At 41.8% G+C, this 116,893-nt stretch overlaps 2 protein-coding genes across 2 annotated transcripts in view; both read right to left on the bottom strand.

The window, feature by feature from the left end:
* LOC140464775 (putative protein MSS51 homolog, mitochondrial) overlaps nucleotides 1–33,279 on the bottom strand; it is a 34,523-nt gene extending 1,244 nt beyond the window's left edge. The window contains exons 1-6 of the mRNA XM_072560268.1: nucleotides 33,123–33,279; nucleotides 25,228–25,413; nucleotides 23,804–23,959; nucleotides 22,081–22,205; nucleotides 20,618–21,181; nucleotides 290–383 (exon numbers count right to left, since the gene is read on the bottom strand). Coding sequence (XP_072416369.1) covers nucleotides 290–383; nucleotides 20,618–21,181; nucleotides 22,081–22,205; nucleotides 23,804–23,959; nucleotides 25,228–25,394 — 1,106 coding nt within the window. The 5' untranslated portion in view covers nucleotides 25,395–25,413; nucleotides 33,123–33,279. The remainder of the gene's footprint in view (nucleotides 1–289; nucleotides 384–20,617; nucleotides 21,182–22,080; nucleotides 22,206–23,803; nucleotides 23,960–25,227; nucleotides 25,414–33,122) is intronic.
* Nucleotides 33,280–42,417: 9,138 nt separating this feature from the next.
* On the bottom strand, nucleotides 42,418–109,759 carry LOC140464627 (general transcription factor 3C polypeptide 1). The gene is made up of 37 exons (XM_072559948.1): nucleotides 109,503–109,759; nucleotides 106,758–106,967; nucleotides 100,645–100,821; nucleotides 100,416–100,559; nucleotides 97,934–98,030; nucleotides 96,478–96,601; nucleotides 94,921–95,076; nucleotides 92,430–92,545; nucleotides 90,649–91,087; nucleotides 87,594–87,808; nucleotides 86,691–86,830; nucleotides 85,720–85,873; nucleotides 85,388–85,491; nucleotides 84,902–85,086; nucleotides 83,526–83,864; nucleotides 79,320–79,465; nucleotides 78,077–78,174; nucleotides 76,658–76,754; nucleotides 75,399–75,576; nucleotides 72,057–72,204; nucleotides 71,617–71,752; nucleotides 69,733–69,811; nucleotides 68,699–68,887; nucleotides 68,084–68,244; nucleotides 66,639–66,781; nucleotides 64,223–64,304; nucleotides 63,554–63,666; nucleotides 62,562–62,624; nucleotides 61,455–61,548; nucleotides 57,621–57,793; nucleotides 56,916–57,200; nucleotides 56,261–56,508; nucleotides 54,209–54,495; nucleotides 50,597–51,509; nucleotides 48,364–48,421; nucleotides 44,631–44,823; nucleotides 42,418–42,837 (listed from the first exon to the last, which is right to left on the bottom strand). Exons 1-37 carry the CDS (start codon nucleotides 109,721–109,723, stop codon nucleotides 42,628–42,630), a joined length of 6,915 nt encoding a protein of 2,304 aa, XP_072416049.1. The 5' UTR covers nucleotides 109,724–109,759; the 3' UTR covers nucleotides 42,418–42,627.
* Between the last annotated feature and the right edge of the window lie 7,134 nt (nucleotides 109,760–116,893).

Raw genomic sequence — 116,893 nt, 5'->3', positions numbered from 1 at the left:
TTATCATAAAAGAGATCCACTGTCCTGACCTGGTCTGGTCTACATATAATTCCAGACCCACAGCAATGTGATTAACCCTTAATCATACTCTTAAAAGGCAATTAGGAACACCCATGTCCCATGAAAGGATAAGGGAATACCACAGGACAGGGAAAGGGCTAAATGGACTCTCCCCAGCTGATGTGGCTTTGATTGGCTGGATTGCCCCCTCTAATGGTGTGAAACCCCCTTAATTCTTTAGCTAAGGAAAAGCAGGTACAATATTAAAACTGCAGCTGGGAGCCCTTACCTGTACATTGTAAAGAGAGATGGGATATTGTAGTCCCTCAGTAGTAGGAGAGTCGGGAGCCATCCCTCAGCTAAACCCTGTGAAACATGAAACCCTGGGGATGGAGAAAACTGGTTTAGAATTATATGCATAGATCATGTTCAACCCAACATTGGAGCTTGTGAATTACTCAGTGCAAGCAATGGCATCCTTCATTGACATTGCCAGGCCAATAGTGTCTATCAAAATCAATCCAAGGTCTTGACTTGCTTTCTTCAGTCTTCTCCTTCCCCCCCCCCATCATTCTGCATGTTCTGCCGTCTCCTCCACCCAGTCTGCAAACCTTCTGGCCTCACCTTTTAACACAGTGCATGCCCTCAATAGACTTTAATCAGGACAATCACTAGATAACCAAATGTTAAAGGGAGCGACATTAAACAATAGCCTGGGGAGTGGCATTAACCTCCCCATGATGACACCTAGATCAATGAGTATAAATTTCTCACACAGTATAAATTGGTGTTCTTTTTGCAATCTGATGTTCTTGCACTTGTCCTGATGAGAAAGTGTAGACAGATGTTTTTTTTTTCCCCCTCAGGAATACTCTCTCAGTCCTGGTTATCCACAAGGGGAAGGGACTAGCGTGCCTCCACTCTGTATCACAAAGGATCGGTTTACTGAGGCAGACCCAATTAAAAATGTGGGGGGAGAAGACCATGAGACATAGGAGCAGAATTTAGGCCATTCAGCCCACTGAGTCTGCTCTGCTATTCAATCATGGCTGATAAGTCTCCCAACCCCATTCTCCCGTTTTCTCCCCGTAACCCTTGATCCCCTTTACAATCAGGAACTTATCTATCTCCAACTTAAATATACTCACTGACCTGGCCTCCACAGCCTTCTGTGACAGTAAATTCCATAGATTCATCACTCTCTGGCAAAAAGTTTCTCCCTATTTCCATTCTAAAAGATCTTCCCTTTACTCTAAGGCTGTGCCCTTGGGTCCTAGTCTCACCTACCAATGGAAACATCTTCCCAACATCCACTCTGCCCAGGCCATTCAATATTCTGTATGTTTCAATTAGATCCTCCCCTCATCCTTCTAAACTCCATTGAGAATAGACCCAGAGTCCTCAAACGTTCCTCATATGTTAAGCTTTTCATTCCTGGGACCATTCTCGTGAACTTCCTCTGAACACACTCCATCCTTCCTGAGATATGGGCCCCAAAACCGCTCACAATACTCCAAACGTGGTCTGAACAAAGCCTTATAGAGCCTCAGAAGTTCTTCCCTGCTTTTATATTCAAGTCCTATTCAAAATAAATGCCACCATTGCATTTGCCTTCCAAACTACTGACTCAACCTGCAAGTTTATCTTGAGAGAATCCTGGACCAGAACTCCCAAGTCTCTTTGCAGTTCAGATTTCTGAATTTTCTCCCCATTTAGAAAACAGTCCAAGCCTCTATTGTGCTTACCAAAGTGCATGACCTCACACTTTCTCACGTTGTACTCCATCTCCCACTCTCCTAACCTGTCCAAATCCTTCTGCAGCCTCCCCACCTCCTCAATGCTACCTGTCCCTCTATCTATCTTTGTATCATCTGCAAATGTAGCCAGAATGCCCTCAGTTCCTTCATCTGATCGTTAATGTATAAAGTGAAAAGTTGTGGTCCCAACACTGAGCCTTGCGGAACACCACTTGTCACCGGCTGCCATCCTGAGAAGGAACCTTTTATCCCCACTCTCTGCTTTCTGCCAGACAGCCAGGTTTCTATCCATGCTAGCACCTTGTCTCTAACACCATGGGCTCTTATTTTACTTAGCAGCCTCCTGTGTGGCACTCTGTCAAAGGTCTTCTTGAAGTCCAGGTAGATAAATCCACTGACTCTCCTTGGTCTAACCTGCTCATTACTTCCTCAAAGAATTCTAGCAGATTTGTCAGGCATGACCTCCCCTTGATGAAACCATGCTGACTCTGCCTTATTTTACCATACACTTCCAAATATTCAGCAATCTCATCCTTCCCAATGGATTCTAGGATCTTACCCACGACCAAGGTTAGGCTAATTGGTCTGTAATTTTCCATCTTTTGCCTTACTCTCTTTTTAAACAGGATTTTCCAGTCATCTGGGACTCTCCATTATTCTAGCGATTCCTGAAAGATCCCCATTAATGCCTCCACTATCCCACGATGGGATCTTGGGCAGGCCCCATGAGTACAAAGATATCAAAATCCACCTGGACTCAAATTCAAAGTGGAGATTGAGGTGGGGGGGAGGGGATCTGATTGAAGTATACACAGTTATGAGAGTCCCAATGCCACTGCTTTAAAAACTTACACAGCTGGAGAGGATGCTGCGGAGATTTACCAGGACGTTGCATGGTATGGAGGGAAGGTCTTATGAGGAAAGACCAAGGGACTTGAGGCTGTTTTCGTTAGAGAGAAGAAGGTTGAGAGATGACTTAATTGAGACGTATAAGATAATCAGAGGGTTAGATAGGATGGACGGTGGGAACCTTTTTCCTTGGGTGGTGATGGCTAGGATGAGGGGACATAGCTTTAAAATGAGGGGTATAGGACAGATGTCAGAGGTAGTTTCTTTACTCAGAGAGTAGTAGGGGTGTGGAATGGACTGCCTGCAACAGTAGTGGACTCGCCAACTTGAAGTGCATTTAAATGGTCATTGGGTAAACATATGGATGAAAATGGAATATTGTAGGTTCTATGGGCTTCAGATTGTTTTCACAGGTTAGTGCAACACAGAGGGCCGAAGGGCCTGTACTGCGCTGTAATGTTCTATGTACAGATAAGGTAGCTCGTGAGAATCTTTTCCCCATGGTAGACATGTCTAAGAGTGGGGGGGCATAAGTTTTAAGGTGAGGAGTAAGTGGCTAAGAGGAAATCTGAGGAAAAGGTGGCAGAAATATGGAGTGCACTGCCTGAGACCGTGTTGGAGGCAGATACACTCACAACATTTAAGAAGCATCTAAAATGCCTGGCCAGAGTGCAGGTGAATGGGATTAGTGTGGTTTGGTGTTTGTTGGTAAGCATAGATATGGTGGACAGAAGGACCTGTTTCCATGTTGTGAGACTTTATGACTATTAACATATGACTTCTTCTATCATCGGGTCAGGATAAGAATTCTAAGCCCACCATGTTTAGCTGAGAACCCCAGTCATGCAACCAATACACAAACTTATTTTCACCTTCAACTGTTACCTAAGAAGTGTTCAGTCACCACCCCTCTCCCATTGTCACCTTGGATTTTACCTCCACTTTGTCCAATGCATGTCCTTCCTACCCAATCTCCATGGAGCTCCTTCTGAGGTGACTAACAGGAAAAGCTAGAGTCAGAGAACTTAACCACTCTTCCCCCACCTCTCCCCCCACCCCCGCACCCCACAAGTGGTTTTGTCTCTACACATGGGCACTCCCCCTCTTTCAGCACTTGTGAGAAAGGATCTCCCATTTAAGACGGAGCTGAGGGGGAATTTCTCCTTTCAGAGTGTTTAGAATTCTCTCCTCCAGACAGCAGTGGAGGCTAAGTCATGGGGGACAGTCACCGCTGAGTTGGACAGCTTCCTGATTGCTGAGGAAGTCTACAGCTCATGGGGGATGGTGGTGGTGGTGGTGGTGGCGGGAGTGGGGAAGTCAGGCAATAAAGTACAGTTGAGGTCACAATCAGGTCAGCCATAATCTCAATGAATGGTGGACTAGGACCAAAGGGTCGAATGGCCGTTTACGATTCCTATTCTTTATGCAACAAAAACTACATGCACTTATACGGCACATTTAATGGGGTAAAACATCAACAAAGCACTTTACAGGTGCATTGTCTTGTAAATACTGACACTGAGTCTCAGAGGGCAATATCAGGATGGGTGATTAAAAGGCTTGATCAAAAGAGGTCAATTTTCATGAAATATAAGAATGAATTGGGATCTTTCATGATCCCCAAAACATCCCAAACACCTTCCAGCCAGCATGATGCTTGTGATGTGGATTCACTGTTGTAAGGAGGACAGCAGTGCACAGCAAGATTCCACGAGCCACAGTGACTAGAAAATCCATTTTGAGATCTCCATTGAATAAATACCAAGCCAGGGCACCCCCATGCTTCGCTTCAAAATATCGCCTTGGGGTGTTATTACTGAGAAGGCAGCCATAGCCTCAAAGTCCATTCCAAAAGACCTAAAGATGGTGCTGCACTGCACCTAAAGGAGGCAGAGAGGTCAAACTCCACAGGAAATGACCGTGACTGCTGAAGGCAACAACCACCAATGGGAGAACAAAGGATAGCACTGAAGGTCAAAACTGGAGGCACGTGGAGATCTTAGAGAGTTGTCAGCAGTGCCATCTTTTCAATGAGATGTTAACTCAGGTTCCATCTATGGTACTGTATTGTAAAAGAGCAAGAGTGCTATCCTTTGGGATGTTTTTGTTTTGTTTAGGGGTGTCATCTTACTGTCTTAGCCATTACTGGAATGTTTTAAGGTTGAAAGAGGTTACAGTGATAGACAGAGGAAGATCAAAGAGGGATCTGAGCACAAGAATTGGAACTGTAAGTGAGTTGGTTACTTTGTAATAATTTGATGCTAATCCCTAATGGTATTATTAAGATTAGGAACTACCTTAACCAGTACTATCTTTCCAGTTCCAACTGTTTTGAAAGTGCTGTCGAAATGGAGGGGGTATATTTGGATCCCTAATTACATGTGCTACTGTGTGTTAAACAGTGTATTTTCCCATAATATGAATCACCAAAGTCACCAATGGCCAGGAAGGGCAACAGAAAGCAGCCCTTGTACACCACCTAGTGGCTGGCTTTACAATACCGAGAGCCAAGAGGTCTCAGGTCAAGGAAAATATGGGGAAAAATACAAAGGGAATATTCATGATCGAAACTCAGCGTAGATGGAACTACAGTAAAATTGGGTCAGGACACGATTAACCAACTCAGCAGGAAGAATCAATGTTCAGTTCTCCCTCTCTCTTGTCAAATATCTTCTTTAAAAGAAGTGTAGCCATCACCATCTCTGCTTCCTATGACTGACCTGATAACTTGCAAATACAGAACTTATAATAAAACATTACATAAACAGTGGCACAGTCAGTGTCCAGGAGTGTCAGGTGGCACTAAAATCTTTCCAATTTTAATTTTAGACCAAACAAAATCCTGTAAGAATGCCACATGATAGTGGCTCTCTCCTTCTCCGCACTTATTTATAGAGGTTTAATATCAAGATAAATCTTGTTTTATTGGTGGCTGCCAGGCTTCAGTACAATAATCCTTGGAAGTTCTCTCACTTACACCATGTCCTCCTTTGGAGCTGACCTTTAAATCCTTGCTTCGCTTATCAGCCCAACAGTTCATCCATTGAGTGCTGAACTTGCTCAGGGTCATGCACGATGATCCAGGAGGGGGTGCCTCATGTGCTCCCCGTTGACTGTGGAGTCAGATGATCAGCATATCCAGCCTGACTTCACGTGAAAAGACCCATAGTCACTCCCTACCCCTCCAACTGGTCAGTAATCACTCCCAAACTGGTTACTGACCACTGACCGTCACAGATCAAACCCCTGCCGAGGTAATCAACCGTTCCAAACTTGGTTATTGATCACCTGTGACCCAGTTATGAATCATCTCCCACTGCTTACCCATCATTCTCGGCCTGGTTATCACTCACACCAACATGGCCGCCCAATTACCAACTCCTGACTCAAGGCTCAATCCCTAGTTCTCCTCTTGTGCCACATCGATCAACATTGGAGAAAAATCACTGCCGCATTAAAGTAGCTTCTCTTTAATTTTTGGTTCACAGTTTTATTGCTGCAAATGCATGTAACATGAGGAGAAGGTTGCTTGGTTGACATTCCAGCATAATTCAGTCAGATAAAGGAAAGCTTGTTCATTTTTCAAACTGGTGTAGGAAAGCAATTACTTGATGACCAACCAATGGTGGGATCGTGGGAGGGAGTGGCATTCGAGGTAGGGTGTACAAATTTCAAGGCCACTAAATCAGCCTTCGGACTGCCTGGTAAAGGGCAACATTGAGAATCTCACAGCACTATTCAAAGATGCCTTTATTGGTCAGTGCATCGAGTTTAGGAGTTGGGAGGTCATATTGTGGCTGAAAATACATTGATTAGGCCACTTCAGGAATATTGCATTCAGCTCTGGTCTCCCTCCTACCTGAAGGATGTTGTGTAACTTGAAAGGGTTCAGAAAAGATTTACAAGGAAATTGGAGGGTTTGAGCTATAGGGAGAGGCTGAATAGGCTGGGGCTGTTTTCCCTGGAGTGTCGGAGGCTGAGGGGTGACCTTACAGAGGTTTATAAAATCATAAGGGGCACAGATAGGGTGAATAGCAAAGGTCTTTTCCCCAGGATAGGGGAATCCAAAATTAGAGGACATAGGTTTAAGGTGAGAGGGGAAACATTTAAAGGGACCTAAAGGGCAACCTTTTCATGCAGAGGGTGGTACGTGTATGGAATGGGCTGTCAGTGGAGGCTGTTACAATTACAATATTTAAAAGGAATCTGGATGGGTAAATGAATAGGAAGGGTTTAGAGGGATATGGGCCAAATGCTGGCAAATAGGACTAGATTAGGTTAGGAAATCTGTTTGGCATGGATGAGTTGGACTGAAGGGTCTGTTTCCGTGCTGTACATCTCTATGACTCTGTAAGAGCATAAACTCCCTTAAGTGTCTTGTCCAAGCTTCACTCTGCAAGCAACACCACCAAAACAGTCTATCTGGTCATCCATTCATTTTGAGCTGGGATCTTGTGTGGGAAATGTCTGTCTGCTCACAACAATGACTGCGTTTTGGAACTTTGTGAAGAGATGATAAAAATGTAATCATTTGCTTACTTGCACAACCACAGAATCAAAACAATCGACAGATGGAGAAAGTGACCGCTGCAGATGCTGGATGGTGCTGGAAAAGCACAGCAGGTCAGGCAACATCCGAAGAGCAGGAGAGTCAACTGTTTAGAGCATCCTGATGAAGAGCTTATGCTTGAAACATCAACAACATTTCTCCTGCTGCTCAGATGCTGCCTGACTGGCTGTGCTTTTTCAACGCCATCCTTGTTGAATGGACAGCAGGAGCCTATCACATCAGGTTTTGGGAGGCCAACCACTGGGAGCGAATGGCTGGACCAGTTTCCTGCCTCCAATTGCATCTTAACAAGAAGAGGTTCTTGTTTTAAATGAGATGCAGTTTATTCCAGGATAGCAATAGGGACAAGTTACAGCTTCTGGTGAGTAATTGCATGGTTTCGCAGTCTAAAACACCAGATGCCTCCAACATTAACTCCTTCAGAACAATTACAACAGATTTATTCATTCGATGACAGCTGAAAATTAGCCATCCGGTCTAATCTAATCTCACTTTCCAACTGTATCTATGAAGGCATTTCAGGTGTACACCCAGCAATGTCTTCAATGTCATGATGGTTCCTTCCTTGTTGTATTAGGAAATGCTTCTGAAGGCCTTCACATACATGGTACATTGGCTCTATCCGTCTGATCGATATCACACACATTCAGTAAATGGAGACATGCAGTTCTAGCTTTCGGAAGAAGCAGATAAGAGTCATAGAGTCATAGAGATGTACAGCATCCCTTCAGTTCAACCCGTCCACACCGACCAGATATCCCGACCCAATCTAGTCCCACCTGCCAGCACCCAGCCCATATCTCACCAAACCCTTCCTATTCATAGACCCATCCAAATGCCTCTTAAATGTTGCAATTGTACCAGCCTCCACCACTTCTTCTGGCAGCTCATTCCATACACGTACCACCCTCTGCATGAAAAAGTTGCCCCTTAGGTCTCTTTTATATCTGTCACCTCTCACCTTAAACCTAGTTCTGGACTCCCACCCACTTTGTCTATTTACCTTATCCATGCCTCCCATGATCTTGAAAACCTCTAGAAGGTCACCCCTCAGCTTCTGACATTCCAGGGAAAATAGCCCCAGCCTATTCAGCCTCTCCCTATAGCTCAAATCCTCCAACCCTGGCAACATCCTTGGAAATCTTTTCTGAACACTTTCAGGTTTCCGATAGGAAGGAGACCAGAATTGCACACAATATTCCAAAAGTGGCCTAACCAATGTCCTGAACAGCCGCAACATGACCTCCCAACTCCTGTACTCAATACTCTGACCAATAAAGGAAAGCATACCAACACTAATCCAGAATCTGGTTTCCAGCATCTGCAGTCATTGTTTTTGCCTTCTTCACTATCCTATCCACCTGTGACTCCACTTTCAAGGAGCTATGAACCTGCACTCCAAGGTCACTTTGTTCAGCAACACTCCCTAGGACCTTAAATCCTGCTAAGATTTGCTTTCCCAAAATGCAGCACCTCGCATTTATCTAAATTAAACTCCATCTGCCACTTCTCAGCCCATTGGCCCATCTGATCAAGATCCTGTTGTAATCTGATGTAACCTTCTTCACTGTCCGCTACACCCCCAATTTTGGTATCATCTGCAAACTTACGAACTATACCTCTTAAGCTCAAATCCAAATCATTTATATAAATGACGCAAAACAGTGGACCCAGCACCGATCGTTGTGGCACTCCACTGGTCACAGGCCTCCAGTCTGAAAAACAACCCTCCACCACCCTCTGTCTTCTACCTTTGAGCCAGTTGTGTATCCAAATGGCTAGTTCTCCCTGTATTCCATGAGATCTAACCTTCCCAACCAGTCACCCATGAGGAATCTTGTCGAACTCCTTACTGAAGTCCATATAGATCACATCTACTGCTCTGCCCTCAACAATCCTCTTTGTTACTTCTTCAGAAAACTCAATTAAGTTTGTGAGACATGATTTCCCACGCACAAAGCCATGTTGACTATCCCTAATCAGTCCTTGCCTTTCCAAATACATTTACATCATGTCCGTCAGGATTCCCTCCAACAACTTGCCCACCAGCAACGTCAGGCTCACTGGTCTATAGTTCCCTGGCTTGTCCTTACCATCTTTCTTAAATAGTGGCACCATGTTAGCCAACCTCCAATCTTCTGGCACCTCACCTGTGACTATCGATGATACAAATATCTCAGCAAGAGGCCCAGCAATCACTTCCTTAGTTTCCCACAGATTCTAGGGTGGACCTCATAGAGTCATAGAGATGTACAGCATGGAAACAGACCCTTCGGTCCAACCCGACCATGCCGACCAGATATCCCAACCTGCCAGCACCCGGCACACATCCCTCCAAACCCTTCCTATTCATATACCCATCCAAATGCCTCTTAAATATTGCAATTGTCCCAGCCTCCATCACTTTGTCTGGCAGCTCATTCCATACCCACACCACCCTCTGCGTGAAAAAGTTGCCCCTTAGGTCTCTTTTATATCTTTCCCCTCTCACCGTAAACCTATGCCCTCTAGTTCTGGACTCCCTAACCCCAGGGAAAAGACTTTGCCTATTTATTCTATCCATGCCCCTCATAATTTTGTAAACCTCTATAAGGTCACCCCTCAGCCTCCGATGCTCCAGGGAAAACAGCCCCAGCCTGTTCGGCCTCTCCCTGTAGCTCAAATCCTCCAACCTGACAACATCCTTGTAGATCTTTTCTGTACCCTTTCAAGTTTCACAACATCTTTCCGATAGGAAGGAGACCAAAATTGCACGCAATATTCCAACAGTGGCCTAACCAATGTCCTGAACAGCCGCAACGTGACCTCCCAACTCCTGTACTCAATACTCTGACCAATAAAGGAAAGCACACCAAACACCTTCTTCATTATCCTATCTACCTGCGACTCCACTTTCAAGGAGCTATGAACCTGCACTCCAAGGTCTCTTTGTTCAGCAACACTCCCGAGGGCCTTACCATTAAGTGTATAAGTCCTGCTAAGATTTGCTTTCCCAAAATGCAGCACCTCGCATTTATCTGAATTAAACTCCATCTGCCACTTCTCAGCCCATTGGCCCAGCTGGTCAAGATCCTGTTGTAATCTGAGATAACCCTCTTCGCTGTCCAGTACACCTCCAATTTTGGTATCATCTGCAAACTTACCATTTGTACCTCTTATGCTCGCATCGAAATCATTTATGTAAATGACAAAAAGTAGAGGACCCAGCACCGATCCTTGTGGCACTCCACTGGTCACAGGCCTCCAGTCTGAAAAACAACCCTCCACCACCACCCTCTGTCTTCTACCTTTGAGCCAGTTCTGTATCTAAATGGCTAGTTTTCCCTGTATTCCATGAGATCCAACCTTGCTAATCAGTCTCCCATGGGGAACCTGATCAGGTCCTGGGGATTTATCCACTTGTATGCGTTTCAAGACATCCAACATTTGTTCCTCTGTAATCTGGACATTTTGCAAGATGTCACAATCCATTTCCCAACATTCTATATCTTCCATGTCCTTTTCCACAGCAAACACTGATGTAAAATACTCGTTTAGTATCTCCCCCACCTTCTGCGGCTCTACACAAAGGCCACCTTGTTGATTTTTGAGGGGCCCTATTCTCACCCTTTTATCCTTAATGTACTTGTGAAATTCCTTTGGATTCCCCTTAATTCTATTTGCCAAAGCTGTCATGTCCGCTTATTGCCTTCCTGATTTCCCTCTTAAGTATACTCCTACTGCCTTTATACTCTTCTAAGGATTCACTCAATCCATCCTGTCTATACCTGACACATGCTTCCTTCTTCTTCTTAACCAAACCCTCAATTTCTTTTGTTGTCCAGCATTCCCTACACCTATCATCCTTCCCTTTCACCCTAACAGGAATATGCTTTCTCTGGATTTTCGTTATCTCATTTCTGAAGGCTTCCCATTTTCCAGCCGTCCCTTTACCTGCGAACATCTGTACCCAATCAGCTTTTGAAACTTTTTATCTGTACCAACGTCCTGATAATTTTACCTGAAGTAATGTAATTGTACTTCTTGCAATTGTACTCATGCAGAAGCCCTTCCTGTTATCAAAGAGCCTTCTGTCAAATTCCACGGTGCTATATACTTTACCTCTCAACACTTAATATAAACCAAAGGCAAAGGATGATTGGTGGCATTGACTTAGTTCAAAAAATCTTACCCTGTACTGTATATTGGTAGAGGTGGCAAATACCACAAGGAGTGGGTCACCTGGGAAAATACCACCAGTTCCAGATTTCTAACATACTTTGGGCTCTGTCTATTCAGAGGCAGGACAGTGGGACTATAGTTATTGGCTTCCTTTATTAGTCAGAGTATTGTGTTATTGGCTAAACAGGGGCTTTTTTTCTTCCTTGTTGCTGATGAGTGCGTTGTGGTGGAGCCACAATCTACACTCAAAACCTTGCAAGCTCCAAACATAAAACGCAGGGGGCTCTGGGTGAACAACAACACCCCCTTGTAGCTGAGCTGTCAGCAAGATGCACCCAGTGCACCAGTTCAAGAACAGTGAGTTCATCCAGTGTCCTGGTCAATGTTTATCCCTCAACCTCAATAATGTAAAAACAAAGATTATCTGATCGTTATTACATTGCTGTTTGTAAAGGCTTGCTGTGCACAACTCGGTTGCCATGTTTCATACAATAGTGACTATATTCCAACGGTACTTTATGGACTGTAATACAGTTTGCGACACTAAAATCATGAAAAGTGATATAGAACAATTTGCATGTTCTTTCTTTCATCCATAATACCCAACAAGGGATTATTCTGGATTTTGATAGACTATTAAATGCTATATATTGAAAGCCTAGTTAGTCCGCCTATATGAATGTTCAGCACCATCACAGGATCACTTTGATAATTAAAGAGGAATGCATTACTCTATGTTGCAAAATTCTCTTCCCGCTGCAGTGATGATAAGCTAATCACGCCAAAATGCTGATCTCTCTTGTCCTTTCACGTTAAGGTTAAGAGAACATTACAAGGTCAACAAGATCAAAGACTTGGCATATCCGATTATCAGTTTGTCAGAAGTATGGTGATAAAGCAAACCAGCCAAATACTACTTGGTAAAACTATGTGAAGTACTTCCTTGGAAACCAGTGCGGAATGAGAATGGCTCACAATGCTGCAGGCATTTAGAGGTGGAACAATGTAGAACTCATGGTGACTGGTGTTATTGTCAAATGATCTATTGCTGGAAATAAATAATGGAGTGTCCAGAAGAACCAAAGATTAATGAGACTACAGCTTCCACTCTGAGTGGAGTCCAGTAGTGGACACGGTCAGAAACAACATTCCGGTACATTCTGTGAGTGGATATTCTGACCGACTGTTATATATGGGTCTAAAATGATGAATAATTGATTGATGTGGCAAGCACTGCCTGCTGTGAAAACTGAAAGAACTGCAGAACTCAGAAAGAACTCAGAAAGAAAAACAGAAGGTGCTGGAAACGCTCAGCAGGTCTGGCAATATCTGTGGAGAGAAATCAGAGTTAGTCTGAGTTAACTGAGGAAGTTCTGAGGAAGGTCCCGAAACGTTAACTCTGATTTCTCTCCACGGATGCTGCCAGACCTGCTGAGCTTCTCCAGCAACTTCTGTTTTTGTTACTACCTAAATGTGACATTGTTGTAGTGACTTGAGCTCAGTAAAGAAGGATTTTTTTTAGGAGACAGACCACAGTGCTTCTAACAATCCGTGTGGTGAATTAGGTGACAGTCATATAACCTGTAGTTGCTTGCAGAAGTGAATGAAGTTGCCACACAATGAGCCATCTTAGGTGCAAGTACCTAGGCACAGGATCTTAAGAACAAAGTAGAAAGTAAGAACAAAGTTAAAAGCTGAACATTGCAATAATTATAGTTATAATTAAAACATATGAAATAAGGTTAAAAGTCACACATTGCAGACCTTCTTAGTTTTAAGTCAAGAATAAAGAAATAAAGCTGCAAGTTCAAACATTACCTCCTTAAGTGCTTAGCCACGGTGGGACTGCACATCAGGGAATCACCTTGAGACGGGAAGTCAATGCTGAGGCCATGCTGGGCCAAGAGACCATCAGGTATGGCCAAAAAGACCACTATGCCTGGTTATGAGGATTAGGCAGGAGAAACCACAAAGGAAGCTGGTAATTTTGGAGAACTCGTGCAGACATGATGGGCTGAATGGCCACCTTCCACACTGGAAAAGTTCCACCATTTTATTGAATGCCACAATTGACTGCAGCGGTTCAGGAAGGCAGCTCACCACCACTGTCTTGAGGGCAACTAGGGACGGGTAATAAATGCTGGTCAGCCAGTGATGCCCACATTCCATTTGCGAATTAATAAGATCTTAATTTGTTTCCTTCACATTGGTCTCATGTCTTGACTTTCACTCATGAGCTAAATGATCAGGGAACTCAAATTTAGAGACTGTAAGGGCTGCAGATGCTGGAAACCAAAGTCAAGAGATATGAAGCTGGAGAAGCACAGCAGGTCAGAGAGCATCCGAGGAGCAGGAAAGTCAATGTCCTGAAGAACGGTTTCAGCTCGAAACGTTGACTTTCCTGCTTCTTGTCTGACCTGCCGTGCTTTTCCAGCTTCACATCTACTGAATTCAACTTTACATTCCTTTTATTATTGATTAAGGACTTCTAATTCCAACAATGAAGCGGTTGGATATCACTGAAACCAGGGGCGTGAAGGGGTTAAAAAGCTGTCTAGCCAATAGGAGCTGCCTCATCAATTCTGTAGATTGACTCATCCATCTGGGTTTGTAATGCTTTGGGAATATGCTGGATAATTCAGATCCTCAGTAAATTATAGCCTGTTGGCTTGACATTCCTATCGCGTCATGTTGGCGGTGGACCTGACCTCTCATCTGAACCTATGAACTTCTGCATCTGTTGCAACCATTCAGATGTCAGCTGTCAGCCCATTTCGTGATCAACGTACCATCTTACTGGGGGCACAAGTGGAAGGGGCTTGTACAAGGTGGATTTAAGGGGACGGTATTGTCGCCCATCTGTTAATCCAGAACCTCAGGCTAATAAACCTGGGTTCAAAGCCCACCTCAGCAAATGGCGAAATTTGAATTCAATAAAAATCCGGAACTAATGCTGACCATGAACCCATTGCCGATTGTCAAGACAAACCCATCTGGTTCACTAATTCCCTTCAGGGAAGCAAACGGCCATCCTTACCTGGTCTAGGTTACATGTGACTCCAGAACCACAGCAATGTGGTTGACTCTTAACTGCCCCCTGGACAATAAATGCTGGCCTAGCCAGTGATGTCCTCATCTTGTGAATGAATAGAACAAAATAAAAACTCCAGATGTAGTTCCAAACCACTCAGCCAAGAAAGGTTCTGAATTTGTGTTGCCGATTGACAAAAACACTAATTACGTTGGTTTTGTTCCCTCACCGATTACTGACTCAGTTAGCCTATGGCAAAGTGAGAGGATTGTGCTACAGTGAAGATAGCACTGGACTGGTAATCCAAAAGCCCAGACTGATGTTCAGGGGCAGAGCTTCAAACCTCACCACTGCAACTGGTAAAATTTGAATCCAGTGACTAAATCTGGAATTGAAAGCTAGGTGCAGTGATGGTGACCCTAAAACACTCTCATTGATTGTTGTTAAAATCCCATCTGGTTCACTTATGCTCTTTAGGGAAGGGAATCTGCCATCCTTACCTGGTCTGGCCAACATGTGATTCCTAAACCACAGCAATGTCGTTGACTCTGAACTGCCTGGCAATACCACTCACTTCCAGGAGAATTAGGGATGAGCAACGAATGGTTTGGCCAGTGAAACCCACCTCCTATGCAATCATTTCTTTTTAAAAAAAGCCACAGCAACGTTCTGCAGCAATCTGTTCCACAGATTCACCACCCTCAGGCTGAAGAAATTCCTCTTCATCTCAGTTCTAAAGAGACGTCTCTTCACTCTGAGGCTGTGCCCTTGAGTCCTAGTCTCTCCTACTCGTGGAAGCATTTTCTCCACGTCCACGCTATCCTGGCTTCTCATTCTTCTCTAAGTTTCAATTGGATCTCTCCCTTAACCTCTAAACTCCATCAAGTACAGACCCAGAGTCCTCAGCTGCTCCTGATGTGGCAAGCCCTTCATTCCCAGCATCACTCTTGTAAACCTCCTCTGGACTCCCTCCTTGCTTAGATACGGGGCCTCAAAACTGCTCACAAATGCAGTCTGACCTGATCCTTCTGCTGCCTCAACAGTACATCTCTGCTGTTGCAGTTGAGAGCTTTTAAGATGAATGCTAACTTTTCATTTGCCTTCCCAGCTGCCAACTGAACCTGAAGACTAACCTTAAGAGAATCCTGATCTCCCAAATCCCTTTATGCATCAGATTTCCAAAACCTTTCCCCAGTTAGGAAATAGTAGTCGCCTCTATTTTTCCTATCAAAGTAGGAATCCTTCCTCACATTTTCACACACGGCATTCCATCTGCCACCCACTCTCCTAGCCTGTCCAAGACCATTGCAGCCTCCTGGATTCCTCAGCATGATCCGTTCCTCCAACTATCCATCTGCAAACTTAGCAACAAAGCACTCGGTCCCTACATTCTATGACATTACTATGGTAGGCATTTCTATAGTGCCTTTCCAACCTCAGGACATTCCGAAGTAATTTACAACCATTGAAAGTTTTGAAGTGTAGCCGCTGTTGCAATGTGCAAAGCACGACAGCTGATTTGGGCCCAGCATGGTCCCATAAACAACAACATGATACCGGCCAGATTAGTCTGTCCTTCTTCAGTGATGCCAGGAAATATTGACCAGGAAATCTGGAAAGTAATATGTGCTTCTCGTTGAAGAAATATTTGAAAAGGACAATAGTTGGCAATTTCATTGGAGCTGCTCCCATTCACAATTAGTGTGACAGTCTGCATTAACCGCCATTAACAGGCAGTATGTCAAAATATCAGTGCAGGAGCAAGTCTGACAAAATTCTTGATCAGTAGTTCAGTGACATTCATTTCCAAACCCATCGTGATGAGAGAAACTGGCCAAATAAATTTAGTAAAAATTTACGTTTAATAAATTTATTATTTAAATGTCTCCTGGAACTCAATGCAGAAAAGAATCCCTGGAGGACAAGTCTTTGAGGCGATATTATGATGCTTCAGGCTGATTTACCAAAGTAGAAACTTCTGGCAGTGTTCTTTTGAAGAGAACAAGGTCAATATTTTAAGTATGATTTTTCATCAGATCTTTTATGATGAGGATAATGAAGGGTCTTTTGCAAAGTATCAATTAATTCTTTTCTCAAGATGATGTATATCGCCAGCATTTCAGTTGTCGTCACTGGTGGATTTTGTTATTATCTATTTGTCTACATTGGTCTATGTGGGACAGCTAAAAGGTTATGAGGTTGTTGTCTTGGCTGGGGAGCCGATTTAATGACACGAAGGAATGTGTGCACTGCAAACTGGGCAATTCTCAGCCTCCCCCTCAGTAACCAGATAGCTGCAGTGTCTCAGTCCTTTGGATTAGATCTTATTACCTTCAATGTAACCTTAGTGAGGATTGGGAGGATTCACTGCTGCACAACTTAATGTTCTTCCTAGGTTAATGCTGCAGGGTCTTATTAATTACCCACTTCAAGAACTAAACATAGCACGCCAAACTGGGGCATCTTTACACGCAATTTGCGGACTCATCTACGTTGAGAAGTAAAGTTAGATGCTCCAGAGGGTATGAATTTCATCCTGCCGCTCAAAACGGGTCTATAATAGTTACTGCTTTGACCAATCCCCCAGTACCCAGGCTGTTCTCAATATTGAGAACAGTTTCTCCTGATCCGACCCATCACTGGGCTGTACTATCAGGGGTTAAGTGTGACTGTGATACGGAAAGAGGACACAGAATCACATGATGTGATGAGATGTCACATGATCGTGCTCTCTTGTGACCTTGTGGCAAGATAAAACTGCCATACGATGTTTCTTAACTAAATTTAATGTCTTCCTTAACTCAGCAGACTCCAAGTATTTTTCCATGCACAACAAAAACAGGGACAGTCCTGGGATGGTGAAACTTAAGTTATGTAGCAGGTTGAGACTTTTCTCCTTGGAGAAGTGAAGGTTGAGAGGAGATTTGAGAGGGGTATTCAAAATAACAAGGAATCAGGACAAAAGGCAGAAATAATTTCCATTTGGAGAAGGAGCGAGAACCAGATGGCACAGATTTAAATTAATTGTCAAAAGAACGACTGATGATACACGGGAAATCTTTTTAATCCAGCGAGGGCTTAGAGTATGAAATGCACTGCCTAAATGTGTGACAGAGATAGGATCTATTGAGTATTCAAAGGAGAGGCGAATTATTAGCCACAATGGGAAAATGTGACAGGCAGTGGGAAAATGGTGAGGCAGCAGCGCGTAGTGAATTGCCCTTTCAGAGGAGCAGATATGATGGGCTGAATGGCCTCCATCTGAGCTATAATCATCCTACGTTCCCATGCAGCACCCATCAGAGGGTACTCTGCTCTCTGGCAATCCCATTTTATACATCCCAAACTGCCAGCTGTCGCTCAGAGGGGAATATTCCTGCCTCAGAGTCCAAAGGCCACAACCAAGAGGACAACATCTAGGCTGATCCTCCAGTGCAGCAATGAGGGAGTGCCACACTGTTTGAAGTTCCGTCTTTTGGGTGGGATAATATCCCACCTGCCTGGTACAGATGTAAAAGACTATGCAGGAGAGGGTGGTTCTATTTTTATCAGAGCAGTAAGACAACAAGAAGTAGCAGCAGATGTAAACTCTGCCATTCAATAGGATCATGACTGATTTCCACTGTTCCCATAATCCTTGCCTCCCTTACAGACCAAAAATTTGTCCAGGTCAACCTTGATGCACAAGTTTCAACAGCTGTCTGTGATAAAGCATTCCACAGATTCACAACTCTCTGAGAGAAAATAATTTCCTCCCCACTTCTGTCTTAAATTGGGTGAGCCCTTACACTGAGATTACACCATCTAGACATTCCCACAAGAGGAGTGAATCTTTCTGGACTTACTTTGTCAAGCCACCTAAGAATCTCATATGTTTCAATAAAATCTCTTTCTTCCAAACTCGAAGGAGCACAGGCCCAGTCTACTTAATTCCTTCTGCGAACAGGAACCTTCAATACCAAGAATCAACCTAATGAATCTTCTCCAGATACCAGGATACCTTTTCTCAGATGAGGAGACCAAAACTGTTCAAAATATTCCAGGTATGTTCTAACTAGTGCCTTGTATTGTTTAGCAAGACATCCCTATTGATAAATACCATTCCTTTGAAATAAAGGCCAACATTCCATTTGCCTTCTGTACTATTGGCCAAAGCTGGATGTTAGCTCCTTGTGATTCTTGGGCAAGTACCCCCAAATCCCTTGGGGCTGCAACATTCTGCAGTTTTCCTCCAACTAAACAATATTCAGCTCCTCCGTTCTTCCTGTCAAAGTACTGCTGCCTCACAGCACCAGAGACCTGGGTTCAATTCCCGCCTCAGGCGACTGACTGTGGGGAGTTTGCACGTTCTCCCCGTGTCTGCGTGGGTTTCCTCCGGGTGGTGCGGTTTCCTCCCAAAGTCCAAAGATGTGCAGGTCAGGTAAATTGGCCATGCTAAATTGCCCGTAGTGTTAGGTAAGGGGTAAGTGTAGGGGTATGGGTGGGTTGCGCTTCGGCGGGTCAGTGTGGACTTGTTGGGCTGAAGGGCCTGTTTCCACACTATAATGTTATCTAATCTAATAACATCAAGTCTTCCACATTAAATTGCATCTGCCATGTTGCCCACTCGCCTAACCGTGTCCATATCCCTCTTTGTGTCATCTTCATCACTTGCCTTCCCCCTATTTTTGTCATTTGTCAATGTGCTGTTACATTTCCTACCTTTCAGAAGTATTTCATTGGCTATAAAACATCTTGGAACATCCTGCACTTGTGCAAGGCATAGAGCCATCGAGATCTACAGCACAGAAAAAGGCCCATTGCATCTGCACCAGTCAAAAACAAAAGCTTAACTATTAGAGTCATAGAGTCATACACATGGAAACAGACCCTTCGGTCCAACCAGTCCATGCTGAACGTAATCCCAAACTAAACTAGTCCCACCAGCTTGTTCCTGGCCCATATCCCTCCAAACCTTTCCTATTCATATACTTATCCAAGTGTCTTTTACATGTTGCATTGTACTTGCATCCATCACCTCCTCAGGGAGTTCATTCCACACACAAAGCACCCTCTGTGTAAAATAATTGCCCCTCATGTCTTTTTTAAATCTCTCACCATAAAAATGTGCCCCGTAGTCTTGAAATCCCCCATCCTAGGGAAAAGACAATAACTATTAACTCTGTCTATACCTCTCATTATTTCATAAACCTCTATAAGGTCGCCTCTCAACCTCCTACACGCCAGTGAAAAAAGTTCCAGCCTTTCTTTATTCTACGACCTTTCTTGGTAAGTAGTCATTGGGAATTTTCATGCCAATAAACACTGTGCCATGGTGATCATACAAAACAATTGGGGATTCTCCCAGACTCCCACAACTGCAATGGTAATCCTGGGGAAATGATATAGAAGTTGCCAGCTGTTCAATGAGTTTTGTTTTGCTCATCCTGCAGCCCCCCCACCCCCGACCACACACACAAACTCATGTTATATCTGGAGACTGTTTTGGAATATCAGGAGCTCCATGAGGTCTCAAAACATAAAGTTTATCAACTCCTATTGAGGAAACGCTGGACTGCAGTTTATTGCTTACAACAAATACATAGAGTATTGTGTGCAGTTCTGGAATTCACATTCTAGGAGGGATGTTTTTCAGTGGAGAGGATGCAGAGAAGATTTACCAGCAATGTTCCCTAGGCTGGAGAGTTTTAATTATGAAGCAGGATTGGACAGACTGGGGTTGCTTTCCTTGGAGCATAGAATACTGATGGGCCCTGGGGAAGACACGATTTGAGATATCTAAACTTATGAGGGATATAGGCAGTGTTGATAGGAAGAAACATTTTCCCATAGTGGAGGGATCAATGAGCAGGGGCTATGGGTTTAAGGAAGGCGCGGTGGGTTTGGAGGAGATGTGAGGGTGGTGGGAATCTGGAATTCATTGCCTGGGAGAGGTAAAAACCCTCAATACATTCACAAAGTATTTAGATGTGCATTTGTGATGCCAATACAAACAGGACTGTTGTTCAAGTGTTGGAAAATGGGATGAGAATTATCAAGTAGTTGATTGGCACAGACTTGACAAGCTGTAGGATTTTTCTTTCAGTGCTGTTGACCCCTATGATGCTAGATCCTATAAAGATGTGGTAATGGATGTTATAGGATCTGTACCGGTAAAGGGAAAAATATTAGGCAAAAGATTTTCTTTAAGTTGGCACTGTCCCTTTGATGGTCAGCTTTTTTTTTGTCGGAATTGAATTGGTGGCTCACCTGGGTGAAATCCTACCACCAGACTAGGCCGGGCAGCACGTCCTGGCTCCACCATTGTTTCCCAGTACACGTGGTACAGCCCCTTCCAGCCGCTCAGATACACCCGCCTCCTGCCAGCGTAGGTCTCCAAGGGAGGCCAGAGAGTTGGCCCTGCCACAACCTCGGGGCCAATCATGACCACCTCGATGCCATCGTTGTGTGGAAACATACGAGTCAGCTCATCATAATCCGTACGCCTGGCGCTCAGGGTCTCTGTGTGAGAGGCACCAACAATGTGAATGGTGACGGGCCTCTCACAGGGGTCGATGCCAAAACGGTGCAGGGCGAATCCAATCGCAACCGGCCTTGCCAGGAAGTCAGTGGTCACCCGTTTGATGGACGCTAGTAGCTCCTCCTCTTCAGGCTGTGGCTTCCCAGCATTTTCCCACAATATCTTCATGTGCTTACAATTCAGAATGGTGCTGAGTTTGCTATCCAGGTCTTCTTGCATTAAGAACCATGCATCCCAACCATTTACCTCCGACACAGCTTGCGTCCAGTTTAGACTTGGAAAAGGAATATCACCTGAGTAGTAAATAACATTGAACAATGTGTGATCACCTGGTTTCAACATTTAAAGGCCCCCCCCCCCCCCCCTCACCAAACAGAAGGAGGTCCCTCAGGGTTTTAGCAAATGTTGATAAAGAGGAACCAAAAACGGAAATTGCTGGCGAAACTGATAGCACCTGTGGGGAGAAAGCGAAGTTAACATCTCGGATCAGAACTGATAGTAGCGAGGAAAATGTGGTATTTTACACTGGAGACACAGTAGAGGGTGAAGGGAGGAGGTTAGTAGATAGGTGGAGACAGAGCTCAGAGAGAGAGAGAGATATGAAAGGGGTAAACCGATGAAAGGATTATTGATAGTAGGCCAGGACAGAGGAGCAGCTGAAATAGTGAGAATGGGAGCTGAGAGTAGGACGTGGGCCATTTCGAATGAGGAACATGAGCAAACAGGTCAAGATGGGACTACTTTTTTCAAAAGGTAAATATGATTTGCTCTCCCAGTCTCAGAAATCCATCTTCTCCCAATAGGGCAGGCCACTGATCTTAAACCTCTGCTGCTCTGCAGATGCATGGACTCTCCCTCTCCTTCCCCCCTCCACCCAACACTTTTCAATTATCCAATATCCCTTTTGAAAGTTACTAATAAAATCTGCTGCCAGCACAGTTTCAGGCACTGCAATCTAGCCCAGAGCAACTCACTCACTGTGCTAAAACAAGCATTTCTTTGTCTTCCACCTGGGTTCCATTGATAATGTTCTAGAATTTTCTGAGGCAAGTGGAATAGAAAGTTCTACCTTCTTAAATAATGGAGCATAGGCAGACATTAAAGCCACAATCACAGACTGATTGATGTGTTGAAAAGGATTAGTGTTGCTGCCAACAATATTCAGACCATGCTGAAACTGAACTCCCAATACCTGTGAACACGAGCCACTCAATCAGTCGATCAGTCGCCGCCCACTTTAATTTCTTGCATAACTTCTTGTGCACTGGCCAGCTTGCTCGTTGACAGTCTGTCCCGCAGTAATAAACATTCTGACATCTGCAATTCCAAACAGGCATCATTGGCAATTTTCCCTTGACTTTGCCCAATTCTAAATTTTCTTGCTCCCACAACAAACTAACTGCTTGGTGCAATACAGGTCGTTTTGTGAATTGGGGATAATGCGATTGATGAATTGGGCACACCATTTCTAAAGTGAGTGTTGGCTGTAACACAATTACATCGCCAACACTTTAAGCGCTGTTTCCAAAGCGCGATTTTTCTACAACACGGGGTTGCACAAGAACACAACCATCGCGTTATAGAAGAGCTACCTGTATTACTTCGACAGAACTGATTTCCTCTACTCTTTTGGAAATTTACTCCATTCCCACTCCTCCGGATCTTTCCAAAGGATTTTCCATTTTCCCGTTCCATTCCCCTTGGTGCTAATTGGTGTGGGCACTAACAGTCTACTGGTGGATGGCAAGACTGTGCCCATTGTCGATGTAGGTGTCTTCTTCCACAAGTAAATGGGAGATGGCTACTTTAAGGTACTGAGTTCATTGTCCAGCTAAAGCAATAAAAATGAATTACAGTAGCATGATGTAAACAGGTCATCATTTCTGGTCTATTTCCGTATTCCATAGATACTGCCACACCTGTTAAGATTGCTCACAATTCCTGGTTTAATACTCTGCCATTTTCCTTTTCACATTTGACATGGTAGGATACACCTACATAACCATCACGGCCTGAGATGTGACAGGACCTCACAGCCACCGGCCCAGAGGTATGGGCGTTACCACCAAATGACCGGGCCTTGTGGAATCATTTATATCATTTCCTTGCGATTCCATTCATTAGAATGGAGGGCTCCCCTCAGAATTTCACGATCTAAATGGTAAAGGAATGTTCTGTTGAGTAAACGCAAAAATTAAGAATCAATGGTTTTCTTTCAAGTATTTTGTTACGATTCACCTATTACCACTGGGTGAAAGAGAGAGAAGTAAATATCAGTCAGTCCATGTAGTATTACTTCAATAGAACTGATTTTTAAATTCATTTACAGGATGGGGGTGTCACTGGCTAGGCCAGCATTTATTGCCCATCCCTAATTGCCCAGAGAGCTGTTAAGAGTCAGCCAAATTGCTATGAATCTGAAGTCATGTGTAGGCCAGACCAGGTAAGGATGGCAGATTTCTTTCCCTAAATGGCATTAGTAAACCAGATAAGTTTTTCCAACAATCAGCAATGGCTTCACGTCATCATGAGACTCTTAATTGCAAACTTATTTTGTTAAATTCAAATTCCACCATCTGCCATGATGGGAATTCAAACCCAGTTTCCCAGAACATTACCTGGGACTCTGGGTTAATTGTCGATCAATAATCTCACTAGGCCATCACCTCCCTCTTCCCCAACCCACTTAGAAGGATCTTTCATTTCTAATCCTCTCCTTCCAAAGGATCCTTCAACTGCTCTAAATTAGCCAACTAGCTGATTCCAATTTCAAGGGCAGTGCCTCTTTCTCAGTTAGTGTCTTCCTGAGATTGGAAAGGGACTGATCTTGGGACAGAATCCACAAGTTGGATCCACAGTGGAATAGCCTGAGCCACTCGACAGGATTCATCTCTCACTGATTTGCTGTCACCTACCTTTTGCAGCGTCGCAGAACCCTGGGATCTGCCAGAGCTTCCGGAAGCTTCTTGCACTCTGCGCAGAATTTAAATGTGTCCTCCATCTTCTGAAACATCTCCCGGTAAGTACGGATTCCAAAATCCGATGCATATTTCCTTCCCTCCAACGCAGCTCTGTACCGACAGCATGTCAATAACATTTAAAAATCGAAATATCCCACCATCCATTTCACAACAGCAATCCAAAAACCAAATCCAGGAATTGTAAATACTTGGTTTTCCACAAAATAATTTTCAATTTTAATTGGAGAGCGAATAAAACGTTGTCATTTTTTATACAGAGTTCCTGTTACCAACGTTGACTAGAATAGCAAAGCTGAAATCGCTAAATGTGAAACACGATCATCAAAACTAAATTATAATCTATATCAGCACTTGTTGGATAAACGCCGGCTGGAACACCAGGCAATCTCCCTTACCCACTTTCAAATCATATTGTGGAATGTTTTACCCTCAACTGAGAGGGCAGGTGATGGCAAGGCCCAGAATTTATTATCTATCCCTAATTACCCTTGAGAAGGTTGTGGTGAGCCACTCACTTGAACTGCTGCAGTTGTGTGGTGTAGTACAGACGTAGTGCCATTCGGGAGGGAGTTCCAGGATTTTAACCCAGCAATAGTGAAGGGGCAGTGATACATTTCCAAGTCAGGATGGTGTCTGGCTTGAAGGGGAACTTGCAGATGGTGGTGTTCCCATGTATTTGCTGCCCTTGTTCTTCACGATGAAAGTGGTTCCAGTTTCGGAAGGTGGTGTTGAAGGAATCTTAGCTAGTGGAAAGTGCAATCTGTATTTCCCGAATGGGAGGAGACCTGAAAAGTGGGTTATCCCAGGGCACACTCTTAACTTTCCTAGTAACAAAGTCAATAGGTTAAGTAAGTCTTTAACAATTCAAGTATGAAACTAGTCTATCATGGTTCTACAGTTCAATGTTTGAATTGACCTGTGTTTGATCATGTTAGTCTGTTGACTGATCTATGTTCACTGTGCTTGATTGATTCATGTAAAGTGTAGCTTCCAGAGAAAGACAGGAGAGCCAGAACTGTCTCCAATTATTTAGAAATCCTGTGATTGCTGAGCTCTTTTAAAGTATAAATTAACTTGCTGTAGGCTTAGAACAATATATTCTCTGCATTGTTCAGAGGTAAATCAGATACTCAAAATCTAAAAGAAATCAGTGAATAAACTACAATAATTGAAGTGCCATATTAAGATAGAAACTGGAATTATGTTGAGCAAATTGAAAGTGTATCTGAAACAAATCTACTGTGCTAATTAAAGGGAAAGAACAGCCAAGGGAAAGTTAATGCGCATGAGAAAATATTTTATTAAAATCTCAATGTAATATTTTACCAAACGTAAAAGTTAAAGGGGGGAATGTTCACCTGTAATCATCATAACTTTCCATATTCAGTTTTGAAAGGATAACTTTGGACAGGCCTGGGACATTGTAATCCATAGCAGCAAACCCAAGTGAATCTGTGTAGACTCCTGCGGCACTCGGAGCATCAGTCACCTTCCTCGAAGATTTTTTGACCTTAGATTGCGACATGGTGCCAGTCTTAATGAGTCTGGGAGACACACACAGGTTAAAATTAATCGAGTTAAATATATTTCTTTCATTAAACCTTTGGTCACCTGGACTAATGTCTACTTATCTATCTTTGCATCAAATTTTGTACAATTGCTCGTGTGCCTGAGAAGGTTTAATCTCCTTAAAGACACCGTATAAATATTGTCATGAATACGTCTTGGAACTTTGTGTCTTTTTGACTCAGTTCTTAGTGAACACTGAAAGGAAAAACATCCCCAGTTTCTCACAACATTAGCTCAGAAAAACTGTGCAGTGCTCCCTCAGTATTACACTGGACTGTCAGTCTTGATTTTTGCGCTTGGATCTATAAATCTGGAATTAAAGATGAATTGCATTGTTGAGATTTCCAACTATGATGGTATATTAACATTCGTTCATAAATGTTAAAGCTTGACCATCCTTTGAGATGTCAAGTGCAGCAAGACTAATCAGAAACAACTTAAAACTGCTGATCTGTGAGAAATCTTTAGGAAAGTAACAATTCCCATATGAAATTAGAATCTTTGCCGAGTGAAGAAGGATCATTAAAAGGGATTCAGGATAAATCTTGGATTATCCCAGAGAAAATTATGCATAATTAACTACTAATGTTACGAATGGACCCTGGGTGAGGATCCGTATGGTACGATAATTCTGGATGGGATGTCTCAATTAATGAGGATGACCTGTCTCCCCTTGCTTTCTCAACCCTCTCCCACAGTTGGTTGTTAGTTTAAACAAAAGGATCCTTTATCTTTAACCAAGCCAAATATATTAACATATGAACATGATCCATTTTAACCAGCTTTCGCAAACTAAAGAGTAAATTTATTTGCTACACACACACACACACACATCTGTAATTAAACACACACACATCTGTAATTAAACACACACACACACACGTCTGTAATTAATAGATTGAGGCAAAAGTAGATGCTGGAAACCAGAGTTTAGATCAGAGTGGTGCTGGAAAAGCACAGCAGTTCAGGCAACATCCAAGGAGCAGGAAAATAGACGTCTTGGGCAAAAGCCCTTCATCAGGAATGAAGAAGTTGAGTGATATTGTATATGGGTCTGATACAGAGAACGGACAGAAGTTCCAATGATGATGTCATGTGGATTTGCCAACAGACCGGCGTGGCCTGGATCATGAAGGAGAGAGGCCTTCTAGTCCTCCTCAAATTCTCTGTAGCAATGTCTCTAATATCACTGTAACCTGGACCATGCAACAAGCTACACCTCGTTAACTACAAGGGAGTCTTCTAGTCAGAGCAGAAAGTGGTTTCCACTGCCACGTGACCAAGGCAGCTCTGTAAATCCTTACACTTACAAAGAATGCTTGTTGCTACTTCCTTCTAAAGCAACTGAGTTGACTTGGCCACACAACACAGTGAGTTGTGTGTGGATTTGATTTGACTGTACAATACGGTGTGACGTGCGTGGATTTGATTTGATTGTTTGTACAACACAGTGAGCAGAGATGTGAGATCCTCAGAAACAATTTTATCAGCTATTCATGGGGCCGAGTCAGTGACAGGGGATATTTCAGAACACTACAGAAGAAAGCCTTGTGACGATTTGCAACAAGAAAGAGTAGTGATGATCAGTAAAAATATTTCAGACTTTACACGGAACACTTTGCAAGAAGAAAGTGAGCAGCTCCCTGGAGAAGGTGAATGAATAATTCCAAAGCTGTAAGGTGGTGATTGTGGGAGTATTCCCAGGTCAGAGTTCAATGGTGGACAAACAGACAACAGAGAGTTCTATCTGCAAATCACGAGTGGTCAGAGGAAGCTTTAAATACTATAGCAATCCAGGCTAAAAGTGAGAAGTTAAAGAATTTCTTCTAACTCTGATCAAACCTCTCAATAATATATTTGCAACAAGTCAGTTGTTTCATTGTCACCAACACTAATACTAGCTTTAAAGTTCAGGTTTATGTCACGAACAAAAGTGAAATTCTGCAGCTGGTTTGGTTGGATGTGATAGTGTCTCTGGATTCGATCTCTGGATTACTAGTCCAATAACATTGACTAAAAACAGTAGCAGTGCAGTTAACCAGCTAATGTGAAATGTTGATTTAAAGTTTGTCTGTTACTACTTTGTTCACCACACCTGTACAAACAAACAGCGACCACCCCAGAGAGAAACCTGACTGGACAGAGATCCCCCCACCCCAGAGAGAAACCTGACTGGACAGAGACCCCCCCCACCCCAGAGAGAAGCCTGACTGGGCAGAGACACCCCCACCCCCCTGTCACCACAAAGAGAAGCCGGACTGGACAGAGACCCCAACCCCACCTCCCACCACAGGGAGAAGCCTGACTGGACAGAGACACCCACCCCACCCCCACCACAAAGAGAAGCCGGACTGGACAGAGACCCCAACCCCACCCCCCACCACAGGGAGAAGCCTGACTGGACAGAGACCCCAACCCCACCTCCCACCACAGAGAGAAGCCTGACTGGACAGAGACCCCCACCCCAGAGAGAAGCCTGACTGGACAGAGACCCCCACCCCCCACCACAAAGAGAAGCCTGACTGGACAGAGACCCCCACGCCAGAGAGAAGCCTGACTGGACAGAGAACCCCACCCCCCACCACAGGGAGAAGCCTGACTGGACAGAGACCCCCACCCCACCCCCAGCACAGAGAGAAACCTGACTGGACAGAGACCCCCACCCCACCCCCAGCACAGAGAGAAACCTGACTGGACAGAGACCCCCACCCCACCCCCCACCACAGGGAGAAGCCTGACTGGACAGAGACCCCCACCCCACCCCCAGCACAGGGAGAAGCCTGACTGGACAGAGACCCCCACCCCACCCCCAGCACAGAGAGAAGCCTGACTGGACAGAGACCCCCCCACCCCCCACCACAGAGAGAAGCCCTGACTGGCCACAGGAGCTAATCCCACAAAGCAAACACTTCATAAATGTGGAACATCGATCAAGAAATGTTCTGAAAAAGTCAAATTAGACTGAAAAGATCAATTCTGCTGCTCTCTTCACAGATGCTGTCAAACCTGCTGAGTTTCTCCAGCATGTTCTGTGTTTGTTTCAGATTTCCAGCGTCCACAGTATTTTGCTTTTATTCAAATACTCTCCATTGTTACGGTATGGGAATTAGCGGGACACAGACAGAAGTGCAGCTTGCCTCATGTCTGTATTCTTACTCTGGTGGGATGTTTGTTATTTCACACGTTTATATAACCTTACCTTATCTATCACCTAGCCTCCAAACCTTTGGTTCCTGCCCATTCACAAATCATTTACAACTCTGGGGACTGATTTCACTGAGTCAGTGTAGTAACGTGAGCAGAATTTCACCTTGGACAGATGGCAACACCACATTCTAGGGTCAATGTCCTCACTATGTCCTCTTAGGAAATTGCACAGTCCTGACACCTTACAGCACAACCCAGGCAATAATCACTGATACCTTTCAAACAGAACCCCAACTCAAGGAGTGTCTCCAGCTATTCCATTTTAAGTAGTGTCGGATATCAATTTATAAAATCTCCTCAGCTGTCCTGATACTTAACTGTGAGTGTAATTTGAACCAGTTTTAAATGTATTGAAAGGATTAAGAAAAATATCCATTTATTCCAGGTGTGCTGTTTGCTTCATTTATCTACTGAGGTGGACTACAGGGCATGCGATGAATTGTTTCTCTTGTACTTGTGCTGTCAGCCAGCTTTCTGTGAAAATGTTAATTTTTAAGGAACCTACGGTTTATTTGGATCTTTGGATTTGCTATATTTGACTGCTGCAAAACATTAGTTACATTCAACACCACCTAGCAATATGGGTGGAATATACATCAAGAAAAGTTCTGAAAAAGTCACATCAGACTCAGTAGGTCATACAGGACAACTCAGGGGACACTGAAGAGAAATTTGGCGTTGACAAGCATGAGACTAGAAGGCAGTTGTGTGTGTGTGTGTGTGAGAGAGAGAGAGAGAAAGAGAGAGAGAGAATAGGAGAATCTTGATGAAGGGCTCTTGCCTGAAACACGTTGATTCTCCTGCTCCACGGATGCTGCCTGACCTGCTGTGCTTTTCCAGCACCACACTCTCAACCAAGATTCTATGTTAGGCAGGGCTACCATTAGCTGTACTGCTAAAAGCAACTGAACTACGTGGTTTTTGTTCACTTGGGGCTCAGGGAAGTCTTACAGCAATTAAATAACTGTGTATAACGAGGGCTTAGTGAAGTTTTGGGAGCTGTGGAAGATCTGTGTGTGACTAATAGCTTAATGCAGCAGAGAGATGTGGTTGAAAGGTCAGAAACAGTAAGTGCTTGGTGCAGCTGAGCCAGATTCAAGCTCAGGAGAAACTAAAAGTCCAGGAGCAATATTAGTTGCTTGTGAAAAGCTGGAGCTAAACGTGCCAGTTAATCCTGGAGTGATGTTTCCAAGGATCCAGTGCAGCATCATTTCAGTAAAGGAATATCAACCCCAGATCATGAACAGTAACTGAGGCAGTTTTTAAAGGAGTTTCAAAACCAGATTGTCAAAACTGGATAAGTTTAATCCATTGTAAAGTTTTAACTAAATTTGGTGCATTTACTATTTGTTATATCCTGTGAGATGTTCAACCTGTTAGGAGAAAGTGGGCAGTGCAGATGCTGGAGATCAGAGTCGAAAAATGTGGTGCTGGAAAAGCACAGCCAGTCAGGTGGCATCCGATAAGCAAGAGAGTCATGTTTCGAGCATAAACCCTTCATCAGGACTGATGAGGAGCTCATGTTTGAAATGTCGACACTCCTGTTCAACCTGCTACCTATATTTGCCTCATGGTAATTCAGGATTTTAGAATATAGTTCATATCTAACTTTGCAGAGTTTAAAACTTCTTTGTCAATAATCTTTGCACATTTAAGTTTTGTTTGTAATAAACTAAACATTCTTTGATTGACAAAAGAAAACTAAATTGTTTCTAATAATTGACCAGATAGAAGCTAGAAGTGGCCATGTCACCACAATTGTTTAAAAGTAAAATTTGTTATGACCAGTGGAGACGAGGAAAGAATCAGTGTATCTCTCCAAACTTGATCATAACAGACTTCAAGTGTTTCACTGCTAAAGCATTTTGAAGTGTTATAATGTAGGGAACACACTGCCAATTTATGTTCAGCAAGCTGCCTTAAACAGCAACAAGCTAAATGACCAGATAAATAACTTATTTGCCCTTTCCCAACAATGTTAGTCAGGACGCTAACAGAGAACCCTTTTTTCTTCTGGTTGACACTGTGCCATGGATGTTTAAACCCGCCTAAGGGGCAGACAACTCAACGTCTCACCTGAAAGATGGCCCTCCAACAGTGAAACACACCCTCAAAACTGCACAGGAGTGTGGCAGCCTAACTTTCGTGGCGTCGAATCCCCGGCATTGAATCCATAACCTTCTGGCTCAGAGGCTAGAGTTCTACCCCGGAGATACAACTGGTCAAACACAAGGCATTATGAGCTTAGCATTCTGATACTGACCTAAATAACAATTGATGCAAAATCTTTACATGCCAGTCAGATAACACTATTCCAAGCATACTTCGAGATGTTGGATTGCTTTTGATGCTGCTAAATATTTTCCTGATTCAATAATATTTGGCAGGGGCTCCATATCTTTTGTCAACACAGTAAAGTCACGTCGGTGCTGAGGTCTGGAGACTGTTCAAAATTGAGTGATCCCAGATTTGTTACAGAGTAGCGTCTTCCATTCCAGCCCTTTGTTCCTCTGTTGAACACAGTTGATCCACAGACCCTCTACTGAGAATTCCGGCAGTATTCTACATTGTGTACATTTGTTCAGCATGAAGATAGGATGGCTTGCTTATGCTGTCATTGTTTAATATGGAAGGTTGAGAAATAGACACTCAGTATCTGTGTCTTGGTTCTCTCTGACAGACCAACATCTAATTATTGAAGCAGCTAATGCGACACCCTTTTTGCAGATACACACAAAATGTAACATCCACCCTTTCAGTTGTTTTAAATGCTTTGTTTATTCAATCCAAGGATTTCAGCAAGTGGGATTGAAGGATTGAGGGGACAGTGCGACGGAGGGATTGGGAACTTCAGGAACGGAAGGAAGAATTGGGTACATTGGGAATGGAAGGACTGGGAACATCAGGGAGAGGGAAGGGAACATGGGACTGGAAGGGATTAGGAATGTTAGGGAGTGGGAGGCAGTGGGAATACCGGAGAGTGGGAGGGGTTGAGAATGCCAGGGGGAGGGATGGAGTGGGAATGTCAGGGAGAGTGGGAGGAATAAGGAATGTTGGGGGGGTGGGAGGGATTTGGAACATCGGAGAGTGGGAGGGAGTGGGAATACCAGGGAGAGGGAGGGAGTGGGAATGACAGAGTGAGGGAGGAAGTGGGAATGTTGAGGAGAGGAAGGGATTAGGAGCACCGGGGAGAGAGAGGGGGAGGGAACATGGGGGAATGGGAGGGATTGAGAACATCAGGGAGAGGGAGGGAGTGGGAATGTCAGGGAGAGGGAGTGGAAATGTCAAGGAGAGGGAGGGAGTGGGAATGTTGAGGAACGGATTGGAGCACTGGGGAGAGGGAGGGAGGGGAAGGGATTAGGAATGTTAGGGAGTGGGAGGCAGTGGGAATACTGGAGAGTGGGAGGGGTTGAGAATGCCAGGGGAGGGACGGAGTGGGAATGTCAAGGAGAGGGGGGGAGTGGGAATGTTGAGGAAGGAATTGGAGCACTGGGGAGAGGGAGGGAGTGGGAACATGGGGGAAGTGGGAGGGATTGAGAACATCAGGGAGAGGGAGGGAATGAGAATGTCAGGGAGAGAAAGGGAGTGGGAACACAGGGGAGGGGGAGGGAGCAGGAACATTGGGAACAAAATGCAGATGCTGGAAATCTGAAACAAAAACAGTAAAATTCTGCAGAAGCTGAAGGAGGGTCACTGGACCCGAAACTTAACCCTGCTTTCTCTGCACAAAGGCTGCTGACTTTCTCCAGCAGTTCCAGTCAGGTTCCTGCTCACCTGCATTGACATTTCTAACAAACACACACACGCAAGAAAAGCGCGGTCGCACACGTTTCCTGCCTGCTCCCGCGGGCTGCCCGAATAAGATGCAGTTTTTCCCCTGGAAGTTCAGTAAGGCAGGTTGCTACATGCTAACGACCTGTGAGCCCAGAACTGCCCGTGTGTGCATATGGGCGCTGTCAGCAGTGTATTAAAGGGATCAGCACTTCCCTCGGTGTTAAGTCAGGGGGAGGAGCAGAGGCTGCATTCTTAGTCCTGCCACTCAGAGCACCCATGGGCCAGTTATTAACATTTATAACGAAAATATAATTTACTTATTGACTTAATACGAAAGCACTTTACAGTTCCATATACCAGCGACCGCTGAGGTACACGTTTGAAATAATATTTTTGGCTGTCAACCTATAATGTGGGGTAGATTTCTTTGCCTGCAATATTTTGAAATTGACAAGTAATTTCTGCAAGAAAATGCCTCCGAGTTTTTAAATAAAGTGGGTTGCTTGGTGACATGGTTTTCCTGTTATTGCTCAGGACAAACAAAACTGAGGATTCAACAACTGAATTCCAAGGTACGAAGTTGCTGCTATTTTGGGGAAGTAAATTTCTTGGTCACTATGAGACAATTGGCTGCAAAGCAGGGAGTGGGGTGGGGGGGGGGGGGTTATTCCTCCGAGAGATTGTATGAAAATCAATCACTTACAGTTCCCAGTGTCTCAGTCCCTCACTGTCCCCAGCGCTGAGTGGCAATTCCAGATGGAAAGCCCGATCCTTGAGCAAGTGCAGTCTATTCCCAGGTATGTGCCCTCAAAGTACGCCAGGACTCCACCTCGTTTACGTTCCACCAATGCTGAGGCGTGGCAAGGGTATACCCTTCTCCAGCGAGAATCTTTTACAAAATAAAACACGACCCATGCCTGATGTGTTTCTGTACCCTGCCTCAGCGCTGGACTAGAACCTGGTGATGTGTGATTTTTAACTCAGAGTGAGGGGCGATGCATGTAACTTGAACTTTGAAAACCCGCTGTCAAAGTATATACACAACCCAGAGTTAGTTCATCCCCAGTCATAAAAACAGCAATAAAAAAAATCATGAAGTGGAAATGTACATAAACGAATATTTAATATGCTTAGTGATATCCAGCACAACCATCAGGGATACACTGGGTACCACCAATCCTATCTTGTTGGCATTACTCTACATTTTTAAAAAATTCACTCCCAGGGTATGGGCATCACCGGCTAGACCAACATTTATTGTCCATCCCTAATTGCCCAGAGGGCAAAGTAAGAGTCAACCACATTGCTGAGAGTGTGGAGTCATATATAGGCCAGACCTGATAAAGATGTGTTTCCCTCTCTAAAGGACATTAGTGAACCAGATGGGTTTTTCTGACAAGCGACAATGGTCATCATTAGACTCTTTAATTAAAGTTTTTATTGAATTCCTTTTCCAACATCTGCCATGGCAGGATTTGAACCCAGGTTGTTGATATCAAGTGGGCAGGATGCCCCACAGAAGTTGGCCTCAGTCTTAATAGAAGAGGTTTAGTACATATTACCTAATACTGTTACATTACAGCGGAGATACATGACAATGCATGATAAGATCTCAAGCTTTACTTAGGGGTAGGTACACCTTACTGCTCCAGAAACACACAGACATCTGACTCAGAGAGCACTGAAGAGCATGGTTACAACTCCTCCCAAGAACAGCCCTTAGTAGACACTTTCTCAGCAACCTCCCCAGTGATCCTGTTATGAGGAGCTGCTCACTCAGCTGGCTGGTTTTTGATGCCAACAGTTTGTAAATTCCTATTTCTGTACCAGCTGAAGTCACCAGAAAGATCCTGCCCCCTTGACCTCACCCAAGGCAGAGTAACCGGCAGGTTAAATTCACCATCAGTTGGCGCTCTAATGAGGGAGTGACCCTCTGAGATTTTGGTGACCACTGATCATGTCTGGAGCAGGTGGGTCCTGAGCCCAGGCTGCCCGGCTCCAGCGATAGAGACACTATCACTGTGCTGCAAAAGCCCCCAATCCCTTGTCGCCTGATGGCCAGAGTTTAACAAATGATTTTGTCAATGGGTCAATTAGATTTTTAGTCAGTAAGGGACTCGAGGATTAGATTAGATTAGATTACTTACAGTGTGGAAACAGGCCCTTCAGCCCAACAAGTCCATACCGGCCCACCAAAGCATAACCCACCCATTCCCCTACATTTACTCCTTTACCTAACACTACGGGCTAAAATTTAGCATGGCCAATTCACCTGACCTGCACATCTTTGGACTGTGAGAGATAGGAAAAGGTAGGAAAGTGGAATTAAAGATTATCAAATCAGCCTCTTTGATTGACAGTGCAGACAAAAAACAATACAGCACAGGAACAGGACTGATGACACTCCAAGCCTGTACTGGCACATGCTGACAATTCGATGAGCAAAATGACACACTTCTGATCCTACGTTGTATGGTCTTTTAAGTCCTGAAAAATGGTCACTGAACCTGAATTGTTACCTCTACTTTCTGTCTCCACAAATGCTACCAGACCTGTTGAGTTCTTCCAGCAATTCCTGTTTTCGTTTCTAATTTCCAGCATCTGCAGTTCTTTGGAGTTTTTTTGTTCATATGATCTAATGTCAGTTACCTCTCACCAGTTGAACGACCTTATACAACATTCTACAGTCAAAGGAAAGTTTCAATTGCAGGTTTAGAAGAAAGAGTGTATGCTGGAATTCTGTATAGGTGTAGTTTTAAGCGTAATGAGCCCAAAATCCAGGTTAGTTAATTAATAGGGTAAACAATGGCCTCATAATTTTGTCACTGAACTAGTAATCCACTAACAAACTAGTAAGTCAGGGGATCTGGGTTCAAATGCTGCCATAGCAAATGGTGATGGTAACTCAATGGAAAAGGAAATCTGGAATTAGAACTCTATTGATGACTGTGAAACTATTGTTTATTATTGGGGTAAAACCATCTGGCTCACTAATGCCCTTTAGGCAAGGAAGTCTGGATTATATGTGACTACAGACCCACAGCAATGCAGTTGATTCCATCTTCCCTTTATTAAGGCTGACCAATAAAGGCTTATGAAAGAACAAAAAAAAAATTGCTAGTATGTTTATAACACCTCTAACTCTAAAATGTTCCACAGCTCATGATAAGGGCACCAGCTTGCAGGATTTGAAACCAAGTCACACAAGGCGATGTTAAACTTTGGTCCAAGAGACCGTATTTAAGGAGCTCCCTTGACAAAGAGAGAGATATCCAGGGTCAGAAAGGTTTTGGGAAAGAACTCTGGATCCCAGGGGAAAGGCAGCTGAACTCAGCACCACTAATGATGGAGCAATTAAAAAATAAGAGAACCTCAACAGGCAAGAATCACACAGTGCAGGGTAAAGGGAAGATTGTAGGGTCACAGGAGATTATAGACATTGAGTCATGGATTTGAGCACAACGATGAGTGTTTAAAATGGAGAACTTTGGGAGCCAATGCTGCAAAAAAGGCCAGATCTTTCATATAATTTGTAGTTAGAATCCACAATAGTGATTATTTTAAACACATCTTAGAAATGGCAGAGGAATTAAATGGGTACTTCAGATCTGTGTTCACTGGGGAAGACACAAGCAATCTCCCTGAGGTAACAGTGGCTGAAGGACCTGAACTGAAGGGAATTTATATTTGCCAGGATTTGGTGTTGGAGAGACTGTTAGGTCTGAAGGTTGATAAGTCTCCGGGACCTGATGGCCTGCATCCCAGGGTACTGAAGGAGGTGGCTCGGGAAATCGTGGATGCGCTGGTGATTATTTTCCAGAGTTCAATAGAATCGGGGTTGGTTCCTGAGGATTGGAGGGCGGCTAATGTTGTGCCACTTTTTAAGAAGGGTGGGCGGGAGAAAGCAGGAAATTATAGACCAGTTAGTCTGACCTCAGTGGTGGGAAAGATGCTGGAGTTTATTAAAAAGGATGAAATTACGGCACATCTGGATAATAGTAACAGGATAGGACAGAGTCAGCATGGATTTATGAAGGGGAAATCATGCTTGACTAATCTTCTTGAATTTTTTGAGGATGTAACTCGGAAGATGGACGAGGGAGATCCAGTGGATGTAGTGTACCTGGACTTTCAGAAAGCTTTTGATAAAGTCCCACACAAGAGGTTAGTGAGTAAAATTAGGGCGCACGGTATTGGGGGCAAAGTACTAGATTGGATAGAGAATTGGTTGGCTAATAGGAAACAAAGGGTAGTGATTAACGGCTCCATTTCGGAATGGCAGGCAGTGACCAGTGGGGTACCGCAGGGATCCGTGCTGGGACCGCAGCTTTTTACAATATATGTAAATGATATAGAAGATGGTATCAGCAATAACATTAGCAAATTTGCTGATGATACAAAGCTGGGTGGTAGGGTGAAGTGTGATGAGGATGTTAGGAGATTACAGGGTGACCTGGACAAGTTAGGTGAGTGGGCAGATGCAAGGCAGATGCAGTTTAATGTGGATAAATGTCTGGTTATCCACTTTGGTGGCAAGAACAGGAAGGCAGATTACTACCTCAATGGTATCAAATTAGGTAAAGGGGCTGTTCAGAGAGATCTGGGTGTTCTTGTCCACCAGTCAATGAAGGCAAGCATGCAGGTACAGCAGGTCGTGAAGAAGGCTAATAGCATGCTGGCCTTCATAACAAGAGGAATTGAGTATAGAAGCAAAGAGGTGCTTCTGCAGCTGTACAGGGCCCTGGTGAGACCACACCTGGAGTACTGTGTACAGTTCTGGTCTCCAAATTTGAGGAAAGACATTCTGGCTATTGAGGGAGTGCAGCGTAGGTTCACGAGGTCAATTCCTGGAATGGCAGGATTGCCTTACACGGAAAGACTGAAGCGACTGGGCTTGTATACCCTTGAGTTTAGAAGACTGAGAGGGGATCTGATTGAAACATATAGGATTATGAAAGGATTGGACACTCTGGCAGGAGGAAACATATTTCCGCTGATGGGGGAGTGCCGAACCAGAGGACACAACTTAAAAATACGGGGTAGACCATTTAGGACAGAGATGAGGAGAAACTACTTCACCCAGAGAGTGGTGGCTGTGTGGAATGCTCTGCCCCAGAGGGCAGTGGAGGCCCAGTCTCTGGATTCATTTAAGAAAGAATTGGATAGAGCTCTTAAAGATAGTAGAGTCAAGGGTTATGGAGATAAGGCTGGAACAGGATACTGATTGGGAATGATCAGCCATGATCATATTGAATGGCGGTGCAGGCTCGAAGGGCTGAATGGCCTACTCCTGCATCTATTGTCTATTGTCTATTTAGAGGATTTGGTGCTGGTTCACATCCTCCTTATAATGTGGCACTCAACTGTACAAACATCCCAGCTGAGGACTAACATGTGTCTTATACAAATTCAATACCACCTCCTTGTTCTTGTACTTCATGCCCCTACTAATAAAGCCAAGGGCACTGTATGCTTTATTAACTGTTCTTTCTCTCTCCTCTTGTCCTGCCATTTACAATAATCTGTGCACACATGCACTCAGGTACCTCTGTTCCTGCACCCACTTTAAAATTGTATCCCTATTTTATCTTGTCTTTCAGCATTCTTACTATCAAAGTACATAACCTAACGTTTCTCCACATTGTATCTTACCTGTCATGATCTGGCTACTCCACCTTGTCAATTCCCTCTGAAGTTCCACACTATCCTCACAGTTTTCAATTCTTCCAAGTTTAGTGTTATCGGCAAATTTTGAAATTATCTCTGCACACCAAGTCCTAGATCATAAATGTATGGATATCAGGAAAACCCTGGGTCCCAATACCAATCCCTGGGGAACTCTGTTACAAACCTTCGCCTAGCCTAAAAATTATCAATTGGCTATTACTCTCTGTTTCCTATCACTCAACCATGGGTATGCATGAGATGCAAATACAGGAAACTTGCTGTCAAGAAACTCAACCTGCCTTTAATGTTCCAAGAACATAATTGCAAACTTTCAGCTCACCATCAAAACTGGTTCTTGACCTTTTGTGCAATTAAGATCTCCTGCCTACCTTGCTTCCTGCTCCCCAGAAACTGATGAAGACTTCGCCAGCAGAGTTTGAGGTGAGGGAGCTCTGTTTATCGGTCCTCAATGACCGACTACTACGGTTTCTCAATGCCAGGCAATTATTCAAGAGGATCTTGTAGGAATCTGACGACTGGTCAGTGGACTCAAAGCATTAACACAGATGCATTTCTCTGGTACTTTATGTTTTTGTTTCAGATCTCCACACTCTGCAGTACTTTATCTTTATTCAAGAGTATCAACTTGCACTGGACATATAAAAATTTAAATTTCAAAAAGATGCAGGAACCTGTTACTCTGAATAAATTTATCAGTGCCTCACTTTCCCCACATTGAACAGTAGCCTCTCCCATGGCTGGACATTTACAAATAATCGTTTGACAGCTTGTCTCAAATAACGCCGGTTTTTAACTTCAAAAACTCTAAGATATTATCAGTGAATTAGGGGCATTAAGTATGATAATAGAAAACATATTAGGAAAGACGTGCATATGTAAATTGACGTAACATGGTCACAACCTCAGAGTCTTGAATCAAGGACAAGTTTTTTTTATTTCATAAGATTAGGCAATTCAGCCCCTCAGGTCTGCTCCACCATTCAATCATGGCTGATGTTTTTCAACCCTATTCTCCTGCCTTCTCTCTGTAACCCTTCATCCCCTTACTAATCAAGAACGTATCTCTGTCTTAAGTACCATCAACAGCCTTCTGAATTCCACAATGCACTCCCAGTTTCACCTTCACCTGGCTGAAGAAATTCCTCCTCATCTCAGTTCCAAAGGGTCGTCCCTTCACTCTGAGGCTGTGCCCTCAGGTGCTTACTTATTCAAGTGGTTAAAACACAAAAACATCCGATGTAGTGGTGGTGAGTAGCATCGATGCCTTTAAAAGGGAAGGAGATAAGTGCATGAGGAAGAGGGGTGTAGGTTATGTCAACAGGGTTCGATGAAGTAGGTTGGGAGAAGGTTCATGTGGAGCATAGCCACCAGCACAGAGCATTTCAACCCAAGGTCTGATTCCCCCCTAAGGAGCACGTGGTAAGGGACTTTCTACTTGGCCACAAACCATCTCAGTGTTTCCCTAACTTTAGACTGATATATCACCTTCCTTCAGGGAGACTTTCCTCATTCCATCTCCAGTTCCATTAAGGAAATTACCATTACAGGGAGATTTTAAAATAAGTAACTAGTACTGTTCAAGAAATTCAAACTCTGCACCTACAACTGAACTGACTTCTCTGGCCTTGTGCCAAAGCAAACCAATTAATCTACTCAAATTCAAAGAAGTTCTGAATATAAGCACTGATTTATCTGAAACATTAAGTTTTTCTCCAAATGCTGCTTTGACCTGGTGATTGTTCACAACATTTCCAACATGCTTTAGTTTTAGTCAGTGTTTTGTCACTGAATATTACTTTGTTCAGATCCACATTTTCAAGCCTGAAATAGGAACCATCACAATATAAGAGCATTGACGTAACAGCAGAAATAGGCTATTCAATATGATTTAGCTGACCTGTTAATTTTTAACCCCACGCTTCTGCCTTTTCCCTACAATTATTGATCCCCTTATTGATTAAAAATCTGTCTCAAAGGCATTGTCCTTTTGGATTCTGCATGTAATTTGAACTAGGAATCCTTCAGTGACAGGAGATATAGTTATTGTGAGGAGGTGGAGACAGAAGTAGTAATGTTGTTAGTCATCTATCTTTAGATACACAGTAGCAGCATGGTGGCTTAGTGGTTAGCAATGCTACCTCATAGCACCAGGGACCTGGGTTTGATTCCAGCTCCAGGCAACTAACTGTCTGTGTCGAGTTTGTACCTTCTCCCTGTATCTACGTGGGTTTCCTCCGGATGCTCCAGCTTCCTCCTACCATCCAAAAATGTGCAAGTTAGGTGGATTTGCTATGCTAAATTGTCCATAGTATCCAGGGATATGCAGGCTTGGTAAGATTGGCCATGGAAAACACAGGGTGACTCTGGGTTGGATGCTCTTCAAAGGATCGCTATGGACTCGAAGAGCTGAATGACCTGCTTCCACACTGCAGGGATTCTATGATTTTGGAGGATTTCCTGAGCATTCTAATTGAGGTTACAGATTCACTGCAGTAGTCCTTCTGTTTGTCAATAGGGAATGTGGCTGTCACTGGTTAGGCCAGCATTACCTGCCCATCCCTATTTGCCCTGGAGGTAGTGGTGTCTTCCTAAACTGCTTCAGTCAAGATGTCGGTGCACCCACAATGCTGCTAGGAAAGGCGTTCCAGGAGTTTGACTCAGTAAGACCGAAGGAATGATGATATAGTTCCAAGTCAGGATGATGCGTTAGCTGGATGGAAACTGGCAGGTAATGGTGTTCCACTCATCTGCTAGGATGCTACACAGTCTAAATCAGAACCTTGTAATGGTTCATCTGTTGTTTCCATCTAGACACCAATAAATGATCTGAAAATGATCATAGTTATTATTTGGTGATATTTTGTCACCATTTTCAAATTGTATTTTCAAGGCGCAGAAACTTGCAGAACCAATATTCTATTCAGAAATTGCTCCATTTCCTACAATTTTCTTCATTTAAAAACCAAGCTGCTTTAGTTTTATTTTTGTTTCACGACTTTGTGCCAGAAGTGAGAACAGAAACTTGTTACTTAAAATCACAAAGTTAAAATTTTGAAACAGCAGTTGTCACAACTAAAGTTGTCTATTGGATAAAATCCTCCTTACTTTGCAAATTATCCAGTAAGCTGAAGAACACAGTTGTTAGAAATGATACATGGAGAACACACTTGAAGGATAACTTATTATAAAGTGATTGTTTCTTTTGCATGACTGTGCATGCAGACAGTAGGGAGAATGTTAGTGATTACAACAAAGGGTACATTGTGCTGGGATGGAACAAACTTAATAGCAAGACATTCTCAACAAAAACACACATGATACATAATTTATACAATCACCAGGTATTTATAAAATACCAAAAATTGAGCAGAGGGTTCCCAGACTGATGAATAAGGCATCACATTCAGTCCTTTAGTCCATAAGCTTAACTTTCTTTGGGGTGTCACATACTAAGATGGATACACATTGTTGGCTAAAGCTATTCAAGTCACCCAGTACAGCTGTCAAATGGCAAATTCCTAGATGTGAAATCCCTGTTGAATCACCATGGCTGAGAATGGCACCCAATCCATTTACACTTCAGTTTAATTAATCCTTTCCAGAGGGAAATGGCAGAAATACTTAGAAATGAATGTACTAGTTTTCCATTTTGAAGTATACAAGTCAGATCAATAGGAGTCATTCACAACTTTTACTGCTTTTCCCCTTCAGGGTTGGATGCCAAGACCTCAGCCCTTCTGACCTCTGTAAACTGTTCCAGACCCATAGCACTGAGGAAGGAATTTCACCTTCTTCCAATACGGCCACTTGGCCATGTTAATCTTCCTTCACTCCACCACAAACTGTACCTTCAAACATCCAAGCACTAAACTCTGGCTTTTTTTCTCTGATCCCCTCTATGTACTTTACAATAGTCTTTAAACTTAAGCTCTTTGACCGAGGTTTCATTCAACTTTTTATGAAAGGTTATTGTCCTGAAATATCTAATTCTCTTTCTCTCAACTAGATGCCCTTAATCTGTGAGTACTTCCAACAATTTCTGTTTTCACTGTTGTCTCATCAGCTAGGCATTCATCTTGGTTGATGGATGTCCTGTGAAATACCTTGCCTTATGTCAAAAGGTGTTAGACAAATGATTTGTTGTAGCTTGCAATTCTTTCAAGAGAGGCATTATTTGACTGTAAGATTCAACACACCATATCCATTTTGTTATGAGATTGTAAAAGCAGTTGGTGAAAATAAATGAGTAAATTGAAGCCAAATCATTGAATTCAAGAAAATGAGGTGCAAAACAAGTTGAAGAGCACAACTTGTAAAGGTTTAGTAAAAAGGTTTATTTCTTCACTCCCAACTTTAGTCCAGCATTATTGACCTTATATATTGGACTTCAGTTTTTTGATAAACTGCTCCATACAGTTAGGCAACTTTGGAATCTTCTGGGATCGTTCTTAGGAGTGGTCAGCACCAGTGAAGAAAATATCCTTCATTTAAGCAATAAAAAGAATTCTTAAACTGCTGTGTTATTGTATCCATTTGTTCCAGTTTGGTTCATGTGGAAAGACTTTGCCGAGTCTTAAAACACAGTCTATGGTAGGTTCGTAAAAAACTGTAAAACTGTCAGCCAATTTACAATGCTGCATCTCGGTAGCGCACGTGGGAGTAGAGAACAGGGACACAGGCTTGGTTTTGGTTAAGTAGCGCTTCCTAATGCAGCCGACGGTCTCCAGAGCCTGCGGGTGACAACAGAAATTCAAAAGGAGAAAACACCATTTCAACATTTAAAGTAGAAATTTAAGTTGAATTCCCGGTTAATAATGGGAAGTAGAAATATTACAACACTAAATTAAGACAAAATTGGAAGCAGAAAACAAACGTAACCCCAACATGCAAGAAAACAGACCTCCTGGACATTCAAAAGTCAATCTCGCAGTTTTTAGAACATAGAATATTACAGGCCCTTCGGCCCCTCAATGTTGTGCTGACCTGGGAACCAATCTGAAGCCCATCCAACTAAACTATTCCATTTTCATCCATATGTTTATCCAATGACCATTTAAATGCCCTTAAAGTTGGCGAGTCGACTCCTGTTGCAGGCCGGACATTTCACACCCTTACACTCTGAGTAATGAACATTGTAGGCTGAGCCTTTGTTGACTCCAATAAAATAATGACTAAAATAAAACTTAGCTTGCAGGTGTTTCACCAACTACTGCTGACAGGCGATGGTGAAAAATGTTTTCGACAAAGATACCGTGTCTTTTTCTACAGTGTTGTAAACTATATTCTATTTTTACAGGATTGGTTCAAGTCTTAAGTACCTCCAAATGACCATCGCCTTAAAAAAAAAACTGTAATGTGGAGGTGTCAGTGTTGGACTGGGATGGACAAAGTCAGAGGTCAATCAACACCAGATTATAGTCCAACAAGATTTATTTAAAATCACAAGCTTTCGGAGCATTGCACCTGGAGTATGCTTCCCTCTATTTCACCTGACGAAGAAGCAGCACTCCGAAAGCTTGCAATTTCAAATAAATCTGGTGTTGTGCGGCCTTGATTTTAAAAAAAGTTGGCAGAGTTATGGAATAATAAATCCATTTTTACATGACCTCTGCCTGATGGAGTTTGCCACACAGCTATAAATGGTAATACTCTTGGGGTTTACAAGTGTACAACTCAAGCAAACCAATTTGTTTGTAAACATAAGCGGAAGGTTTGAAGACTATTCCTTAACTAAATGTCTCTGATCTAAATCCGTTTTGCAGATGACTCAAGGCCCTGTGTCCAGTCTTTAAGATGGACATAAAATTCCAAGGAGATATTTCAAAGAATAGCAGGGGAATTACTCCAATGTCCTGGCTAATATTTATTTCTCTATTAACATCACTGAGGCAGATCACCTTCTCATTAACACATTGCTGTGGATGGCAATTTGCTGTGTGCAAACCTACATTTCCTCCATCACATTTACAAGATTTCAAAAGTGTTTCATTGGCTGTAAAGCAGTTTCAGATGCCCTGAGATTTGGAAGGGTGCTATATAAATGCAATTCTTCTGTTTTGTTTGCTCCTAAAGTCGGCTGTTACAGGCTCCTCCCCCAAGTCAAGGACTTTTTAAAATTCTTTTCATGAAAACATTGGGTTCTTTGGCTGCAAGTTTTGGCGAAGTGGAATCCAAAAAAACTGCCATCAAATTGAAACTATAAAACATAGAAATACAGAAACAACCCTACAAATGTCCTTGAAGCCCCATTATCTGTTGGCATCCAGAAGACTCAGAAGATTAATAATGGAAACTGGCCGATAATAAAACAAAAGTCCCCATCATGTAGGGGCACAAAAATAAATCTAATATAATTAAATTCAGCTCAAGTTTCATGTGCTGTAACTAGTTTCTTAACTTCTCATTGACAGGAGTTAATAGCATACTTGGCAATGAAGCTACAATTTATGCAAAAATTCTAATTAGGAAGGAACATCCCCTGCAATTCAAACTATACTCATATGCAAAATTAAACCATATTTACCTGCAATATTTCCAGGACAATGACAGGCTGTAGCACAGCATTATAATAACTTAACAGTTTCTGTTCTGTGATCCCAGGTTTTGTCATAATGTGATATAACATGGCTTCTATCATTCCTTTACAGACAGGTTTATTCAGGCTTCCATCAACAATCCTCCAGGGATGACAGACAAAACTAATCTTTTCATATTCACTGCAAGATTCGAGCAAAAACATAGTTATTCAATTAAAATCAGAGTTTCTGCAAAGACGATTAGTACGGTTAGTGTGATCAGCCTGTGCTTGTTCTGACTTACTGTTAAAGGAAAGAGAAACATAGGCATAGAATGATAGAAGATAGGAGCAGGAAGAGGCCATTCGGCCCCTTTGGGCCTGCTCCGCCATTCATCATGATCATGGCTGATTGTCCAACTCAATAGCCTAATGCTGCTTTCTCTCCATGACCTCTGATCCCATTCGTCCCAAGTGCTACATCCAGCTGCCTCTGGTCTACATTCAATGTTTTGTCATTAACTATTTCCAGTGGTAATGAATTCCACAGGCTCACCCACTCTCTGGGTGAAGATATGTCTCCTCATCTCTGTCCTAAATGGTCTGCCCCAAATCCTCAGAGTGAGACCCCTGGTTCTGGACTTCCTCCCCACATCTCCCTGTCTGGTCCTGTTTGAATTTTGTAAGTCTGTATGAGATCCTTCTCCCACTCATCTGAACTCCAGAGAAAACAATTCTAACCTAGTCAAGCTCTCCTCATACGTCAGTCCTGCCATCCACGGAATCAGCCTGGTAAACCTAAATAATTGAGATGGAGTTGACCCTCTGCACTTCCACTTGTAGAACCAGTGTTCAAATCAATCTCTCACTGATCCGATAAAAGCCTCTTACTAGGAGAGATCAAAATGTCACAGGAGATGTGGGCTGCTTCAATTCTGTTGGAAACAGGTCTGAATCCATGGCACTAAGCTGTCTACACTTCAGTTTTAAATGGCAATATCAGTTAGAGAGGACATGAGAGAAATGGTTAAGGGAGATATCAGCGTAATAGCAGACATTTTCCTGCGGTTGTGCCAAGAAATTGGAGGGCAAAATGTTTTGCATTTTGCTCATTCTACTCTTAACAATATTACCCAATACTCAGGTGATAGCAAAGGGTACAAAAATTCCTCTACTTCCCAGCACAGTTACTGGCCTGCAGGACAAGTCAAGAGCAATGCAGAATTTTCACGTGCATTGGCCACACAATGAAATCCAAATTTCAACTTTTCTGAATGAAATTCTGATTGAATGCCTGAAACAGTGTGACAGTTGTGTGTATTTCAAATCATCAGTGCTCCACCTGACTGGCCCTAGCTATTGAAAAGAGGTATTTTAGACCCTCATTAAGTTACACTTTCACCTGGGTCTCCTTTACTGAGCCTGGAGAATCCCATGATTAGACATTGTTTCCAAAATGCATTTGATAAGTTGCCACATCAAAGGCTGATGCATAAGTCATAAAGGGTATTGATATCAAGCATGGATCAAGGATTGGTTAACTAACAGGGATAAAGTAGGGATGAATGGACATTCTTTTAGGTTTGCAAGCTTTCATTAATGGAGTTATACTAGGACCAGTGCTGAGGTCTCAACAATTTACAAATCATGGATTTGATTTGGGTGAGGCTGCTAAACTGCTGGTTGGTAAATTTGCTGATGGCATCAATAGGATAGGTTGGAGATTAAGTTATTAAGACGAAGCAGAGAAAGGTTATAAAGGATTAAATGATTGGGCAAAAAATTGACCAATGTAGTATAAAGTTATTTTAAGATGAACTTATCCATTTGGGCAGAAAGAATGGTTTAGAGATGCCGATGTTGGACTGGGGTGGACAAAGTTAAACATCACACAACACCAGGTTATAATCCAACAGGTTTATTTGGAAGCACTAGCTTTCGGAGCAACGCTCCTTCATCAGGTCAACGACTTAATGAAGGAGCGACGCTCCAAAAGCTAGTGCTTCCAATTAAACCTGTTGGATTATAACCTGGTGTTGTGTGATTTTTAACTTGGCAGAAAGAATAGAATAGTAGTATAGTATTTAAAATAGAGAGAGATTGCAAAACTCAGTGACACAGAAGGATGTGAATACCCTGGTGCATGCATGACAAAAAGTTAGAATGCAGGTGCAGCAAGTGATTAGGAGGGTAAATGAAATGTCATTGTTTATTGCAAGAGGAATAAAATATTAAAGTATTCTTACTATAATTGTACAGGACATTAGCGAGATGATTTCTGGAATATTCTGTACAATAGGGGAGGTAGTGATCTTGTAGTATTATCGCTTGAGAGACCTGGGTAATGTTCTGCGGACCTAGGTTCAAATCCTGCCATAGCAGATGGTGAATTTTGAATTCAATAAAAATTCACTAAGAACCTAATAATGACATGGAACTGGTGTCAATTGTAGGAAAAACAATTTTTTCTATTCCTGGGAATAGATCTCAATCCCAGAAATCTCGGGTAACTCAATGGTTAGCACTGCTGCCTCACAGGGACCCAGGTTCGATTCCCATGTCAGGCGACTGTATGGAGTTTGCACATTCTCCCAGTGTCTGTATGGGTTTCCTCTGGGTGCTCCCGTTTCCTCCCACAATCTAAAGATGTGCAGGTTAGGTGAATTGGCCATGCTAAATTGCCCATAGTGATAGGTGCATTAGTCAGGGGTAAATATAGGCTAGGGGAATGGGTCTGGGTGGCTTACTCTTCAGAGGGTCAGTGTGGACTTGTTGGGCCAAAGGGCCTGTTTCCATTCTGTAGGGAAACTAATCTAATACTCTTTAGGGAAAGGAACATGTGATCCCAGACCCACAGCAATGTGGTTGACTTTTAACTGCCCTCTAGGAAATTAAGGATGCCCCATAAATGTGGCCTAGCCTGTGATGAATTGAATAGTCTCCTTAACAAAAACAATTGCCTTAGAAGCAATTCAGAGAATGTTCACTCAATTCATTCCTGGGATGAAGGGCTTATCTGATGAAGAAAGATATTGGACATATGAAAGGTGACCTTATTGAAACATAAGAGATCGGAGGGAATATTTCAGGAAGATCCTTCCTCAAGTATGGGAGGGTAAAATGAGGTGACATATTTTAAATAAAAGGAAAACCACTTACTCTTAAGACAGAGATGAGGAGAGATTTTTTCTAAGAGTTATTAGAGAATTGATTTCTTTTATCCAGAAGGTAGTGCAGGCTAGTTTTCTACATTTATTCAAGGTTGAGTTTTGGTAGTCAAGAGAGTGAAGGATTATCTTGTACAGTCTGCAAAGCAAAGCTGAGACCACAATCAGTTCAGTCATGATCTTACTGAATGCTGGAGCATTTTCAAAGGATTAAATAGTCTACTCTTGCTCCTAAACTCTGTGTTTCTATGTAGCTCCTTCTTACAGTCTGATTGGCAAGGTTGGCAAGATGCCACCTCTGGACTTGTCCTGAGATTCTGAGGTGTGGAGCAAGGTATAGAAGTCACCACTCAACGTGTCAGAATTTCCACAAGTGGTTACATTTCACAGCCTGTGATACAGCTTGAAGTTGGCAGCCTAATCATATGGGTCATTTCAGGCTAAACATAGTCAGGTGATCCAAATGAAATTTTGATAGGACTAGATACAGCACAAATGCATTTTCATTTTGCATTTCAGTTTTCTGATCGGATGTTTTTTTTCTCTTCGATTAACATGGAAACACCGTTGCTTACCTTTCTGATGGGGTTTGCACTGTGTTTTCCACCTTGACATTTTCAACTGTATCATCTCCTATACAGAGAGATTCAATTTAAAATGTGAATGCCCCTTGCAAAGAAAAAAAGCCCAAATGCACTCTCATGATTCATAATTAAGAACACACGTGTGCAATTCTGATTTTATCTTTTCATAATCTTATAAATTAAATCAGGAATTGAATATTTCCTGGTTTCTATTAAGCATAAGTATCAAAGGGAAAAATATATGTGCGTTAATACAGTAATTTGGCACTTGTGCATGGAAGAGAGGATAGGAGGAACCTGGGCATTTCCGACAGGCAGAGCATAAACAGCACCGAAGACAACAGTTACTGGATGTCATGTTTTGAGGGCTTTGTACAGTTAGTTGCGGAACACATTTGACCCAGTGCTTTTGGATTGGAAAAGCTAACCAATGAAAGGGAAAACAATAGTATTGTAGAGCTGTAGAGAATAGAAATAGACCCTTCGGCCAACCATATCAATGCTGACCAACAAACAGCAAATTGCAATAATCCCATGTACTTGCACTCAGTCCATAGCCTACTATGCTCAGGCATTTTAAATGCTTATCCAGATGCTTCTTAAATGTTGTGTGTGTACCTGCCTCCACCATACACCCAGACAGCAGGTTCCACATTTCTACCACCACCTGGGTGAAAAGAAAACTTTTCTCAGATCTCTTCCAAACCACTTACACCTTACCTTTAAACTTATGGCCCCTGGCAGGTACACACACAACATTTAAGAAGCATCTGGATAAGCATTTAAAATGCCTGAGCATAGTAGGCTATGGACTGAGTGCAAGTACATGGGATTATTGCAATTTGCTGTTTGTTGGTCAGCATTGATATGGTTGGCCGAAGGGTCTATTTCTATTCTCTACAGTTCTACAATACTATTGTTTTTCCTTTCATTGGTTAGCTTTTCCAATCCAAAAGCAGTGGGTCAAATGTGTTCAGCAACTAACTGTATAAAGCCTGCAAAACATGACATTCAGTAACTGTTGTCTTCGGTGCTGTTTATGCTCTGCCTGTCGGAAATGCCCAGGTTCCTCCTTACCCTCTCTTCCATGCACAAGTGCCAAATTACTGTATTAATGCACATATATTTTTCTCTTTGTTACTTATAGTTAACAGAAACCAAGAAATATTCAATTCCTGATCGGACATGGGGAAAAGATTCTCACGAGCCACTCTACAACTCTCATAATTCTGTATACCTCAAGTGAGGTCCTACCCCAACTCTCAGCCTCCTCTGCTCCAAGGAAAACAAACCCAGCCTATCCAGTGTCTCCTCATAACGGAAACTTTTCATCCCAGACAACATCCTGGTGAATCTCCTCTACACACTCTCCATTGCATTGTTATGTAAAATTGGGAGGTTTGAGGGATATGGGCCGGGTGCTGGCAGGTGGGACTAGATTGGGTTGGGATATCTGGTCGGCATGGACGAGTTGGACCGAAGGGTCTGTTTCTGTGCTGTATAACTCTACGACTCTTCTGCATTACTCACGCAAATTCAGTTCCTGCTGCAAAGTATGCTAAACAATTGCAATAAATGTGTAATTGTACTATGGTTTAGTTAAAGGTATTACCATCACTGTACAGTATGGGAGTTACAAGCACACAAAGGAATAGCAAAGCAAATTTGATTTCTCAAATTTGGTGACATGGACATTGGTTGAAGGAGAACAAAAGATTAAAAACAAAGGATCTTTAAGCTCTGCTCTACAATTTGTTTCCAAAATATATCTTTTATCTCAATTAAAAGTCTTGGTGAAAACAGCAGGCAGTCTGCCAATTACCCAAGAAATTGCAGTTCATCAAGGTCTGAACGTCAGGACTAACTCATCCCCCATCTCCTGTGGAGATCATGTACCTGATACTCTGTGAGGAGCAGAATGTGGATCATCATTGTGTTCCTATCACACTACTCGTGGCGCTGTCTGATGACTCATTGCTAGCTCTGTGGTGCTAGTTTATTAAGTATTGTAATATTCTGATTACTGATGAATAATATATTTAAAGAGGCTTAAAAGATACAAACATTAATACTGCAAATGTGAAGGAAGTTTCTCACTCCTCACCCCTTCACCACCAATACCTCAAGACAAAGCATACTGGCAAGCAGCACTGTAAAAGGCAATCAACTGAACATTCTGAAAAGCTGGGTTAGTTTCAAATAATAATGTCTAATATTTCTATACCTTCTCCCTGAAGCTTGGATCTGTCCTGATTCTTGCTTACATGAAGATTTTTGTCTAGCTGTAAATGTTCCTCTCGACAGACTGTAGAATTGTTTTCCTGAAGCTGAGCTTGTCCATCTGCATGTGGAATGGTTTCACTCTGACGCTCACTCACTCTGGACGTGTGTTGAGAAGATATCAGATCGTCATTTCCATCTTCTCTCATGGATGGTTCACCTGGTGGGCTGGATGTAGAAGAGACATTTGTATCTTTACTGTGACATGAAGAGCTAAGTAGCTCACTGTTTCCCTCCTTATTCTGGTCTTCATCCCAACCACGCTCAGAATCTGCCTCTCCGGGTCTACTCTCTTGTTGCAGAGACTTTGTTTGTTTCTGCCCCGTCTGAGTTTGAGGCAAGCTGGCTTTTGGCTCACCCACTGTGCTGTCTACAGGCTGTCCCCTGACTGAGGAATCACAGCTCAACTCAGAAGACTCAACGTCTTGACGAGGTATTTTACTCGGAGGCTCGTGTTCAAGTATTTCACTTTCAACTTTCTCGATGGTCCTTTTTATACTTCCAGTCAGTGTCTGTGCATTACTTATGTCAACAGCTTCATTCGGTACTGTAGTGGGCTCCAGTCTGTGCTGCTCAGCTTTGATCTCCATACCAGTTGTGTTGGGATTAGGTTTTGTATTGTCGTTGTATCCTTCAGCGTCCCCTGTACTTTCCACTATGATCTTTGCACTGGATTCTGAATGGTTTATATGGGTATTATGTTTGGAACCCACATCCACAGGACTCTCTGACTCCGTTTTCATGATACTTTTCCGTACATGGAATGGATGAAGCAGCCATGGGCTAGCATGGGTTATGGCAGCCAGCCGTGCTGCTGAGCCACCAACTTCCACCATTTGGTCCAACGCAATCAAATCCTGAAAGATGGGAGAAATTTTGTGCTGAATTAAGCTTCTTTAGGAACAACTGGAAAAATGACTTTCGTCAAGCTGTTACCAAATTATAAAATTACCCTTTGAGCTGTAACTCTCACTCAACATTTTAAACTGTAAAGAAAGCTTTTTCTGAAATTATTAAATTGACTTATCTTTGCCACTACTCTGCCACCGCCAACCATACCCTTTTGGCCTAGGTCTGGAAAGCATTCCTTAAATTTTTCCCTTTAAGAAAAAGAATTATTATATAACACAATTATAACATTTGAAAGGCATCTGGATGGGTATATGAAGAGGAAGGGTTTAGAAGGATATTGTCCAAGTGCTGGCAAATGGGACTAGATTAGGTTGGGATGTCTGGTTGGCATGGATGAGTTGGACCAAAGGGTCTGTTGCTGTGTTGTACAGCTCTATGACCTTATCCCAACCACCAGATGTTTCAAAGAGCTTTACAGCAAATTAAACACTCTGAATCATACTAACTGCTGTAATGTAGCAAACAGGGTCACTAATTTGCTTACAACAAATTCTCACAGATAGAAAGGACCAGAAAATCTGTTATTGTGCTATTGATTAAGAAATAAATATTGACCAGGTCACCAGACAGAACTATCTTGCTCTAATGAGGTCTTTTACATGCACTTGAGCAGACTGATGGCGCCTCAGTTTAATGTCTTATCATGCAGACAGTAGTGCAGCAGGAAGTGCTGCAGCATGTTCTTGCTGAAATTACTCACATCCTGGAATCGGATTTGAAATCAGCACTCTGAGTTGCATGGCTCTACCAGCTGAGCCATGGCTGACATGGCTAAAACAGTACTTGGGGATCTATCAAACTTTTGGACATTTGTCCAAGAAGATCCTTATCCAATTTGGAGTCAAATGGTGATATATAATGCTCCTGCAAAGCCTTTGGGAAATGTGACTATGCTAAGAGGCACTGCATGCTTCAAGTTGCTGCCGTTTTGAGTGTCTATTTTGCCCTCATTGGCATTATCAGGATTCTTCCAAAATTGAAAGTGCCCGAAGTAAACATTACTAAAAAGAGACACAAAGCTGAGGCTTTTCACTCTGCACTCAACCTTAGCTAGCTGATTAACCACAGACCGGGCCGATACATCTGACAACTCAGGGTATTGCCATGGGTAATGTCACAGGATTTGTAGAATCAGCATTTATTTGGTCACGTACATGGTTTCATGAACTTGGCATCTTATGCAATTGAGTTCAGTTTTAACACCACCACATACACACAAATAAATGGTGTAGCCATGGGATCGCGTCTTGGCCCAGCTCTTGTAAACATCGTCATTGGTTACCATGAGAAGTACCTTTGACAGAATGACAATGACCCTTCTACCCCTGCATACTTCTGACATCAAATCCTCTTCAAAGCTCCTGAGGAGTCAGAGATGTACAGCATAGAAACAGACCCTTCAGTTCAACTCGTCTACGCCGACCAGATATCCTATAATCTAATCTCATTTGCCAGCACCCGGCCCATATCCCTTTAAACCATCCCTATTCACATACCTATCCAGATGCCTTTTAAATGTGTAATTGTACCAGTCTCCACCACTTCCTCTGGCAACTCATTCCATACACGCACCATCCTTTACGTGAGAAAGTTGCCCCTTCGGTCCCTTTTAATTTTTTCACCTCTCACCCTAAACCTATGCCCTCTAGTTCTGGATTCTCCCTACCCAGGGAAAAGACCTTGCCCCTCGTGATTTTATAAGCCTCTATAACGGTCACCCCTCAGCCTCCGATGCTCCAGTGAAAACAGCCCCAGCCAGTGCAACCTCTCCCTATAGCTCAAATCCTCCAACCCTGGCATCACCCTTGTATATCTTTTCTGAACGCTTTCAGGTTTCACAACAACCTTCCAATAGGAGGGAGACCAGAATTGCACACAATATTCCAAAAAATGGCCTAACCAATGTCCTGCAAAGCTGCAGCATGACCTCCCAACTCCTACGCTCAATGCTCTGTCCAATTAAGGAAAACATACCAAACGCCTTCTTCACTAACCTATGTATCTGTGACTCCACTTTCAAGGAACTATGAACCTACACTCTAAGGTCTCTTTGTTCAGCAACACTCCCTAGGACCAGACCATTAAGTATTTAAGTCCTGCTAAAATTTGCCTTTCCAAAATGCTGCACCTCGCATTTATCTAAGTTAAACTCTATCTGCCATTCCTCAGCCCAGTGGCCATCTGATCAAGACTGGTTGTAATCTGAGGTAACCTTCACTGTCCACTACACCTCTAATTTTGGTGTCATCTGCAAACTGACTAACTGCCTCCGATGTCCACATCCAAATCATTTACGTAAATGACAAAAAACAGTGGACCCAGCACCTTGTGGCACACCACTGGTCACAGGCCTCCAGTCTGAAAGGCAACCCTCCACCACCACCCTCTGCCTTCCACCTTCAAGCCAGTTCCATAATGAACTTGAAACATTAACTGTTTCTCTCTCCTTAGATGCAGCCAGATCTGAATTTCTCCAGCATTCAGTGTTTGCTACACTCCTGACTTATGCCTTGTAGTGTTTGAACAGGCCATGGAGAGTCAGGAGGAGAGATATGTGTAGGCTAGGATTTCTTTATACAAGAACATTTACTCACAAGCAATTACAGAAATGCCCCTAAGACAATATTTTGTATGTAAAACAAACCTGCAAATACTGCTTTAAGGTCTTGGTTCTTCCCTTTTGTACCTCTTCATAGTGAGCAAAGGTCTTGCCTAGTTCCACTGTCTCAATCCCAAAGGAAGAGGAGGCTTCAACTTCACGTGAGATTTCCAGAATAGCTGTCAAGTCCTCAGGACTGTATTTGAGCTCCTCCACAAATTGCTTTTGAATGTTCTCTCCAACATATGCATCGATGCTGGGTCTCAACAGTTTTGTGAATGAAGCAGGAAGAGCATCTGGCCCCAAAGCAGTTTGGAAGAAATCAGCTGAACCTGGTTTGAGAGAGACCAGGGTATTAAAAATAGTCAGAGTTTAACTGCATTTATCAAAACAATTACCATAGAAATGCAAACTCTTCAGAAACAACTAATTTTGGAGAAAAAAATAACATGTAACATTAGATTCTGAAGGAAATAATGAACTATGAATAAAATTGCTCAAAACAAGTGATACAAATGCAGCATAAGAAATATGATTTTGAGAACTGTAGTGAGAAACTTATAATGCACGGGAGACAATGCACTGGATCATGAGGTTGATGCTGCTGGTATCATTCCGGTATACCTGCACAGCACTCAAACAGGAAGTGAGGACCTCCTCCTCACCGTCCCATTCTCTGCTTCAGTTGCCACTCTGCTAGTTTCCATCTCCGGTCACCATCCCCTTACTGACGGGCGGTGCCCAGTGTAGGCCAAGAAACAAAACTTAACAAAACTATTTATTGCAATAGTTCCAAACAGGTGGAAGTGGAGATTTAACTGCCGAGGACACACTAAATGAGCGGTGCAGCTATAAAGTTTAGGAACATGGTAATGATGCATATGTTTGAAAAACAAAATGCATTAGCAACATGGCCAGTTTAGAAATAAAGAAATGAGTCACTGTTAAAATCAATCTGTTTTAATTCAAGATCATCAGCTTTGATGGTGCATTTAAATGAAATTCAGGGTCATAGTTTTTAAAATAGTGCGACTATGTGCATGGTGAGCGTGTGCCCTCTGCAATTATAGGATAAATAGACAAAGTCTTTTCCCTGGGGTCAGAGAGTCCAGAACTAGAGGGCATAGGTTTAGGGTGAGAGGGGAAAGATTTAAGATGGACCTAAGGGGCAACTTTTTCACGCAGAGGGTGGTAAGTGTATGGAATCAGCTGCCAGAGGATGTGGTGGAGGCTGGTACAATTGCAACATTTAAGAGGCATTTGGATGGGTATTTGAATAGGAAAGGTTTGAAGGGACATGGGGCGGGCGCTGGCAGGTGGGACTAGATTGGGTTGGGATATCTGGTTGGCATGGACAGGTTGGACCGAAGGGTCCGTTTCCATGCTGTACATCTCTATGACTCTATAATTACATCAGCAGCAAATGCAACCAAAAACTTACTGTTGCATTTGACTGTAACTGTACACTCACTTCTTGAAAAGACTGAATTGAAACTACTTAGGATTAGTTGCAAGGACTCAGTTTAAAACTCTCAATTATTGAGTTTGAACAATAATACAGTTTCACTGTGCATGATCCTACTGTACAAGCAAAATATGGAACATATATTATCTCACAGGATGCAGTAAATTCTTACTACTAACTTGTTCATTATAATTAGACTATTTCAGTTGATTCAGTGTAGCCTGTGAAGCAAGAAAACCTCAAAGCTTTTGCAATTCGGTTTAATAAATATTACTAATACATCTGATTCCACCTGTCTCTCTACCAGCAAGTGCTGCAAATGCAGTCGTTGGCTTGCTGAGGTAACATCTGACATTTTAATGCTTGGATCAGACCAAAAACTGCAGAATTCACAACACTGACAGGAATACTGTTAGCAAAAGCATTCCCTTCCACTGAACTTGAGCAGGGAATATTAGAACTTCAGTTCAACATCACGTGCACAAGGTGAGAAGTTAAGTACTGAGTCAGAAATAACTAAAAAAGTGGGGAAAACAGAAATGGATGTATGTTAGAAATGACAGTGAGATATTATTCAAGTTGACAGATTCAATTGCTATGATGTCACAAGAAATAACATGACGACGACTCACCACCAGGGGTACTCAAGCATCCATGGACTGGTGTTGAGCGGACTTTTAACCTCACTTGACAGGAGTTGACTACAATGTTGTCATTGGGGTTGAGGTTGCGTGTGCTCACAATGCCTGGTGCATAATAACCTCTCATCAACAAGTAATTAGTATGCGAAGCTTGAGGAGCCTTCACTTCAAATTTGGGTTTGCTTCCAGTTTCGTCCAGATCATCATCCTCATAATCATCAATGCCTTCCTTCCCCAACCTAAAAAATACCAAATCAGAGAATAAACAATCCTCCTCTTACAACTATCAATTTGAGGATCAAACCATTCTACTTGAGCGAGTGCAAGAAAAATATTTTGAAAAAGAAAATTGAGGGACAAATCTACCCAGCAATAAGTAGCTCACACTTTCCCCAATTCTCACTCCGTCCATTAATTTTATCTGAGTTTTGTGAAATGGCAAAATGACGTGTGCCCACAATAATAAAACAAAAAAAAATTAATACACTTCCATATCAAATGTGTTCATTAAGCCACACATTTAACTTCTTTACATGTTGCCTATAATTGGACAATATTTTGCACAGAGGTGTTGGGGGCAAGTTCGGAGGTGGGGCTGGGGGTGGGTGTGGAAGAGACAACGATTATAATGACTAGATCCCTTTACCTTTTTATCACTTCATTGTCTACAAGCGTGCTGTCCACAACCACAATCTGCTCAGGTATCGAGACGTGGAAAGAGAGCAGACCGAGGATAAATAAGGATATGGTAGCCACACAGTAGCCACCATTTCCGTCCAGAGGGTAGGTGACCATTTCTGTCTCAGCAGGTGTCTCTTTATCTTGGAATGAAAAGGTGTTGGGGAGATCAGCCTCGCCTGCATTCTTCAACTTTTGTACAAAATTATATGATTCCGAACAAATGTTGCTGGGAAATCGCCACATGAAGTTCCTGTAACAAATCATCCAGATCGAACATTACAAAATGCTGAAGAATCACTGAATGCAAAATGAAGACATCAACCAGGCAGCAAGGGTTGTTTTATGATAATTACACTGATTTCCCTTTTGCAGAACTTATGTTACCCAATTCTTGACCTACACAGCAGTTCAACACGGAAAACCTTTGAACAGAACCACACTGCACTTTCAAAAAAATTTTAATTGAACATTATTCCACAAATAGGAAAACAGATGCTCAAAAATAAAAGTTCTTAATGCACAAAGAGTAAATCACCTGGACTAAATCCAGTGACACTGCTCAGTTACTGCTGCTGTTGCAAAATCAATACCTCACACAAAGTGTCATAAGAAGTTAAACTGACAGGTATTTGGAGTTTAGCAGCTTTATTTTAAACATTTCAGTCCTGACCTGTAGTATGCCTGAGATAACTGATAAGACATTGGTGCGAAGGGCAATGCTCGACTCTTCTTGGGACCCAAGGCTTTGCTGACCCTGCGACGGTTTACCAAGCTTCGCTGTTGAAACTCGAGAAACACTTTCACCAGTACTTCATCCTTGTATTGTTTGTAGAGGTGAAAAGTCTAGGGAAATAACAGTTTTACACAAAATTACTAATGCTCAGTTTAAACTAAACAAAACTTCGGATTCATCACCAGTTTCAAAATTTAGAATCAAAGTATCGTAATTATTAGCAGCAAGGAACCTAGGCGAAGTGAGTACTGCAGAAGCTGCAAGGAACCCAGCCTATTTGGCTGGGTCTATTAAGCCATTACACATCATCTTCTTAAATACATTTCTCATTTCTAAACCTTTAAGTTCTTTGTACCATGTCAAAAAGAGAGCAGAGAAAAGTCAAACACAAACAAGTACAGGGGCCCCTGCATTTTACAGAACCGCAGGATTTTATTTTCCCAGTGGAAGGCAACCGTTTCATCCTCTCGATACATGGGATCTAGGTGTCACTGGCAATGTCTAGCACTTATTGCCCATCCTCAAACTGTCCTTAAAAAGCAGAAGTGCCTTGGCTTCTTACATTTTACTGTGGTGCCATTTCAGAGAACAGTTATACAAGTCAGCAAGTTCAGGCCAAGCAAGAATGGCAAATGTTTTCCTTAAATGACTTTGGTCAACCAGATGGGTTTGTATAAACAACAGCCCAGTCACTGCATGGTTACCATTACTAATGACTACATTTTTACTTCAGATTTATTACTTAATTGAACTTAAAATCCTGGTCTTATGGTGCCTTTTGAACTTATGACTCTAGAATCCAGTCCTCAGGATTATTAGACCTGTTCTGTAAACATTATATTACCGTTCCCATTTAGCCCATTCAGCAAAATAGACATAAAATGAATTACACCTTGCAATGCTAATAGAAAGAAGTGCTCAGTCTAGATACTCAATTATTACTGCCTATGATTTAACCTCTGATTTTTACATTTTGTCACAGTGAGCACAGTTTGCATTGTGAAAGACTGCCAATGGGGTCAATGCCAAACAGCAACATCATAACGGAGCTCCAGCCAGATCTCACATTAGGACTGCCATCTCCAAGCTAGACCAGGAATGTTGACAATTTGCTTATCGTGTAGAGATAGCTCTGCACAATCCGTGACTTAGAGTCATAGAGATGTACAGCACGGAGACAGACCCTTCGGTCCAACTTGTCCATGCCGACCAGATATCCAACCCAATCTAGTCCCACCTGCCAGCACCCGGCCCATATCCCTCTAAACCCTTCCTATTCATATACCAATCCATATGCCTTTTAAATGTTGCAATTGTACCAGCCTCCACCACATCCTCTGGCAGCTCATTCCATACACGTACCACCCTCCGAATGAAAACGTTGCCCTTTAAGTCTCTTTTATATCTTTCCCCTCTCACCTTAAACCTATGCCCTCTAGTTCTGAAGTCCTCTATCCAAGGAAAAAGACCTTGTCTACTTACCCTTTCCATGCCCCTCATGATTTTATAAACCTCTATAAACCTCAACCTCCGATGCTCCAGGGAAAACAGCCCCAGCCAAATCAATCTTTCCCGATAGCTCAAATCCTCTAACCCTGGCAACATCCTTGTAAATCTTTTCTGAACCCTTTCAAGTTTCATAACATCTTTCCGATAGGAAGGAGACCAGAATTGCACGCAATATTCCAACAGTGGCCTCACCAATGTCCTGTACAGCTACAACATGACCTCCCAACTCCTGTACTCGATACTCTGACCAATAAAGGAAAGCATACCAAATGCCTTCTTCACTATCCTAGCTACCTGTGACTCCACTTTCAAGGAGCTATGAACCTGCACTCCAAGGTCTCTTTGTTCAGCAACACTCCCTAGGACCTTACCATTAAGTGCATAAGTCCTGCTAAGATTTGCTTTCCCAAAATGCAACACTCTTCACTTATCTAAATTAAATTCCATCTGACACTCCTCAGCCCATTGGCCCATCTGATCAAGATCCCGTTGTAATCTGAGGTAACCTTCTTTGCTGTCCACTACACCTCCAATTTTGGTGTCAGCTGCAAATTTACTAAGTATACCTCTTATGTTCACATCCAAATCATTTACATAAATGATGAAAAGTAGTGGACCCAATATTGATCCTTGTGGCACTCTACTTGTCACAGGTCTCCAGTCTGAAAAACATCCCTTCACCACCACCCTCTGTCTTCTACCTTTGAGCCAGTTCTGTATCCAAATGACTAGTTCTACCTGTATTCTAAGAGATCTAACCTTGCTAACCATGGAGAACCTTGTCGAACGCCTTACTAAAGTCCATATAGATCAGGTCTAATGCTCTGTCCGCATCAATCCTCTTTGTTACTTCTTCAAAAATCTCAATCAAGTTTGTGAGACATGATTTCCCACACACAATGCCATGCTGACTATCCCTAATCAGTCCTTGCCTTTCCAAATACATGCACATCCTATCCCTCAGGATTCCCTCCAACAACTAGCCTACCACCGACATCTGGCTGACCGACATCATTGTTCCCTGGCTTGTCCTTACCACCCTTCTTAAACAGTGGCACCATGTTAGCCAACCTCCAGTCTTCCGGCACCTCACCTGTGACTATTGATGATACATTAGCTAACCACATTCCTGATGAAGAGTTTATGCTCGAAATGTCGACTCTCCTGCTCCTCAGATGCTGCCTGACCAGCTGTGCTTTTCCAGCAGCACACCTTTTGACTCTGATTAGATTAGATTACTTACAGTGTGGAAACAGGCCCTTCGGCCCAACAAGTCCACACCGACCCGCCGAAGCGCAACCCACCCCCATACATTTACCCCTTCAACTCACACTACGGGCAATTTAGCCTGGCCAATTCACCTAAGCTACACGTTTTTGGACTGTGGGAGGAAACCGGAGCACCCGGAGGAAACCCACGGAGACACGGGGAGAATGTGCAAACTCCACACAGTCAATCGCCTGAGGCGGGAATTGAACCCAGGTCTGTGGCCTTGTGAGGCAGCAGTGCGAACCACTGTGCCACCGTGCTGCCCACTCCAGCATCTGCAGTCCTCACTTTCTCTTAACCTCCTGCACCAGCTAACTGTTGATGGAGCAGCTGCATTTTAAACTAATGCTTTATTCAATAGGTAGCAATCAGCACTGGTACAAGGACATTGATTGATAGTCCAGATAGGTTTAGCAGTGGTGCCTTTCATATCTCATTAAACTATAGCTCAATTGATAGTACATTAGCCTGAGTCGCATGATTCCAGGTTCAAGTCCGACACCTGGGTTCGAGTACAAAAATCAAGGCTGATAGTCCAGTGCAGTATTGAGGGAGTGTTGCATTTTCAAAGGTGCTGGGTTTTGGACAAGACCAAGTTAATCCAGTGCTCATTTGCCCTCTGATTTGTTAAGAGGTGCCCAGAACTTACTTCTTAATTAACATTATCTTTCAGCAAATATAACACATACAGATCATCCTGCTAATTACCATGTTTGCTGTTTGTGGAGATTCTATGCACAGTTTGGCTTCTGTGCTTCCTACAATACAACAGTGACTAGTCTTCAAAAGCACAAGAGCTAGAAAATGCTTTGATGCATCATATGCTTATCTGAGGCACTGTATAAATGCAAGTCTTCATCTTACTTGAAAGATTATTTATTTTATAGCCTGACAAAAGGTCTGATACAAAATTAAAAACATCCACTGAAAAGGCTGCATTTATTAAAATCAGGTAAATTTGAAGGAGGTGCACTCCCTCAGTTACATAGATACCTGAAAAGATTGGCAAGATTTCATCTGTGTATCAGAGAGAGCCAGCGTGCTCTGAATGAAATTCTGCAGGACCAAGTAATGAATATCATCAATGCTACAAAAGAAAAAAATGAAGTAAACTTCCTTCACATCCAGGATAGTTTAACATCCAGTACATTTTCATTGCAGAACAACTCAATCTCTATGTTTGGTTTGTTAACAAGAGGCTGCAGCGAATGAACTAATACGAGTGATATGCTCTGTACTAAATTCAAACTCTTGTTGTGGCTTTCAAAAATTTGGTTCATATCATTGCCTCAATGTGCGATAACACTGCCATTATGTAATTGAGCAAAAAGAAGTATCAACCTTACACTCCCTGTGACATCCTTAGGTGGTAGATTTTTAAATTGCGAACTGAAAAATTAGAGATAATGAACTGACAGTCAACAGGAAGATGAAAAGAAATGGTAAAATTGTAAAAAAGGTGCTGACACTCTAGGACTCAGCGAAAATTTATCCCTAAAGGACATTTTCTTTGCCAGAGGAGGAACTTCGGACGAAAAAGTACCTCCCAGATCACATCATGGAATCCCTATAGTGTAGAAACAGGCCCTTCAGCCCAACAAGTCCACACTGACCCTCCGAACAGTATCTCATCCAAACCCATTCCCCTATCCTTGCCTAATGCACCTAACCGACACATCCCTAAACACTATGGGCAATTTAGCATGGCCAATTCACCTAACCTGCACATCTAGATTGTGGGAGGAAACCAGAGCACCCGGAGGAAACCCATGCAGACACAGGGAGAATGTGCAAACTCCACACAGAGAGTAGCCCAAGGCTGGAATCGAACCTGGGTCCCTGGTGCTGTGAGGCAGCAGTGAGCTTCTGTGCTGCCCCTTTCTCCTTTAAAGTAGAACTTTGGGTTGTTGCTACTTTGAGGCACCATCATTACTTCTATTAGACAATACAACCACCAGAACCAGAAAATGCCTTTCATAAATACAGGAATCTAGTTTCTCAAGTGATGTTTAGCTGATAAGTTTACTTGATTATTCCACAGCTTGTACATCAGTAAAAATATCCGATCTTTAAAAATATGCATTGACGTAAACTCTTTACCTTTTAATATCATCCTGCTTCTGGTTTTCATTACCTTCTTCCCCAACTACCAATATTTTGAACCTATTCAAAAGAATAAAGTGCAAAACAGGTAAACCACAAAACTGTGCATTTAGAAGGAAGGAAAATAGAAACCCATGCAGTATCTCACTCCCAAATTTACAATTTCTCTTTCTTTCAGCTCCTTATCCTACCCTGAAACAGAGATGATAGAAGGATGCTTGCTCCAAAGCTCGATATCCTAATCACTGTGGGGACCACCTGTCTGGTCAATGCATCTTACTGATGGACTTGACTGATAGCAGGAACTCATTATGGGGAATTTCATGGAAGGAATCAGCCTCCACTCACATAGACATCAATCTGCTAGTTTGCTGATGCTAGTTAGTACACTTTATCACGCAGCACATTTAGTTTCTGTAATTTTTTTGCTCACAAAAGGTCATGGAACTCTTCCAAAGGCACGACATCACATTCAATTGTTAGAATGCAAAAAATATTAAACTCTAACACATCGACTTCTTATGTTTCTCCTCCCAAAGTGTTGTGATAAATATTACTCAAGCAGGGACATGCAAAGTGACCAGAAAATAATTTTAAATGGAAGCCGCAATGCTAAATTTAAATTTAAAAACCACAATAGTGTACAAACCCTCATAACTTTACAAACACATACTTGTAACACCAGAGTATACACAATAAACAGATTATTGCAGTATCAATACTATTATTGATATCACTACTAAAGAACAAAGAATAAAGAAAACTACAGCACAGGAACAGGCCCTTTGGCCCTCCAAGCCTGTGCTGACCAAGATCCTCTATCTAAACCTGTTGTGTTCTAGCCACCCACCACGCATATCTCCCTTAAACTTTTCCCCTTTCACCCTGAACTCGTGAGCCCTAGTAATTGAGACCCTCATTCTGGGAAAAAGCTTCTTATTTCATTACCCTAGATACTTATGGCTCCATACAAAAGCTAGTAAACTTACCTGGCAAATAATTCCTGCAGCGTATCTGGAATTTCAATATTTCCCGACCCTATTGCAGAAGTGAACTTCTGCCTCAGTTTTCCTACAAATTCTTTAAACTCCTCTGCACAAACCTGTGAAATTTAAAGTAGTTGTTTGAACAGAAAAGTATTTGACTGAAAGGATATAAAACCAACAGATACCTTCTCCAAAAAGTGCAGAAGGAAGAGTAAATAGAACCCTCAAACCATAATCAAACATGGACCACCTTTATCCTTTAAAAGGAACCTGTGAGTATTCTTTAAGCAGGTGTCAGTATCACCAGCTCAAGGTAGTGGGAAATTATTTTCATCCAATCTGAATTGGGGGATTTCATACAGAAAACACACAAAACCTATTTCTGCCAACTTACCACAAGTGAAGAATCGGAATAATCAAATTTGACCAGGATGCATCAATATGATGACCTGAGAATATTTTAAAAACACAAAATGATTTTCAAAGTATATTGTAAACATGGGGCTTGATTGCTAGTTCCATATCATTTTGGACGCTGTCTACAAGTCTGGAATTGACCACGGTCATGCTGTTATTACCATACTGAACCTGTATAACACAAACTTTATTTCCTCAACCTTATCCAATGGCCCATCTAGAAAGAAAATGGCATACCGTCATCTTTCTGTTTACCTTACTGTCCTGGTAATTGTTCTTTTTATTCATAATTTCATTGATTAAAGCATGATCTTCATAGACTTCAGCAAGACAAATCCTGCAAGCAGTAACATGAGTAGAAAAAGTTAAAAATTCATATTTTAGAGCTATACTAAAGCAACCAACAGGACACACTTCGTGACTGACAGTTATGTTTATTAAACAAGCTGTGATTCCTAAATATTCTGTTTCAGGCTGCATCATTACTTGTAGATCCTACAGAATAAAAATTGACCACTTAACCCAATGGGTCCACAGCACCATTTACAGAGTCATAGAGACCTACAACATGGAAAAGGCCCTTTGGCCAAACCGGTCCAAGCCAACCAAAATGTCCATCTACGCTCACCCAATTTCCCATGGGTACTTGGCCCATATCGTTCAAACCTTTCCTATCCATGTACTTGTCGATTTGCCTTTTAAACATTGTTAATGTACCCACCTCAACCACTTCCACTGGCAGTTCATTCATACGCATACCATCCTCTGTGTAAAAAGGTTGCCCATGAGGTTCCCTTTATTTTTTTCCCCTCTAATCTTAAACCGATGCTCTCTAGGCCTCGATTCCCCAACCCTGGGAAAAAGACTGAGTGCATTCACCCTCACAATGCCTTTCATGATCTTATACACTTCTATAAGATGCCTCTCAGTCTCCTATGCTCTGAAAGAAAAAAACTCCTAGCTTGTTCAACCTCTCCCTATAACTGAGACCACTGAGTCCTGGCAACATCCTTGTGAAGTTCTTCTACATTCTTTTCAGTTTAAGAACATCCTTCCTATAGCAAGGTGAACAAAATTGAACACGGTACTCCAAGTGTGGCCACATCAACATTCTGTACAACTGCAACTTAACTTCCCAACTTCTATACTCAATGCCCTGGCTGATGAAGGCCAGTGTGCCAAAATCCTTTTTCAATGCCCTGTCTACCTGTGACTCCACTTTCAGAGAATCGTGCATCTGAACTCCAAGGTCCCTCTGTTCCACTACACTCCTTAAGGCCCTACCATTCACCATAAACTCCTACCTTGAATTGACTTTCCAAAATGCAAGACTGCACACTTATCTATATTAAACTCCATTTGCCATTTCTCGGCCCGTTCCCCAGCTGATCAAGATCCTGCTGCAATATCTGACAAACTTCCGTACTATCCATGATACCACCTATTTCAGTGTCATCTGCAAACTTACTAATCATACATTGTACATTCTCATTCAAGTAATTGATATAGATAAATGGGCCCAGCACTGACCACTGAGGCACTCCACTAATCACAGGCCTTCAGTCCAACAAACACCCTTCCACTATTACCCTCTACGTCCTACCATCAAGCCAATTTGCCCGCACCCTCTGGATTCCATGCGATCTAACCTTCCAGAGCAGCCAAATATGTGGAAACTGATCAAAGGCCTTACTGAAACCTATTTATGCTTCACATGACTCTAGTCCCATTCTTATCAGCATTTATTTCTATTCCTTTCTCCCTCATGGGTCCAGCCAGCCCCCCCGCAATCCATTATGTCTGACACTTGCTATAATGTGCAAAACTACATCTGTTGCAATGCCATTTCCCCAGTGACATAACTAAACACGGAATAAAAAGAAAATCAAATATGCCAGTAGATCTTTTCCGTCCAAAAATGTCTCTGCTCTCCATTTTGGACTGTGCGTCCAGAACCTCTTTACGCTCAGCCCTTCCCACATTCATCGTCTCCAGAAGACAGCAAGCTGATTTCTTACTGATAGGAATGGGATCTTAACAATAAACTGAAAGAAAAGACTTGGATCTACCTGTTTGGGCTGGAGTTAAAGTGGTCACAAGGCAGAGTCCAAGCAGCAGTGTGATCCTTTGCCTCACAATATTTAAACAAATTGTGTTTCATAGATACATGCACTAGAATTGGCTGGAAAGTGTTGTTTTACTTAACATTAATTATGTATGTTACAATTATCATTGACCTATGTCGACCGATAATTGCAAGGCCGATAAATAAAAGGCTTCCAGAGTGCATCTATTAACATTATGGGAGGGAAGAGAACAGAAACAAAAGGAGCTCTGCTTTACTCTATTAAGGTTATTTTACTTGATAGAGGCAATACAAATTTAATGCAATTTAAGAACAATCGTTTACATGATCAGACTAAAATCTCTGCTCCAGATCACAAAAACATACGTATAATCAAAGGGGATGTACAAGGCTAGGTAAGTCCATGTTTAGCTTGTCGGTTACAAACGAAGCTTTCTTTCTGCTCTACAATTCCCTTTAGATTGATCATGAAAATCCACAATATTTCAACGTCTAGAAAAAATATAAATAGTGTAATGTAATGAATAATTCTAACGCTTGGATTTTTTCTTGACATTATCCATTTTTTAGAAAGAGTGATCTCACCTATAATTAAGCATCGTCTGTGGGTTCTTGAGGATGTAGCGCGATCGACGCCCTACAGCAAGAGATGTTTTATCCAAAGCCACTTCAAGATAACTATGCATGACATCTCTCACCGTTTGCCAAGGAACAAAGGGTCCCTTCACCTAAATGCAACAAGAAATTATTTTCAAAGTTCTGTAAATTTGTGTTCAACCCGGTTTCACCAGTGCCAGCCTTCTGACCTGTCTGAAACTGAACCTTTCTCCTGTCTATACTATACACTGTTTCATTCAAGTGATGAGATACTGTTTCTGTGAGTTTGCCCCACGCCTAGCTCAAAAATATGCTCAAGAAGGACAAGTAAGATCTGGACCGAGAAATGGATATGGATTTTGACAAGAATGAGATCCAAAGCTGGAATTCCCAACTGATGACAGAGAAGTCTCTGTTTGGTCAGACAAATTACTACAATTTTTGAAAATCCATTAATTAAAAAAATAGATTACTACATTATTTTCAAGTCATCTGTATAAAAACATTTATAACTGCATGTTTGAAAATACGAATAAAAGATCTTGAGTACAATGGCATATGTAAAGATATATACAGAGAGAACTCACTGAATTGGTTAGAGGTGCAGTGCAGTCTAAATCTGTTCCTACAATGTTTCCAACAGCAATGAGAACAATCCTTGACACAACATCTGCTCTAACCCAAATTCATATTGTCAAACTCTACCTGTGCAGGGAACTCAAAATACAGGGTAAAGGTATGATGGACGGTGTGGTATTCATATATATTAATTTTTAAAATATATATGTAAAGACCCCCCCTCACTAGTATCGTTACATACAGATGAGGAAGGACACCACTTCAACGGGGCAACACATCCATCCTAGGACAAGCCAAACCGAGACCCACGTGAGAATTCCTAGAAGCATGGCACTCTAACCGGAACCCTCTCAACAAACACATTGACTTGGATCCCATTTATCAACCCCTGAGAAGAAGAACAGGAAATGACATCACCAACTCAAGGAAACCTAAACACATAAATGAAAAGTGGGCCATACCACCAGTGCTTCACCGGAGGCTCACTGATGATGTTACCTAGTATGGTGATGAAATGTCTGAAAATGAACCTTCCAGCTCAGCGAGCAAACCTACATCCACAATCTATCCACTTCCCCCATTGTCATCCTTATTCTTAAATGAAATTATAAATTTCATTCAAATCTGTGCAGTTTTATGATTCATGAACAAAACCATTATGAACTAAGTAAAGATTAAAACCCATTTCACAGTGAAACAGCATGACCAGTAGACAGCAGAACATTTTGTCCAATTAATTTGAGCTACACTTAAATCAAGTCATGCAGGTTAAGAGATCAGTGCAATAACTCCCTGTACCATTACCATGGTTGTCTATTATGCATTGTTAACGTGATATACATTTAATTGCTTACTTTTTTGTTAAGGACATGGCTGGCTACTCGACAAAGCATAAGCAGACTGTCTTCCTGTGCAGTCCATGTTACACGTAGTTTGGTCATGCGGCGGAGAGCACTCCTATCAGCATCATCTTGGAAGCGAAATCTTTTCGTCTTTTCCGGTTGTGGTATTTCTTCTGCAAGAATTAACAATGAATTATTATATTAATGGGGAAGACATTAATTAAAAGCAAAAAAAAACTGTTGAAATCAGAACACTAAAGCATTTCTTACTTTTAATAATTTTTTTTACACAGAATACTTGTTTCACACACTGTATTTTAGTGAGCAGCAGAAAACATTTTGTACTGCACCTGACAGTAGGAATGGAGAAAGCAAAAAGGCCTTGAGACTTTAAAGAAATAACCTATGGGAAACAAAGCACTCTAAGAAACAGAATTCATTTTACATAAAATATTATAAATTGTATTTGACACAAGCAACACCAAATGTTATTTTGCAAAGAAATTAACAGAAAAACCAAAACTCATATAGGTGATGTTTGTCTTTTAACTGCCAATAAAATAACTGATCTTTCATTTTAAAAAGACAACAGCTTAAACGACCAAGTCAGCAGAGATGAAACCTCACCTTTCTTTCTCTTTTTCTTCTGCTTCTTCACAGTATCCTTTTCAGGTCGTTTTCTTTTCTGTCCTCTTCCACCAGCTACTCTTTTGTTTCTGCCCACATTGCATTCCTTTTCAATTCGAATCTCTTCCTTGTACTCAGCAAGAGGCCCATGCACAGACTTAAGGACCCCTAACATATTGAATTTATTTCCTGGATTAAAAAAAATTAAAAAACACAGAAACCTTTGTATGTTAAGTAATGGTAATTTAAACTCTTTCGACTTCACTCCCATCCTAGCTTTCCATAATAAACAAGGTTTTTAAAAAGATAGTATGCTGTAATTAATATATCTGAACAACTTCAATTCTATTTGAGCCACCTGGACAATAGATATGATTCGGGTCCAGTGCAGGCTCCCTTGGTTGAGATTAATCATGCTTTCTATTTCCAAATGATCGTATTTGGATAGGTTGGTCACCGAACACTCCAGCTTGCAAGACTTAAAATCTGACAAAATTAAGTGCAAACAACCAAGAAAAAAGATAGTATGAAAATTAGTTTCCACCTTTTCAGTGGCACTGTGATGCCTTTTCACTTTTCATTCGATCAAGTTGTAACAGCGCAGAAGCAGGCCAATTGAACCGAAGCAATCAGTGCAGCTGTCCAGCCAGTCCCTTAGCCCCACTCTATTCTTGCTGCCCTGTAAGTTCATTTTCTTTAAGCACCTATCTAATCTCCGTTTGAAATCATGATCGCCTTCATATCCAGCACCATCATCAGCATTTGTATGGAGATTTCATGGTCAAAGCACTTCAAAAACTATGGGAGACTTAAATTTCATCAGATTTAATATAAATATACTGCAAGTTTTAATCCAACATTCTGATATCTTGACATTTTCAAAACTCTTGCCAGTCTCACTTTAATGTTTAATGTTCTATATTCTTATATGAGGCCAATATGATATGATATTCAACAGGTTCAAGAAATTTCCCATAAAGCATTACTACAGAACCACAATGTATTCAGTTTCATTTACAACTTAAATTCTTCACCTGCAACACCAAGGGGAAGGGAATGTTTGTTCAAGAAGCTCTGCAATCGCACTGAGCTGCTCTCAGGGATATTCAGACTCTATTAAAAAAAACGGAGAAAAATACGTTTAACAGGAGCAGTTTGTTTTAAATTAGCCTAAAGAAAAAAATCTGTATAGGTTTGTATTATGTCAGAAGTCACACTACACAACTGAAATCACTTCATCTGATGAAGGAGCAGTGCTCCGAAAGCTGATGATTTCAAATAAACCTGTTGGACTATAACCTGGTGTCATGTGACCTCTGACTTTGCCCACCCCAGTCCAACATCAGCATCTACACATCATGTTTGCATTCACAGCCTTATCTTATAAATCAATCTTGTGAGCACATACATCCGTACAGTACCTAATTGGTCCCAAGGCACTTTGCAGGAAAAGTTTCAAGGAAAATTTAACACTGGAGCTCAATAAAGGAGGTATTAGGATAGACGGTCTGAGTGCTAGATCAAGAATGACCTTTAATGGTCATTAAGAAGGAATGGAGGTAGAGGGGCAGAGATCATAAGACCATTAGGGACTCAGGCAATCTTTCAAACCACTGGTTTTTCTATGCTGAAGATCTCTCCATTTCAAACTGCATTCACTCTTGGAAGATTTCAAGGTACTGTACTTTCCTGAAAATCCATAAATACTTTCTATACATGAGTCCAAATTTCACCATTTACTGAGTCTGTCATTTTACTCTCACGATTTAATTTAAAACAAATGTTCCAGATTTACCATTCCTATTTTCTTCTCTCTTCCACATAACTGTAAATAACCTCCAAAGCTGAAAATCCGAATTTCTCCAGCCAGTTTCTGGTAACTTAGATTACCCCCATAGCTATTGTGTGGACCTCTGCCAATCCTCATAGTGTCTTCCTTGTAAATCAGTGACTAAAACTGGGCACAGGTGGCAAATTGTAGCATACCCAGAACACTGTTTCATCTTGATTTCTTCTGACTGATGTTTCTCTATTCTGTCAATATAACTCAGATTTCTACTGAATTTGTCAACTGATAACCTGCATTGATTTAACAATGAATTGGCTATGCCCCTTTCTCTGCTATCTTTCATTACATCAATTTATCCCACAGAATACCTACCATGCTTATTTTTAGTCTTCCTATGGATAAAACCCAGAGACCACATTACAAGTTTGTCACTAAATTACACATTATTTTGTTCAATCTGAAATTTCTCAGGCAATAAGGAGGGGAATGATAACTCAGCAACCTTAGGTATTACAAATATTGCTACATTAATCATTTATACTTCGCAATAATCATCCCTTTGTCCAAGGTAGCTTCCTTCAACCTCTCATATCAACAGATAATACAAAGTACTGTAATGAAGAAGTGATAAGCTCCAATTTTGAATACAACTGAAAACATCTTCCCTTCCTGAATTCAGACACGTTAATCATGTTAAATAATGCACAAGCTTAAAATAACAGCAATAACTCTGACACAGGATAGTGGAACTAGCTGGAGAAGTACCAATTCTCACAACAAGGGAAAGTGCACTGCAGAATGAAGGATGCTGATAACAGGAGAAAAGGAATTGCCTTATTTTCTGTTTGATGTCCTTCAAAGGAAAATCACGTGAATGGGTGACAGCCTAAGTTTATTTGTGATGGAGTCAAAAACTGTTCCAGAAAATGACTCTGAATCATGACTGATGGCATCAACAAGGATGAAATGCTCATCGCTTTTCTAATTGTTGCCAACAGTCTACTAAACTGATAAAATGCAGAGATGGTCAGGCACCTGAACTATAGCTCTATTCCATCCAAGTCACCGTAATATGTTAAAGCAATACATGTCGAGAGACGGTGATTATGTTCACATTTGTAATACTTACTTTTTTTGCATTGTTAATGATATAACTGGTCCAGATCCAGTTTCGTTTCAGATGCCCAAAGAAACTAGAATCCAGTCCAGCCGCTCCAAGACCATCCCCAGGTAGTTTCCCATCATCCACTAATCTCCGACTACCTCTAGAAGGATTGAGGATAGAACAATTACCAAAAACAAAAATGATATGTTCCAATCTGCAATCAACACCAACTTGAACTGCACTCATGCAATTTTACAGAGCAAGTGAACAGCAGAGGGGGAATAAGAAAGAGCATATGGACATAGTAATTAAATAATGTTTCAAGGCAAATATTTCAGGAATATTGTCAAATCAATAGTGTAAGGGATTGGGAACGGCTAGCAAACTGAACACCATAGGATACTCTCTTTATATTTGAATTTAGAAAATGATGTGAGACTGCATGCATTAAAACCAAAACGCACGTAGTATACTCTAGAAGGCAACGTTTATGCTCGAGGGTGTTCTTAGCAGTTGTGTCCTGTTCCATCACCAAGTTAAGTTCAGTGTCTTCCACGTCCTCTCGTGTTACCTGACCAGCATTTCTGTTTAGGCGAGGAAACCGAATAACTCCTGAAAGCAGAAACAAATACGGTCATTGTAAGAACTTTCAGTAAATTAAAAAGACCATGAGGTCCAATTAATCCCATCCACTTTTCAGAAATCAACATTGTTTACCTGAATTCTCACTAAAACAATCTATCCCTTGAGTGCATATTACAATTCACTCAGAGTTTAAGTTGCTGTGGCAACCTGCACTTTTAGATTAGATTACTTACAGCATGGAAACAGGCCCTTCGGTCCAACAAGTCCACACCGACCCACCACCTACCCATTCCCCTTTTACCTAACACTATGGGCAATTTAGCATGGCCAATTCACCTGGCCTGCACATCTTTGGACTGTGGGAGGAAACCAGAGCACCCGGAGGAAACCCACGCAGACACAGGGAGAACGTGCAAACTCCACACAGTCAGTCACCTGAGTCAGGAACTGAACCCGGGTCTCTGGCGCTGTGAGACAGCAGTGCTAACCACCGTGCCACCCATGTTGCAGCTTTGTACTGTGGATAGTGATGGTAGAGGCACCAAAGTCCTTTTTACCCCCATTAGATGGCTGACAAGGAATCTCTCCAGCTCTTATTTCCTGCCATTGGTGTAATCAAAAGGTATTGAAATTGATACTTAAATTATTTGGCCACATTACACACACACACAGCTTTTGCCCATTAAATCCTTGGGAGGAACTGAAACGTGGAATTTGTGGCTCAGAGAGACAGAGCTATCCATTACATCAAAAGCCCTCCCCAATCTATTCCTTAACTAGATCTTATTGCTTTTGGAACCTTTTATACTGGTTACTTCAGAGGCATTTCTCTAATAACTTATTTTATCCTCAAGGTTTTGAAAGTTCTACCAAACCACCCAGATTAATCCTTTTTTCAAAGTAATTGCTGGGTAGGAAACTGAACCACTTGTCCCACAGACAGACAAACCTGCTGTGCATTTCCAGCAGGAATGTTTTTATTCCTAATTTGTTTTAAAAAAAACATGTACACCTGAATTTTTCAGGCTCAATTCTGTCGATCTCCTCTCCTTAAAAAGAAAATCTTTTAGGTTTGGTGATAAGAAGCAACCAAGAATGTTAGGTTAGGTGTGCCTTTTCCAATATAGTTAAAGATCATACAACACCAGGTTACAGTCCGACAGGTTTATTTGGAATTAGAAGCTTTCGGATCCTGCCTCACTAGCTACCTGATGAAAGAGCAATGCTCCAAAAGCTAGTACTTCCAAACAACCCTGTTGGACTAGAACGTGGTGTTGTATAATTTTTAACTTTGTCCACCCCAGTTCAATAATGGCACCTCCACATCGTTTTCCAATTTACAGCAACAGAATTTAAGAAAGTTTTTACTTATCCCAATGCACACAATATTTCTTTAGTTTTTTTTTAAAATATTGCAGATGCGTTCGCATAATCCCAGAACAAAGCATTAAATTGTTGTCCCGTTCAGATGAACGTTTCCTTATTAGCATATTAAGTAACGTATCTCAGCATAAATGTGAACATTTAGTTAGGAACCTTTTACAAGTGAAATCACAATTTTGTAAAAGGATTGTTAAACACAAAGATACAAAGTTTTGAGAGCTCTAGAACTACAACATTCTTCACAGGTGCGTATTCATTGTCCAAAAGTCTGAAGTAAATGCTCTTCTCCAATATTTTTATGCTTAAAAGAATTATAGCGCTCCCTCAAAATCTTTAAGTAGGAGTAAATAAAATCATCCTTGTTAGCTATTTAATTTTTTTAAAAGGGAAACAGGAACAATAAGGTCCAAGCAACTCACAATTGGACAATATGGGTTCCACAATCTTCCAGGACACAATCCCCAAGGATCATATCCTGTTCCATTACTGGCTTCAGTGCTCTTGACCTATTCGCACACCAAGTGCAAGTTGTTGAAGTACCTCAGTCTCACAGACAACCTCATTATAAGTGGAATCAAGTAGAATGACTGAAAATATTCAAATATTCGTACAAGTTCAGCTCCCTAAAAATGAGATGACCTCAAATATCAAAGGTGCGAAACTGAAACATGCTTGTAAAACTCAATTTCAAAGGGATTTCATAAAACTAAATTCAACTAGTTTTTGACCTGTAGTTTAGAGCTGGTTTTGAGGAAATTTTCAACTAGCAAACAGAAAACAATAATGAAGCAATTAATCTGTAAAGAAATTAAGTTTTGTTTTATAGATGCAGAAAAGTAACACAGCCTAAATGCAGAACAGTTTCCTTTAAAAATAATTTGAAAATGTATAGAAACCTTAAATAAATTATAAACTTCATTTAAATCAGTTTCCTCCCCTTGTAATTTGACAGTAGTGACGCTGTGTGGCCAAAAAGATGCATTGCAAGGTATTGCACTAAACTTGCACAGGGCCAGTCAAGATCATCAATCTAACCAAATCTAGCTTTTTTTTTTCTGGATCTTGACATGGTGCTTTTCCTGGACCAGAAACACTATTCATCCCCATTGTTACATAGGAATGAAAACACTCTATTCATCAGCCTCATTTCCCAAATTTTATACCTAGGGCGGCACGGTGGCACAGTGGTTAGCACTGCTGCCTCACAGCGCCAGAGACCCGGGTTCAATTCCCGCCTCAGGCGACTGACTGTGTGGAGTTTGCACGTTCTCCCCGTGTCTGCGTGGGTTTCCTCCGGGTGCTCCGGTTTCCTCCCACAGTCCAAAAATGTGCAGGTCAGGTGAATTGGCCATGCTAAATTGCCCGTGGTGTTAGGTAAGGGGTAGATGTAGGGGTCTGGGTGGGTTGCGCTTCGGCGGGGCGGTGTGGACTTGTTGGGCCGAAGGGCCTGTTTCCACACTGTAAGTAATCTAATCTAATCATCAATGGATTAAATATGTTGCTTGGTCTGTTTTGTCAAGGGTGAAGTCAAAGTGACACTCTCAACAGATACACCACCATGGGACTCAGGAAAAGAGTCCAGCCACAGAACTCAGATTATATTTGTTTCAAGCAATATTGAAGATTGAACTCGATCATTGTTAGCATTGAGGAAGAGCTGGAATACTCAGCTGCAGAAACGATTCAAAAAGCTCCCAATGACTTGGTAAACATCTCATGGCACAGCCACAACCAAACTTTGACTAAACTTACAAGTTATTTACCTTCAAACGAGATTGGGAAGGAAAACAAAGAGTAAGATTATTGATCAATAATAGATTGTAAGTGACTGTACTTACCTAATGGTGTATTCAGGCACACACACATAAGATCAAACCAGAAGCTCTCCACATCTTGTAAACTATTGAGAGCATAGCAACGATTATCAAATGGTCGGCTGCTCCTGGCCAAATTGTAATGTGGATCACAACTAGTAGTGTCAACAATCATGGCATTCTTTTTGATATAAACGAAAATCTAATAGAGGAAAGAATCACATGTCGATTTGCTGCTTCAGGATAATGCCAAAATATATTGACATAATGTAGAATAATCTGAACAGCACAGTAGTGCAGCATGTTGGTGCCATAGTATAGTTAGACCTGGGGGATCACGAGAACACAATATTTCAGGTACATTTCACTGGGTCAATCTTACTGAATAGGTACCAGTGGCAGGGATTCTATGAAAGGGTCTCTGGCTGTCTTCTTCCTCAAGATGTATAATAGCACATGGCAAGCCTTTGGGTGGACAAGGTGGTGAAAGATGTGTCTGCACATGTATGTACACAAGTAAAGAAATATGCATACATACACCATATAGCCACGCCATCAAACGTACATAGAGTTGTTAAAAATTTAAGAGTTTTGAAATTGCAGTTTCAGTTAGAATATAAATATACAAAATCATCTATTTAAAGAGAAATGCACAAAATATAGGTCAATACAGTAGGGTATCTTTTCTTGGTACCACACTACAATTTAAGTCTAAGTCTGTAGAAAGATTGTACATTAAATGGGATTTGAGATGTGAAACAATAAAATTGGTTCCAAGGCACTGAATATTTCTCAGTAAAATAACTTTATACTGTATTTAAATGAGCACAGTTTTAATGGATAATTTATTTAATTTTCCCTCCTAGAAACTCCTCCAATTTTGAGAGCTTTCGGCTACAAGATCTCTGCTTTATTACTATCATCAGATACCAAGAATACATAGATACTGGAGAGAGTGGAATGAGTCTTATGTCTCTCTGTAGAGTTTGATTGCTCCTGCGAATTTCATCTGAACAATGAACTGTCACATGAGATTGGTGCTGACTGTAAGGTTATTTACACGATGATCCTTTCCAACAGAATCCAGGTTCAAAGCAGAGAAGTAAGTAGCTAGTTAAGGTTGGTGCACAGTCATGAAAGAGTCAAGCAACCCATTTATCGAGACACTCCATTTCTTAGAAACGATAACTTAATACTGTTGTAGCATGATTCAAAATCAGAAAGACAGCATCTACTAATTATTTTGGACTTTATGATCATCAACATCTTTGCTGACAGCTTACCTGATCTTTCTCTTGAAATTTTTCAGTTGGACCAAATTGTAGCAATCCCATATAACAAAGACGTTGCAAACTCTCAAAGATAGAAAATATGTATCTCCTGTAAAGAACAAAAAAGAAATCACACCATTGTATTGATGCTAACATCCTTTGCTGGTTTGTCAGCTGTGCCTTATTTGGTAGCACTCTGCTTTAGGTTGCAAGTTCGAGCTGTAATTCCATAATTGAGCACCAGAATCAAGGCTGATATTCACTATCCAATCACTTTAGTGGTGGTAGTTTAACCTCAGGGTCACCACACCTCAAGCGAGGGAAAGAGGAAGAATCCTTTATTGCAACCTCAACCGATACAGGAATTGAACCCCTGCTACTGGCATTATTCTGCATTGCAAACCAGACATCCAGCCAACTGAGCTAAACTGATCTCCAAGAGATAAACTCCCAGACAAGGAATTGAATTCCAGTCTCCTACATGACAGGGGGAAATACTAACCAATATACAATAGAGGAGACGTATTAAGATACACAGCTTCCAAAACACGCAAGTGTGCCACACTGCAAACCAGTCTGATAATCCATGAAACTTTCCTTTTCATGTTACATTTGGAAAATATGCAACATCTAATGTCAAAGTCCTGAAGCATTTTCATCTTGTCAGAATGTATCACCAACTAATGAATTTAAATATATTTTGTAGATGGATGCAAAATTTCTACTTGCTTTGAACAGGACTGCAACAGCTAAGTATTACTCACTTTACTCAAATCAACCTACTGAGGTGGAGAATTTGAACCGGGTAAATTGGCTCAAGGAGGTCAGGGAGACAGAGTTAATTTGTGCAATCTTTGTGCTATTTGGCCCACTGGGTCTATGCCAGCTCTCCATGGAGTAATCCAAACAGTCCCCTTCCCCTGCTCCATTTCTGTAGCCTTGCATGTTTGTATCTTTTAAACGCTACACAATTTCCTGACAAAGTGACAGAACACCTCTGCTTCAACCAAACTCAATGACAGAGCATTCCTGGTTATCAGGTGTTGCTAATATATGTATGGGAATTATGCACACATAAATAATGTTATATATGTACACGCGCACAAACAGGAGGAGGTGCCCAACTTGTGAAAAGGAAACCTCAGAAATGATGCTTTGCAGAGGAAGTCTTGCTTTGCTCTTAATTGAGCTTTACTCTTAAATGGAGCTAAAAGTGTTTGATAAAGAAGCCCAGTGTCTATAATAGAAGTCCTTTTCCTCTGATTGAAAGTTCAAAATTTCACAAAGAGCTCCATTTTTTTTTTGTTTTGCTTAATTGACACATTTATTAGTGAACCAATATTTCTGCAAAACTAATGGCTACTGATGGCGATCAAATTCATAGAATGAGAAATTGGCAATCATCTTGAAAACAAACTTAACAGTTCTTACCGCTTATACAGAAGTTGCTGTCTCGTGGGTTGGGGTAGGTCTCTGACCAGAGTGTGTTTCAGCAAAGGGTCATTTAAATAATCATCCAGATTCTCAACCTATTTAAAAGGAGGTGGAAAAGAAAAGTAGAGAAATGAAGTAACATGCCAAAACCAGCAACTTCATGGAATGTTGCAATTCCATTACAACATACGATTATTTGACATCTAATCTGTCTGTAAAATACTTTAAGCAATGAAAATTCAGTATTTGTATAGATTAATTTTCTTAAATTAAGCTGTGATATAGTTTGATTTGATGTTTACAAGCTAAGGAATTGCCCATGGGTCAGATGTCTGCTTTGAAAATGTTATGTGGCTAAAAACTATTTGAGAGGGCAGCGATTAAACCTAATGCAAAGCATTGGGGTCTGCTCCTGTCCCTCAGCAGGCAAGGGGAGCTGTGAGTGAAGTTGCTTCAAAAAACAGAACGCAACCATCTCTTCTTAACATTCAAAGGCATCATCCTTTGCTGAAGCCTCGCCAATATCTAGGGGGTTACAATGACCAGGAACAACATTAACAGCTGTATAAATATTGTGGTTTGAAGAGCTGATGGAAATGCTGTTGCAACTCACCAAAGCCACAAAGTCAGGATTGTGATGACATTTTGCTTTGGATTCCACGGGCTCTTACTTCCATGACCATTCTATCATGAGGGATCTTATTAAAAGCCTTGCCAAGTTTGACGCAGACCACATCAAATACACTGTTCTCATTAATACTCCTGTGTACCTCCTCAAACTAATTTAATCAAATTTGTAAAAGATGACCTTCCCTTAATAAATCTACACTGACCATCTCCAATTAATCTATGCCTCCAAGATATATTCTGTCCCTCAGAACTCTTTCTAATAATTCTCCCACCACTCCTTTAGTCTGACTGGCCTGTAATTAATTATGTCATGAATTCCTTGCTCCTTTCTTTAAAAACACAAAACAGGACAACAGCAGTCCTCCAGTCCTCTGGCATCTTACCTGTGGCCAAAGGATTTGAAAATTAGTGCTGGGGATCCTGATATCTCCTCCCATTTTACTTCCAATATTTCACAGTGCTCTGCCTGATGTCTATACTTGTGCTGCCCTTTTCTGTCTACAGATTTATGATTGCCACTTGGCACATTATACTCCGAACTGTTCTGTTAATGGCAAATTTAATACTCAATATAACAGCTGGTTCTGAAAAAAATGCACAATATTGTTACCTTGTGGCTGACTTGTACAATCTGGACAAAGATAGAGAGGGGAACACAGAGCAGTATGTCACTAATAAGAGCCCAGCCATATCCAAATTCTCTGTGAATCGGGGAAGGAGGGCAGTTTCTCTTCCATGATGCCTCATCCACATAAACTATTTGTAAACAAAAAAAGTTAAAATGGACCAGTTAAAATGGACAAGAACTGAATACAGCAGAATTGAATTTATTGTCATGTATGCTGAGTTCCAATGAAAAGTTTTGTCTTGCAAACAATGCAGGCAGATCACAGAGTTAAATAGCATAGATAAGTAAATATTGGCAAACAGCGGCAAAAACAAAAAAAAACACAGGTACAGGCAAATGTTAAGAGTTTATAAGTCCATTCAGTATTCTAACAACAGTCGGGTGGAAACTTTCAAAACCGGTTGGTGTGTGTGTTCAAGCTTCTGTACCTTCTCCTGACGGCAAAAGTTGTAGAAAAGCATTGCCAGGGTGGGATTGATCTTTAAGAATGCTGGCGGCCTTTCATTGACAGCGGGCCTGGTAGATGGATTCTATAGATGGGAGGTTGGCCTTTGTGATTGTCCGGGCAGAGTTTACCCCTCTCCATACCAACCTCCGATCTTTAACCTATTCCAGGTAGTGATACATTCAGACAGAATGCTCTCGATGGCGCACCTATAAGCGTTGGCAAGGGTATTCGCCGTCATGCCAAATTTCCTCAACTGCCTGAAGAAGAAGAGATGTTGTTGGGCCTTTGTAACCAGTGTGTCCACATGAAGTGTCCAAGAAAGCTTGTTGTGGATGACCACTCCCAGGAGCTTGACACTCTCCATTCCTACCACCTCTGTGCTGTTAATGTGTAGGGGGGGGCATGAGTAACATCCCACCGAAAGTCAATAATGGAGTTCCTTGGTTTTGCTGGCATTGAGAGCTAGGTTGTTCTCAGTTCACCATTTTTCCAGGTCTTCCACCTCCCATCTGTAGTTTGTTTCATTGCCATCTGAGATTTGACTCACTATAGTGGTGTCATCAGTGAACCTGTAAATGGCATTAGTCTGGTATTTGGCAACACAATCATGGGTACACAGTGAGTACAGTAGGGGGCTCCAGTGTTGAGTGTTAGTGACGATGAAATATTGTTCCCAAGCTTCAATGATTGAGGCCTGTGGGTCAGGAAACGGAGGATCCAGTTGCAGAGAGTGGCGCTTAGTCCAAGATCACGATGTTTAGTAATCAGTCTTGAGGGGATAATAGTATTGAAGGCTGAACTATAGTCAATGAGTAGGATTCTTAGGTAGCTGTTCTTGGTGACAAGATGTTCTAGGGATGAGTGAAGGGCAAGTCATATGGCATCTGACATGGATCTGTGGTCCGATAGGCAAATTGGAGTGGGTCAAGAGTAGTGGAGAGACTGGAGTTGATTAATGCCTTGACCAGCCTTTTAAAGCACTTCATGACCACCGAAGTTAGGGCCACTGGGAGGAAGTCATTGAGACATGCTGCATGAGCCTTCTTAGGCACAGGGATGCTGATGGCCCTCTTGAAGCTGACAGGGACAGTGGCCTGCTGCAGGGAGTGAAGATGTCCGAGAAGACCTCTGCCAGTTGATCTGCGCAAGCTCTGAGTGCACGGCCTGGTACTCCATCTGATCCCATCGCTTTCCTTGGATTCACACAAAGGAAAACTGACCTGACCTCTGATGCAGTGACTGTTGGGATAGGTTCATCAGGACGTGCAGGAATAGGTGTTACCTCTCCACCGAAACTCTGCTCAAAGCGAGCATAGAAGGCAATGAGGCAATCAACTTCCTGTGATTGGTTTTAGTTTGCTTAAATGGTCTTTCAACAGTAGCAACACTAGAAATAATTTCTTAAATTTTGCTTTCAAGAAGACAGACAGATTTCAAAGGGACCCAACTCCAGAGTCTAGGAACAATTTGGTCCATCTTGGATTGCTTCATCATATATTTGGTTTGCTGAGGGAGAATAATTCAGGTCCAATCTTGCAGATTATAGAAGTTGAGTTACATTCTTTAAAATTATCCATGTCCCTAATTATTTAGGCAAAAGGAATGACTCCCCTAATCTTTCTTTCATCCTTTTTGTCATCAACTCCAATAACTGAGGTTTCCCTGTGCTCTGAACATCTTTCAATGATGCCAAATCTATTTAAAGATGCAATACGCGGAAACACAATACCCCTAAAATGCTTTCAACGAGGTTTAATGAAACCAAATAACCTCTTGTGGTTTACAATAAATTTCCTAGGAATACGTCTGAATATGTATCTTTATCCTTTCATAGGATGTGGGTGCCACTGGCAAGGCCATCATGTGTTGCCTACCTCTAATTGGCTTGCTAGGGCCAGTTCAGATGACAGTTAAGGGGGACAAGTATATCACTGTAGATTTGGGGTCACACGTCGGCCAGACCAAGTTATGACGGCAGATTCCTTTCCGCAATTAATGGGTGAACCAAATGGGTTTTTATAACAATCAATTTCACGGTCACCATTACTGAGACGGACTTTCAATTCCAGATTTTTTAACGGAATTTAAATTTCATCAGCTGCCATGGTGGGAAATGAACAGCTGTCCCTAAAGCATTAACTTGAGCTTCTGGACTGGTGAGTAGCCCATGTTGTACAAAGTTTAAGAAGGGCAACAAGGATAAGCTTGATGAGATTTATGTCAGTGGTAGGAAAATAATTGGAGAAGATTTTTAGGGACAGGATTTACTTGTACTTGGAAAAATACGGACTTATTATTGATAGGCAGCATGGCTGTGTGCAGGGAAAATAGTGTCTCACAAACTTAATTGAACCTTTGAGGAAGTGACAAAGATGCCTTGATGAGGGGAAGGCAGGAACAATCGCAGGAACATCAACGATTGAGATGGGTGAAGATAGCCAGTGGGAAGGGGATATAGAATATCTGCATGTCAAAGATCTGCAGTGAGCTGGCAAGAGGAATGCAGAACTGGCTTGGGCATAAAAGACAGAATAGCAGTGGAAGAATGTAGTTCTGACTGGAGATCTGTGACTGGTGGTGCTCCAAAGGGATTAAGGCTGGGACTCCAGTTGTCTGTAATATTTATTTTTATATAAATAATTTTTATGCCAGCATTTATTGCCCATCCTTAATTGCCCAGAGGGCAGTTAAGCGTCAATCACGTTGCTGTGGGCCTGGAGTCACATGTAGGCCAGATCAGATAAGGATAGCGGTTTCCTTCCCTAAAGGACATTAGTGAACAAGATGGGCGTTTCTAACAATCAGCAATGGATTCATGGTCATCATTCGATTCTTAAGTTCAGATTGTTATTGAATTCACATTACACCATCTGCCATGGCAGGATTTGATCCCAGATTGCAAAACATTTGGGTCTCTAGATTAACAGTCCAGCGATAGTACCACTAGGCTGCTGGTCAAGACAAAACAAGTGCTATAACTGCAACAACAATATCAACTTAAGAGTTTGTGATAGTACACACAAACATAATTCCCACTGAAAAATGATACACTGTAGATCTTATAGCATTGGACCAGGAGAGAAGAGTGAATGAGAGAGGTTGAATGCGAATTGGAGGGAGAGTACGTGATGTAAGGACTTGTACGGGACAAGTACAAATGGAAGGGTGAGTGGGTGGAGATTGTGGAAGGGAGATGTTTTGGGCGGGGGAGGTGTGAATGGGGGAGAGGGGACAGGAATTAGAGACAAAAACAGAGACAGAGGCAGAGAGTGTCAAATCTCATCTCACCAGCCTCCCTCGAGTGACTGTAAAGTTGAAACGTGGCTCCTCTTGCAAAAAGGCTTTGCAAATCTTTATGTAGTATTTGATCACCCTGACATCATTCCATTGGATGGAGGTCCTAAGGATTTTGTGTTTTTGTCCAGAGGTTGGGGGGGGGGTGCACTCCCCATTTAATTGAGTCCAGTAACCAAAATCGCCTCTTGATAAAATCTGGTTTTATGTATTTTCCTGAGATGAGTACTAAGATGGTGTAGAATACCCAGTTCCTGTTGCCATTAACAAATGATTCCAACTGTGAGCTAAACTAATAATTTGTTCTACTGGGCATCACATGAAAAGCATAAAACTATGATCCACTGACGAGAGTTGTTTGACGAGCATTCCTTTAAACTGATCACTCATGTCTTCAATATGATGGAAATGAACATGACTGAAGATTAGTAAAAATCTCAAATTACCAGTGTCTTTGACATGCAGATATTCTATATCCCCTTCCCACTGGCTATCTTCACCCATCTCAATCGTTGATGTTCCTGCGATTGTTCCACCAGCTGCTGGACTGTTCCCATGTTTAGCAGTTTCGGTATTCTCATTTGATGCGGATGTGCCTTCTGCTTCTGCCGCTGTAGGCTCCTGGGTAGAGTTCGCTGATGCACTGACTGAAGGTGCAGACACAGCTGCTTCCTCTAACTTCTTCCGAAGAGGATGCCCATACACGATGTACCACAGGAATGTGTGAACCAGGCGCAGCCGAGGCATTTTGGGAAGAAAGCCGAGCGAACGCCCAAGCCCTGGAACTGAAGGAAACAAAGATTTTTAAAATTACAGGTGAAAATGTAAATGATATGTATTTTTGAAAACCCTTATTTCAGGCAGAATTACAATTTGCATAACAGCTATAGCATGATGTAGCGGGGAATAAATAACAACAAGATGTACAAGAGTAAAGTATTAATAAATTAAAAGAAAATAGGTGGACTAAACCTAAGTGTGCTTTATGCAATTTTGAGTTCCTATTATACAAGTAATATTAAATTCATGAGAATAACCCACGTCTTAGGATGAATTAGCCATTTAACAAGACAATGATTGATCTGATTGTAGTCTCAATTCCATCTTTCTAACTGTCCCCATAACTTTGATTCCTTTGTGCATCAAAAATGATGAATTAATTCAATGAACCAACCTCAACTGCTATCTGGGAAAGAGAATTCCACACTCAAATCCCTCTGTCTTAAAAAGGAGACCTCTTCTTTTAAACTGTGCCCTCTTAATCTAGTCTCTCTCACAGGATGCAGAGGAAGTCTTCAAAAATAGGAATTTTTTTTACTGGAGTAAAGGAAACCCTGAAGGCGATTCAACTGAGGATTTGAAGTAAACTGGGAAAGATCACGTAATTATTTGGGAGTCAGAAATGGAGAGTCATCAATTTGAAATTTAAGATGATGAGAAGACAGACTTAAATAATTACTTTGTGCAAAGATTTGTAGGCTCATGAACACCATTTGTTACAAAAAAAGACCCACTTGAAAATCAGGCTAAATATTTGAATAATGTAAAAAGCCTTTAATGAAGAACAGAGCAGGATTGCAGGCCTAGTTTTGAATTGGCAGGGGATTGGATTGGGTTGGGATATCTGGTCGGCATGGACAGGTTCGACCGAAGGGTCTGTTTCCATGCTGTATCTCTCTATGACTCTCTATGACTGAATTTAATATTTTCTGTGCTTTAAGCATTCATTCTTACAAACAAGATTTAAAACAGATTGACTTCTAACCTGCAAAAAGTAACTAACTATGATAGCTCTCTAAACACACATGCAATTTATTTTTACCTATAAGAGGATGGTAGTTCTTCAGAGGGGTGACACCCATTTTCTCATCAGTTTTACTTGTGGAGCATTTGCTGGTGGTCTCGGCATTCCTGTTTTGCTCGGAACCACATGATGCAATCACTGAAGCACTCTCTTTTGCTTGTTTCTCCTTTTCTTTCTGGGCATGGAGTTGCAACATTTTCATTCTATAAAGCAAAAAGGAGTTTATAATCCCACTGCAAATACGACACCATGACCCATCTGCATACATGCAGCAGCACCACATCACACTTTTGCCATATTTCCTGCTCACGTTAGCTTTTAACTCGCTAGTTTCATTTCAGTGAGAAAGAAAGGCAAACTAGCCACCTACAAATTAAAAGCAAAACTCTTTTCCCTAAACTGAAAGGGATATATAAAATCAAGCTGCTGTTCGCTCTTAAGAATGTACAACCCCAAACAATTCAGAAATTGTAGTTGGTATAAAATTACTCATTCGCGACTGACCTATGCACGGTGTAAGAACTGGAGATCCTAAATCGAACTTGTTCAATTGCACTACTCACAAGTGGATCATTGGGAAGCACAGACGGATGGGCCACAAACTCTACCTAGGTAGCATTGAAACAGAGAAATTTTAACTAGATGCATACGTGAGGTGTGAAAATATCATCTTTGGAAACTGAAACTACTGTACAAAAGATCCTTAATAGATTCCTTTATATAAAACATAAAACATTCACTTTATTCATTAATATCGATACAAAGTGATTTGCCGAAGTTTAGCAAGTTTTTAAATTATAGTGTCCACAGGAAAAACAATTAGCTTTCATTTAAACCTTTTTGCTGATACCATCTTGTATAACTGTGGTACGGAAGAGTCGGAGCAGTCCCTCCTGTGATAACTTGTGGACCATTCGCACGATAGATTTCTTACAGCACCTGGTGACGACACCATCCTGCTTCTCCTCCTCCATGATCATCTTCTGCAGCCTGGAGGAGAAACAAAATAACATTTTTCTACAAGTAAATTCTACTTTCTACTAGCTACCTACATTATTGGGTTGTCTGAAAGAAACATGGGCTTAATAGTTAAACATCAAACTGTCTCGAATGTAATTCAATGCATATTTGCTAAACCAATTTTTGGACTATCTTTGTCTCCCCTCCCCCTATCTCACTCTTAAGTAATTGCCTTCAGCAACATTAGTTTCAGTTGGCACAACAGGTAAATACATTATGGGCTCTTTTAAAGTTGCAGGTATAATCATATTGCCCATGCAAGCGAAGATGACATAATGACATGGGTGCGTCGAAGAAATCTGAAAAAATTATACCATAATTTAAGATCAAAAGAAGTTAAATGAATTCTGGAAGCAGTTCATCCAGGTTCAAAGAAAGTGAAGTTAAACATGTTCGTTATCTCTTTAAAGTATTTTTTAAAACACACCAATATATCACGGCTCGTTTAATTTATTCACTTAGTAGTGATTTATTTGTTGTAATCTGTTGCAAATTCCCAATGCTATAACAGAAGCAGAAATACAGAAAGGCATTCAGATGGATTTTGCATCATGTTGTGTCTAATCCATTTCAAAGAAAGGTTGTGTTTCAAACAAAAAGTAATATTGAATCATCAGGATTTGCAGTAAAACTTTTTAATATGTTGCAAGTCTAGAAATAAATGACATCTTAATAAATTTTGACAGTTGCTTCTCCAGAATCAATTGCATTAATGAAACAGTTGTTTGGTAAAGCTTCAACAGACTTACTCGAGATTTATATGTTAACATAATGCAATAAAACTTACGAAAACAGACTTTCAATCAGTTTCAAATTCCGCACAGCTTCTAATATCATGTTCTGTCGTTTTAGCATCCTAAAAGTTTCATGAGGCCTCTTTGACTGGGTCTCCTTACATGGTTTCCTTTTCTTTCCAAGTCCCTTCTCCTGAGAAGATAAATGTAAAAAACATTCATATGCATGATAATAAATACCATCCAAGCTTAAGCGACTATCTAAGCCCAAGTGAATGGCAAGTCCAAACATACCATACATACACATCACTAGTTTGAAAATCCACTAACTGAAAACTCCAGCAAAAAAAATATGCAATGTAGCAGGATCGTCAATTAATAAAATAGATAATCAACAAAACTGGTTAGACTTTGCTATTTTATAATGTGCTGGCCACACATTACTACCCTAGATACTGTAATAAACTGAACATAAAGTGGGTCCATGTGATTACACGGAGAAACACAATAATACTGAGGTCTGAACTGTTCTGAAAACTGTGAAATCCATGTAAGACTCTGTTAATTCATTTTTTTAGATTAGAATCAGTCTAAACATTATGGCACAAACAACAGAACACAGGAGGCTAACACCTTCAACGTCTTATCTGGGCTTACACCGATTGTTACAGTTAACGTGAGAATATAACTTTTTAAAAAAGTTTTGTGATTTACATATGAAAGAAGTGAAACTATCATGGTCATTCTAACAGATGAGAGACATAACAAGCAATCAAGGTATTTTTCAATGTATAATTTCAGTTACATCACACTGTAAACTTTTGTTATAAATTCTGTGTCTTACGATCTTATTCTCCACAACTACCTGGTGAAGGAGTGGCGCTCCGAAAGCTAGTGTTGGACTATAACCTGGCGTTGTGTGATTTTTAATTTAGTTCTGAAAACTATTTGCATACCTTTGCTTTTTCAACTTTAACCTCTTCAATAACAACATCCTCCTCACTTAGACCGTGCACTATTTTGGTACAAGAGGTACAGCCCGGATTCTCTTCTGAGGAGTTTAACTGAATATCCATTTGCTGAAATTCTGTGGAGGACTCTTCAACATTTTTGGCAATGTTTTGGGAAGCCATCCTAGCAGTTGTTTTTAGTAAACCAGATAATGTTCTACCTGCATAAAACACAAATTAATATAAAATGTTATTAATTTACATCTTGGCACATTAAAAAAAATCCAAGCAATTGAGCTTTTTCCTCAGTGAGGAATATTTCACAAACTATAAGCAAAGATCTAAGCAATTATGAAAATGTACCCCTAGTGTGAAAGAAAACAGGACATTAGATACGTTAAACATGATCTTCCGTATTTCCTACAGTGTGTTCAAATACAAATGAAAAGGGTGTAATCCACACTGGGAGAACATTCTTCACTTAAATTACATTGGCATTAAGAGCATCCTCTGTTTCAGTATACATAAAGATCACTCTCTGGGACTGAAGCCCCATTAAACAGAGATCATAGCAGATACAGGTGATACAAAAAAAAATGACATAAATTAAATCACTGATCAACTAGAAGGAACTGAATTGTGTGGGGTATATTTATTTTTGGATTGGAAGAATGAGAAAAACATTTTTGGTCAGTTGGATATTTGCAGCGTGCAAAGACCAATTATAATAGACAAGAGACTTCAGATTAGTTTGTCTACATGCAAAGAAAATATTTGCTCTAAGAGGGAATACAGATTTTAGAATCAGAGAATCTGTATAGTGTACAGGCAGGCCATTCAGCCCATCCAGTCCACAGTGAACCTCTGAAGAGCATCACACCCAGACCCACCTCCCTACCCTATCCCTGTAACCCTGCATTTCCTATGGCTAACTCACCTAACCTGCACATCCCTGGTCACTATGAGCAACTTACCCGGCCAATCCACTTAACCTGCACATCTTTGCACTGTGGGAGGAAACCGGAGCACCTGGAGAAAACCCATGCAACTATGGGCAGAATGTGCAACCTCCACACAGACAGTCGCCTGAGGGTGGAATCAAACCCAGGCCCCTGCCACTGTGAGGCAGCAGTGCTAACCATTGAGCCATCGTGTTGTTGAGTCACAACCATATTCATCTGTGCTTTGGCATAAGACTGTTCAGCTCGGTTGGTTGGAGGGTTGCTTAATAATGCCAGTTCAATCCCTGTAGAGGCCGAGGTAGCTCTTGGGGCTAATCTCATTCATGTCACAACATAACCGTGCCATGATTAATAGCTGGATTAACACAAGATATGTACCAATTTATATTTCATTAAATTGTATTTTAACAATTTAACTATGATTTTATCAATTGAAAAAGATTGTTTGTGCCAACAACTATTCTTAGCATGACTGAAATTCGTTGAAGCTCTCTGCAACATTTTCAATTTTTCACCAAGTCTTTAACTCTGTTATTACCTGATGTATCACTTTCATAAAATGTGATTGGGGATCCTTGTCCTTCAAGTGTAGTTCAATACACTTAGGACCAGAACAGGCCAATAGTCACAATATAGCAGTGTGATGAAAGGTGATTTTTTTTTTAAAAGTTTTTCCATTTTAAACTCGTGGCATATGGATTTGGTCTACTTGTGTGAATGCGTTTAATAACTAACTAGGTCAGTCTTGCCAGTACTGTAATCTTGTATTAGAAAGTAGATGACAAAGACCCTTGGAGGGTTAAGGAAATTTGTTTACACGGAGGTTAAGAAACAGAAATCATTAAGCCATCAGTTTAGCAGAGACTACGATAAGCAAACTTTAGTAAAGATTTAATTAAAAACTTCTGAATTCAGTTCCATAACTGCCCAACAGAGGTCAAATGCAAGAACAGCTTTTGCTAGAAAAGGAGTTTGTTCAAAGTAGTTCACCAAATTAATTACCTCAGTGTAAAGGTTTTAGTTTCTGAAAGCATTCAAACCAGGAGTGTTTGGTTAGAAATTGCATTGGATTCAAAGCTGAGAAAATCGAAAATCTCAGTTTTGAGAGTCAAAGAAAAAGGCTTTGCAGCTTACAGAACCATAACAGGAAAGCAGTAGTTAAAATCAACATATAGATTTAATTGTAAAGTTACTCTGGATGTTGGTTAACTGTAAAGTTATGGTGTTGGGGAGTAGATGAGATTTTGTTTCACCAGGTAATTGAAATTTTTTAAACTGTTGTATTTAGATGGTGGCCAGGTTTCAAGTTCCACCTTTTCCATAGGTGTGTAATAATATCTCTGAACTGGCTGACTAGAAAATACCTAAATAACTACATTTTGACTGTTTGTTTTATTATTGTTTTAACTTCTGTTTTATTGTTAAAAATAAACCTGCAGCTGGCTGTGCTTATGTTTCCGTGAAAGATCACTACATTAAATTAAAGGAAAATGAAATACAATCAAGCCGTTAGATTGAATTCTGAGATTGACTTGACCAGCACAAACATCAGCTGGGATCAAAACAGGAAGTAGGCAGAGTAGAACCTAGATTGACACAGGATTTCATGAATCAGAACAAGACAGGGAAGGTCACACAACCAGGATAATTCTTGGGCTGAGAGAAAATCACACAGGATCTCTTGATTCTCTGGCACTGGCAACACAAACTCGTTTATGAACAGTGACAAATAAAGATGGAAGCAAATACATGCCTAAAAAGTCCAGGCACATTCATCACTTTCAATAGAAATCAAAAAACTTTGCAAAGAAATGCACCACTTTATTATCACACTAGAAGGAGAAAAAAAAGGTCTCCAATATGTGATTTTACATGCATCGCAGTATATGTTGCATCAGATGATTCCCAAAGAGAGAACCAATTTTTATTTATTTAACTGTGACTTAAAATAATTGGAACAGTTTGCAATAGCAAAACATCAAGCAACTTAAGATATCAAGGTCCACAATTCTTACCAAATATCCTGACCAATTAAAAGATTTTGTTGCAATATAAATAATTCACCATAAAGGTACAAAAAAAAATCACAATTCACTGACCTTTGCCCAATTTTGACTTGCGACCTTTTCTCAGTTTGAGCTTTCTTAATAGTGCACTTTTAACTAATTTCTTTCCTTTGTATATTTTCTGAGAGGTAGTACATTTCTTCCCTCTGTGCTCTGAATGAGAAGACTGTTTGCCCTGCACAGGAACTGGTGATAATTTCACAGGCTGCTTTCGATCATGATTTGCCTTTGATGAGCCTTCTGATAAATCCTGCAGCACACCTTCCCTCTCAGGCAAGTCCTTCACTGGTAATACAGCTTGCTGGGGGACAGGTTCCGGTTCGGCATGCTGAAGGGGCAGGAAACTTGTTATTGCCAAACGCTCACTTCTGGCCTTTTCCTTTTCAAATTGCTTGCTCAGTTCACTCTGCTCCACAAATGTCTTAGCCACGTATTTAGTTGTGCGCTGACGACCTTCGTCCTCCATGAAGCCCTGTTACAGAAAGGCCATTTGCACTTAGAACCAGGAGATACATTAACTGTCCGTTCTCATGCACCTGCAGTTTTATCAATTTGGACTCCAAAACATTTGGAAGTCGAGTGGAAAAGACAACAGGTCCTTCCCAAGGGACTCGAGAGGATGAGATGTACCTAGTGAAGGTGGAGTTCCACTCAATTGGCTGCAACTGTTTAATTTCCAGTGGGAAATTTTTCCACAGGGCAGGGGCAAGATGAAAGGTTTTCCCACTTCGAGAGCATGTGGCCAAGATGTGCTTTCCAAGGGACTGCCAACTATAATCTTCTTGGTGAAACTAAGAAAAAAGCTCCAAACATTTCCTAACAAATCAACCTGAGGGAGTCAATGTCGCTTACATGCAGAGGTCAAGGTTTTGGGTCAGAGCTGATGAACTTTCTGTTAAAATACTCTTTAGCCTAAAACGGTCTGTGGGCACCTCAGTTTAGCAGCTGTGCTCCGCTCCTCCTGGCGGGAGACTAGTTGGAGGGGGTCAAGAGGATTATGCTGAACAACGTTCCCTCTAGACTGCATAGCCAATGGGAAGGGCTGTACATGCCAGAAAATCGTTTCCGCCGCCGGAAGCCACTGCCATACAGGCAGCTTGAAGATCCGCACCGTGGCAAAAAATATTATAGTGAATGCTACTGCCAAGGTACCTTCGAGCTGCACTGAGCTTCAGTCTAAGTGGATAGAATCCTGGTTCGATACTTGTGCTGAGAAAATAAACGCCCTGGAATTCCAAAGCTTTTACATTCAAAAATACATCTGCTAGAACTAACCTATCCATTTGGACATTGGCTTTCAGGATAAACTAGAACAAAATGGGGAAAAGCTCCTCTCCATACAAAACCAAATTCGGTCATGTCAAAGAGTTTAACTAACTGCTCAATCATTAGTGGCCTTATATATTGCAAACCCGCCTTGGCTTAGATACAGAACCTGCAAAAGGATCAACTCAATCTCAATCCCCATTAAAACAAAATGTCACCAAATCAATGCTGAAGAGAGACTGTCCCCAGCATCCAAGAGACTTCATTGCTTCTTTAATTTTAATAAGACTCCATTGACACGACACCAACTATTGGTGTGAAGGTTTAATGTGTTTAATGTGTAGATGGTCATTTAGTTATTTTAGATTTATATCAGACCATCCAAATTATACCATATAGCAGTAAGGAAGGAGGAGAAAACAAAATACTGTGAAGCCAGGAATTGAGTAGGATAGTTGGTGCAAAAAGTGGATTGTAAACATGAAGCAATAATTTTATCCTTTGTGTAATCTGATTAGGATTGATATAAACCCATTTCCATGCTTTACCGTAATAACTTTGTATCTTTCCAACAAACGGCACAACATCCGACCTTCAAGTTTGCCAACATTCAATGCCAATCGGATTTCAGTCTGTGAAATTCCTTTGGTGCCTCTTCTTTCAACTAGAAATGCCAAGAAAATAATGATATCTTTCAAAAGGAAAAAGTTTAAAATGTCACCATGTCACTGAATCTTCATAGTGTGCTACAATAGCAACTACATTTAAAAGTAGTCACCATAAAGTGCGTTGATTTTCCAAATATAAAAAGGACACTTCGTCAACTATATCATACACTGTCCTATCTTGGACTACCCTTTCAATATTCTAAAACTCTGGTTACAAGTTCCAGTTGTAGTGCCTTCATTTCCCAATATCACTTCAGGGAATGTTGGAGCCACCAACCCAAATAAGGACTTTGCTGTCCACATTAGAATTATTTATTAGTTGACTGTTCTTTTGGCCCAGATTTTGAACATTTATCATCAATAAACTCAGCGAAACTGACAGCAATCTGCACATGCTTAGATGTGTGTCAGGATCCAGAAGTTGTTGTCAGCAGTGCTACAATTCTACAGAAGATACAGCATACAGTCCCCTCAGAGTCAGCAAATGGATGAAATTTGTTGGTCTCACTCTGAAAATTTATGAAAACATCACGCATTGTTTTGAATGAGCTAGAACTGGCTTTTTAAACAAGTTAATAACTAAAGTTAAATACTCTGTGATTTTTGAGAAGATTTGTAGCTCAGGTTGAGGTTCAGGTTGTAAGTTTGCTTGCTGAGCTGGCAGGTTTATTTTCAGACACTTCGCACCATGCTAGGTAACATCATCAGTGAGCCACTGGTGAAGCCTCACTTTGAGGCTTCACTCTTTCATTTTGAAGAGGTGACAAAGAAGATTGATGAAGGTAGAGCTGTATGGTTATCTATATGGACTTTAGCCAGGCGTTTGACAAAGTTCTGCTTGGTATACTGGTTAGCAAAGTTAGATCACATGGAATTAGCCTTAAAAATTTATATCATATTTGGTGCAATCTAAATTTCTCCACTGCATTTCTTAAGAATTGCATTTTATTTTTCTAAAAATATGCAGCTTTAAGCTCCTGTCAAATAATTTATCTTATAATCTGAAATTTTAAAATGTTCAAGATAATGAGATATTTAAATTTCCTGGTTTGCTGTCCCAGAGAATACTGCAGTGTAATTGGATGCTTACTCTGCTTGCTGATGTCATGTTGCTGTCATGCTGCTATATGCCTGGAGATTCCTTTAAAAATAGCCAGGCTTAACAATATTGTAAGTAGAGAGGAAACCAGCAACAGAGATCGTTAGGTATTTGTAGGTGCCTCTTCCCAAGATCCATAAGACGTACAGCAGAAGTAGGCCATCACCTCATCAAATCCACTGCATAACTCAACAAAGTCATGGCTGATCTGAAAATTCTTAACTCCACTTTTCAGACTTTTACTCACACCGCTCCAGATCATGGTCACACCTCACAAAGTATCCAGGTAACTTACCCCCTCCCTGACATGGTGCAATGTCTGCAGGTCAGTCTGCTGCTCCTCAACTCAGATTCAAAGTTACTTAAACTGCAAACACTTGTAAAGTGGTGTTCTCTCTGGATTACCTTGATATCCAGCATCTCCCACGTGCTGCAGTACTAATATATCACCCAGTCTGCCATCACTGTCATTTTTAATTTATTATTTATTCACTCCAGTATCCCTATTCTTTACATGTTATTGCAATTATTTTATAGCTGTATCAATCTTGTGGGTAACAAGCTATTTTTGAGAGAGAGAGAGAGAAAAAAAGACTAGAGGCCTGAACACAAACTTAAGATTTTTCTTTTACTTTCAATACTGGATACACTCACCAATCAGCTGTTCTGTTTAGTTGAAAGCAACCAAACCACTTTCTTTCCTTTCAGCCCTCAACTCCAGCAATCAATTGTAAGCCCCATAGGTTGGCTACTTATACATGAGCCCAGCAGCAAGGACTTTTTTTTTGCAGTTCTTTGCAAAGTTCAGCCCACTGCATTTTTGATGCACGAAGTTTCCTATATTGGGCTTGCTACACACAGGGTGTGGCATTCAATTATCCAAATATTGAATTATCCGGCAAGATCACAAGGTCCCAATGCTTGGATAAACTATGTCAGTCAGCATTCGATTAGCTGGAATTCAATTAATGGAATGAAATAATCCCCTCCTGTGTCCTTCAGATAATCAAGGTTCTTCTGTACTTAGTTGAAAAGGATCTCTTCTTGCTCACTAAGTGGCTGTTGGTTACAGTTAGAATAAAATAAATAGATTCATAAAACAAGTTTAGAGTATTTTCATTGCAATATTTCTTCAGCTTTGAATTCTCAGCACATACAAGGGGTATGTATTATCTGCAGGAAGACTTGCACATAATCTGACAAGGGCAGTACATAAATGAGTGATTTGTCTAAAATGCAGACTTACAGCTTGCCACAATTTTTCAAACTCACTTAATTCGTAAGCCTGGGTAAGCATATCTCGCTCATAAACGACATCCATTCTTTCAACTGTCTTATTAGCTTCATCGTCGTCGTCGTCATCTTCATCATCTACCTTTTTCCCATATGGCTTTATCAGTTTCAGACATCGAACAATAATCTGAGTTCCTGAAAACAGTAATGGTCACTTCAACACTAAATTATTTAGAGTTCCAATTCATTCCCTTCATGTTAAGTATTTGGACATCAGTTATCATTAGACCTGAAATAAAATCATAGTTAATCTACAAAGAGATATTTCAAAATCTTATCTGACACCAAAATAAGACAATTGCACATTTGCAGGGGATGCATCCTGCAATGGTTTTTCTATAGACTTTGAAAATTTTTAATTCTAGCTTGGACAAGAGGCCAAACCCATCATATCCCAACTAGAATGAATTCACAAGATTGAGATCAAATTTAGATTGACACGGTGGGCGGCACGGTGGCACAGTGGTTAGCACTGCTGCCTCACAGCGCCGGAGACCCGGGTTCAATTCCCGCCTCAGGCGACTGACTGTGTGGAGTTTGCACGTTCTCCCCGTGTCTGCGTGTGTTTCCTCCGGGTGCTCCGGTTTCCTCCCACACTCACAAAGATGTGCAGGTCAGGTGAATTGGCCATGCTAAATTGCCTGTAGTGTTTGGTAAGGGGTCGATGTCGATGTCGATGTAGATGTACATGTAGGGGTATGGGTGGGTACGCTTCGGCGGGGCGGTGTGGACTTGTTGGGCCGAAGGGCCTGTTTCCACACTGTAAGTAATCTAATCTAATTCAGCAAATCAACTACTGATGTTACAATTCAGAAATATTAAAATTCCACTATGCTGCTAGATATTGGCTCTCTTTAAGGTGATAACTTAACAAAGTTTTCACCCATTGTTCAGATTCAATTTCATTATTTCACATGAAAGGCTACTAAAAGGATTTACAACAATTTGTTCCTAATGAATAATTTTTAATCCAGTTTCTAAAATAAGCACTACTGAGTCACAGTGCAAGATATAGATAAGACTACAAAAACTCATCCCTATCCTGGCATACAAATTTCAATATCTACAGATACAGATCAGAGACTGTAGCCTGAGAATGTGTGAAGTGCAGTAGGTATAAGAAATTTTCTTTTAAAAAGATGCTGGAACACAGGTAACAATTACCTTAACATATTATTCAGGTTCAGGGTTAAGGTTAGAAAGTTAAGGTAAGAAAGTTCTCAAATCCCAAGTTCACAATGGCTTGGATTTCTACTTGAAGCTGCAGGTCATCCATGTGGGGGAAATCATATCACAGGTCTTCAGTGCATTCTGGAGGAAAATTAGGGCCCCTAAAATTATATCAAACTCTTGCACTAGCATGTCGGAAATTCCGAACTGGAGGTGACAGTATAACCATAGGCTAACAACGTTCAATTAAACCAGCTCTATCAAGATTGTACTGTAAACCTCTAGCTATCCAAACCAACATCTAACCTGCACTACGGATAAGGATGGGACACTGCAGTTGTCAAATATAAATTAAGTCTTGATTACCTTTCTTTGTCACACATGGTCCTCCCTCAGGATTCAGGTCTTTGAGGGGAACAGCAACCACCTTGGCTATTCCAGCAGTCACCATATACTGATAAAGCTTCTTAAATGTTCTCTCACAAAGACTCTAAACAGAAAATAGACAGCTGTAGTTCAAAGAAATGGTCTTTTGTGTGCACAATTATATATTTAATCAAATAAAAAAAAGGAACTAAAAATAACACCAGTGCATTTTGAGTGGTTTCATTGTTTGGCTTAATAAAGTGGTGTAGGTATATTTCCCTACTGGGAACAAATAATTTGACAAGTTGCATAATTAAAAGTAAATCTGTTGCCGATTTTGTTTTTGGTCAGATATAAATGCAAGTGAAAACAGGTGAACAGATGTGTCATTTTCAAAAAGATAATCTTAAAATAACAAACCACAAAAGCCAAAACAATTGCAAAAAAAGTCAAAATATTATTTAAGGAATGTAACACACTTTTGCCACTTAGAGCCTGATACCAAATTCTTGAGGAGAAGATAAGGCTGCAGTTAAATTCCAGATATCTTATATCTGAAGCTTTTATTCGAAGACAAACCATTATTTCAAGGTTTCTTTGCAAAGCTTCAGAAATTCTCTCACTTCATGAAGTGTGGTGGGGTGATATCAATGATACAACTCTTCAATAAAATAATGACTTATTATCGCTGGTTTCACAAAGAACTTTTCTAACAGATGATTTCACCCACACGTTTTCTTGCTGCTTTAATATTTAATGAGTCAGGAACTTAAAAATCAAGTAAAAGCAATTTGTCATCACCAGTCAAAGATAAAAGTTTGGCTGGACATCAAAAGCAAAATTTGGTGGAGGCTGAAATCTTAAACTGAAGTAGAAAATGCTGGAAATAATCAGTTCAGGCAGTACCTATGCAGGGGAAGACAATATTGATGTTGCAGGTCATTGACCTTTCGTCAGAATACATTCAGTATTGCAATAAAAGGTCAGGGACCCAAGAAAGGAACTTGGGTTTTCTCTCCACAGATGCGGCCTGAGCTGTTATTTCCAGCATTACAGTGTTTACATTTATTGGTTTTAATGCCTTCCTGCCTCTCCCCCAAAAACTACACATTGCAGACTGGAACAACTGATGAGAGTCAGTGGGATCACACTTGAAGAATGACTTATTCAAAGTGATATAGTTTGTTCCAAAGACTTCATCTGGTGTTTAGGACAAATGACAGCTTCCACAGGGAGGCCAGCACGGCACATTAACAACAGCTATTGCTAACACAAGTGCGCCAGAGACAGTAAAAAACACTGTACCCTCCGACATCAATGGAAATTAGATCAGAAATCAGAACAGAAAGCTACCAAAGATAAGTTGCATAGAAACAAAATGATAAACCATGACTGCCAGCACCTCAACCTTCCACCCCACCATATTATGCCACTGATTGTCTTTTGAAAAACCTACCAGCTCATCCCTGAGAGTCAACATGATTTCCATCTGATTGGGCCGGTTGACAAGGATATGGGAGATTTTTTCCATTAAAATATCATATTTGCTTCTGCTGCATAATGGATAGAAAAGTGAAGCAGTGAATAAAGAATGAGCGAATTTCATAACATCATCGAGTGGAACAACACAGGTTACACAAAACCCACTTAAACCAAAGGAAGCTCCATGCAGCAACAGTCTAAACTTGCTACCTTCAGGTACACTGTCATGAAAACTTTTCAGCTCACGCATGAGTTAACACTTTCTTGACCCTTGATCAGTACTAAAAATGCAAGGTATTCATTGGAACACAGAAGCAAGAGTGGGCCATCCGGCCATCCGGCCTGCTGAGCCTGCTCCACCAATCATTAGTATCACAGCTGATCATCCATATCAAAATCGCTTTCCCCCACACCATTGCCATTACACTTTTTTAAAAATCTGTCAATTTTTACTACAGAAATAGTCAATAACTGAGTATCCACAGCCCTCTGGGGTAGGGAATTCCAAAAATACACACAAAACTTTCCTTGTAAAAAGAATTTTCCTTTTCTTGGTCCCAAATGTTTTCCCCCTTATTCCGAAATTGTCCAATGTTTCTAAACTCACCAACTGGGGAAACATTTATGCTCTTAGCTCTTTTACTAAAAGCAAAACATTGCGGATGCTGGAAATTTGAAATAAAAATAGAAAGTTCTGGCAAAACTCAGGATGTCCAGCAGCAGCTGTGTAGACAAAAAAGCAGAAAATGCAATGGGTCCAAAATGACTCTCTTCACCCCATTCTTTGAAACTCTAGGGAATACTGACCCAGTATTTCAAATCTTTTCATCAGGAACACAAGTTGCAAACCTTTATCTCACACTCTCAATGACAATATTCTTAACAAGGTAAGGGGGAACAAAACTGCACAAATTACTCCAGGTGTGAACTAACCGAAGTTCTGTACAATTGAAGCAAACCCTGTGCTTCAAGGTGAACATACCAATTGCCTTCCTAATTGTTTGCTTTTAGTAACAATAAAATTAGACTGAGAGTGAAATTATCAGCACTTTGGGTGTATCTTTACCATATGGACTGCAGCAATTCAAGAAACTGGCTCACCATCATAATCCCAAGGTCAAATTGGGATGGACAAGAAGTGATAGTCTTGTCAGAAACACATACATCCAAAGAGTTAGTAAAAAAAAATGGTGAGCAATGAAGGGACAGTGTTTTGCACTCATTATGCCAATAGCAGCCCACAGTGCTTTTAAGCAGAGTCTTGCCATAAGTCTGCATCTGATGTAGTACAGTGTGTCCATAGCATCACAAAACTTTCACAGCACAGGAACAGGCTACTTGAGCCTCCTGTTCCAGGATGGACAAAAAGAGCTAAACAGCAAGAATAACATGGTTTCTTAAAAATCCCAACATGCATTAACTTCTGAAGGAAGAAGATTCCATACTTGCAAATTAAAATTTTCAGGCTTCTTTGATAATAATTACGTTGGCCTCAACCTTTTCCACCATTGGAATAGTGGAATAACTATATGTCGAAGTACCAACTTTGCATTTCAATGGTTCGTCTCTCAGTGAGATACTGCTGCAGTGCAGCCTATGGAGCAGCAGGAGAACTTGAACCTCAACATCCAGAAGTGTGTGTTTAATATGCTCATGTACTTTCTGGAGGATTCTACCTAATTTACTCCAATGTAAGTCAGCACTATTAGCCTCATCATTATTATTAAATCTAAATCAAAGCACAGCATAGGTAAGGAGACCAAAACTGCACATAGTAGTCTGGGTGTGGTCAAACCAAGGTTATGTACAACTGAAGAACCTTTCACCCTGCACATGCTTCTCAAGTAAACACATGGAGTATAGGCAAATGAAATAAATGTGTCTTTTCATGTAAAATTTCACCCTATCCAAATTAGAGTTAAGATGCTAGAGAAATACCAAAGTAAACTTTTTTTTAAAAAGAGCAGTGAATCCTGAACGTAACACTCATTGATGTGATTTGATTCTAGCAGCTTGTCACTAAAACAATTAATTCAAAGTGAGATTAATGCTCTCAAAATATGGCACTGCAATATTACAGCATGTTGCAGAGGTACAAGTGTTTAGTTATAAATCCATACTGTACTCTGCCCTTGCAAGCAGAGCTCTGTCTATTTGCTTATCACATTCTTATTTTAAACAACTTGATGAGGAGCTAGTGGGATGAGAATTTCTTTTGCCAAAATTTTTAAGTGCCATTTTTAAAAATAACTGTCCTTCGGATTGACAATATTTCTTCACATAACCAATGTGGATAACTTTCACTGATACTTGTGATGCATATCTTTCAGCAATGAGTGAAGCATCTCAGCATTGGCACCCGAAGTGTAGTTAACTGCCAGTTATATTATTGCATATTACAACATTGTTTTAAAGCACTGAAGTCAAACACAAGCTTTCAAACGAAACTATTTTACCGGTCAATGTGAAAGCGTTTGAGAAGGAGCAAAATGGAATACTGCTGGTTGCCATTAGGCTGACGAATCACGTGTGACTGCAGAGTAATCAGACTGTTTCTGTCGAGAACTCTTCGGTGATAATGCATTTTACGAGCATCAATTCTACAAAAAAAAAAGGTAACATCATTTTAAAATTAAAACAATTGTACAAAAGGATACAGTTTCTCTGAATGAAATTTGTCCTCACTTGAAAGCTCCACTGTGAAGGTCTCTTTGCAGCTCTCCCTGCCATCTTGCTCTGCCCAGCCTTTCCAGAATGCAGTAAGAATAGTCGGGCAGCTTCAGTTCTGGATCACTTTCCCACCCGATCAGGGCTCGATGACGAACCATTTGAGAGGCAACGATGACTAACCTCTCACCCCATCTAGAGAACAAAACAAAATAGAGGATTCAAAATGAGCCTTTACAGTAGAGTAGATATAAAGAATACAGACCTTTTAGAAGTGTGTAGAGTCACAAAGCTGGTCCCATTTTTCTAAAAGCTGTTCCTTTTCCCAAGGAGACTGTACCCTTGGTTTTATTCAGAGGGGTCGTAAACAACTCCCAGTTCCGATTAGACTGGTTTGGTACAGGCATTCAAGGGTATTGAGAGGCCTTTTTGTTTATTTGTAAACAGATGAGACTTCAGGTCAAAGTGGTCATGTTTTAGAAGTGACCTGTATAATGAAAGGAGAGCGGTCAGCTCTCTAGCTGAGCAGTTCAGTCCAGAATTAGTTAGAAATTCAGCAGTGGACTGTGTGAACAGGCTGCAAAAACTCTCTCTCCTTCTGCCCTTCTAACTTCAACCTGTAAGTGTGTGTTCTGTCTTTACTGTTTTTTCTTTAAAAGGGATTTGCTTAATGGGACTGTTGTGCATATTCAGAACAGCATAATTAAATCTCGTCTGGATAGACTGAGTTCTATAGGGGTTCTCTATTCTGTTCTTTGTGTTTTATTGTGTAATTTTGTGAATAAATTTTTGTCTGTTTTAAAACCTGGTTGTCAACCTCACTAACTTACTCTGGGTACCTTACAATGTACATTTACTAAAATAAATTACAAAGTTATGATCTGGGTTGCCTGCTTAAGAATGTTTTGAGTGGTCTGGCCTAGTCCATAACAGAAGCATTGAGATATATAACTGCAGTGTAACAGAAGTATTAGATCATAATTCACCTATAAAATGCAGGTTTAAACTAGCTAGCTTCATTATTGTTGCTCTTCTGTGTATCCTGTCTGTGCCTTACAACCTGAGGACTCCTCAACTCACTGAATGGACCACTCGATGTCCTCAGGCAAGGCAAGGGATTGTTATCATGATCAGATCATAACCGACATCAGCTATTTTCATCCAGCTCCACGATACCACCTCTGGAATCTCCAAAGGAATCCTTGGCTTCCTTCCTTGTCTATGCCTTGCCTTGGGGACAGCAAGGGACCAGTTTAGAGATGGACGGTGACTACAAAACACTTCATCCCCAGCCAGTTATTGACCCCTCCAGGTTAATGGGTCAAATTTCAAGCTCTCCTATTTTCACATCTGTCAATGCCCTATCTCTCCCTATTTCCTAAAACACCAATTCACAAAAGCAATGTGACCCATGTGTTAAAATGTACTTTTAAAACCAGCTGCCAGCTTTATTAGCTTTATCTATTAGATAAAACAGTCGTAAGATGGGATGGAATTTCAGGGAGTAAACTTTTTGTAACCTGGCCACAAGAATGCCATTAGTAATCCAGAGGCCCCAGGTAATGCTCTGAAGAGATGTGAAAATCAATGGTGGAGATCACAGTGGATCAGGTAGCATCCATGGAGAGAGGGCAAGCTAACATTTTGAGTCTAGATAACTCTTCATCAGAGCTGAAATGAAGTGTGCAGGGGACAGCATTTATCCTATAGTTGGGGAGGGGGAGGGGGTGGCTATGGTTGTGTTGGGTGGAGAAAAGATGTCGATAGTTCAGAATATGAGAATGGCAGGACAATGGTGTGTCTCCAATCAGACCCGAAAGGACAGAAGTCCCCGGGGGATTAGATTACTTACAGTGTGGAAACAGGCCCTTCGGCCCAAGAAGTCCACACCGACCCGCCGAAGCGCACCCACCCATACCCCTTCCCCTACATTTACCCCTACATCTAACACTACAGGCAATTTAGCGTGGCCAATTCACCTAACCTGCACATTTTTGGACTGTGGGAGGAAACCAGAGCACCCCCACGCAGACACGGGGAGAATGTGCAAACTCCACACAGTCAGTCGCCTGAGACAGGAATTGAACCCGGGTCTCTGGCGCTGTGAGGCAGCAGTGCTAACCACTGTGCCACCCACCAATCAGGGGAGGGTAGAGAGGACATGACAATGAGCTAAAAAAAAGAGAGGGAAGAAATGATTCACAATTTGAAGGTGTTGAACTCCATATTAAGTTCAGAAGGCTGTAAAGTGCCTCGTCTGAAGATGCGGTATTATTCTTCCAGTTTGCGCTGTGATTCACTGGAACACTGCAGCATGCTGAGGACAGCATCCTATATGCATGGCCACTTATCTGTCCTCGGCATGTTGCAGTATTCCAGTGAATTTCAGCGCAAACTGGTACAACATCTCATCTTCAGACGAGGCACTTTACAGCCCTCTGAACTTAATATGGAGTTCAACCACCTTTAAATTGTGAACCATTTCTTCCCTCTCTTTTAGGTTGTTCTCATGTCCTCTCTCCCAACCACCCAACCCAGGGGGACTGTCTGTCCTTGCAAGTCTGACAGGAAACACACCACTGTTTTGCCGTTCCAATCACTTAATCTGAACTAGCAAAATCCTTTCTCCACCAGCACGCTACACCCCCTTCCTCCCCCATCCAAACTATAGGATAAATGCTGTGCGGGCCACACACTTCACTTCAGCTCCAATGAAGAGTCATCTATACTCGAAACATTAGCTTGGTATCTCTCCATGGATTAGTGGTGGTGGAAGAGCACAGCAGTTCAGGCAGCATCCAAGGAGCAGCGAAATCAACATTTCGGGCAAAAGCCCTTCATCAGCAATAAAGTCCAGGCTCACCTCTACCTACCTCAACACTGTCCTATCCCCCCTAGTCCAGGACCTCCCCATATACGTTCGAGACACCACCCACGCCCTCCACCTCCTCCAAGACTTCCGTTTCCCCGGCCCCCAACGCCTCATCTTCACCATGGATATCCAATCCCTCTACACCTCCATCCACCATGACCAGGGCCTCCAAGCCCTCCATTTTTTCCTCTCCAGACGTCCCCAACAGTACCCTTCCACTGACACTCTCATTCGTTTGGCCGAACTGGTCCTCACCCTTAACAATTTCTCCTTCGAATCCTCCCACTTCCTCCAGACCAAAGGTGTAGCCATGAGCACACGTATGGGCCCCAGCTATGCCTGTCTCTTTGTTGGCTACGTAGAGCAGTTGATCTTCCGTAATTACACCGGCACCACTCCCCACCTCTTCCTCCGCTACATTGATGACTGCATTGGCGCCACCTCGTGCTCCCGTGAGGAGGTTGAGCAATTCATCAACTTCACTAACACATTCCACCCTGACCTTAAATTTACCTGGACCATCTCTGACACCTCCCTCCCCTTCCTGGACCTCTCCATCTCTATTAATGACGACCGACTTGACACTGACATTTTTTACAAACCCACCGACTCCCATAGCTACCTGGATTACACCTCTTCCCACCCTACCTCTTGCAAAAATGCCATCCCATATTCCCAATTCCTCCACCTCCACCGTATCTGCTCCCAGGAGGACCAGTTCCACCACAGAACACACCAGATGGCCTCCTTCTTTCGAGACCGCAAATTCCCTTCCCACGTGGTTAAAGATGCCCTCCAATGCACCTCGTCCACGTCCTGCAACTCCGTTCTCAGACCCCACCCCTCCGACCGTAACAAGGACAGAACGCCCCTGGTGCTCACCTTCCACCCTACCAACTTTTGCATAAACCAAATCATCCGCCGACATTTCCGCCACCTCCAAAGAGACCCCACCACCAGGGATATATTTCCCTCCCCATCCCTTTCTGCCTTCCGCAATGACCGTTCCCTCCGTGACTACCTGGTCAGGTCCACACCCCCCTACGACCCATCCTCCCATTCTGGCACTTTCCCCTGCCACCACAGGAACTGTAAAACCTGCGCCCACACCTCCTCCCTCACCTCTATCCAAGGCCCTAAAGGAGCCTTCCACATCCATCAAAGTTTTACTTGCACATCCACTAATATCATTTATTGTATCCGTTGCTCCCGATGTGGTCTCCTCTACATTGGGGAGACTGGACGCCTCCTAGAAAGCGCTTTAGGGAACATCTCCGGGACACCCGCACCAATCAACCACACCGCCCCGTGGCCCAACATTTCAACTCCCCCTCCCACTCTGTCGAGGACATGGAGGCCCTGGGTCTCCTTCACCACCGCTCCCTCACCACCAGACGCCTGGAGGAAGAATGCCTCATCTTCCGCCTCGGAACACTTCAACCCCAGGGCATCAATGTGGACTTCAACAGTTTCCTCATTTCCCCTTCCCCCACCTCACCCTAGTTCTAAACTTCCAGCTCAGTAACTGTCACCATGACTTGTCCGGACTTGTCCTACCTGCCTATCTCCTTTTCCATCTATCCACTCCACCCTCTCCTCCCTGACCTATCACCTTCATCCCCTCCCCCACAGACCTATCATACTCTATGCTACTTTCTCCCCACCCCCACCCTCCTCTAGCTTATCTCTCCATGCTTCAGGCTCACTGCCTTTATTCCTGATGAAGGGCTTTTGCCCGAAACATCGATTTCGCTGCTCCTTGGATGCTGCCTGAACTGCTGTGCTCTTCCAGCATCACTAATCCAGATCTGGTTTCCAGCATCTGCAGTCATTGTTTTTATCTCACCATGGATGCTGTCTGACCCACTGTGATCTACAGCATTTGTTGTTTTCAATATGGGTCCCAGCAGCTGCAGTAATTTGCTCCTACACTGTTCTGAACAGGTTGGTTCAAATTCCACCATAGAAGCTGGAATTTAAATTCAATTAAAACGTAATGTAAAACTCATCTCAGAAATAATGGCCGACAGAAATATCGCCAATTATCAAAAGCCATCCGGTTCACTCATCCTCTATACAGAAGGATAACCAACATGTGACTCCAGGGCCTCAGCAATGTGGTTAACTCACAAGCATCTCTGAAATGGCCAAGCAAGCCTTTCAGTTCTAGTCTAGTTAGGGCATGACAATAAATGCTGGCCTTGCCAGAGAGAGACTTTTGATGACATTTTTGCATTAATCAAAAGAGCTAAAATCAAGAACACACGCCAGAAGATCAACAGCATTTCCAGGATCAAATTTACTAGCGAGGAGGACAACGACCAACTCCCATTTCTAGATGTAACAGTTACAAGGACACAGGATGGTGAATGCACAGCAAAAGTGTACAGAAAGACCGCACATACTGATCAGATCCTAAACTACAATAACAACCACCCCAACACCCACAAAAGAAGCTGCATTAGGACCATGTTCAAAAGAGCAGAAATACACAGTAGCAGCCCGAAACTGTGAAGAAGGGAAGAAAAACACCCATACCAAGTCTTTGCTAAAAACAGATACCCTATAGCTTCATCCGCAGAAGCCTAGTGAACAAGCAGCGCCAAGACAAGACATGCCCCAACACATTGTCTACTCTCCCATACATTAAAAACATTTCAAAACTGACAGCTAGACTGCTCCAATGTCTAGGGACTTGACAGCACACAAACTGACAACCACACTCAGGCAGCAGCTCACCAGAATAAAGGATGCGATATGCACTAGGCGCACTAAGCACTATGTAGGACAAACAGGCAGATAGCTAGTAACCCACATTCATGAACCCAGCCAGCAACTAAGCGACACAACCAACTCTCCCTGGTATCCACACACACAGACTACAAGAACCATGAGTTTGACTGGGACAACATGATACTAGGACAGGCCAAACAAAGAACAGCAAGGAAATTCCTGGAAGCACAGTCCTCCTCCTCCTCAGACTCTATTAACAAACACATTGACCTAAACCCAATATACAATCCACTGCAATGGAAAAATCGGAACTGGCACCAACCAGAAACAGCTCAAACAGAACCACATCAATTCAAAGTGAAACAATACAGCAGCGCTTCACACAAGGCAACACAGCACTGATGATGTCATCAAGAAAGGGGATGGAACATCTGCCAACAAACCTACCAGCTCAGCAAACAGACCAACAGCATCCTGCTGAACAACAAAGAAAACTTTGAATTTGAGATAAGCTTTCATAGCTCACCTGTTTATAGCTTCATCCAATGTGCACCTTGGTATAAACTGATGAGTCCTTATATCTGCAGTTACATCTTTTCGCTTGTGAAAATGTTGACAGGAACCCTGAATTCCATCTTTATTGTCAGAAATAATGCAAACTGGATAGATATCATCTCTAGGTGTAGGATCCCTCCGCGTCTCTTGAATTCCTGTCTCTGGATCAATTTCTTCATATCTTATCAGGAACAAAACATAAAAAGATTAAAATGCAGTTGAACATACAAGGTACTGATCAAAACAATCATACTTACAAATTAGAGTGTGCATTCTTCATGAGTGAATATTACATTTAGAAAGCAAAATATTCATTTCATTGAATAACAAATTGAACACAGAAGATTAAAGTTTTGAATCTTGAAGCTTTATAATCCTAGTTTAGAACAAAAAGGACTGTAACACACAATATAGACAAACAATATGTGATCAGTTCGGATTTATTTTGAAACAACATATTTAGTACTTTTATTTTAGCTTTTCATCATTGTTTTCTATTTCAGTAAGTTCATAATTGAACAAATGTAAACGTGTTCCATAAAGTAATGCTATTACTTTAAGGGGGGGCAGGGGAGAATGGAAAAAGGCAATGGCTTAGTGGTATTATCACTGGACTATTAATCTAGAAACCCAGGTGATGTTCTGGGGCCCTTGGTTCAAATCCTACCATGGCAGAAGGTGGAACTTGAATTCAATTTCTTAAAAATCTGGAATTAAGAGTGTAATGAAAATCATGAATCCATTGTTGATTATTAGAAAAACCCATCTGGTTCACTAATGTCCTTTAGAGAAGGAAACTGCCATCCTTACCTGGTGTAGCTCCAGACCCACAGCAATGTGGTTCACACTCTGGGCAATAATGCCACCTAGCCAGCGACACCTCATTCAATGAATTAATAAAGTGAAAAAAATTCTTAGTACAGCAGCTCACTCCAGCTCATACTGCGCTCAACGTTATTGCGCACTGAACACTGTACTGTGACAAGTGGACGTTAAACGCAAGAAGAATTAAACAATTCACTGCTTTAACTGTTTAAGATTGTTCCTGGAGGACCACATGAAAACAACGGCCCAGAATTTGCCGAAACAGAGAGGTTCCTTACTCTCTTTGGTGCTGTGGAAACTGTCACATCCACCTGGGAGGACAGGGTCTTGATTCTCAATCTGAAATATGGAAACTCTTAAGTGCAATGATGCCTCACTGCTGCACTAGATGTCAACCCAGATGATGTGCTCACATTTCTGGAGCAGGGTTGGAACTCAAGATCGACTGACCAGGAAACAAAAAAATTCCAACACGGAGTCTCAGGTGCGGCAATATCACAATTTTCAAAATCACAGCCTTGCTTTCAATCCATTAAAAAAAACTTACTCCTCCCCTTGTCTAATCTTATCCAGCTTTCCAACACTGAGATGTCTGTGCTCTTCTAATTCTGGCTGTGTCAGTATCACTGATGGCCCCAGGATCAGGAAATTTCTCCTTTCATCAAAATTGCACCAGAGACAGTATTTCTGATGAGACATTAAATTGGACTTCCGTCAGCTCTCTCAGTTGATTAGATTAGATTCCCTACAGTATGGAAATAGGCCATTTGGTCCAACAGGTCCACACTGATCCTACAAAGAATAATCCAACCCCCTACATTTACCCCTGACTAATGCACCTAACACTATGGGCAATTTAGCATAGCCAATTCACCTGACCTACACACTTATAGACTGTGGGAAGAAACTAGAGCACTAGGAGACACAGCAAGAATGCACAAACTCCATACAGACAGTCACCCAAAGCTGGGATTGAAACCAGGCTCCTACTGTTGTGAGGCAGCAGTGCTAACCACTGAGCCACCATGCCATCCACTTAAATACAAGTTGATGTAAAAGATTTGACTTGACTCACTTCCCCACCATCCTGCAGCACAACCACTCACAGCTCTCCACTATCACCCAAACACCTCCAGAGTGAGCATTCCCAGCTTTTGCCATCACTGGATTGCAAGGCTGTCTATTCCATCTTCAACATATTCAACGATGGAACATCTACAACTCTCTGCTCCTCCCCTACTTTCCCTTCCCATCCTCTTCCTGCCCAACTCATTACTCTACCTGGAGAAAATAAGGACTGCAGATACTTCCTGCCCAACTCATTACTCTACCTCCCATCTTCCCTCTCCCTTGTCCTTCTAGCCCTTTGTCTCCAAACCTTCCATCTTCCCTCCCTCTCCCCAACTACTTTTTCCCCCCCCATCACACCCTCACTCCCTCCCACATCTCACACTCACCTCCACCGACTCAACCCTCCCTCTATCTTCTTTTCTCCACGCTTCCCTTCACCTCCCCAACCCCATTTTCTCCCCTTTGTCTTCTGTACACAGTCCCCCATCTTCACAGTGGCTTAGTGGTTAGCACTGCTGCCTCACATCCCCAGGGACCCAGGTTCGATCCCAGCCTCGGGCGGAATGCGTCTGCAATGGTTTCCTCCCACAGTGTTAGGTGAATTGGCTGTGATAAGTTGCCTGTAGTGTCCAGGGATAAGTGGCTTGGTACATTAGACAGGGGAAGTGTAGAGTAATAGGGCAGGGGGAATGAGTGGGTTACTCTTCAGAGGGTCAGTGTGGGTTTGTTCAGCTAAAATGACCTGTTTCCACTAGGGATTCTCTGATTCTTCCTACTTTTCCCCCCCTCACCCCCATCATCTTACCCCCCCACCCCCCACCTGTCATGGTAGACCAGGGGCGGCCTCTCCTGGGGCAGCTGGTAGAAGGTGAACTCCGGGCAGGCGGCGAGGGCCTCCCACACGAACTGCTTGGTGGCCGGATCCAGGTGCAGCGGGAAGGTGGGGACGCGGTTGTCGAGCCGGAACCACAGGGTGGAAACGGTGATCCCGTCCAGCCCTTCGAGGGCAACCTCATCCAGCAACGACTCCAGGGCGGCCATTGCCTGCCTGCCCGGCCAGCCGGTCCTCCTGCGACAGCGCCCGCCCGCCGTACAGCGGAGAACCGCGTTACTGCAGCTAAGTGAGCCTGAGAGAGCACACACTCGTAGACAAACACTTATACAACACCAGTGTGGTCTTTAGCTCATTTCATGTCCCTAAAACTGTATGCAACAACACAACAGCAAAAAAAAAGGAATAAAACAGAGAACTGCAGATGCTGGAGATCTTAGATTATTGACTCTCGACCATGAAATATAGGTTTAGGGTGACAGCGGAAAGATATATCAGGGGCAACTTTTTCACACAGAGGGTGGAGTGGGTATGGAATGAGCTGTCAGAGGAAGTGGTGGAGGCTGATAAAATTACAGCATTTAAAAAGCATTTGATAGCTATATGAATAGGAAAGATTTAGAGGGATATGGGCCAAGTACTGGAATTAGATTAGGTTAGGATATCTGGTCGGCATGGACGAGTTGGACTGAAGGGTGTGTTTCTCTGCTGTACATCTCTATAACTCTCTGACTCTAATGCTGACCTTGCTAACATTGACGTCTCTTGTTCGCCCTGTGCAATGTTACCTGTATGCCTCCGTCTAAATCTTTTGTTCTGTACATCCTTGCTTACTATGGTCTGCCTGTGCTGCTTGTAAACAAAGTTTTCCACTGATAAATTGATACAAGTGACAATAAATAAATCAGTCAATCAACCGATCGGAACCAAGCAAAAGCAGAATCATAGGAGCAAATTACCGCAGATACTGGAATCTGGACTGAAAACAACAAATGTTGGAGATCAAGGTGGGTCAGACAGCATCCACAGAGACAGAGCAATCCAACGTTTCAAGTCTAGATGACTCTTCATCAAAATATTTGTTGATTTCAAACCACAGTCAGTCTGAGGAAGGGTCGTCGGACCGGAAACGTTAACTCTGATTTCTCTCCATAGATGCTGCCAGACCTGCTGAGCTCTTCCAGCAATTTCTGTTCTTGATTCTGATTTACAGCATTCGCAGTTCTTTTGGTTTATAAAGCTGAAATTGTTTTTGGTTTGATTTATTATTGTCACGTATTTAAGTACAGTGAAAAGTTTTATTTTGCATGCAACACAGGCAGATCACATGATACAAAGTGTATAAAAGGGTAGTAGGACAGAGCGAGGAATACAATGTTATGGCTGCAGAGAAGATGCACAAAGAGCCAGATCAACATTAAATTTAAAATTTGAGAGGTCCATTCAGAAGTATAATAACAAAAACAGAAATTAGTGCAGAAACTCAGCAGATCTGGTAGCATCAGTGGACAAGGAAGCAGAGTTCACTGGACTTGAAATGTTAACTCTGCTTTCTCTCTCCACAGATGTGCCAGATCTGCTGAGTCTCTCCAGCAATTTCTGTTTTTGTTTCAGATCTTTAGCATCCAAGGTTGTTTTCTTTTATAAAAACAGAGAATGTTGTACAAACAAAAAAACCCAAATAACTGCAGGTGCTGGAGATCTGAAACAAAACCAGAAACTCATCAGCATCTGTGGAGAGAAGGTAAAGTTAATGTTTTCGGCTCCAATGACCCTTCATCAGAACCGATTGTAGCTAGTTAAAGATTGATATATAGCTGAAAATGGAGGAGAGAGGAGTAAACGATAGGTAGAACTGCAGCCAGAAAGAGAAAATAGCAACTGGACAGACAGAGGGAATGGGTAAAACTCAGTCTGGGAGAATCGGTAATTAATATCAGCTGTAATGTAACCAACCCCTTGTCAGCCACAAATGGTCCCAGAATGCTGTACAAACTCAGCAGATGTGGCAGCATCTGTGAAGAGAGAAGCAGAATTCACTGGACTCAAAACAGTGGGATGCTTTTCAGAGGGTCGGTGTGGTATTGATGGGCCAAATGGCCTGCTTCCATGCTGTAGGGATTCTGTGTTGCAAGACCTGTTGGGTTTCCCCAGTTCCTTCTGTTTATGTTTATTAGAATCATCACTTCCCTTGTGAAACATGGCACCATTTCAAAATTGCTGGCAAATCAAAATTGCTGCTATTCCCACATAGAGATTAATATGGACTCAAGAACCTGACCACTGAGGCTGGATCAACTATACAGTGTAAAGTCAGGTCGGATGTTTTGACGTTTTTGATGCAATTTCACACAGTGGAGGCAGTTTAACCTCTCCCTTAATGTCAGCAAAATGAAGAAGCTGGTCATTGACTTCAGGGAGTGGAATGGAGGACACACCCCTGTCTGTATCAATGATGCTGATGTGGAGATGGTCGAGAGCATCACGTTCCGAGGAGTGAATATCACCAACAATCTGTCCTGGTCCATCCATTTCGACGCTGCAGTCAAGAAAGCACACCAACGCTTCTAATTCCTTGGAAGGCTAAGGAAATCAGACATGTTCACAATGCCCTTACCAACTTTTATAGTTGCACCACGGAAATGATCATATCCTGTTATCTCAAGCTTGGTATGGCAACTTTTCTGCCCAAGACCACAAGAAGTTACAGAGAGTTGTGAACACAGCCCAGTCCGTCACAAACATAAGCCTTCCTTCCATTGACTCCATCTACACTTCCCGCTGCCTTGGAAAATAGCCAACATGATCAAAGACCCTTCTCTTCCACCCTCTTCCAATCAAGCAGAAGAGACAAAAGTTTGAAAACAAATTCAAGAACAACTTCTTCCCCGTTGTTATCAGACTTTTAAATGTACTTAGAGTCATCGAGTTGTCGAGATGTGCATCACGAAACAGTCCCTTTAGTCCAACTCATCCATGCTGACCAGATATCCTAACCTAATCTTGTCCCATTTGTCAGCACTTCTAAACCCTACCTATTCATATACCCATCCAGATGTCTTTTAAATGCTGCAATTGTACCAACCTCCATCACTTCCTCTGGCAGCTCATTCCATACATTCACCACCCTCTGCATGAAAAAGTTGCCCCTTATGTCCCTTTTATATCTTTCCCCTCTCACCTTAAAGCTGTGCCATCTATTTTTAGACTCTCCCACCCCAGGGAAAAGACTTTGTCTATTTATCCTATCCATGCCCCTCATAATTTTATATACCTCCAGAAGATCACCCTTCAACCTCTGAAACTCCAGGGAAAACAGCCCCAACCTATTAAGCCTCTCCCTAAAGCTCAAATCCTCCAATCCTGGCAACATCCTTGTAAATCTTTTCTGAACCCTTTCAAGTTTCACATCTTTCCGATAGGAAGGAGACCAGAATTGCATGCAATATTCCTAATGTGGCCTAACCAACATCCTGTACAGCCCCAACATGACCTCCTAACACCTGTACTCAATACTCTGACCAATAAAGGAAAGAATACCAAATGCCTTCTTCACTATCCTATCTACCTATGACTCCACTTTCAAAGAACTATGAACCTGCACTCTAAGGTCTCTTTGTTGAGCAACACTCCCCAGGACCATACCATTAAGTGTATAAATCCTGCTCTGATTTGCTTTTCCAAAATGCAGCACCTCGCATTTAGCAAAATTAAACTCTATCTGCCACTCATCAGCCCATTGGCCCAACTGACTGAGATCCCATTATACTCTGAGGTAACCTGCTTTGCTGTCCCTACACCTCCAATTTTGGTGTCATCTGCAAACTTACGAACTATACCTCCTATATTCACATCCAAACCACTTATATAAATAACGCAAAGTAATAGACCCAGCACTGATCCTGGTGGCACTCCACTGGTCACAGGCCTCCAGACTGAAAAGCAACCCTCCACCGCCACTCCCCTCCCCTGTCTTCTACCTTCGAGCCAGTTCTGTTTCCAAATGGCTAATTCTCCCTGTATTCCATGAGATCTAATCTAACCTTGCTGATCAGTCTACCATGGGGAACCTTGTCGAATGCCTTACTGAAGTCCATATAGATCACGTCCACCACTCTGCCCTCATCAATGCTCTTTGTTACATCTTCAAAAAACTCAAGCAAGTTCGTGAGACATGATTTTCCATGCACACAGCCATGCTGACTATCCCTAATCAGTCCTTGCTTTTCCAAATACATATAAATCCTGTCCCTCAGGATTCCCTCCAACAACTTGCCCACCATCGATGTCAGGCTCACTCGTCTATAGTTCCCTGGCTTTTCCTTACCATGTTTCTTAAATAGTGGTACCACATTAGCCAACCTCCAGTCGTCTGGCATCCCTGTGACTATCGATGATCCAAATATCTCAGCAATGGCCTAGCAATCACTTCCCTAGCTTCTCACAGAATTCTAGAGTACACCTGATCAGGTTTTGGGGATTTATCCACTTTTATGCATTTCATGACATCCAACACCTCCTCCTCTGTAATATGGACATTTTGCAAGATGTCACCATCTATTTCCCCACATTCTATATCTTCCATGTCCTTCTCCACTGTAAATACTGACGCAAAATACTTGTTTAGTATCTCCCCATCTCCTGTGGCTCCACGCATAGGCTGCCTTACTGATCTTTGAGGGACCCTATTCTCTCCCTAGTTACCCTTTTGTCCTTAATATATTTATAAAATCCCTTTGGATTCTTCTTAACCCTATTTACCAAAGCTATCTCATGTCCCCTTTTTGCCCTCCTGATTTCCCACGTAAGTTTACTCCTCCTGCCATTATACTCTTCTAAGGATTCATTCGATCTCTGCTGTCTATACCTGACATATGCTTCCTTCTTTTTCCTAACGAAACCCTCAATTTCTCTAGTCATCCAGCGTTCCCCACACATACCAGCCTTTCCTTTCACCCTACTGTCTCTGGACTCTTATCTCATTTGTGAAGGCTTCCCATTTTCCAGCCACCCTTTCACCTGCCAATATCTGCCCCCATTAGCTTTTGAAAGTTCTTGCCTCATACCATCAAAATTAGCCTTCCTCCAATTTACAACTGCAACTTTTAGATCTGGTCTATCCTTTTCCATCACTATGATAAAACAAATAGAATTAAGGTCGCTGGCCCCAAAGTGCTCCCCCACTGACACCTCAGTCACCTGCCCTGCTTTATTTCCCAAGAGCAGTTGAAGTTTTGCATCTTCTCTAGTAGGTACATTCGCATACTGAATCAGTAACTTTTCTTGTACACACTTAACAAATTCCTCTCCATCTAAACCCTTAACACTATGGCACTCCTAGTCTATGCTTGGAAAGTCAAAATCCCCTACCATAACCACCCTATTATTCTTACAGATAACTGAAATCTCCTTACAAATTCTTAGATAGTTGAGTTGACCTTTCTCTGCACCTTCTCTGAATCTGTAGCACCATACTCTGCTTATGTTCTATTACCCTGATGTACTTTTGTAAGGAAAGATTTGTCTAGATAGCATGCAAAATAATACTTTCCACTGTATCTCAGCACATGCAATATCAATAAATCAAATAACAATCAGGCTTTCACAAGGAATTGAACAGTTCCTTTGAAAAGGAACATTAAGGAATAGTCAGGAGAATGGCACTAGCTGAGATGATCTTTTGAAGAGGTGGCACCCACAAAATGGGCAGAATGGCCTTCATCTGCATTGTAACAGTTCTGTGATTCTGCAAAAGGGATTGTCACATTACTACAATGCACTGATTAATGCACACACAAGCAATGAATTGTGGCCTGAAAAGACTCCCCCTTGTTGCTAAAGTAGTAATCACCTTCTAAGATCTCATAGTGTCCACATGGCACAGGAACTATTTCTTCATACCTTAGATAATTTCTGTACCTTGTAGTTAGAGTTCGACAGGCATTGAGGATGAAAAGTGATCACTTATTTAAAAGGTGAAAATTGTATTTATAATTAAGTGACTCTGAGCAAATCTATGTGCCTTCCCCTTTCCCTTCCACTACCTCAGGGCAGTGTCAGAAGGGGAGCTGGGCTAAAGGGAGCCTGCCCAACAGTGGAGCCCGTTGTTCTTGGAGTTTTTGTTGGGCAAATCTGGAGGCATTTGAGGTTAGAGGAGCCAGGCATGCACCTTCCTCGGCATGAACTCCCACAGGGCTGAGGATGGTAGGAAGGGTGGAGATGAAAGGCCTGTTCGCCTCAGAGGAGACATCATTGGGGCCTGTACATGGTTCATCCTTCAGCTGGGTACCTACTGACAATACCCTGTCCCCTTGTAAGGAAGAGGCACCTGGAAAGAGTTTAAGGACCCTTACCCCTTGTCACCTTGCCATTAGTGCTAGAGTGACAGAGGGCATTTCTGTGTGTGTATCTCCAACAGACGCTGAGAGGGCTTGACCTAGCTCTCCATGGCAGCTGCCAACCTGTCCAATGAGGCAGCTAGATGGTACACCTATTGGCAATGGTGGAGGCCTCCAACCTTTGAGTCAGTTTGCCCAGAACCTTGGACATACCTGCCAACTGCTGGTGTGACTGCTTGTGTATTTTAATGAAGTTGGCAATTCTGGGCACTATGGGGAAAACCGTGTTCAGACTAAAAGGTGGTCAAAATATCTGTCCAAATCTGCCATCATTAGGGTGACCTTTACCAATGGGCACACACTTTGTAAGCAGGCAGCCATCTTCAGTTCACTTTGATAAAGTCATTGTCTGAACACACGGCTCTGTGTACGCTCAGGGGAAGCTCTTACCTGGGGCGAAGCAGGAGCTTGATCAGTCCTCTGGAAATAATGAGCTCAGCTGTTTCTTCCCTGACCAGCTGCAGAGATGTGGCAGTGATGTGCTCTGAAGAATGTGCTCCTGATTCTAGTCTAGCTCATGTACCCTCCGAGGGAGTCAGTATCTGAGCTAGTGGGGAATGCAGAATGTATTGCCAACAAGGAGTCAAAGTTTGGGCATGGTAAGAACACCTTCATCGTGGCGCACTTGGGAAAGTAACACAGTTCGTGGGAGGGTTGGTATGGACTCAATGGGCTAAATGGCCTGCTTCCACACCATAGGGGATTCTATGAATGTGTGAAAACAAAGTGGACGCCATTGACCTTCTTCCTTCATGGCTGGGCATTTTTCCCGAACAAGGAGATTGCACTGACCCTGGTGGCATCATCTGTTATTGTGGCCTCCTCTATTCCACCAATCGAGTAGAACTTTCATGTCTGAGCTGAAAATGTGTTGCTGGAAAAGCGCAGCAGGTCAGGCAGCATCCAAGGAGCAGGAGAATCTACGTTTCGGGCATGAGCCCTTCTTCAGGAATGAGGAAAGTGTGTCCAGCAGGCTAAGAT

The sequence above is a fragment of the Chiloscyllium punctatum genome, chromosome 40, assembly GCF_047496795.1.
Source record: "Chiloscyllium punctatum isolate Juve2018m chromosome 40, sChiPun1.3, whole genome shotgun sequence".
NCBI classification, from domain to species: Eukaryota; Metazoa; Chordata; class Chondrichthyes; order Orectolobiformes; family Hemiscylliidae; genus Chiloscyllium; species Chiloscyllium punctatum.
Note: the sequence above shows the minus strand (reverse complement) of the source record. Positions and strands in the feature narration are given on the sequence as shown.

Coding starts and splice junctions, on each gene's coding strand:
- LOC140464627 (XM_072559948.1), bottom strand. CDS start 109,723: ATGGCCGCCCTGGAGTCGTTGCTGGATGAGGTTGCCCTCGAAGGGCTG. Junction 85,087..85,387: donor AGTTCTTACACCGTGCATAG/GTCAGTCGCGAA, acceptor TTTGCTTTATAG/AATGAAAATGTTGCAACTCC. Junction 78,175..79,319: donor TTGTACAAGTCAGCCACAAG/GTAACAATATTG, acceptor CCTTTTAAATAG/GTTGAGAATCTGGATGATTA.